The 132,169-nt window shown below is 43.9% G+C and overlaps 5 protein-coding genes across 14 annotated transcripts; 2 read left to right on the top strand and 3 right to left on the bottom strand.

Moving 5' to 3' along the window:
* Nucleotides 1–11,944: 11,944 nt before the first annotated feature.
* Nucleotides 11,945–13,687, bottom strand: LOC139408756 (heat shock protein beta-1-like). The gene is made up of 3 exons (XM_071153048.1): nucleotides 12,955–13,687; nucleotides 12,734–12,797; nucleotides 11,945–12,490 (listed from the first exon to the last, which is right to left on the bottom strand). The coding sequence occupies exons 1-3, from the start codon at nucleotides 13,355–13,357 to the stop codon at nucleotides 12,331–12,333; spliced, it is 627 nt and encodes a 208-aa protein (XP_071009149.1). The 5' UTR covers nucleotides 13,358–13,687; the 3' UTR covers nucleotides 11,945–12,330.
* A 21,462-nt stretch (nucleotides 13,688–35,149) lies between these two features.
* On the bottom strand, nucleotides 35,150–66,970 carry LOC139408748 (polypeptide N-acetylgalactosaminyltransferase 9-like). The gene is made up of 10 exons (XM_071153035.1): nucleotides 66,730–66,970; nucleotides 47,543–47,732; nucleotides 47,267–47,433; nucleotides 46,954–47,128; nucleotides 45,361–45,558; nucleotides 41,192–41,309; nucleotides 37,491–37,676; nucleotides 37,163–37,396; nucleotides 35,948–36,115; nucleotides 35,150–35,837 (listed from the first exon to the last, which is right to left on the bottom strand). The coding sequence occupies exons 1-10, from the start codon at nucleotides 66,968–66,970 to the stop codon at nucleotides 35,691–35,693; spliced, it is 1,824 nt and encodes a 607-aa protein (XP_071009136.1). The 3' UTR covers nucleotides 35,150–35,690.
* An 11,619-nt stretch (nucleotides 66,971–78,589) lies between these two features.
* LOC139408745 (autism susceptibility gene 2 protein homolog) lies at nucleotides 78,590–106,259 on the top strand. 3 transcript variants are annotated; one of them, XM_071153028.1, is made up of 18 exons: nucleotides 78,590–79,776; nucleotides 90,371–90,586; nucleotides 92,361–92,453; nucleotides 92,586–92,612; nucleotides 93,327–93,356; nucleotides 95,159–95,207; nucleotides 99,330–99,666; nucleotides 99,769–99,989; nucleotides 100,150–100,379; nucleotides 102,372–102,422; nucleotides 102,657–102,761; nucleotides 102,886–102,954; nucleotides 103,051–103,125; nucleotides 103,413–103,548; nucleotides 103,939–104,010; nucleotides 104,225–104,308; nucleotides 104,420–104,651; nucleotides 104,737–106,259. In XM_071153028.1, exons 1-18 carry the CDS (start codon nucleotides 79,426–79,428, stop codon nucleotides 105,764–105,766), a joined length of 3,408 nt encoding a protein of 1,135 aa, XP_071009129.1. In that variant the 5' UTR covers nucleotides 78,590–79,425; the 3' UTR covers nucleotides 105,767–106,259. The 3 variants fall into 3 exon arrangements, with proteins under 3 accessions (XP_071009129.1, XP_071009128.1, XP_071009127.1); XM_071153027.1 differs by having other exon boundaries at nucleotides 78,651–79,776; nucleotides 103,054–103,125; XM_071153026.1 differs by having other exon boundaries at nucleotides 78,651–79,776; nucleotides 102,886–102,978.
* Nucleotides 106,260–107,113: 854 nt separating this feature from the next.
* LOC139408754 (BTB/POZ domain-containing adapter for CUL3-mediated RhoA degradation protein 3-like) lies at nucleotides 107,114–115,559 on the top strand. 5 transcript variants are annotated; one of them, XM_071153043.1, is made up of 7 exons: nucleotides 107,114–107,416; nucleotides 108,521–108,734; nucleotides 109,482–109,651; nucleotides 109,970–110,053; nucleotides 110,171–110,223; nucleotides 113,839–114,034; nucleotides 114,185–115,559. In XM_071153043.1, the coding sequence occupies exons 1-7, from the start codon at nucleotides 107,414–107,416 to the stop codon at nucleotides 114,401–114,403; spliced, it is 939 nt and encodes a 312-aa protein (XP_071009144.1). In that variant the 5' UTR covers nucleotides 107,114–107,413; the 3' UTR covers nucleotides 114,404–115,559. The 5 variants fall into 5 exon arrangements, with proteins under 5 accessions (XP_071009144.1, XP_071009145.1, XP_071009146.1 ...); XM_071153044.1 differs by having other exon boundaries at nucleotides 107,407–107,550; XM_071153045.1 differs by having other exon boundaries at nucleotides 107,414–107,731.
* On the bottom strand, nucleotides 115,548–125,054 carry LOC139408747 (myosin IHb). 4 transcript variants are annotated; one of them, XM_071153031.1, is made up of 32 exons: nucleotides 124,961–125,054; nucleotides 123,752–123,913; nucleotides 123,337–123,452; nucleotides 123,010–123,208; nucleotides 122,826–122,906; nucleotides 122,538–122,726; nucleotides 121,754–121,852; nucleotides 121,513–121,626; nucleotides 121,254–121,325; nucleotides 121,020–121,139; nucleotides 120,796–120,863; nucleotides 120,572–120,677; nucleotides 120,393–120,473; nucleotides 120,178–120,269; nucleotides 119,916–120,010; nucleotides 119,634–119,680; nucleotides 119,295–119,375; nucleotides 119,063–119,168; nucleotides 118,742–118,859; nucleotides 118,475–118,588; nucleotides 118,305–118,381; nucleotides 118,078–118,146; nucleotides 117,883–117,967; nucleotides 117,608–117,770; nucleotides 117,408–117,491; nucleotides 117,196–117,289; nucleotides 117,022–117,077; nucleotides 116,800–116,935; nucleotides 116,585–116,655; nucleotides 116,345–116,442; nucleotides 116,148–116,247; nucleotides 115,548–116,030 (listed from the first exon to the last, which is right to left on the bottom strand). In XM_071153031.1, the coding sequence occupies exons 2-32, from the start codon at nucleotides 123,875–123,877 to the stop codon at nucleotides 115,989–115,991; spliced, it is 3,099 nt and encodes a 1,032-aa protein (XP_071009132.1). In that variant the 5' UTR covers nucleotides 123,878–123,913; nucleotides 124,961–125,054; the 3' UTR covers nucleotides 115,548–115,988. The 4 variants fall into 4 exon arrangements, 3 of the variants coding, with proteins under 3 accessions (XP_071009132.1, XP_071009133.1, XP_071009135.1); XM_071153032.1 differs by having other exon boundaries at nucleotides 122,547–122,726; nucleotides 124,961–125,038; XM_071153034.1 differs by lacking the exon at nucleotides 119,295–119,375 and having other exon boundaries at nucleotides 124,961–125,038.
* Nucleotides 125,055–132,169: the final 7,115 nt, after the last annotated feature.

Below are 132,169 nucleotides of genomic sequence, written 5' to 3'. Positions count from 1 at the left end.
CTGGATTAGCAGCTGGAGTAACAAAAGTTTATTACTAGCACAGGGGCAGGCAAAACGACAGGTCAAGGGCAGGCAGAGATCAGTAATCCAGATAGGATGCAAAAGGTCCAGAACGGCAGGCAGCCTCAGAGCAGGCAGGGGTCAATAATCAAGTATGGTGTGGCAAGGTACAGAACGGCAGAAAGGTTCAGGGTCAGGGCAGGCAGAATTGTCAAACCGGGAAAAACTAGAAAACAGTAACGAGAACAGACAGGACTAAAGGGAAAACGCTGGTAGGTTTCTCAAAAAGAAAACGAACTGGCAACAGACAAACAGAGAACAGGTATAAATGCACTGGGGATAATGGGGAAGATTGGTGACACCTGGAGGGAGGTGGAGGCAAGCACAAAGACAGGTGAAACAGATCAGGGTGTGACATATATAATATACACTGTATATAATTCCTTAACAGATGAAGTCGGAAGTTTACATACACTTAGGTTGGAGTCATTAAAACTTGTTTTTCTACCACTCTACAAATTTCTTGTTAACAAACTATAGTTTGGGCAAGTCTACAAACTATAGTTTAGGACATCTACTTTATGCATGACTGTAACGGTTTTCTTGAGTTGAAGGAGAGGCGGACCAAAATGCAGCGTGGTTTCTATTCATGGTTCTTTAATAAAGACTCTACACATGAACAAACTAACAAAACAAGAACCGTGCAAACCCAAAACAGCCATATCTGGTGCAAACACAGAGACAGGAACAATCACCCACGAAACACTCAAAGAATATGGCTGCCTAAATATGGTTCCCAATCAGAGACAGCGATAAACACCTGCCTCTGATTGAGAACCACTCCAGACATCCATAGACTATTCTAGATAACCCTACTAATTCACAATCACAATACCTACAAAAAAAACAAGACAAAACACACCACATAATAAACCCATGTCACACCCTGGCCTGACCAAAATAATAAAGAAAACACAAAATACTAAGACCAGGGCGTGACAATGACACAAGTCATTTTTCCAACAATTGTTTACAGACAGACTATTTCACTTATAATTCACTGCATCAGAATTCCAGTGGGTCAGAAGTTTACATACACTAAGTTGACTGTGCCTTTAAACCGCTTGGAAAATTCCAGAAAATGAAGCTTCTGATAGGCTAATTGACATAATTTGAGTCAATTGGAGGTGTACCTGTGTATGTATTTCAAGGCCTACCTTCAAACTCTGTGACTCTTTGCTTGACATCATGGGGAAATCAATATAAATCAGCCAAGAACTCAGAAGAAAATTGTAGACCTCCACAAGTCTGATTCATCCATCGGAGCAATTTCCAAATTCTTGAAGGTACCATGTTCATCTGTACAAACAATAGTACGCAAGTATAAACACCATGGGACCACGCAGTCGTCATACCGCTCAGGAAGGAGACGCATTCTGTCTCCTTGAGATAAACTTACTTTGGTGTGAAAAGTGCAAATCAATCCCAGAACAACAGCAAATAACCTTCTGAAGATGCTGTAGGAAACAGGTACAAAAGTATCTATATCCATAGTAAAACTAGTCCTATATCGACATAACCTGAAAGGCCGCTCAGCAAGGAAGAAGTCACTGCTCCAAAACCTCCATAAAAAAGCCAGACTACGGTTTGCAACTGCACATGGGGACAAAGATTCTACTTTTTGGAGAAATGTCCTCTGGTCTGATGAAACACAAATATAACTTTTTGGCCATACTGACCATCGTTATGTTTGGAGGAAAAAGAGGGATGCTTGCAAGCCAAAGAACACCATCCCAACCGTGAAGCACGGGGTTGGCAGCATCATGTTGTGTGGGTGCTTACCTGCAGGAGGGACTGGTGCATTTCACAAAGTAGATGGCATCATGAAGATGGAAAAGTATTTGGATATATTGAAGCAACATCTCAAGACATCAGTCAAGTCAAAGCTTGGTCGCAAATGGGTCTTCCAAATGGACAATGATCCCAACGATACTTTCAAAGTTGTGGCAAAATAGCTTTAAGGACAACAAAGTCAAGGTATTGGAGTGGCCATCAAAAAGCCCTGACCTCAATCCTATAGAAGATTTGTGGGCAGAACTGAAAAGGCGTGTGTGAGGAAGGAGGCCTACAAACCTGACTCAGTTACACCAGCTCTGTCAGGAGGAATCGGCCAAAATTCACCCAACTTATTGTGGGAAGCTTGTGGAAGGCTACCCGAAACGTTGGACCCAAGTTAAACAATGTAAAGGCAATGCTACTACTATTTGAGTGTATGTAAACTTCTGACCCACTGGGAATGTGATAAAATAAATCAAAGCTGAAATAAATCATTCTCTCTACTATTATCCTGACATTTTTGTATTCTTAAAATAAAGTGGTGATCCTAACTGACCTAAGACAGGGATTTTTTACTAGGATTAAATGTCAGGAATTGTGGAGAACTGAGTTAAATGTATTTGGCTACGGTGTATGTAAACTTCTGACTTCAACTGTATATACTGTATATTTGTTTTACTTTGTTTTTTTGCTGCCTCTTGGGCCCCCCACGGGCCTGGCCCCAGGGCCTTCAGCCCCGGTAAGCCCCTGCATTAATCCGACCCTGACAATACTGATACAAGAAGCATAACTTCTTCATTTTTTATATGATTGGCCCACCTAACATGTATTTGTAATAACTCTCACTTTATGAATGCATCCACATCGCCAATTCTCTTCATTTGGGGTGCATTTGTTTCGTTAATCTCATGTTATTTTACACCTTTTGCCATGAGGCTGAGAGAATTGTTGCTGTTTTAGAGTGTTGCTGTTTTAGAGTGTTGCTGTTTTAGAGTGAAATATTTGTAATTTTTATTTGTTTACTATTTCTTATTTAATTTGGAAATAGATTAGACCTGAGACATTTCAAATAATTGTAACTAGCATAAGTGTGTATTAGCATCAGTGCATACTTTAGTCTAATCATACAGCTATCAACATAAAATTATAGCCTAAAATCTAATCAAATCAAATCAAAGTTTATTTGTCAAATGCGCCGAATACAACAGGTGTAGGTAGACCTTACAGTGCAATGCTTACTTACAGGCTCTAACCAATAGTGCAAAAAAATGTGTTAGGTTAACAATAGGTAAGTAAAGAAATAAAACAACAGCAAACAGAAAGGCTATATACAGTAGCGAGGCTTTAAAAGTAGCGAGGCTACATACTGACACCGGTTAGTCAGGCTGATTGAGGTAGTATGTACATGTAGATATGGTTAAAGTGACTATGCATATATGATGAACAGAGAGTAGCATTAACGTAAAAGTAGGGTTGGCGGGTGGTGGGTGGCGGGTGGCGGGACACAATGCAGATTGCCCGGTTAGCACTGGTTGGTCGGCCCAATTGAGGTAGAATGTACATGAATGTAAAGTTAAATTGACTATGCATATATGATAAACAGAGAGTAGCAGCAGCGTAAAAAGAGGGTTTGGGGGGGGCACACAATGCAAATAGTCAGGGTAGCCATTTGATTACCTGTTCAGGAGTTTTATGGCTTGGGGGTAAAAACTGTTGAGAAGCCCTTTTGTTAAGGTTGGGGTTATGTTTATGAGTTAGGTTAAATGGTTAAGGTTAGGGGAATGTTTAGCTAAAAGAGTTAGGGTTAGGGGAAGGGTTAGCTAAAAGGGTTAAGGTTAGGGTTAGGAGAAGGGTTAGCTAACATGCTAAGTAGTTGCAAAGTAGATCAAAAGTACTAAGTAGTTGAAATCTTTGGGTTGCTAAACGTTCACTACGCTCATCCACCGTGACCAACCACCCTACTTCAGTTTTTGCCTAAGGTAACCATCTGTCTCATGTAACCATATGTTTACTATGTTACATCTAGTGCATGAGACCAGCCTGTATTTGCAGGTGACAATGTTGGATCTCTGTTGCCGTGTTCTTTTCCTTAAAAAAAGCCATATAATAAGATAAATATAGTTTCAAATATAACTTTACTAAATAATTAATGGTTGTAGTAGTTCTTAGGTCTACGTAAGCTATGTAAATATATTGTAACCTGTAATATTGTCAATTTAACTAGAACTAATTCCGTAAGAAAAACAGTTTATTCTGCCTGGTCAAAGTGTGCTGTTAAATTAGTTGTCAACCCTTCCTTACTTGCTGAGCTTTATCCTTATTATATACCCAACATCACTCATCTGCCACATTAGTCCTTTGTTTTTGGCAGCCCTCATTGTCCATGATGAAAATCCCTGTCAGGAACACTGGCCTGGGTATTTAAATTGTATAACTTCTCATTAAACAGTAATCAGCAAGCTTCTCTCATTTCAAATCCCAAACCAAGGAACACTATAACTCCCAGACCAGGAAAATAGGTCAAGGTCAATCTAATTTAAATCACTTATACACACATGATACTGTATATCAAGCCTTGTGGCATTACATAAGTCATGTTAAAAAAAATCAAGGAGTGACTGGAAATCTTACAGATTGTGGCTCGTACAGATGTATCCATTCAATTGAGGAAAGCATGCCTCACTGTCAACCATATTTGGCCTTTCCCATTTGAATATCATGCCACCACTTTTTGTCACATACTATGGATAGAAAAGTATGATGGGTGGGGTAAATGACTAGCTTATTTAGTTCTATAACTGATAAGATCTTGACATTTCTACTGCAAGGGATCAGTTATATATCTGTGAGACATGAGGGTTAGAATTTAGAGCGGGTATGTCACGGTTTTCTGTATATGAAGGAGAGTCGGACCAAAATGCGGCGTGTAGATTGCGATCCATGTTTATTTAAACTAACGTAAAACACGAATCGATACAAACACTACAAAAAAATAAACGTAACGAAAACCGAAACAGCCTAATACTGGTGCACATACACACAGAACAAGGACATCAAGACACTAAGGACAATCACCCAAAAACACACAGTAAAACCCAGGCTATCTAAATATGGTTCCCAATCAGAGACAATGACTAACACCTGCCTCTGATTGAGAACCATATCAGGCCAGACATAGAAATAGACAAACAAGACATCCAACATAGAATGCCCACCCAGCTCACGTCCTGACCAACACTAAAACAAGGAAAACACACACGAACGATGGTCAGAACGTGACAGTACCCCTCCAAGGTGCGGACTCCGGACGCACAACCTAAACCTATAGGGGAGGGTGTGGGTGGGCATCTCTCCGCGGTGGCAGCTCTGGCGCTGGACGTGGACCCCACTCCATAATAGTCTTAGTCCACCTCCTTAGCGTCCCTAGATAGGTTACCCTCCTTAATGACAGCTCGGGACAGAGGGGCAGCTCGGGACAGACGGGCAGCTCGGGACAGAGGGGCAGCTCGGGACAGGGGTAGCTCGGGACAGGGGTAGCTCAGCACTGAGAGGAAGCTCAGCACTGAGAGGAAGCTCAGCACTGAGAGGAAGCTCAGCACTGAGAGGAAGCCCAGGCAGGTAGTTGGATCCAGCAGATCCTGGCTGGCTGGCGGTTCTGGCAGATCCTGGCTGACTAGCGGATCTGGAAGAGTCTGGTTGACTGGCAGATCTGGAAGAGTCTGGCTGACTGGCAGATCTGGAAGAGTCTGGCTGACTGGCAGATCTGGAAGAGTCTGGCTGACTGGCAGATCTGGAAGAGTCTGGCTGACTGGCAGATCTGGCTGACTGGCAGATCTGGAAGAGTCTGGCTGACTGGCAGATGTGGAAGAGTCTGGCTGACTGGCAGATGTGGAAGAGTCTGACTGACTGGCAGTTCTGGCTGCTCCATGCTGACTGGCTGCTCTGGCTGCTCCATGCTGACTGGCTGCTCCATGCTGACTGGCAGCTCTGGCTGCTCCATGCTGACTGGCTGCTCTGGCTGCTCCATGCTGACTGGCTGCTCTGGCTGCTCCATGCTGACTGGTGACCCTGGCTGCTCCATGCTGACTGGCAGCCCTGGCTGCTCCATGCAGACTGGCAGCCCTGGCGGCTCCATGCAGACTGGCAGCTCTGGCGGCTCCAGGCAGACTGGCAGCTCTGGCGGCTCCATGCAGACTGGCAGCTCTGGCGGCTCCATGCAGACTGGCATCTCTGGCGGCTCCATGCAGACTGGCAGCTCTGGCGGCTCCATGCAGACTGGCAGCTCTGGCGGCTCCATGCAGACTGGCAGCTCTGGCGGCATCCTGCAGACTGGCAGCTCTGGCGGCTCCTTGCAGACTGGCAGCTCTATGCAGACTGGCAGCTCCTTGCAAACTGGCAGTTCCTTGCAAACTGGCAGCTCTACGCAGACTGGCAGCTCCTTGCAGACTGGCAGCTCCTTGCAGACTGGCAGCTCTGAACAGGCAGGAGACTCCGGCAGCGCTGTAGAGGCGGAAGGCTTTGGCAGCGCTAAACAGGCGGGAGACTCCGGCAGCGCTGAAGAGGAGGAAGGCTCTGGCAGCGCTGGACAGGCGAGGCGCACTGTACAGTGCCTTGCGAAAGTATTCGGCCCCCTTGAACTTTGCGACCTTTTGCCACATTTCAGGCTTCAAACATAAAGATATAAAACTGTATTTTTTTGTGAAGAATCAACAACAAGTGGGACACAATCATGAAGTGGAACGACATTTATTGGATATTTCAAACTTTTTTAACAAATCAAAAACTGAAAAATTGGGCGTGCAAAATTATTCAGCCCCCTTAAGTTAATACTTTGTAGCGCCACCTTTTGCTGCGATTACAGCTGTAAGTCGCTTGGGGTATGTCTCTATCAGTTTTGCACATCGAGAGACTGACATTTTTTCCCATTCCTCCTTGCAAAACAGCTCGAGCTCAGTGAGGTTGGATGGAGAGCATTTGTGAACAGCAGTTTTCAGTTCTTTCCACAGATTCTCGATTGGATTCAGGTCTGGACTTTGACTTGGCCATTCTAACACCTGGATATGTTTATTTTTGAACCATTCCATTGTAGATTTTGCTTTATGTTTTGGTTCATTGTCTTGTTGGAAGACAAATCTCCGTCCCAGTCTCAGGTCTTTTGCAGACTCCATCAGGTTTTCTTCCAGAATGGTCCTGTATTTGGCTCCATCCATCTTCCCATCAATTTTAACCATCTTCCCTGTCTCTGCTGAAGAAAAGCAGGCCCAAACCATGATGCTGCCACCACCATGTTTGACAGTGGGGATGTTGTGTTCATGGTGATGAGCTGTGTTGCTTTTACGCCAAACATAACGTTTTGCATTGTTGCCAAAAAGTTAAATTTTGGTCTCATCTGACCAGAGCACCTTCTTCCACATGTTTGGTGTGTCTCCCAGGTGGCTTGTGGCAAACTTTAAACAACACTTTTTATGGATATCTTTAAGAAATGGCTTTCTTCTTGCCACTCTTCCATAAAGGCCAGATTTGTGCAATATACGACTGATTGTTGTCCTATGGACAGAGTCTCCCACCTCAGCTGTAGATCTCTGCAGTTCATCCAGAGTGATCATGGGCCTCTTGGCTGCATCTCTGATCAGTCTTCTCCTTGTATGAGCTGAAAGTTTAGAGGGACGGCCAGGTCTTGGTAGATTTGCAGTGGTCTGATACTCCTTCCATTTCAATATTATCACTTGCACAGTGCTCCTTGGGATGTTTAAAGCTTGGGAAATCTTTTTGTATCCAAATCCGGCTTTAAACTTCTTCACAACAGTATCTCGGACCTGCCTGGTGTGTTCCTTGTTCTTCATGATGCTCTCTGCGCTTTTGACGGACCTCTGAGACTATCACAGTGCAGGTGCATTTATACGGAGACTTGATTACACACAGATGGATTGTATTTATCATCATTAGTCATTTAGGTCAACATTGGATCATTCAGAGATCCTCACTGAACTTCTGTAGAGAGTTTGCTGCACTGAAAGTAAAGGGGCTGAATAATTTTGCACGACCAATTTTTCAGTTTTTGATTTGTTAAAAAAGTTTGAAATATCCAATAAATGTCGTTCCACTTCATGATTGTGTCCCACTTGTTGTTGATTCTTCACAAAAAAAATACAGTTTTATATCTTTATGTTTGAAGCCTGAAATGTGGCAAAAGGTCGCAAAGTTCAAGGGGGCCGAATACTTTCGCAAGGCACTGTAGGCCTGATGCGTGGTGCTGGCACTGGTGGTACTGGGCCAAGGACACGCACAGAAAGCCTGGTGCGGGGATCTGCTACCGGAGGACTGGGGTGTGGAGGTGGTACTGGGTAGACCGGACCGTGCAGGCGCACTGCACTGGAGCTCTTGAGCACCAAGCCTGCCCAACCTTACCCGGTTGAATGGTCCCGGTCGCCCTGCCAGTGCAGCGAGGTGGAATAGCCTGCACTGGGCTATGCAGGCGAACCGGAGACACCATGCGCAAGGCTGGTGCCATGTAAGCCGGCCCAAGGAGACGCACTGGGGACCAGATGCGTAGAGCCTGCTTCATGGCACTTGGCTCGACGCTCACTCTAGCCCGGCTGATACATGGAGCTGGAATATACCGCACCGGGCTATGCACCCGCACTGGAGACACCGTGCGCACCACAGCATAACACGGTGCCTGCCCGGTCTCTCTAGCCCCCCGGTAAGCACAGGGAGTTTGCCCAGGTCTCCTACCTGGCGTAGCCATACTCCCTGTTAGCCCCCCCCCCCCCCCAAGAAATTTTTGGGGCTGACTCTCGGGCTTCCATCCGCTTCGCCGTGCTGCCTCCTCATACCTGCGCCTCTCAGCTTTCGCCGCCTCCAGTTCTTCTTTGGGGCAGCGATATTCTCCAGGCTGAGCCCAGGGTCCTTCACCGTCCAGTTCGTCCTCCCATGTCCATTCCCTCTCTTGCTGCACCTTGGGGCGGCTACACTCCCCTGGTTTAGCCCAGGGTCCTCTCCCATTGAGGATTTCCTCCCAAGTCCAGAAATTCTTGTCACGCTGCTCCTGCTGCTGTTGTTGCCTGTTACCACGCCGCTTGGTCCTGTTGTGGTGGGTGATTCTGTCACGGTTTTCTGTATGTGAAGGAGAGTCGGACCAAAATGCGGCATGTAGATTGCGATCCATGTTTATTTAAACTAACGTAAAACACGAATCGATACAAACACTACAAAAAAATAAACGTAACGAAAACCGAAACAGCCTAATACTGGTGCACATACACACAGAACAAGGACATCAAGACACTAAGGACAATCACCCAAAAACACACAGTAAAACCCAGGCTATCTAAATATGGTTCCCAATCAGAGACAATGACTAACACCTGCCTCTGATTGAGAACCATATCAGGCCAGACATAGAAATAGACAAACAAGACATCCAACATAGAATGCCCACCCAGCTCACGTCCTGACCAACACTAAAACAAGGAAAACACACACGAACGATGGTCAGAACGTGACAGGGTAACACAAGGCAACCCATGCCTCTGATATTTACTGCTTTGCCAGTAATGCCGCACCAAAAGCCAACACCATCAGCCCCACTTAAAACATCTCTCACACCACAACTCCAAAAGGATGCATGGACATTTAAACATTTGATATGAGTTTTATTGACTGGGATCACAGTAAGTAAAGTAATTGAAAGTTGGGTTACCCTGGCTTTAGGCCATTAAAAGAGGCCTGCATTTTTCTACTTACAGTAACTTCACACTGGGGAAATCATCTGGAAAATCAGCTGTCGAACATGTCCAAAAGGATATGTATTTTTCGTTAATAAAACATGTGCTTGCATATATATGTTTATAACAAATGTAGTAAGCCTAGTCTTGTCGAGCAGAGAGAATGTACATATTTATTTTTCATTCATAATATAGGCCTAATGCAAGTTAATATCAAATCAAATCAAGCTTTATTTATACAGCACATTTCACACAGGAACACAATGTCATTCATTGCAAGAAAATAATAAAAACAATGAAAATAAAAACTGAAATATTTACTACACAACAAACATAAGAGGATAAAAAACAAAAGAATAACAATAAGAAACTGAACGACTAAAAAGCATCTTAAGGAAAAGCAAGCTAAAAAGGTGTGTTTTAAGATCTCTTTTAAAAATGTCAACAGTTTTGCTTTGGGATAGTTAAAGGCCAATGCCAGAATACCTGAGGGACCTACTGGGCACATAACTTTAAAAGCATGTCTGGCATCTATTGGGGTGCACAATCATGGATTGATTTACAACCAATAGAATAATCTGAAAATGAATTCTAAAACTCACAGGCAGAGATCTTAAAACTGGTGTAATGTGTGCTCTCCGTCTAGTCTTGGTCAGTACCCGTGCTGCACCATTCTGTATGTTTTGCAGTTGACCAATGGCTTTCTTAGGTAGACCAGACAGGAGAGCATTACAGTAGTCAAGCTTGCTTGTAATAAAAGCATGGATGAGTCTCTCTGTATCAGCCTGAGAGAGAAACGGCCACACCGTGGCAATGTTCCAAAGATCTTATGGATTCTTACACTGACAGAAATAGTCAGTCATATTTGGAAAGGATAACTAATGCGAACATGATATTCAGCTGACACAGAATGCACTCCTGGTGCTTCCAGTGGTTTATGGGTGTTAATCCCTATTTGTTGATTTCACTGCACATTCTATCAGTAGCAGAACACCTATGGAGCTGAAGGCACTATGAAGAGTTTCCTTTGATACAAACATAGGATTGTCTGGGTCAAGCCTCACTCCTCTTCTGCTCTTCTGGACACAAGTCTTGTAGCCATACATCATTTTCTTTCTTCCAGTACCTGAGGTAAATCGTCACATTTACATTAGGCCTAATGTATAGAACCACAATTAACATGTGACTTAACAGTGGGCCAGTGTCTATGATAACTGACATCAAAAGGCAGAAAAAGTATCTGTGTCACCTTGCTTTGGGTGAAGTCGTCACATTCCCTCAGTGTAAGTACTAAACCATTCATCTGCACTTCAGGTTCTTCTGAATTGCAGTGATATCAGACAACAGAACATTACCTGACAGGCCAATGACAGGTTGTGGCACCTAGTACAAGTACAGGACAGATTACATTGAAATATTTTGGCTTGCAGACCACTGTAAAACTGTCATGTCAAAATTCTGAGAGTAGATTACTTGCATTGTCTTTAACATGACTATATTAATACAATAGAAAAAAATAAAATGGTGTCATAATCAACACATTTAACGGCCTCAGCCGAAATCGGAGGTTCTACAGTACCATTAGATGTTTTCAGGCTGGAGGTATCCATCGATGTTGCTCACTGTCTCTACTGACCAAATGCTTTGTATGTGATTTGTCACAGTGTACCAGCTGAGAGAGTTTCAACTCCTGTTCGTGGACGACTGGACATTGTAGCCTCTGACATGGGTCAACACGCCCACACCAATGAATATAAGATTTTGGAGCACACATCAAGTATATGTCTAATGTATTTAAACAGGGTTCTTAGCATAAACCTGTCAAACTTCCAGGCTTAAGGCAAATGCAGGGGAACAGTGCCACCATCAGGATCATTTGCCAAGTCCTTTAGGGTCAATTTGGGTCAAGTAGGCAAGAGTTTGAGGGAAATGAGAGAAGAGAATGGGGGGGGGGGGCGGGGACCCACACCCTAGCATACTTACCTTTCTTGCACTAACACTTGTCTGCTTTATTGAGGAAGTTTGCTTACTTTGACTGATGTGGTTGTTGTACCTAGTGCATTCAGTTAGTGAATGCTATAACAGTAAGTTACTCTGGATAAGAGTGTCTGATAAATAACTAAAATGGAAATTACTTCACTTTATACTGTATTTACACAGTAGTTATTTTGGTTTGGACTCATTTAAAACGTTCTACTACTTCCAGGTCTAATTTAGAGTAAGTAATGTGTGTACACAGGCAGCAGTTCTAATACAAAGACAGACACCGCATACATAAGAGGCCCCCAGCCCTCCTCAATATGTGTCATTTTGCCATGGATTGTTTATTGCTTTGATTCAAAGGAGATTCAATTCATAGAAATAGATCACGTTGAAATGTATGCCTTGCAAAACTGTTTTATTAACAGTTAAGAACATCTTTATTAAGAACAGCTTTATTAAGCATGGTCATGTTGACTCCCAGATGATCTATCATTTGACAAATGAGAAAGTACATTTCAACAGTCTTGATTTTTCACTTTATCTTGGTTTTGCTAGTCTTTGCGGGAAATGATTTAACATAATACATAGAAAAACATGCCACACGTGTAGTTAGAGTGAGAGTAAATAAAGTGATGGAGTTTCAATAGCAATAGAAGCCACTATGTTTGTCATCATAAATGACCAAGGCTTAATTCAAAAGAATGTTGTCAAAAGTTGTCAACGCCGACATCAGCTTTAAAGCTCTACCCTGAGCTTTACATCTAGTTGTAATGGATCACTGGATTCACTCTTTCCCCTCACACTCGTGCTTGATCTGAATGGGGATGACCATGTCACTGGGGAGGATGGTGGTGGTTAAGCCTGGGAGGGGTGCTTCTACCAAGAGAATCCCTTCACCAGACAGAGATGAGCTGACGTGCTGCAAGTCCACACCAGGGGGCAGCCTTCAACAAACCCACAACAACAATCCGCTTACAACACAGACAGGCAATGACTTGTTTACTGTGATTCAATAGACTGCTTGTCATCTGTTTTTACAAATGTAATTAAACCGAGGGAAACCATTTAGAATGCCTTCCTATAGCAATCAACAGCAAAGATGTTCAATTCTTTTGAATTCTTACTTTCATTACCGGTATGTCTTTGTCACAGCATTGTGAGGGACTTTATTTTCTATTAGAACTTACTTGTATTTTCTTGTAAAGCACCTTGAGACTGATCCATGTTCGTCCTCCCTTTCTTCGTGTTGACCTGAAAATATAAGTTGAGACAATAATTGAAGGAGCATGTGGACGTGAGACCTCTATAACAATTTTCATCAGTTAATTGTCCAACATTTTTAGTAACAATGAATGTTCAAACTGCCACCATATTCTGGTTTCTCAGATCAGAGAAATAATGTTAGTACCTGTAATCTCCAGGAAGCCCCCCTTGGTTTTGATTGATATCTCCTCTGGTGAAAAGTGATTGACATCCAGTGTGATCCTCCAGCTGTCCTGTCCTGTCCTGATCTCTGACACTCCTCCAGACAGTTGTCTCTGAAGTCTGGCTGCGGTCTGGGGTGCCACTGCAGCAGGGAGAGCAGTGCTGGGGGTGAAGAGGGGATGGCGTGTGTACCCTGGCCAGGAGGATGATGCCAGTCTCCTCCTAGCCCAGTCTATCCAGCTCACATCGCCTGGATCCAGGAAAGGAGGGAGGCCAAAGTCCTGCTCCATGATCATGCGGCTAGGCTGTGTCCACTCACGGAAAGGATCCCAGTTTACATCTCGGCGGAAAAGAGGACGCGGTAATACCTTGTTGTGGTCAGCCATGACTTCGGAATGGCCTGAGAGTGGTACTAGGAGGAAAAAACTGTTTCCTCTCTTGGTTTTCCCCTGGCTAGCTAATGTAATTTAATCTTTGACTAATTACAATGACTAAGTCAGGTTTAATGACTTACTCAACACACAAAAGGGCAGCAATATTTTCCCCCAAACAGTTCAGGAAGGCTGGCTCATAGTGGGAAGGACTGCCCTGGACAATCAGACTTTGTTCAGCTGTGGAGCATCACTCACACCCTTTATATACCCAGTTGATCCATTCTAGAACGTATCAAAGAGTAAGTCTTATCCATGGCATGACAATGAGTTGATTGGCATGGTTGGGGCAGTGGTGTTGCTCCTCTGTTGCCCTGGGACCTGGAGAGAATAAATCTTAAGTATGTGTATTTATAGCTGCAAGGCGTAAATGGCAAGTAGTTGGTGGATGACTCAGGGTGCAGCAACGATGGGGTTTCTTCAGCACTTGGCCTCTGCAGTCTTGTCACATACTGGTGCTCTTTGTCTTCTCCATAGTAATCACACCGTTCAGCTATGTACAGGGACAGCATGTCCATTCAGCGCAGAAGCTGCTAAGCAACTCGTCAGCTACTGTAGGAAAGAGGGGGAAACTGTTAGTTCCAGCCCCAAACTCCTAAACATGACTTCTCTGGTTAACCCACTGTCGGAGCCATGGTTTACTGACACCTAATAGGTTATTTTGCAGTGACTTCAACATCTATGGGCATGTAACATTCACTTACATGTTGACACTGTTGCTCCTGCATCTGAGGGGAGTGATGGAGTTCTAATGGAAAGACTGACGCAATAGAGAGGTAGTGAGGAATTTTGATATGAAGAGCCTGTAGGCCTTTCCTCTGGTTTGCCCTGCTTTACGCCTGGGTGCGACTCTCTGTCCCCTCACTCACTGTCAGAGGGGAATGGACCTAATAAGCCTGCGCCAGTGTGTTTTAGGAGGGTCATGAAAGGGATTATCTACATAATGTCAACAACTCAGGCTCCTTCCATTCAACAACTCCCTGGGGTGAAGTCCCACTTAGTGTTCTCTCTCTCTCCCATACATAATTGATAACTCTCCTTGGTTAGCTTTAGAGTCCACAAACCAAGTTTTCAAGGCCACAATATGTCTATCAGGCAAGGATGGAAACTAGAATTGGTGTACCCTCTATTGCAACAACTGGGCCAGTTGCTGTTTGTAAGGGGTGCGTAACTGGTGGCAGGGAAGTCAAACGCAGGAGAGCAGAACTTGGTGAATAGCCGGAGCAGTTTAATATATAAAACTAACGGCATATAAAACAACAAACACATGGGGTACAAAACCCGTAGTGCACCAGTAACACATAGCACGAGTACTTACAATAAACATTTCCTGACATGGAGGAAACAGAGGGAAAATATACAACATGTAATTATGGAATTGAAACCAGGTGAGTGTGAAAACAAGACGAGACAAATGGAACATAAAAAATGGATCGGTGATGGCTAGAAGACAGTTGACGTCGACCGCCGAACACCACCCGAACAAGGAGAGGAACCGACTTCGGTAGAAGTCGTGACACTGTTGGATAATTATTTTGTTGCTGCAGTTTCGTAGTGTTTATATATTTGTGTATTGTCTTTCAGATATTAGTAATACAACATAACAACAATTGTATTCTACACGTGGGGGATGAGAGGGGGTGGTGGTGTGACATAAATTCTCAAATAAAGGTGCTTTCAAACTGCAATATGCTATACACACGTTGGCCCTGTCCAAAATCTGTTTTGCCTACTACTTACTAAAACTACACACTGTGTACTAATCTTACTACATGCTATTTTGAATGTACTGTTCCGTAAAAACGAATGCAGTAAGCAACAGATCAACATACTAGACTCACCCATCCTAAAAATGAATAATCTAATGCGCAATTGCATTGATTCCCGCAATTCGTTTATTATCAGCGGTTGTGAAAAACACGTGAGCCTGGAATTCTTCAAAAGTGTGCAGTAAATTCTACTAAATGAAAAGGCGAAATTAGTATGACGTCCTGGCATTTAAAGCGTACATGATTTTCGAAATTTCACATACTGTATAACGTTCTATTTTCGCAAACTTAAAATGCCTACTATTTAGAATGCAGATATGAGTATTTGGACATTGATTGTACATTGGTTTTCAAAAACGAAATAATAGGAAATACAATAAATTAAACACAAATAAATTATGTATATGTGGTCAAATACAAAGACATCCACACATATTCATCTCATACGTCAATATTGATCGCACTGGTCTCTCAAGAGGCCCCCACCACCGCTCCCAACCCAGATGGTGAAGACGTCAATAAATATATTTTTGTTGTCAGTTGCACTAGGTGAAGGCTGGAAAGAGAGCCGCATGATGATACTTATTTTCCACCATAATTTGCAAATAAATTCATTAAAAATCCTACAATGTGATTTTCTGGATTTTTTTTCCTCATTTTGTCCATCATAGTTGAAGTGTACCTATGATGAAAATTACAGGCCTCTCTCATCTTTTTAAGTGGGAGAACTTGCACAATTGGTGGCTGACTAAATACTTTTTTGCCCCACTGTACATCCACAGGTACACCTCCAATTGACTCAAATTACGTCAATTAGCCTATCAGAATCTTCTAAAGCTATGATGACATTTTGTGGAATTTTCCAAGCTGTTTAAAGGCAGTCAACTTAGTGTATGTAAACTTCTGACCCACTGGAATTGTGAGACAGTGAATTATAAGTGAAATAATCTGTCTGTAAACAATTGTTTGAAAAATCACTTGTGTCATGCACAAAGTAGATATCCTAACCGACTTGCCAAAACTATAGTTTGTGAACCGGTAATTTGTGGAGTGGTTGAAAAACGAGTTTTAATGACTCCAACCTAAGTGTACGTATACTACCGACTTCCACTGTAGTATAAAATGTGTATTTTTCAGAGGAAGTGTGTAAAGGAAAAGGAACTGCATGAAGATCACTTTACCATACCTTTTTTTTCCCCTGCTGTTGACTGAGTGCTACTATCATTAAGTTTAATAATATTGCTCCAATAACTGAACACATTACAATTTCCACGAGATTATCTGAAAAACAAAGAGCATGTACTGTAACGTCAGTGTGGTTTAAGAGGGAAAGATAAATCATTTTGTTCAAGGGAGTTGTGAATGCTTTGAAATCCTTCCCTTTTTGATTGAAGGACCCATTTGGCACACACTGGCTGAATTGTTGAATTGATGTCTGTGCCCAGTGGGATGAAACCATGGTGTAGTAACGCATTTGAAAGATTTGGGAAAATTAAGAGAAGACAGGACAGCCAGTACATAGTAAAGCAACTAATTTCAAACATAAGCAGGATAAAGTTGAAGTGACCCCACTGGCAATATGCCCATGATATCAATACTCAGAGTTCATTTTGCAGTAACAACTGTCTGTCTCAAGGCTTAAATATCCTTCTTTAACCTGTCTCCTCTCCTTCATCTACACTGATGAAAGTGGATTTATTAACAATAAGGGATCATAGCTTTCACCTGAATTCACCTGTAAAGTCTATGTCATGAAAAGAGCGGTGTATACTCTGTATATACAGTACCAGTGTCATGTATTGTCATATTATGTCTTGTTCCTGTTCTTTCTCTTCACTCCGTCTCCCTCTGCTGGTCGTATTAGGTTACCTTCTCTTCCTCTCCTTCCCCAGCTGCTCCTCATCTTCTCTAACTACCTCGTTCACCCTTTTCCCACCTGTTCCCTTTTTCCCTCTGATTAGGTCTCTATTTCTCTCTCTGTTCCTGCTTCTGTCTTTGTCAGATTCTCGTTTGAGTTTCTCATGCCAGAACCAAACTATCGTCTCGTTTGCTTCACCCTTGTCCTGTCCTGTCGGAATCTTCCTGTTCATCTGATGCTACGTGTGATCACCTCTGTCCTCTACGACCCGCGCCTACCCAGAGAGACCAGCAGTCTGTCGCCGCTAACCCAGCTATTCTCCTCTGCTGCTAGAAGGGGAACTCTTCTGTGAATATCAGAAGGACTTTATGATTTATTTGTCGCCCTCTCTGCGGGTTGTTTATTTTGCCATTATATACATTTGAAGAGGATCAATGTCTTACCTGTGTTTTGACATTAAAGGACTCTGTTTTTGTTAAACCGCTTTTGGGTCCTCACTCACGTGCATAACAGAAGAATCTGACCAAGAATGGACCCAGCGACTTCGGATCCTCTCCACTCAGCCGTCGAGATCCAGGGAGCGATGCTAGGCAGACACGAGCAGGAATTGTCTGCTGCTCGACATGCCGTTGAGACCCAAGCCGCCCAAGTCTCCAACCTCACAGAACAGATTCACCATCTCCGCCTCGATCCACCGGCCACTTCCAGGGCTTTCGAATCTCCGGAGCCCAGAATCAATAACCCGCCGTGTTACTCTGGGGAGCCCACTGAATGCCGCTCGTTCCTCACCCAGTGTGATATTGTGTTTTCTCTCCAGCCCAACACTTACTCCAGGAGCACAGCTCGTATCGCCTACGTCATATCTCTCCTTACTGGACGGGCTCGTGAGTGGGGCACGGCAATCTGGGAGGCGAGGGCTGAGTGTACTAACCAGTATCAGGACTTTAAGGATGAGATGATACGGGTTTTTGATCGTTCTGTTTTTGGGGAGGAAGCTTCCAGGGTCCTGTCTTCCCTATGTCAAGGTAATCGATCCATAACAGATTACTCTATTGAGTTTCGCACTCTTGCTGCCTCCAGTGACTGGAACGAGCCGGCTTTGCTCGCTCGTTTTCTGGAGGGTCTCCGCGCGGAGGTAAAGGATGAGATTCTCTCCCGGGAGGTTCCTTCCAGCGTGGATTCCTTGATTGAACTCGCTATTCGCATAGAGCGACGGGTTGATCTTCGTCACCGAGCTCGTGGAAAGGAGCTCGCGTTCTCCGTTGCCCCCCTCTCCGCATCACTACCATCTTCCTCCGCCGGCTCGGGTGCTGAGCCTATGCAGCTGGGGGGTATCCGCATCTCGACTAAGGAGAGGGAACGGAGAATCACCAACCGCCTCTGTCTCTATTGCGGTTCCGCTGGTCATTTTGTCACTTCATGTCCAGTAAAAGCCAGAGCTCATCAGTAAGCGGAGGGCTACTGGTGAGCGCTACTACTCTGGTCTCTCCTTCAAGATCCTGCACTACCTTGTCGGTCCATCTACGCTGGACCGGTTCGTCAGCTTCCTGCAGTGCCTTGATAGACTCTGGGGCGGAGGGCTGTTTTATGGACGAGACCTGGGCTCGGGAACATGACATTCCTCTCAGACAGTTAAGGGAGCCCACGACCTTGTTCGCTTTGGATGGTAGTTCTGTCCCCAGGATTCAGCGTGAGACGCTACCTTTAACCCTCACTGTCTCTGGTAATCATAGCGAAACCCTTTCTTTTTTAATTTTTCGTTCACCTTTTACACCTGTTGTTTTGGGCCATCCCTGGCTAGTTTGTCATAATCCTTCTATTAATTGGTCTAGTAATTCTATCCTCTCCTGGAACGTCTCTTGTCATGTGAAATGTTTAATGTCTGCTATCCCTCCTGTTTCCTCTGTCTCTTCTTCACAGGAGGAGCCTGGTGATTTGACAGGGGTGCCGGAGGAATATCACGATCTGCGCACGGTGTTCAGTCGGTCCAGGGCCACCTCTCTTCCCCCAAACCGGTCGTATGATTGTATGATTGTAGTATTGATCTCCTTCCGGGAACCACTCCCCCCCGGGGTAGACTATACTCTCTGTCGGCTCCCGAACGTAAGGCTCTCGAAGATTATTTGTCTGTAGCTCTTGACGCCGGTACCATAGTCCCCTCCTCCTCTCCCGCCGGAGCAGGGTTTTTTTTTGTTAAGAAGAAGGACGGGTCCCTGCGCCCCTGCATAGATTATCGAGGGCTGAATGACATAACAGTGAAGAATCGTTATCCGCTCCCTCTTATGTCTTCAGCCTTCGAGATCCTGCAGGGAGCCAGGTTTTTCACTAAGTTGGACCTTCGTAACGCTTACCATCTCGTGCGCATCAGGGAGGGGGACGAGTGGAAGACGGCGTTTAACACTCCGTTAGGGCACTTTGAATACCGGGTTCTTCCTTTCGGCCTCGCTAACGCTCCAGCTGTCTTTCAGGCATTAGTCAATGACGTCCTGAGAGACATGCTGAACATCTTTGTTTTCGTTTACCTTGACGATATCCTGATTTTTTTCACCGTCACTCCAGATTCATGTTCAGCACGTTCGACGTGTTCTCCAGCGCCTTTTAGAGAATTGTCTTTTTGTGAAGGCTGAGAAGTGTACTTTTCATGCCTCCTCCGTCATATTTCTCGGTTCTGTTATTTCCGCTGAAGGCATTAAGATGGATCCCGCTAAGGTCCAAGCTGTCATTGATTGGCCCGTCCCTAAGTCACGCGTCGAGCTGCAGCGCTTTCTCGGCTTCGCGAATTTCTATCGTCGTTTCATCCGTAATTTCGGTCAGGTGGCAGCTCCTCTCACAGCCCTTACTTCTGTCAAGACGTGCTTTAAGTGGTCCGTTTCCGCCCAGGGAGCTTTTGATCTCCTCAAGAATCGTTTTACATCCGCACCTATCCTTGTTACACCTGACGTCTCTAGACAGTTCGTTGTCGAGGTTGACGCGTCAGAGGTGGGCGTGGGAGCCATTCTTTCTCAGCGCTCCCTCTCTGACGACAAGGTCCACCATTGCGCGTATTTTTCTCATCGCCTGTCGCCGTCGGAACGTAACTATGATGTGGGTAACCGCGAACTGCTCGCCATCCGCTTAGCCCTAGGCGAATGGCGACAGTGGTTGGAGTGGGCGACCGTTCCTTTTGTCGTTTGGACTGACCATAGGAACCTTGAGTACATCCGTTCTGCCAAACGACTTAATGCACGTCAGGCTCGTTGGGCGCTGTTTTTCGCTCGTTTCGAGTTCGTAATTTCTTATCGTCCGGGCTCTAAGAACACCAAGCCTGATGCTTTATCTCGTCTCTTCAGTTCTTCAGTAGCCTCCACTGACCCCGAGGGGATTCTCCCTGAGGGGCGTGTTGTCGGGTTGACTGTCTGGGGAATTGAGAGGCAGGTAAAGCAAGCACTCACTCACACTCCGTCGCCGCGCGCTTGTCCTAGGAACCTTCTTTTCGTTCCCGTTCCTACTCGTCTGGCCGTTCTTCAGTGGGCTCACTCTGCCAAGTTAGCCAGCCACCCCGGCGTTCGGGGTACGCTTGCTTCCATTCGCCAGCGTTTTTGGTGGCCCACTCGGGAGCATGACTGGCTGCTTGTTCGGTCTGCGCGCAGACTAAGTCCGGTAACTCCCCTCCTGCCGGCCGTCTCAGACCGCTTCCCATTCCCTCTCCACCGTGGTCTCACATCGCCTTAGATTTTATCACCGGACTGCCTTCGTCAGCGGGGAAGACTGTTATTCTTACGGTTGTCGATAGGTTCTCTAAGGCGGCTCATTTTATTCCCCTCGCTAAGCTCCCTTCTGCTAAAGAGACGGCACAAATCATCATCGAGAATGTTTTCAGAATTCATGGCCTTCCGTCAGACGTCGTTTCGGACAGGGGTCCGCAATTCACGTCTCAATTTTGGAGGGAGTTTTGCCGTTTGATTGGGGCTTTCGTCAGTCTCTCTTCCGGCTTTCACCCCCAGTCTAACGGTCAAGCAGAACGGGCCAATCAGACTATTGGTCGCATCTTACGCAGTCTTTCTTTTCGTAACCCTGCGTCTTGGTCAGAACAGCTCCCCTGGGCAGAATACGCCCACAACTCGCTTCCTTCGTCTGCGACCGGGCTATCTCCTTTTCAGAGTAGCCTCGGGTACCAGCCTCCGCTGTTCTCGTCTCAGTTCGCCGAGTCCAGCGTCCCCTCCGCTCAGGCTTTTGTCCAACGTTGCGAGCGCACCTGGAAGAGGGTCAGGTCTGCACTTTGCCGTTATAGGGCGCAGACTGTGAGAGCCGCTAATAAGCGTAGAACTAAGAGTCCTAGATATTGTCGCGGTCAGAGAGTTTGGCTCTCCACTCAGAACCTTCCCCTTAAGACAGCTTCTCGCAAGTTGACCCCGCGGTTCATTGGTCCGTTCCGTATTTCTCAGATCATTAATCCTGTCGCAGTGCGACTTCTTCTTCCGCGATATCTTCGTCGCGTCCACCCGGTCTTCCATGTCTCCTGTGTTAAGCCCGTTCTTCGCGCCCCAGCTCGTCTCCCCCCCCCCCCCCATCCTTGTCGAGGGCGCACCTATCTACAGGGTCCGTAAGATTTTGGACATGCGTCCTCGGGGCCGTGGTCATCAGTACCTAGTGGATTGGGAGGGGTACGGTCCTGAGGAAAGGAGTTGGGTTCCCTCTCGGGACGTGCTGGACCGTTTGCTGATCGATGATTTCCTCCGTTGCCGCCAGGTTTCCTCCTCGAGTGCGCCAGGAGGCGCTCGGTGAGTGGGGGGGTACTGTCATGTATTGTCATATTATGTCTTGTTCCTGTTCTTTCTCTTCACTCCGTCTCCCTCTGCTGGTCGTATTAGGTTACCTTCTCTTCCTCTCCTTCCCCAGCTGCTCCTCATCTTCTCTAACTACCTCGTTCACCCTTTTCCCACCTGTTCCCTTTTTCCCTCTGATTAGGTCTCTATTTCTCTCTCTGTTCCTGCTTCTGTCTTTGTCAGATTCTCGTTTGAGTTTCTCATGCCAGAACCAAACTATCGTCTCGTTTGCTTCACCCTTGTCCTGTCCTGTCAGAATCTGCCTGTTCATCTGATGCTACGTGTGATCAGGTACCTCTGTCCTCTACGACCCGCGCCTACCCAGAGAGACCAGCAGTCTGTCGCCGCTAACCCAGCTATTCTCCTCTGCTGCTAGAAGGGGAACTCTTCTGTGAATATCAGAAGGACTTTATGATTTATTTGTCGCCCTCTCTGCGGGTTGTTTATTTTGCCATTATATACATTTGAAGAGGATCTATGTCTTACCTGTGTTTTGACATTAAAGGACTCTGTTTTTGTTAAACCGCTTTTGGGACCTCACTCACGTGCATAACAACCAGTCAAAAGTTTGGACACACCTACTCATTCCATGATTTTTTAAAAATGTGTACTATTTTCTACATTGTAGAATAATATTGAAGGCATCAAAACTACGAAATAACACCTATGGAATCATGTAGTAACCAAAAACGAGTTAAACAAATCAAAATATATTTTTTATGATGACAGCTTTGCACACTCTTGGCATTCTCTCAACCAGATTCATGAGGTAGTCACCTGGAATGCATTTCAATTGACAGGTGTGCCTTGTTAAAAGTTAATTTGTGGAATTTCTTTCCTTCTTAATGCGTTTGAGCCAATCAGTTGTGTTGTGACAAGGTAGGGTATACAGAAGATAGCCCTATTTGGTAAAAGACCAAGCCATATTATGGCAAGAATAGCTCAAATAAGCAAAGAGAAACAACAGTCCATCATTACTTTAAGAGATGAAGGTCAGTCAATACAGAGCATTTCAAGAACTTTGAAAGTTTCTTCAAGTGCAGTCGCAACAACCATCAAGCGTTATAATGAATCACCACAGGAAAGGAAGACCCAGGTACCTCTGCTGCAGAGGATAAGTTCATTTGAGTTACCAGCCTCAGAAATCGCAACCCAAATGCTTCACGGAGTTCAAGTAACAGCCACATCTCAACATCACAACTGTTCAGAGGAGACTTCATGGTTGAATTGCTTCAAAGAAACCACTACTAAAGGACACCAATAATAAGAAGAGACTTGCTTGGGCCAAGAACCATGAGCAATGGACATGAGACCGGTGGAAATCTGTCCTTTGGTCTGATGAGTCCAAATTTGAGATTTTTAGATCCAACTGCCGTGTCTTTATGAGACGCAGAGTAGTTGAACGGATTATCTCCGCATGTGTGGTACCCACCATGAAGCATGGAGGAGGAGTTGTGATGGTGTGGGGGTACTTTGCTGGTGACACTGTCTGTGATTTATTTTGAATTCAAAGCACACTTAACCAGCATGGCTACCACAGCATTTAAGGAAAAGCAGCCAACAAGTGCTCAGCATATGTGGGAACTCCTTCAAGACTGTTGGAAAAGCATTCCAGGTGAAACTGGTTGAGAGAATGCCAAGAGTGTACAAAGCTGTCATCAAGGTAAAGGGTGGCTACTTTGAAGAATCTCAAATATAAAATATATTTTGATTTGTTTAACACTTTTTTGGTTACTACATGATTACATTTGTGTTACTTTATAGTTTTGATGTCTTCACTATTATTCTACAATGTAGAAAATTGTAAAAATTAAGGAAAAACCCTGAAATGAGTAGATGTGTCCTAACTTTTGACAGGTACTATAAATATAAGGGCAAATGTAATGTTTCATCACATATTTTTTTTTGTGCTCAACAGTCCAATGTCCCATAACTTTTCGTTCACTAACATTACAGGCATCTCTGTTGAGTAATGGTAGCAAAAGTCATTGCGTTAACACATTTCTTTAAGCTTGTCCTCTGCTGACTAATTCACTCATCAGTGCCTGTTTATTTATTTGGACCCTATTTTTACCATTGAGGAATAAGACTGTAGTGTGAAAGCTTTGCCTGCAGATGGCTCTAACTGCCATACATATGAAATACCTCACAAAACATTAGACCCTTCATCAACACCCTGAACTGTGAGTGAGCTGATAAGTAATATCATTACATTACGAGCCGTGTGTGATGCATTAACTACACACAACAGTGAGAATATAATACATTATTCTGTTGGCCTGTGCTACAACCCGTAAAATGTAACTCACGTTATTCAAATATTCTCATTTTAAATCTCTATATGGTTGATTCCTAACTGCTGTGCTATTAAGCCATCTGTCTCCTTTGTGATTGAAGGTTCCTCAATGAACCCCACCTCCTCTGGGGTTCTTGGAAGATCCTTTTGGGGGCCATTTTTAGTGCCATGAACCCTAAGGTTCTTCAAAGAACCCCATAGAAGGTGGGGTTCATCGAGGAACCTCCTTAGTTGGTGGGGGTTCTTGCAGGAACATAACTGCCCAACTGAAATATTTGAATTTGAAAGGACAGCAGGTGCAGGCACTTAACTGACAAATGTTAAGATCTCCTTAATTTAAGGTAAGGTTGGTCCCTTGTTATGATCGAATTGATATAATTTTTTCATATGATTACAAATCTTTCTAAAATGGACACAATTCAATGGATATCAATCAATCAATCAAAGAGGTAAGAATATATAGGCTATAAGAATATGTTGAAGACTAGCTGTATTGGGTGCAGATGACTGAACTGCTCACTTTTGTGTCTGTGTCTGCAGGTACAGTGCCTTGCGAAAGTATTCGGCCCCCTTGAACTTTGCGACCTTTTGCCACATTTCAGGCTTCAAACATAAAGATATAAAACTGTATTTTTTTGTGAAGAATCAACAACAAGTGGGACACAATCATGAAGTGGAACGACATTTATTGGATACTTCAAACTTTTTTAACAAATCAAAAACTGAAAAATTGGGTGTGCAAAATTATTCAGCCCCTTTACTTTCAGTGCAGCAAACTCTCTCCAGAAGTTCAGTGAGGATCTCTGAATGATCCAATGTTGACCTAAATGACTAATGATGATAAATACAATCCACCTGTGTGTAATCAAGTCTCCGTATAAATGCACCTGCACTGTGATAGTCTCAGAGGTCCGTTAAAAGCGCAGAGAGCATCATGAAGAACAAGGAACACACCAGGCAGGTCCGAGATACTGTTGTGAAGAAGTTTAAAGCCGGATTTGGATACAAAAACATTTCCCAAGCTTTAAACATCCCAAGGAGCACTGTGCAAGCGATAATATTGAAATGGAAGGAGTATCAGACCACTGCAAATCTACCAAGACCTGGCCGTCCCTCTAAACTTTTAGCTCATACAAGGAGAAGACTGATCAGAGATACAGCCAAGAGGCCCATGATCACTCTGGATGAACTGCAGAGATCTACAGCTGAGGTGGGAGACTCTGTCCATAGGACAACAATCAGTCGTATATTGCACAAATCTGGCCTTTATGGAAGAGTGGCAAGAAGAAAGCCATTTCTTAAAGATATCCATAAAAAGTGTTGTTTAAAGTTTGCCACAAGCCACCTGGGAGACACACCAAACATGTGGAAGAAGGTGTTCTGGTCAGATGAAACCAAAATTGAACTTTTTGGCAACAATGCAAAACGTTATGTTTGGCGTAAAAGCAACACAGCTCATCACACTGAACACACCATCCCCACTGTCAAACATGGTGGTGGCAGCATCATGGTTTGGGCCTGCTTTTCTTCAGCAGAGACAGGGAAGATGGTTAAAATTGATGGGAAGATGGATGGAGCCAAATACAGGACCATTCTGGAAGAAAACCTGATGGAGTCTGCAAAAGACCTGAGACTGGGACGGAGATTTGTCTTCCAACAAGACAATGATCCAAAACATAAAGCAAAATCTACAATGGAATGGTTCAAAAATAAACATATCCAGGTGTTAGAATGGCCAAGTCAAAGTCCAGACCTGAATCCAATCGAGAATCTGTGAAAATAACTGAAAACTGCTGTTCACAAATGCTCTCCATCCAACCTCACTGAGCTCGAGCTGTTTTGCAAGGAGGAATGGGAAAACATTTCAGTCTCTCGATGTGCAAAACTGATAGAGACATACCCCAAGCGACTTACAGCTGTAATCGCAGCAAAAGGTGGCGCTACAAAGTATTAACTTAAGGGGGCTGAATAATTTTGCACGCCCAATTTTTCAGTTTTTGATTTGTTAAAAAAGTTTGAAATATCCAATAAATGTCGTTCCACTTCATGATTGTGTCCCACTTGTTGTTGATTCTTCACAAAAAAATACAGTTTTATATCTTTATGTTTGAAGCCTGAAATGTGGCAAAAGGTCGCAAAGTTCAAGGGGGCCGAATACTTTCGCAAGGCACTGTATACAGACGAGGAGGCATACAAAGGTATGTCAATTGGTATTGGTATGTTATACAGATCACATTTACCATCCTCCTCTCTTACCTCTTCAATGAATATCCCATAGGCCTCTACATTATGGACAAGGTATGTGTATGAAAACCATTATCAAAACAGTTTTTTTCATTCACATTCACCTCAAATACCAAGGTATGAATTCTGTCGTTTGCATTTGTTTAATTACTATTTTTGGGATTCACAGATTTCACCCTCCCTATAGCTCTGATGAATATAACAGGAAACCTGTTAGATCACCATGCACTGCAAAATCATTCTAGCTATGGATTCGGAGAACATCAACATTAACATCAACACAACCCATTATACTTGCGTCTCTGTTTTGAGTTGACATCATATTTGGACTTTTCTTTTCTGCTTTGACACTAAAATCATGATAAGCACTGAGAACTAAAATATTGTGTTACTGTTATGCCTATTATTATTCATAATAATAATAATGGTAGGAAATGAGGGGTAGTTAAAAAACGTACCCCAAAAGGTTCTTCAAAAGGTTCTTTGAGGATGCATTAAAAGGGGTTCTTTGAAGAACCATTTTAAAGGGTTCTTCAAAGAACTTATAGGGGTTCCCCCACACTTTCAATTTGAACAACCCCTAAAGGATACTCCAGGAACCTTTTCTTTTTAGAGTGTAGGTTACACACAAAATTGAATTATGCAGTGGTCTGTCTGATACGCGATCATGCCTCACATAAAACAAATCCTCCAACTCAAATATTTTGTAAACAGAAATAAGGAAAGCCTCATAATATGCACCATCAAACTATAGGGATGCCATTATATAAATACTAAGCTGTGGACCACAAATCCATTATTTTAGATACAACAGAAAATGCGCTTGTGAAACTTCACTGCCAGACTACATATTTCTGGCTTGCGCGGCAATGAAGCTGCATTTAAAATGTTGCGGATCCATTTGGGTCCAATACAGACCCGACCCAACTTGGATCCGGGTCTCTCTCATTTTGGACATGTTCCGGGAGGATCTGGTCCACCTAGGATTCAATTTGGGTCAGGTATTGTTTTCAAAAATGACCAGGTCGTGTCAGTTGTGCATTTCGCAGGTACAGTTCGGTTCGGGTCTCATTTCCGGGACCCGAGAAGACCTCTAGTCCATAGCAAAGATGATCTATTCTGACCAGGGAAGGCCTCATTCTTTTATAGACAGAAGCCTGTGACATGACTGACCAATCAGGACTCATCTCTTGGCACATCCAGTCCCTTCATTATCTCAGCCAATCGTGGCAAACCAGAAAGGATCCTGTCTTTCTCCTTATATAGCGCAGTGCTCTCTCCTTGGCTAAACTAGGCTCATAATTAAATATTTGTATTCATATTTAGGCCTACAGATAACACACCCATTTGTTGTTTAAAACAAAAATTCAAACAGCCCTACTAAGTAGGAACTAGCATCAATTGCCCACCTTCCTGAATCCAGTCACATTTAGTCTCTCAGCCCCTAGATTTATGTACAATATCCATTCTGATCATAACAATGCCAACTGGGAGTCAGTTAGTTGCCTTGGTAACCTCCGGAGGCAGAGAGCCCCCTTGAGACAGACCTGGTGCGAAGAATTGTTCTCAAACTCAAAAAGACTCTGAATTAAGACACAATGATGATATATGTAATTACCAGTGAATAGCTAATGAACTCCCACTTAGAAAATCTGAGAGACTTGAAGATATTTTTGCGTGATAATTATTGCTTGTATTAATCACTTTGAAAGTCTGATTTGAAAGAGGCATGGCTGAAGATGCACAACAGCCAACTCCATAAGTACGACCCTCCACTGCTCTAGTAAAGAGGGATTCAGAGTACAAAACACTTATGCCAAACTGCTCTGCACACTTACACAAATGAAAGAAGATGCAGTTACACCCCACTGGCAAATTACATTGAGTCATTGTGAGCTTTCCAAATGCAGCTGAAAATATGATGATATATTCAATCAGGTTTTGACGATTTAGACAAGATTTGCATGTGAATATGTCATTTATTCAATATCTTATCTAAGGAAATACAGAAAGATCATTGAACACAGCTAATGCAATCAACTCTGCTACATTCCATTTTTTCCTGCAGACTTTATTATCAGATACCTCCACATTCGTAGAAACATGGCAACATTGCAGTGACACTAACAGTGACAGCCCATCCTTCAGATTATGAATTCTATCTATTCAAGGGGAACTGTTGCCTTCAGCAAGGAAATCTCATTAATACTGATCATGTGGAAATAAACATTATTTTGATATTGTAATGGAATAAGCACATTCACCAAGTGCAAGCTGTTTTGACAAGCTTGTCATTCAAATGAGTAAACACTATTCATAGCCTCCAGCAGTAATATAGAGCCGAGGCCATTCAATTTGATGAACAGCCCGAACCATAATACTGTGATTTACCATAGATGTAGGTACTCACTAACAGGGCGGAATAGGAGAAGATTTTCTCTCAAGAGCATAAGATGTGCTGAAACGCTTCAGAAATTGAACAGGTAACACACACCATCATAAAGATGGGAGCATCATTCCATCATAAAGATGGGAGCATCACTTCATCAGGGTAATGTGTGACATAGCTCCAGCCTAGTGTGTAAACACATATATCTGTTGATTCAAGAGGGATGGGATGATGCTATCCTAACATCAATCCAGCCCAGTAAATGGCTGGCTGTCTTCTGTTGACTCATGCAGGAGCTGTGATGCTACTGGGTGACTGGCTGGAGGCTGATAAATGCCATGTTGAATCACACATACTGTAGTAGCCATGAAGTGTAATGCACAGCTCACTGCTCTGGAGAATGGGGATACATTTTTACATTTTAGTAATTTAGCAGATGCTTTTATCCAGAGCAACTGAGTTTGTGCATTCATCTTAAGGTAACAAAGTAAGACAACCACATGACAGGTTTAGGCAGTAGTTGTCATCTCCCGTCTGGACTACTGCAACTCTCTGTTGGCTGTGGAGGGAAAAAATAAATGTAAAAAAAAATCTTATCCAGAACGCTGCAACCCGCTTAGTGTTCAACCTTCCCAAGTTCTCCTATGTCACCGCACACTCCACTGCCTTCCTGGCATCAAAGCATCCACTTCAACACCCTGGTGCTTGCCTATGAAGCAGCAAGGGGAACTGCCCGTCCCGACCTTCAGGCTTAAATCCTACACCCCAACCCACCTCTGGTCGCTTGGCCCTCCCACCTCTATGGTGGGTCAGGTCCCGCTCAGCTCAGTCAAACTCTTCTCTGTCCTACCACCCTAAACTGTGGAACGAGCTTTCCCCTGATGTTAGGACAGCAGGGTCCCTGCCCATCTTCCGAAAACTTCTGAAACCCTACCTCTTCAAAGAGTATCTTAAATAATCCCACCTTTGCCTTTCGTGAACTAACACTCGCACTTGACTTTTTCCCACTAGCACTGACTTTGCTGATAGCTGCTTTGAGGAAAAATGTACTTACTATGAGATATGTGTTGTCTCACCTGGGTATCTTAAGATGAACTCACTACTGTCAGTCGCTCTGGATAATAGCGTCTGCTAAATTACTAAAATGCATGTGTTGTTTTTGGTAGCTCTACAGCTCACATGAACCTCTAAGGATGGCATGGCATTCTCCCTAAAAGACCTGGGAGAGACACCCTCCTTAGCCTTCAGCATTTCTATACTAGAGGCATTGTACATGTAAAAAGTGTTCTATTTACAATGTTATTTGCTGTGTTATGTTACTAGAGTCAGCTTTCCTGCAAGAGGATGATATTAAAGCCGATATCTCCACATATAGGGTACTAAACTTTCACCCTCTGGTATTGCACATACTGTGGCAACCTACTCAACAACGTAATTGCATTTGCATTGATGTAAATGTAAAATCCTTTGACACTGCCCATGTTTTATTGATGATGGGTGAGGTACACATGAAACAGGAATTGCATTGTATCTCAGGGAAGGTGTGCCGTATTCAACTGGAATGGATGGATGAGTGCTTTGATGGTCGCTCCCTCCCTCTGCTCATGCCTTCAACCAAGATAATTATCAGACACTACAAAGAAAAAAGGAACAAACCAAACATCAAAAGAAGCTGAGCATGACATCTGTATTATTGTGAGACATAATTTCAAAGCATTTACAGTTTGATAAAGAGGCATTGATGTTTTAGGTAAGGTACATTCTTCAGCCTTCAGATATGTGGTAGTAGATACTATGTGGTCGTAGAATAGGGGCCTGAGGGCACACACTTAATATGCTGGGAAATCTGTTGTGAATGATTTGTAATGTTTTTAAAATTGTATAGCTGCCTTAATTTTGCTGGATCCCAGGAAGAGTAGCTGCTGTTTTGGCAATAGCTAATGGGGATCCATAATAAATACAAATAGAAATACTGTACTTAATGGGATTATTTTCAAGGAGACACTTATTTTGATTTATTCCCTGCATTGTTGATTGCTTTTTTCATCCGATAGAGAACAAACAAGCATCAATCTTAGAGGATGGGAAATGCAATTTTAGGCAACGAGCATTTCTACCAAATATCTTTAGACAAAAACAATACTGTTGTGCTTTGTGAGTTTTGTTGCGCTCTTGATTTACACTGAACAAAAATATAAACTCAACATGTAAAGTGTTGGTCGCATGTTTCATGAGCTGAAATAAAAGATCCCAGAAATGTTCCATAAGCACGAAAAGATTATTCTCTCAAATTTTGAGCACAAATTTGTTTACATCCCTGTTTGTGAGCATTTCTCCTTTGCCAAGATAATCCATCACGTGTGGCATATCAAGAAGCTGATTAAACAGCATGATCCTTACACAGGTGCACCTTGTGCTGGGGGCAAAATTGCGCAGTTTTGTCACACAACATGCAATTGGCATGTTGACTGCAGGAATGTTGACTGCATGTTGACTGCAGGGATGTCCACCAGAGCTGTTGCCAGATAATTTAATGTTAATTTATCTACCATAAGCTGCCTCCAATGTTGTTTAAGAGAATTTGTACATCCAACCGGCCTCACAACCGCAGACCATGTATATGGCGTCATGTGGGCGAGAGGTTTGCTGATGTCAACGTTGTGAACAGAGTGCCACATGGTGGTGGTGGGGCTATGGTATGGGCAGGCATAAGTTAAGGACAGCAAACGCAATTTCATTTTATCAATGGCAATTTTAATGCACAAAATTACCGTAACAGGATCCTGAGGCTCTTTGTGAGGCCCATTGTCTTTAAGGTATCTGTGACCAACAGATCTGTATTCCCAGTCATGTGAAATCAATAGATTAGGGCCTAATGAATTAATTTCAATTGACTAATTTCATCATATGAACTGTAACTCAGTAAAATCAATGAAATTGTTGCATGTTGCGTTTATATTTTTGTTCAGTATAGATATGCTGTTGTATTAGATTTCCAGTAAATTCATACACTGTCACAAAAAAATACTGTATGTAATTGTTTTAAAAATTATTAAATTATTAAAACGGTATCAGACGTCATTTATGGAGATGCTAATTCTCTCTCACACACACACACACACACACACACACACACACACACACACACACAGGCAGATTGGCCTCAGATGGCTGGAGTTTTTTTTTTGTGGCTCCAGGCTGTGCTGGCAGGCTGTAGCCAAGTGGAAGTGTGTCACAGTACTCTGAGTACTGTAACACTGTCTGCTGGGCTCTGATTAGCCTTCTCCAGCCTCCTAGCTGTTTCACCCAAGCTATGTCCCATGGAGAATGATTCCAGGGTTTGGACATCAATAACTCAGATCATTGTGGGACTTACCTCAGAGGTGAAGAACTTTCCCAGGGTTATCTCCAACTGCTCCAACCAAACCACTTGTATCATTTATCACTTTTAACATTTCAGATAACATTTATCTCTTGTAGACTTTGGAGATCTAGAATTATTTCAAGTTCAGATCATATCTGGCATTTATGATGGGCACCTTAAGAAATTGAATCTTTTTCCAAAGCTTTTAATACACATATGATATGCATGGGTCTACAACTTGACTATGAACATATCAATATTCATCCATTATGTTTCTGAATGAAATATATCGTTTCTGGGAAAAACCTGTCACAGCAGCAAAGCTTTAATAACAGTTATTGTCACGTTTAAAGCCTAGCAGGGAACTGTGCTGGCTTTCATCATAGTGTAAAGATATCCACCACCAATTTAATTAGACATTTTATATTCCAGCGGTCTCTTCCTGGAAGGGATATTGAGGTCCCTTCTGCATTCTGCCACCTACTTATCCTCTCTCCCCCTGAGCCAAACCTACTATTTTATTACGGAGGGGAAGTGGAGTTAGGCCCGTATCTTCTGGTGTAGTATGATGAGGGAACAAGCGATTCAGTCTGAGGTAGTCTCTACGCAAGATTAAAACAAGCACAACTATCACCCTCTGCATCTCATGATACTCATGCATTTTTCATCAACATATCATCTTCGCTCTACTTGTCTTGACCTTGAATTTAAATTGTTTTGCACAGGTTGCACATGCTCTATTTCAGTATCTCAAATATTGCAATGGTAGTGGATACCAAACAGCAAAAACTTGTCATAACTAGGTTCTACATAGGGAGGTACCGATACAGGAGACGCAGGTCCGGGTGCCTTGTTAGAATTCGTAGGCGAGTGAGTAACCCACCTCTACCATCCGTCCTATTGGCCAATGTGCAATCATTGGAGAATAAACTGGATGAGCTCCGTTCAAGACTATCCTTCCAAAGGGACATTAAAAACTGTAATATCTTATGTTTCACTGAGTTGTGGCTGACCGACGACATGGATAATATACAGTTGGCTGGTTTTTCCGTAACATCGGCAAGACAGAACAGCAGCTTCCGACAAGACAAGGGGTGGTGGTCTGTGTCTATTTGTCAATAACAGCTGGTGCGCAAAATCAAAATGAAGTCTCAAGGTTATGCTCTCCTGAGGTGGAGTATCTCATGATAAACTGTAGACCACACTATTTACCGAGAGAGTTTTCATCTATATTTTTCGTAGCTGTCTATTTACCACCAAAAACCGATGCTGGCACTAAGACCATACTCAATGAGCTGTATAAAGCTATAAGCAAACAATAAAATGCTCATCCGTAGATGGCGCTCATAGTGGCCGAGGACTTTAATGCAGGGAAACTTAAATCCGTTTTAACTCATTTCTACCAGCATATTACATGTGCAACCAGAGCCAAAAAAAACTCAAGACCACCTTTACTCCACACACAGAGATGCGTGAAAAGCTCTATTTCGCCCTCCATTTGGTAAATCTGACGATAATTCTATCCCCCTGATTCCTGCTTACAAGCAAAAACTAAAGCAGGAAGTACCAGTGACTCACTCAATACGGAAGTGGTCAGATGACGCAGATGCTAAGCTACAGGACTGTTTTGCTAGCACAATGTTCCGGGACTCATCCGATGGCATTGAGGACTATACCATATCTGTCCACGGCTTCATCAATAAGTGCATCGATGACGTTATCCCCACAGTGACCATACTCACATACTCCAACCAGAAGCCATGGATTACGTCCGCATCCGCGCTGCTTTCAATGAGCAGGACTCTAACCGGGACGCAAGCAACACTGAAGCATGCATGAGAGCACCAGCTGTTCCGGACGACTGTGTGATCACGCTCGCCTTAGCCGATGTGAGTAAGACATTTAAAAAGGTCAACATTCACAGACAAACTGTCAAGTTTCTTCAATTACATTTTCAACCTGTCCCTGGCCGAGTCTGCAATACATACATGTTTCAAGCAGACCACCATAGTCTAATCTGTCACCCTGATCCTCAACACTGATCCTCAACCCTCAAGGGTGCGTGCTTAGTCCTCTCCTGTACTCCGTGTTCACCCATGACTGTGTGGCCAAGCACGACTCCAACATCATCATTAAGTTCGCAGACGACACAACGGTGGTAGGCCTGATCACGAGAACAATGAGACAGCCTATAGGGAGGAGGTCAGAGACCTGGCAGTGTGGTGCAAGGACAACAACCTCTCCCTCAACGTGATCAAGACAAAGGAGATGATCGTGGACTACAGGAAATGGAGGGCTGAAAACACCCCAATTCTAATCGATGGGGCTGTAGTGGAGCAGGTTGAGGGCTTCAAGTTCCTTTGTGTCCACATCACCAACAAACTATCATGGTCCAAACACACCAGGACAGTCGTGATGAGGGCACAACAATGCCTATTCCCCCTCAGGAGACTGAAAAGTTTTGGCATGGGTCCTCAGATCCTCAAAAGGTTATACAGTTGCACCATCGAGAGCATCCTGACAGGTTCCATCACCGCCTGGTATGGCAACAGCTTGGCCTCCGATTGCAAGGTGCTACAGAGGGTAGTGCGTATGGCCCAGTACATCACTGGGGCCAAGCTTCCTGCTATCCAGGACTTCTGTACCAGGCAGTGTCAGAGGAAGGCCTTAAACATTGCCAAAGACTCCAGGCACCCTAGTCACAGACTGTTCTCTCTGCTACCCCACGGCAAGCGGTACCAGAGGGCCAAGTCTAGGTGCAAAAGGCTTATTGACAGCTTCTACCCCCAAGCCATAAGACTGTTGAACAGCTAATCAAATGGCTACCTGGATGCCTCCCCTGTGCTTGATCATAGAGATTACAGTTCACATGTTGTCTGAGTGAAACACTTACCTGGATACTCAAGGTCAGCCCTTTGCATAAATGTATGTGGAACCAGCTGTAGAGGTGAGAAAACAATACTTTTCATGATTAAGAATAGTAAAACATTCTGCTCTCATACAAAATCACTCGTCAAGAAGGAACACATATGTCATAATGTTTAATGTCATATTATCATTCGATTCAAGTTGTTGTGTACAATTTGTGTTGTTCTGTCCTATTGTCCATGAACGTGAGAAAATGTAGCCCTCCAGATGACAGACATATGATTGAAGGAACATAATTGTGTTCAGGGATTATGGCGTGAAATCTGAAATCAGAAACAAAACACACTCAAAATGAACTGGTTCGTCAACATGTGCCAATTCGCTTGTATTACCTCCTTAAGTATCGCAGACTGCAACTATCATTGTCATAGACAACCTCTGTATGGTACATCCTCTGGTTCTTCGTATGGATATGTATCCTCCATACTTTGTGATGACTTGTTGTTAAGATGATTGAGTTGTGGAAGGTTGGTGTTGAGATGCTTTGAAATCATTTGACCTTTCCAGGAGCAGACAAAGGAGTCTATAGCCTCAATCCAAAGGAACACAATATTTGTAAAGAGGAAGTCCAAGTGCTACACGCTAAGAGTCCTATGTCTTTTTTGTAGACATCAGCTGGCCTGTATATTGTGCCCTCAGTGTCGTGGTGGTTTGATCCAGTTCCTGATAGTCCACCTCTGACCAGAGCACCTCTGGACCACCAGCCGTAGGCCGAAGCTGGCCTCTCTAGACATCTCCACCTCCAAACAACGACCAGTGTCTCTGCTGATTATTGGGCCGTTCTACAGAGGGAAGAGGAACAATCTGTGGTTATAATTGCAGTATTAAAAAGCAATACAGTTTTGGCAGGAGTCCTTTTTCCCCCACAAGTCATGACATTTTGAAGTTTTACCTGACTGAAGTCCCAAAGCCTTTGTGATGAGTGTGACGCTCCATCAAATTTTTTGAGACTTGGCGTCCGCCCTCGTCCCTCGTCCACCAGACACTTGGTGTTGGGCAAGAACGTAGTGGAACCCAGAGGACCAAGCTGCAAAATCCCTTCTGAGGTGTAACGGGCCAGCTAAAAAAAACACGTCAATGCCAAGTAAACGTCAAGTTCTGAAAAAATATGAACTGTTATACACAAATACTATCTTTACAGACACCTACATACAGTAGTCTTAGGACAATACAAAACGTTTTAAATACTCTGTACACATAGGAATGGTACATGTTATTGTGTAATCCTTGAGCTGTCTCATGAGAAAGATCTTTCTTGATACCTTGAGTACAAAAGGTCATAGTGCCTCTTGAGCTGAACAAGAGCTGTCAACCCAGTGCCTGCTCTTTCAACAGCTGAACCACAACTACCCAGTGGAAAGGCCATCTTGAAACGAAAGATCAATCAAATCCAATGCAAGGCCTGTCCTTAGTTACTGTTGAGATGTCCAACAAACATTTGCTGTGTAATTGACTGAAATACTAATGACAATGTAGACTTGATAGATACCACAGGGATACGTGCATTTATGTATGTTCCATGCTGATGAAAGCCAAATTGTTTATGAGCGTAATGGACCATACAGATCCCTTAGGTGAGTACATGTTGTTATAAATGAGACCCAGTGATCCTATCTGTTCATTATCATTTGACATTGTGAGCTTGATCTCTATTCCATCTCACACGCCAAACGCAGCTTCAAACCAGTGAATGTCACAAGTAAGGGCACAGACGATTACAAAATCCTGGGTTGAATTATTCCCGGTGAACAACACTCAGGAAACTAGATGCCAGAGAGGATGTTGGAGCCCATCACAGGTGCTGCTGCACTGTTCTGAGTAGAGGTAACCTTGTCAAATTGCCCTGTGCCAAGCCAGTTCATTTGGAATTCACTGAATTACCATGCTAAAGCAAGCTAAATGAAAGCACAAACAACCACTGTAAAGATGAACAATGGAAGGGCTTCAACGCAAATGGGTGGGGATGCATAATATGTTGTGGACGTCTGCAGGGGCCAGAGTGTATGGGATAGTTATACATGTTTTCCTGAACTAACATAAGAGCTTGTGTAAGAGGATTACATTTCTATGCATTCAAGCATATAAGGTTTTAAGAACTTTTCCTGACCTGTGATGTCATGCCATGACACGGGTAGAGAGTCGCGCTGTTGTCCTCATTAGGTCCTTGGTCTAAGCAATAGCCACTGGCCTTGCTGTTTCGCACCTCACCATAGGTGATGGTGTCATTGTACACTCGCATCTCTGGATACACATTCTGCAAATACCACTGGAAACTATGACATTGCAATTTTTTCCTCAAGGCGATTCTCTCAGAAACATCTCCAAAATCAACTCCGGGGTTCTGTTGAGTTAGAAAACAATTCACAGCACCAAAATCAATGACCAGTTAACACGCAATTGAGCTGTAGAATATTGGGGAACTACACTCGACTCACGTTGATGGGGATATTCCAGGCCATGTAGACGTGCGATTTGTAGTCATCCATCCACACCTCGGCTGCCCTCAAGGCATTGCGCTTTGCATAGTAATCAATGTCGTCGTTGTAGGGTTTCTTGGTGCGTTCAATGTGTGCCACCCGAGCACACGGTAACACCTCCATACTCCCCCCGCACTGCCATACCTGAGACATAACATAGACAGTTCAAGAAAGAGAAAGAGAGAAAGAAAGAAGCCTGACCACAATAGTAGTAGTAACATTGTACTCTAAAAATAAATCTTGTTGAGAGAGGTGCCGCCGAGGCAATTGCCCACAGGCACATGGAAAGCTGTTAACACCTTGCAATTGCCCAGTTGCTAGGACATTTTTCAGGCAAAGGGCCACTTCATTGTGTGTATGATTATACTGTACTGGTGGTGTTGCCAGAATTTTTTTTTAGAGTACCTCTTCATACTCCCGTGCATTGAGCACAGCACAGAGAGGTGTGGTAGGGTTAACAAAAATATAAGTTGGCTTAGATCTCTTTTGATACAATCAGCTGTCTCTCATTGGGTTTCTGTTGTTGTGCTGTCTCCCTTTCCCACTGTCTCCATTACCTGGACCAAATGTTTTGTACTTTATTCCCCTCTCAGCGTAATAGGTGCAAACCTGGCCTCTTCTTCTCTTCCTGTCCCCACCCCTCTCTCTCTCTCTCTCCCTCCCCTTCCGTCTCTGTCCTGCTGTCCCCTGTTGCTTCCTGCACACTGCTGCTCACGTCATAACGATCATGTCGGAAGTGTGAAATAAGTCTGTGTGTCAGTGGGACGCTAGTAGGTGACTGCAGAGTTCTGGAACACATTCAGTTCTCATACTGGGACACAACTTCCACACCAACGTCACTACAGACTTTTTTACAGTCAACTACAGTGGGGCAAAAAAGTATTTAGTCAGCCACCAATTGTGCAAGTTCTCCCACTTAAAAAGATGAGAGAGGCCTGTAATTTTCATCATATGTACACTTCAACTATGACAGACAAAATTATGAAAAAAAATCCAGAAAATCACATTGTAGGATTTTTAATGAATTTATTTGCAAATGGTGGAAAATAATTATTTGGTCAATAACAAAAGTTTCTCAATACTTTGTTATATACCCTTTGTTGACAATGACAGAGGTCAAACCTTTTCTGTAAGTCTTCACAAGGTTTTCACACACTGTTGCTGGTATTTTGGCCCATTCCTCCATGCAGATCTCCTCTAGAGCAGTGATGTTTTGGGGCTGTTGCTGGGCAACATGGACTGTCAACTCCCTCCAAAGATTTTCTATGGGGTTGAGATCTAGAGACTGGCTAGGCCACTCCAGGACCTTGAAATGCTTCTTACGAAGCCACTCCTTCGTTGACCGGGCGGTGTGTTTGGGATCATTGTCATGCTGAAAGACCCAGCCACGATTCATCTTCAATGCCCTTGCTGATGGAAGGAGGTTTTCACTCAAAAACTCACGATGCATGGCCCCATTCATTCTTTCCTTTACACGGATCAGTCGTCCTGGTCCCATTGCAGAAAAACAGCCCCAAAGCATGATCTTTCCACCCCCATGCTTCACAGTAGGTATGGTGTTCTTTGGATGGCACTCAGCATTCTTTGTCCTCCAAATACGACGAGTTGAGTTTTTACCAAAAAGTTATGTTTTGGTTTCATCTGACCATATGACATTCTCCCAATCTTCTTCTGGATCATTCAAATGCTCTCTAGCAAACTTCAGATGGGCCTGGACATGTACTGGCTTAAACAGGGGGACACGTCTGGCACTGCAGGATTTGAGTCCCTGGCGGCGTAGTGTGTTACTGATGGTAGGCTTTGTTACTTTGGTCCCAGCTCTCTGCAGATCATTCACTAGGTCCCCCCGTGTGGTTCTGGGATTTTTGCTCACCGTTCTTGTAATCATTTTGACCCCACGGGGTGAGATCTTGCGTGGAGCCCCAGATCGAGGGAGATTATCAGTGGTCTTGTATGTCTTCCATTTCCTAATAATTGCTCCCACAGTTGATTTCTTCAAACCAAGCTGCTTACCTATTGCAGATTCAGTCTTCCCAGCCTGGTGCAGGTCTACAATTTTGTTTCTGGTGTCCTTTGACAGCTCTTTGGTCTTGGCCATAGTGGAGTTTGGAGTGTGACTGTTTGAGGTTGTGGACAGGTGTCTTTTATACTGATAACAAGTTCAAACAGGTGCCATTAATACAGGTAACAAGTGGAGGACAGAGGAGCCTCTTAAAGAAGAAGTTACAGGTCTGTGAGAGCCAGAAATCTTGCTTGTTTGTAGGTGACCAAATACTTATTTTCCACCATAATTTGCAAATAAATTCATAAAAAGTCCTACAATGTGATTTTCTGGATTTTTTTTCTCATTTTGTCTGTCATAGTTGAAGTGTACCTATGATGAAAATTACAGGCCTCTCTCATCTTTTTAAGTGGGAGAACTTGCACAATTGGTGGCTGACTAAATACTTTTTTTGCCCCACTGTATCTCAGTTATAGTGTTAGAAAGAAAGGGAATTCAAATGGGTCCAGGCTTTTGGGAAATAACTTACAATTTTTTGGTGCACTATAAAGGCATGGGTTTGTTATTCAGCAGTATACCAGGTGGTGTGGTGCAGGATAACTTCCATCCATATTCATGCAAACTGGTCTCCCTATATGCTTAGAGCCTAATGATTCCTTAATGATCTCAGCAGAGCCAAACAAAACATGCAGGGAGAGAATTTAGTCAGAACAGAACACATTTTTTTAGGACCTAAGTTAAATGATCGGATTGAATATTCCATTCTGTTTGATAGTAAAACTGACCCTGTATATAGTGTGCTTACTTTGTTGTGTTCTTCTTATTTCTTATTTGTATTACTTGTGTGTTTTTGTTCTGCCTTTTGTTATGTTTAGTACTACATTGATATAGATTACTGAATTGTTGGGTTTAGAGCTGGCAAGAAAATAATTTCACTGTACTTGTGCACGAGACTTAAAACTTAAAACTAAAGTTGTTTTGAATCATACTTCAGATATTGGCAGCCTATCCATTTTTAAAAGATATTGAAATCTATTTGGATCAGGGCCAAAATATATAGAAAAATTTGCTGCCGTTACATTCATATTAAATCCCACCCACATCCTTTTTACTGTGACAGAGCTTAATTGAACTTCATGCATCTCTTACAGCACACAAACACTTGAACTCTCCAGTCACAATTACATAATAATTTTCTTGCTTTATAATCACATTGTCACGCCCTGACCTTAGAGAGCTTTTTATGTCTCTATTTTGGTTTGGTCAGGGTGTGATTTGGGTGGGCATTCTATGTTCATTTTCTATGTTTTGGTATTTCTTTGTTTTGGCCAGGTATGGTTCTCAATAAGGGACAGCTGTCTATCGTTGTCTCTGATTGGGAACCATACTTAGGTAGCATTTTCCCACTTGTGTTTTGTGGGTAGTTGTTTTCTGTTTAGTGTTCTGCACCTGACAGGACTGTTTCGGTTTCCTTTCTCACTTCGTTATTTTGTTCAGTGTTAATAAATATCATGAACACTTACCACGCTGCGCTTTGGTCCGATCCTTCATGCACCGACGACCGTTACACACATTGTAATGGCTAACACATAATGGACCACAGAACATACTGTATTGATTAGTTCTTAGTTTAAGCATGTACCACTTAGAAACTTACCCTCATGCCCAATTCAATGTTCTCTCCTCCATACACCTCCATGCCTGGGTCTAGAAGGCCAATCTCTTCAAAGTATTCTCTGTTCACCACAAAGGAGCAGCCAATCATGGCAGGGGTTCTGAACGGAGAAAGAACAGATTAAGGCCTAGCGGCATACCCTGTAGAAGCGCCTACACACCCATGGATTTCTTCACTGTTTATTCTGTTGCAAAGTGGGATTCAAATGGATTTCATTGTAATTTCTTTGTCAACGATCAACACAAAATACTCTAATGTCAAAGTTGAAGATAAATTCTAACAATTTTTTTGAGTAATGAAAAATAAAACACTAATATACACAATTATATAAAACACTAACATGTTGGAAACACCTTTGGTAGTGATTACAGTTTGAGTCTTCTTGGGTAAGTCTCATAAGAGCTTTGCACACCTGGATTGTGTCTGACCAAGTGGCATGTCGACACCTGCTCGTCGAACATCTCTTTCCAAAATCCCCCCTTTGCTGCTATAACAGCCACCACTCTTCTGGGAAGGATTTCCACTAGATGTTGGAACATTGCTGCAGGGATTTGGTTCCATTCATTTGGTTCCATTTAGCCACAAAAGCCTTATTGGGGTCGGTCACTGATGTTGGGTGATTAGGCCTGGCTCTTGGGTGGCGTTCCAATTCATCCCAAAGGTGTTTGATAGGGTTGAGGTCAGGGCTCTGTGCAGGCCAGTCAAGTTATTCCACACCGATCTCGACAAACCAGTTCTGTATGGACCTCACTTTGTGCATGGGGGCATTGTAATGCTGAAACTATCATGACACAAGGCGAGACCCAGATGCAGACACAGGAGCCAGATGGTTGGAGTCTTACAGTATTTATTAATCCAATAGGTTAAGTCAAGAGAATGGTCGTGGACAGGCAAAAGGGTCAAAACCAGTTCAGAGTCCTAAAGGTACCGAAGGGCAGGCAGAGTCAAGGTCAGGGCAGGCAGGATGATCAGGCAGGCAGGAAAGTAGTCCAGAGACAGGCAGTGGTCAAAACCGGGCAGACTATCAAAAAGAGAATAGCAAAAGGAGTACGGGAAAAATCATGCTGGTTGACTTGAGCTTCAAGTTCCTTGGTGTCCACATCAACAACAAACTAGAATGGTCCAAACACACCAAGACAGTCGTGAAGAGGGCACGACCAAGCCTATTCCCCCTCACGAAACTAAAAAGATTTGGCATGGGTCCTGAGATCCTCAAAAGGTTCTACAGCTGCAACATCGAGAGCATCACTGCCTGGTACAGCAATTGCTCGGTCTCTGAATGCAAGGCACTACAGAGGGTAGTGCGTACGGCCCAGTGCATCACTGGGGCTAAGCTGCCTGCCATCCAAAAACAACACAGAGGTACACATAAACAAATGTACAGTCAATAACACAATAGAAAAATCTATGTACAGTGTGTGCAAATGTAGAAGATTAGGGAGGTAAGGCAATAAATAAAATATATAATATTTAATAAAATAATTACAATTTAGCATTAACAATGTAGTGATAGATGTGCAGATGATGATGTGCAAGTACATATACTGGGGTGCAAAAGAACAAGAAGATAAATAACAATATGGGGATGAGGTAGTTGGATGTGCTATTTACAGATTGGCTGTGTACAGGTAGAGTGATCGGATGTTGTAGTTGGGGATGGAAATTTCAGGATTTTTGGTGTCCTTCCTACGCCAGGATTCAGACATGGCTAGGACATCAGGGTTGGCGGAGTGTGCTAAAGCAGTGAATAAAACAAACTTAGTTAGGAGGCTTCTGATGTTAACATGCATGAAACCAAGGCTTTTACGGTTACATAAGTCAACAAATGAGAGCACCCGGGGAATAGGAGTGGTGCTGGGGGCTGCATGGCCTGGGTTAACCTCTACATCGCCAGAGGAACAGAGGAGGAGTAGGATAAGGGTACGGATAAAGGCTATAAGAACTTGTCGTCTAGAGCGTTCAGAAAGGAGCATATTTCTGGGTGTGGAAGAATAGATTCAAGGCATAATGTACAGACAAGGGTATGGTAGGATGTGAGTACAGTGGAGGTAAACCTAGGCATTGAGGGACTATGAGAGAGGTTTTGTCTCTAGAAGCACCAGTTCAGCCAGATGAGGTCACCGCATGTGTGGGGGGTGGGACAAAAGGGCTATCTAAGGCATATTGGGCAGGGCTGGGGGCTCTACAGTGAAATAAGACAATAATCACTAATCAAAACAGCAATAGACAAAGGCATATTGACATTAGGGAGAGGCATGTGTAGCCAAGTGATCATACCGTCCAATGAGTAACATTAGGTGAATCAGGGAGCCGATTCAGTGGTCGCTACTATACTAGGCGAGCTGGAGACACTGCGATTCAGACAGGTAGCGGGCCGGGGCTAGCAGATGGGCCTTTGGCGATGTCGGAATGGAAGGGCCTGTTGAAACCACCTCGGACGATTACGTCAGCAGACCAGTCATGATGGATTGGCGGGGCTCTGTGTCGGCAGTAAAGGGTCCAGTCCAATTGGCAAAAGAGGTCTTGTAGCCCAAGAATTAGCTGGTGGACATCTTCGGAAAGCCGCGTAATGGGCCTAGCTCGAGGCTAGCTCAAGGCTAACTGGTGCTTGCTTCGGGACAGAGACGTTTGCCAGGGGTAGCCACTCGGATTGAAGCTAGCTAGCTGTGATGATCTGGTGTAAAGGTTCAGAGCTTGCGGCAGGAATCCTGGTAGAGAAAAAGCAGTCCAATATGCTCTGGGTTGATATCGCACTGTGCAGACTGGCAGGTATTGACCGAGCTGAGGCTGGCTGGTGTCCGAGTTAACGGTGAAGAACGCTAGCAGTGGCTAACTGACTACTAGCTAGTAGCTAGTTAGCTGGCTAGCTTCTGATGGGGTTTCCGGTTCAAAAAAAAGTATTAAAAAAAAGTATAAAAATAGCAGATCCGTACCACATTGGGTGAGGCGGGTTGCAGGAGAGTATATTCAGTCCGTAGATGGAAAGTGAGATTAAAATGTATACGAATAAAAACAAGGAAAACGATATATAAAACGATATTTACACGGGACAAGACAAAACACACGTCCGACTGCTACTCCATCTTGTAACTAGTACAATGGCGGCGAGCTTTACACCACTCCAGCCGACATTGTATATCATATCATATAATTTTGACAATATCGCAATATAATTTTGCGCTAGTTGGCTGTACCTGCACCAAAACTCCAGTATTTTTCCTTCATAGCTTGATCATCTTCTTTTTAAATGGGGAGCCAATTTGTTTTCAGCACTTTTATTTCAGCAAACTCATTTTCTCATGGCTCTCTCTTGTGCTGTACCTTTACAGCAGACATATGGTGAGCAGTATGTTTGAAACATCAAATCGCAATAAAATCATAGTATGAAATCGCAATACATATAGAAAGAACCCTTAGAATCTCAACACATCATATCAGCACATAAGTTTCGTAGTATTATTGTGAGGTCCCTGGCTATTCCCAGCCTTAATCCCTAAGTATACCTTCCTGTGATAGAGCTCAATTCAGAAGGACGACTACATCTTTGTGTCTGGGTGCTTTAATACATCATCCAGAGCATAATTATTAACTTGGCCATGCTTAAAGAGATATTCAGTGTCTGATTTGTTATCGTTACCCATCTACTAATCATTGCCCTTCTTTATGAGGCTTTCGAAAAGCTTGTTGGTCTTTGTAGTTGAATCTGTGCTTGAAATTCAATACTTGACTGAGGGACGGACCTTACAGTTGTTGATGTATGGGGGACAGAGAAAGGGGTAGACATTCAAAAATCACACCAGCCCCTATTATTTCACACAGAGTGAGTCCATATAACTTATTATGTGATTTGTTGAGCCAAATTTGACTTCTGAATTCATTTAGGCTTGCCTAAAAAAATGGAGGGCAAATACTTATTTAATTTGTATTAATTTCAAAGAATGTGTCGAATTTTCTTTTCACTTTGACATTATGGAATATTTTGTGTAGATCAATGACAAAAATTACAATTAAATCTATTTCAATGCAACTTTGTAATGCAAGAAAATGTGAATAGAAGGGGTGTAGATTATCGATAGGCAATGTATTGCAGAATATTGCATCAGACAACTGCCCCAATAATGTCCTAGAAACATACTGTACTTTTCCCATACCTGATGGGGGCCGTCTCATCTCCTCTGTCCTGCCAGGCCTGGGGGGGGGTGATGTACATACACCAAAGGCCCCAGTTGTAGCCATGGGCTGCGTTGGCATACCGCTGCACCTCAAACGTGTTGTACTTGATGTTGTCGATCGACGGTAGAATAATACGTGTTCGATCCTCCCTGATTCTGGTTAGGATTGGCTCTGCCCTGTCAAAGGAGGAAGGGAAACACATTTTAGTCAAATATTTTGTCTCTATAAATATTCTAAAGGTGCTTGAGATGTTTACTGGTAACTTCATGCTGTTCATGCAGACATGATAGGAAAAGCATGACAGTAAATCATGTTTCTGTCATCTCATCTGTTCCCAGGGGGAAAATGGGGCCACCACAGTGTTTAATCATCTTCATCAAAGCATCCTGAATCCTCACTGCTAGCAGAGGAAGGTACTGTACAGTTCTCATCTTCCCTTACACTTGGCAGCTTATTTTCCATTTCACATCCGTTCCAGAGAACAAAAGCAAATAAATAGTCATTTATGTACGGTAGCTAGCAGTTCTATGTGTTACATCTGTAGTGAAACACTGATGGCCTCACATGTGAGTCGTTCCACCTCAAAAAGCACAAGAAAGAGGATTTCGAGACCCACCATCTCAAAATGCTCTGAAATTGTTTCTGTTTTTAGAAACAGATAAGATTAGCATTTCTGAAACATTATTTTGTTGAAATATAATTTGATCTCTGAGAAATTAAGCTAATTGATTGCATCCAAATTGTCCATTTTATACTTGTTTTTGGATTGGGGTTGGCATGGGGTGTGCAGGGGTGCGTGGGGGGCTTTTGCTCAAGACTTCATGTCTTACTCATTGTTTGAAAAAAGTTTGGACCAAATTGGATGTTAAGTACTAGACTTAGTTAATATTATATGAATCCTATAAATAAAAATGGACAATGTGTGCAATCAATTAGCTTAATTTCTCAGAGATCAGATTATATTTCAACAAAAGAATGTTGCAGGAATGCTAATCTTATCTGTTTCTAACTACAGAAACAATTTCAGATGGTGGGTGTCATGGCTTACTGAAATGACATGGAACACCCATGGGCTGCGTGGTGTGTTCAATAGTTTTTCCGTGTAAAACTTGACTGATGCAATCAGATATCATTTCCATTGTGGATATAGCTTTTGCAATATGAGTACAGTTAAGGAGTCGACCTTTCACCGCTGCAATATCATTTTTAGAACAAATAGGGTTCACTTCTGAGAGAGTGTCACCTTGACTGAATGAATTCCTCTTAAAGTGGTGTGGTGAAGATGGATTGTGGTGACTACTGTACCTCCTTGTCTTTCCATTACTGAGATAAAGGAATACCTCTGATTTGCAAATAAAAATGCTCTTCTTGTCAGATGCACAAACACTGTCAGCAGATCTCAGTGTAATGCATTCCAGGTTTAAAATAGTACAGTATATAGCTAGATATTGGAGGACAAATGGCACCTCAGTGTTGGGAGGAATCTGCATCTGATTGATGATAATGCATGAGACTATTTTAAACTCCTTTTCAAGTGTCAATCTGAGGGGAAATAAGAAGCTGTTCCTCACCATGCTGTGTTGAACTCAACATGTGCGTCAAAGAAGCCAACAACTGGTGCAGTGGCAGCTTTCCAGCCAAGGATTCTGGCCCGTATAAGTCCCTCCCGTCTGCTATTTCTCACCATCTTCACTAGGCCTGGGTACTGCTTTTTAACATACTGATCCAGATTCAGCTTTAGCTCCACTACAACAACAAGAATAATCAAGTGTTGGAGCTCAAACTAGAAAACCATTATTTCAAGTCTCTCTCTCTCTCTCTCTCTCTCTCTCACACACACACGCACACACACACACACACACACTGTAAAAGCCCTTGTCTTACCACTGTCACTGTTGTCATCCACCAGAATGATCTCCTTGAGGATGTGTGCAGGTGTGTGATTGACCAGGCTGTGGACTGACCGTAGGATCACTGACAAAGCCTCGTTTACAAAGATGAACACCACCGTCATCTGAGGGAGGTCATCTGGGTAAGTCATCAGCTTGCACCTGTCAACACAACTTAGTGAGAAGCTGTCACATCAGTACCCTAAACTCATAATGCTTTATTATGTTACCTTCTGGTTTTCAAGCTGTGAGGGCAGGGTTTAGGACCTACTTTTTCGGCCTGTAGTCAGGAATGGATCTATCCAGTGGGATTTGATTGCTCAGCTGTGCGTTGTAGCCGTACTCTTCGTACTTTCCCCCATCTGGGTCGCGGACAGGGTTTCTCAGAGTTGCAGGGGTCCTGGCCTGCCCCTGTCCCTGGCCCACTCGTCCCTCCAGTACCCCCACCGTCTTTCCCAGACCTGTGAAAAGTCAGAGGAAAATGTCAGACTCATTTTGCAAACTGTCTGAGGTGCCTCTGAATCACAAAAGCAAGCAAGCTGTTACACTTTTCATCTCAATGTGTGTCATTTGAGCTGTCTCTTTTCCCTCAAGAACGTAAACAACAGTGAGCATCTAGATTCATTAGAGAGTTGGCAATTGAAGTTTAGACAAGAGAAATAATTGACACGTCTACTGTCTGCAGCACCTTGTCTGTGAAGTTATAATAGGTCATCTTAATAAACTCCCAGTCTGACTGACAAACAGGATAGCCAGGGAGAAAGGAAACTGAAGGCTATTATTATTCACCTAGACTTTACTGGTGGGAAGTAATAGACAGGGGGACAGGGGACAGGATGATTGACTTGTAATGTGAGAAGAACGTCTTATGCTGTCAGTATTACAGCAGGACCTGGCATCTTGCTAATCCAACTTCTGAACTGATTATGCATTTAAACACTGCATTATGAGTGTCTTAGTCAAAACATTGGGAATGAGTTCAAACAATTATTGGTTTAATAAATTGATTGAATTAGCTTGTCCCTTGGGGGGGGGGGGGGGGGGGGGGGGTTATAAAGCAAATGCATCAGACAACACCACATTGGATAAGGAAGAGGAATTAGTGAATGTGATATAACCATCAAACCTGCTGCAGAAATGTCCCCAACTGGCTTTTATTATATCACTGACCTCCTGATATATAACCTGAGGATCATGGGGTATAGAGATTTCTTCTTGGGACTGCTTGTTTTGTGCAGCAAAAAAATAGGTGATATTTCAGGATAACTAGTTTGTCCTCTACACTTTTTTGCAGCAAGGTTGAGACCCATCAATTAAGGCTGACAGCATCCATCCTCCTAAACTGCTTTGTGGTGGAGTCCAATTAAGCTCCTCAAAGAGAATGTTGTTAACTATTTTAGGTGCTAAAAAGATGGGCCATGGACCCTTCTCTTTAACCCTTCTCATGGAGAGCTACTGGATGTGCAGGCTTTTGTTCCATACAGTCCTCTAAAACAAATCTGATTCAGCACCTTATTAGTGTCTCTCCAGTAAGAGTGTTGGCCACCTCTATGTGAGAATGATGTTCATTGACTACAGCTTAGCGTTCGACACCATAGTGCGCTCCAAGCTCATCACTAAGCTAAGGACCCTGGGACTGAACACCTCCATCTGCAACTAGATCCTGGACTTCCTGATGGGCTGCCCACAGGTGATGAGGGTAGGCAACAACATATCCACAATGCTGACCCTCAACATGGGGGCCCTTCAGGGGTGCGTGCTTAGTCCCCTCCTGTACTCCCTGTTCACCCATGACAGTGTGGCCACACACGACTCCAACACCATCATGATGTGTGCCGATGACACGACGGTGGTAGGCCTGATCATCGACGACGATGAGACAGCCTATAGGGAGGAGGTCAGAGGCCTGGCAGTGTGGAGCCGGGACAACAACCTCTCCCTCAACATGAGCAATACAAAGTGGCTGATCGTGTACTACAGGAAAAGGACGGGGCTATAGTGGAGCAGGTTGAGAGCTTCAAGTTCCTTGGTGTCCACATCACTAAGGACCTATCATGGTCCAAGCACACCAAGACAGTCGTAAAGAGGGCACAACAATGCCTATTCCCCCTGAGGATGCTGAAAAATTTGGCATGGGACCTCAGATCCTCAAGAAGTTCTACAGCTGCACCATCGGTTGGTTGCATCACTGTTTGGTAGGGCAACTGCTCCACATCCGATTGCAAGGCGCTATAGAGGGTAGTGTGTATGGCCCAGTACATCACTGGGGCCCGAGCTTCCTGCCACCTAGGACCTCTATACCAGGCGGTGTCAGAGGAAGGCCTTAAAAATGTTCAAAGACTCCAGCCACCCAAGTCATAGACTGTTCTCTCTGCTACCGCAAGGCAAGTGGTACGGGACTGCCAAGTCTGGGACCAAAAGGTTCCTTAACAGCTTTAACCCCCAAGTCATGAGACTGCTAAAAAGTTAATTAAATGACTAACCTGACTATTTGAATTGACCCCCTTATTTTATTTGTCTTTTTTTTTATTTATTTTTTGCACTGACTCCCTTGCACTGGCTCTATGCACACTCACTGGACTCTAAACACACACTCACAAATACTACACTGACACTCAAGCACACAAAACAGACACACACATGCGTATTGATGTCACTGTTACGGTGCGTGAATGAGGACCCAAAAGCGAATTAACTTAAACAGAGCTTCTTTAATTACCAAACATAGGTAGGCTCAGACGGACCGGCAGATTCCGACAGGACAAGACAAGGTTACAGCAAACATGACGACAGTCTGGTTCAGGCATGAAACACAACAAACAAGAATCCGACAAGGACAGGAACAAAAACAGAGAGAGATATAGGGGACTAATCAGAGGGAAAAAGGGAACAGGTGGGAAAAGGGGTGACGAGGTGGTTAGGAGGAGACAAGGCACAGCTGGGGGAAAGAGGGGGTGGAAAGGTAACCTAACAACGACCAGCAGAGGGAGACAGGGTGAAGGGAAAGGACAGAGACAAGACACAACATGACAGTACATGACAGTACCCCCCCACTCACCGAGCGCCTCCTGGCGCACTCGAGGAGGAAACCTGGCGGCAACGGAGGAAATCCTCGATCAGCGCACGGTCCAGCACGTCCCGAGAGGGAACCCAACTCCTCTCCTCAGGACCGTACCCCTCCCAATCTACGAGGTACTGGTGACCACGGCCCCGAGGACGCATGTCCAAAATTCTACGGACCCTGTAGATGGGTGCGCCCTCGACAAGGATGGGGGGGGGGGGGGGGGGGGGAAGACGAGCGGGGGCGCGAAGGACGGGCTTGATGCAGGAGACATGGAAGACCGGGTGGACGCGACGAAGGTATCGCGGAAGAAGAAGTCGAACTGCGACAGGATTAATGACCCGAGAAATACGGAACGGACCAATGAACCGCGGGGTCAACTTGCGAGAAGCCGTCTTAAGGGGAAGGTTCTGAGTGGAGAGCCAAACTCTCTGACCGCGACAATATCTAGGACTCTTAGTTCTACGCTTATTAGCAGCCCTCACAGTCTGCGTCCTATAACGGCAAAGTGCAGACCTGACCCTCTTCCAGGTGCGCTCGCAACGTTGGACAAAAGCCTGAGCGGAGGGGACGCTGGACTCGGCGAACTGAGATGAGAACAGCGGAGGCTGGTACCCGAGGCTACTCTGAAAAGGAGATAGCCCGGTCGCAGACGAAGGAAGCGAGTTGTGGGCGTATTCTGCCCAGGGGAGCTGTTCTGACCAAGACGCAGGGTTACGAAAAGAAAGACTGCGTAAGATGCGACCAATAGTCTGATTGGCCCGTTCTGCTTGACCGTTAGACTGGGGGTGAAAGCCGGAAGAGAGACTGACGGAAGCCCCAATCAAACGGCAAAACTCCCTCCAAAATTGAGACGTGAATTGCGGACCTCTGTCCGAAACGACGTCTGACGGAAGGCCATGAATTCTGAAAACATTCTCGATGATGATTTGTGCCGTCTCTTTAGCAGAAGGAAGCTTAGCAAGGGGAATGAAATGAGCCGCCTTAGAGAACCTATCGACAACCGTAAGAATAACAGTCTTCCCCGCTGACGAAGGCAGTCCGGTGACAAAATCTAAGGCGATGTGAGACCACGGTCGAGAAGGAATAGGAAGCGGCCTGAGACGGCCGGCAGGAGGAGAGTTACCGGACTTAGTCTGCGCGCAGACCGAACAAGCAGCCACGAAACGACGCGTGTCATGCTCCCGGGTGGGCCACCAAAAACGCTGGCGAATGGAAGCAAGCGTACCCCGAACGCCAGGGTGGCCGGCTAACTTGGCAGAGTGAGCCCACTGAAGAACGGCCAGACGAGTAGGAACGGGAACGAAAAGAAGGATCCTAGGACAAGCGCGCGGCGACGGAGTGTGAGTGAGCGCTTGCTTTACCTGCCTCTCAATTCCCCAGACAGTCAACCCGACAACACGCCCCTCAGGGAGAATCCCCTCGGGGTCAGTGGAGGCTACTGAAGAACTGAAGAGACGAGATAAAGCATCAGGCTTGGTGTTCTTAGAGCCCGGACGATAAGAAATCACGAACTCGAAACGAGCGAAAAACAGCGCCCAACGCGCCTGACGCGCATTAAGTCGTTTGGCAGAACGGATGTACTCAAGGTTCCTATGGTCAGTCCAAACGACAAAAGGAACGGTCGCCCCCTCCAACCACTGTCGCCATTCGCCTAGGGCTAACCGGATGGCGAGCAGTTCGCGGTTACCCACATCATAGTTACGTTCCGACGGCGACAGGCGATGAGAAAAATACGCGCATGGGTGGACCTTGTCGTCAGAGAGGGAGCGCTGAGAAAGAATGGCTCCCACGCCCACCTCTGACGCGTCAACCTCGACAACGAACTGTCTAGAGACGTCAGGTGTAACAAGGATAGGAGCGGATGTAAAACGATTCTTGAGGAGATCAAAAGCTCCCTGGGCGGAAACGGACCACTTAAAGCACGTCTTGACAGAAGTAAGGGCTGTGAGAGGAGCTGCCACCTGACCGAAATTACGGATGAAACGACGATAGAAGTTCGCGAATCCGAGAAAGCGCTGCAGCTCGACGCGTGACTTAGGGACGGGCCAATCAATGACAGCTTGGACCTTAGCGGGATCCATCTTAATGCCTTCAGCGGAAATAACAGAACCGAGAAATGTGACGGAGGAGGCATGAAAAGTGCACTTCTCAGCCTTCACAAAAAGACAATTCTCTAAAAGGCGCTGGAGGACACGTCGAACGTGCTGAACATGAATCTGGAGTGACGGTGAAAAAATCAGGATATCGTCAAGGTAAACGAAAACAAAGATGTTCAGCATGTCTCTCAGGACATCATTGACTAATGCCTGAAAGACAGCTGGAGCGTTAGCGAGGCCGAAAGGAAGAACCCGGTATTCAAAGTGCCCTAACGGAGTGTTAAACGCCGTCTTCCACTCGTCCCCCTCCCTGATGCGCACGAGATGGTAAGCGTTACGAAGGTCCAACTTAGTGAAAAACCTGGCTCCCTGCAGGATCTCGAAGGCTGAAGACATAAGAGGAAGCGGATAACGATTCTTCACTGTTATGTCATTCAGCCCTCGATAATCTATGCAGGGGCGCAGAGACCCGTCCTTCTTCTTGACAAAAAAAAACCCTGCTCCGGCGGGAGAGGAGGAGGGGACTATGGTACCGGCGTCAAGAGCTACAGACAAATAATCTTCGAGAGCCTTACGTTCGGGAGCCGACAGAGAGTATAGTCTACCCCGGGGGGGGGGTGGTTCCCGGAAGGAGATCAATACTACAATCATACGACCGGTGTGGAGGAAGAGAGGTGGCCCTGGACCGACTGAACACCGTGCGCAGATCGTGATATTCCTCCGGCACCCCTGTCAAATCACCAGGCTCCTCCTGTGAAGAAGAGACAGAGGAAACAGGAGGGATAGCAGACATTAAACATTTCACATGACAAGAGACGTTCCAGGAGAGGATAGAATTACTAGACCAATTAATGGAAGGATTATGACAAACTAGCCAGGGATGGCCCAAAACAACAGGTGTAAAAGGTGAACGAAAAATTAAAAAAGAAATGGTTTCACTATGATTACCAGAAACAGTGAGGGTTAAAGGTAGCGTCTCACGCTGAATCCTGGGGAGAGGACTACCATCCAGGGCGAACAAGGCCGTGGGCTCCTTTAACTGTCTGAGAGGAATGTCATGTTCCCGAGCCCAGGTCTCGTCCATAAAACAGCCCTCCGCCCCAGAGTCTATTAAGGCACTGCAGGAAGCTGACGAACCGGTCCAGCGTAGATGGACCGACAAGGTAGTGCAGGATCTTGAAGGAGAGACAGGAGTAGTAGCGCTCACCAGTAGCCCTCCGCTTACTGATGAGCTCTGGCCTTTTACTGGACATGAAGTGACAAAATGACCAGCGGAACCGCAATAGAGACAGAGGCGGTTGGTGATTCTCCGTTCCCTCTCCTTAGTCGAGATGCGGATACCTCCCAGCTGCATGGGCTCAGCACCCGAGCCGGCAGAGGAAGATGGTAGTGATGCGGAGAGGGGGGCGACGGAGAGCGCGAGCTCCTTTCCACGAGCTCGGTGACGAAGATCAACCCGTCGCTCAATGCGAATAGCGAGTTCAATCAAGGAATCCACGCTGGAAGGAACCTCCCGGGAGAGAATCTCATCCTTTACCTCTGCGCGGAGACCCTCCAGAAGACGAGCGAGCAAGGCCGGCTCGTTCCAGCCACTGGAGACAGCAAGAGTGCGAAACTCAATAGAGTAGTCTGTTATGGATCGATTGCCTTGACATAGGGAAGACAGGGCCCTGGAAGCCTCCTCCCCAAAAACAGATCGATCAAAAACCCGTATCATCTCCTCCTTAAAGTCCTGATACTGGTTAGTACACTCAGCCCTTGCCTCCCAGATTGCCGTGCCCCACTCACGAGCCCGTCCAATAAGGAGAGATATGACGTAGGCGACACGAGCAGTGCTCCTGGAGTAAGTGTTGGGCTGGAGAGAAAACACAATATCACACTGGGTGAGGAACGAGCGGCATTCAGTGGGCTCCCCAGAGTAACACGGCGGGTTATTGATTCTGGGCTCCGGAGATTCGAAAGCCCTGGAAGTGGCCGGTGGATCGAGGCGGAGATGGTGAACCTGTTCTGTGAGGTTGGAGACTTGGGTGGCCAGGGTCTCAACGGCATGTCGAGCAGCAGACACTTCCTGCTCGTGTCTGCCTAGCATCGCTCCCTGGATCCCGACGGCTGAGTGGAGAGGATCCGAAGTCGCTGGGTCCATTCTTGGTCGGATTCTTCTGTTACGGTGCGTGAATGAGGACCCAAAAGCGAATTAACTTAAACAGAGCTTCTTTAATTACCAAACATAGGTAGGCTCAGACGGACCGGCAGATTCCGACAGGACAAGACAAGGTTACAGCAAACATGACGACAGTCTGGTTCAGGCATGAAACACAACAAACAAGAATCCGACAAGGACAGGAACAAAAACAGAGAGAGATATAGGGGACTAATCAGAGGGAAAAAGGGAACAGGTGGGAAAAGGGGTGACGAGGTGGTTAGGAGGAGACAAGGCACAGCTGGGGGAAAGAGGGGGTGGAAAGGTAACCTAACAACGACCAGCAGAGGGAGACAGGGTGAAGGGAAAGGACAGAGACAAGACACAACATGACAGTACATGACAGTCACACACACACACATACGTTCACATTCCTTCACACTCTTCACATAGTCTGCTGCTACTCTCTGTTTATTATCTATTCATTGTCACTTTATCCCTACCTACATGCATATATTACCTAAATTACTTTGACTAACCCGTACCCCTGCACATTGACTTGGTACCGGTACCCCTTGCATATAGCTCCATTATTGTTATTTTATTGTATTACTATTTTATCCTTTAGTTTATTTAGCAAATTTGCGTTGTTGGCAAATAAGTATTTCACCGTAAGGTCTACTACACATGTTGTATTCGGATCATGTGACAAATAATATTTTATTTTATTTGATCTAGTAACAAACAAACAAATGTCTGGCCAATCACATATTGTATATACAGTAATAGTGTTAATTATCTGGAATGCAATTTTATATAAAACATAAAGTATAACTCTCCATATGGATTCGACTAGGGATCATCAACTCAATTTTTTTCTTGAGTGAATGGTCTGGGGGCCAGAAAATAATTACAAATCATTTATAGACTGCACATTGACCGCAAGAAGCCCAAACAGATGTCATATTTGACTAAAACAGAATAATTTCAAACCTTGCTTACATTTGTATACGATCACATACAGTATCTCTCTCTGTATTATGCGTGGGAATTAGGGTTGCAATGGGTCGGAAACGTTCCGGTAAATTTACATAATTTTTCTGGACATTTTCCAAGGGAAGTTAAGCCCGGGAAATTGAGGAATTTTGCTTAAATTCATCAAAAAAAGTTAGCTTATAACAGTGAACCTTTTTATGGGATACACATAAGGCAATTCTAGGTCTTGTGGCATATTTTGGTGAAACTATCCCCAACTCAATTGAATAGCGACCCTCTGCATGCACAGTACATTCTTCCGTCACATGTACAGCTGATTCTCAAGATCTTGCACACTAATAAGATGCTATTGAGCCCACACAACTACACTGTCTGAGCCAAGGACTACATGCTTTCTGGTAAGTTTTGATTACAATACTGGGTGGGGTGAATATATTTGATATGACATACATGATTATTTCGTTAACTAGTAAATAGTAGCCTACAGCAAAGTGTGTTTTTAAATCATTTCTAACTTGTTAACAATTTCTACTAATTAGTTTTTGCTACCATGTGGGTTTTAGCTTGCTTGAGCCTGCTAACTTAGCCTGCTAACTGTGTTAAATCACCCTGTTTCCATACATGTTTAATTTTAAAACATTTATCTTACAAATGAGTTGTTTAATCTAACTGCTTAACTCTTAAGCAGTTAGATTAACTCTGGCGCCAACCCAGACAGGATGACCACATCAGTGAATCAACCCACTCAGGTGACGCACCCCCTCCAGGGACGGCATGAGAGAGACCCAGTAAGCCAGTGACTCAGCCCCTGTAATAGGGTTAGAGGCAGAGAATCCCAGTGGAAAGAGGGGAACCGGCCAGGCAGAGACAGCAAGGGTGGTTCGTTGCTCCAGAGCCTTTCCGTTCACCCTCCCACTCCTGGGCCAGACTACACTCAATCATATGACCCACTGAAGAGATGAGTCTTCAGTAGAGACTTAAAGGTTGAGACCGAGTTTGCGTCTCTGACATGGGTAGGCAGACCGTTCCATAAAAATGGAGCTCTATAGGAGAAAGCCCTGCCTCCAGCTGTTTGCTTAGAAATTCTAGGGACAATTAGGAGGCCTGCGTCTTGTGACCGTAGCGTACGTGTAGGTATGTACGGCAGGACCAAATCTGAGAGATAGGTAGGAGCAAGCCCATGTAATGCTTTGTAGGTTAGCAATAAAACCTTGAAATCAGCCCTTGCTTTGACAGGAAGTGTAACGGTTTTCTTTATCCAAAACATAGAAAATACAAAGTAAACTATGGTCAGGGCGTGACAGTACCCCCCCCCCCAAGGTGCGGACTCCGGCCGCAAAACCTGAACCTATAGGGGAGGGTCTGGGTGGGCATCTGTCCGCGGTGGCGGCTCTGGCGCTGGACGTGGACCCCACTCCATGACAGTTTTAATCCCCCTCCTAAACGTCCCTAAATAGGTTACCCACCACAATGATAACATGGGACAGAGGGACAGCTCGGGACAGAGGTAACTCGGGACAGATGGGTAGCTCAGCACTGAGAGGAAGCTCAGCACTGAGAAGAAGCTCAGCACTGAGAGGAAGCCCAGGCAGGTAGTAGAAACTACCAGAACCTGGCTGGCTGGCGGTTTCAGCAGATCCTGGTCGACTAGCAGATCTGGAAGAATCTGGTCGACTGGCGGATCTGGGAGAATCTGGTCGACTGGCGGATCTGGGAGAATCTGGTCGACTGGCAAATCTGAGAGAATCTGGTCGACTGGCAGATCTGGAAGAGTCTGGTCGACTGGCAGATCTGGAAGAGTCTGGTCGACTGGCAGATCTGGATGAGTCTGGTCGACTGGCAGATCTGGAAGAGTCTGGTCGACTGGCAGATCTGGAAGAGTCTGGTCGACTGGCAGATCTGGAAGAGTCTGGACGACTGGCAGATCTGGAAGAGTCTGGACGACTGGCAGATCTGGAAGAGTCTGGACGACTGGCAGATCTGGAAGAGTCTGGACGACTGGCAGATCTGGAAGAGTCTGGACGACTGGCAGCTCTGGAAGAGTCTGGTCGACTGGCAGCTCTGGAAGAGTCTGGTCGACTGGCAGCTCTGGAAGAGTCTGGTCGACTGGCAGCTCTGGCTGCTCCATGCTGACTGGCTGCTCCATGATGACTGGTAGCTCTGGCTGCTCCATGCTGACTGGCTGCTCCATGCTGACTGGCAGCTCTGGCTGCTCCATGCTGACTGGCTGCTCCATGCTGACTGGCAGCTCTGGCTGCTCCATGCTGACTGGCTGCTCTGGCTGCTCCATGCTGACTGGCTGCTCCATGCTGACTGGCTGCTCCATGCTGACTGGCGGCCCTGGCTGCTCCATGCTGACTGGCGGCCCTGGCTGCTCCATGCTGACTGGCGGCCCTGGCTGCTCCATGCTGACTGGCGGCCCTGGCTGCTCCATGCTAACTGGCAGCTCTGGCGGCTCCTTGCAGACTGGCAGCTCTGGCGGCTCCTTGCAGACTGGCAGCTTTGGCGGCATCCTGCAGACAGGCAGCTCTGGCGGCTCCTTGCAGACTGGCAGCTCCATGCAGACTGGCATCTCTATGCAGACTGGCAGCTCCATGCAGACTGGCAGCTCCTTGCAGACTGGCAGCTCCTTGCAGACTGGCAGCTCCTTGCTAACTGGCAGCTCTAAGCTAACTGGCAGCTCTATGCTAACTGGCAGCTCTATGCTAACTGGCAGTTCTGAACAGGCGGGAGACTCCGGCAGCGCTGTAGAGGCGGAAAGCTCTGACAGCGCTAAACAGGCGGGAGACTCCGACAGCGCTGGAGAGGAGGAAGGCTCCGACAGCGCTGGACAGGCGAGGCGCACTGTAGGCCTGATGCGTGGTGCTGGCACTGGTGGTACTGGGCCGAGGACACGCACAGGAAGCCTGGTGCGGGGATCTGCTACCGGAGGGCTGGGGTGTGGAGGTGGTACTGGAAAAACCGGACCGTGCAGGCGCACTGGAGCTCTTGAGCACCGAGCCTGCCCAACCTTACCTGGTTGAATGCTCACGGTCGCCCTGCCAGTGCGGCGAGGTGGAATAGCCCGCACTGGACTATGCAGGCGAACCGGAGACACCGAGCGCAAGGCTGGTGCCATGTAAGCCGGCCCAAGGAGACGCACTGGGGACCAGCTGCGTAGAGCCGGCTTCATGGCATTAGGCTCGACGCTCAATCTAGCCCGGCAGACACGCGGAGCTGGAATATACCGCACCGGGCTATGCACCCGCACTGGAGACACCGTGCGCACCACTGCATAGCACGGTGCCTGTCCGGTCTCTCTAGCCCCCCGGTAAGCACAGGGAGTCTGCCCAGGTCTCCTACCTGGCGTAGCCATACTCCCTGTTAGCCCCCCCCCAAGAAATTTTTGGGGCTGCCTCTCGGGCTTCCTTGCCAGCCGTGTTCCCTCATATCGCCGGCTCTTCTCTCCGGCTGCCTCAGCTCTCCTAAGTGCCTCCACCTGTTCCCATGGGAGGCGATCTCTTCCAGCCAGTATCTCTTCCCAAGTGTAACAGCCCTTGCCATCCAAAACGTCCTCCCATGTCCATTCCTCCTTACGCTGCTGTTGCTGCCTGTTGACACGCTGCTTGGTCCGTTGGTGGTGGGTGATTCTGTAACGGTTTTCTTTATGAGAAGGAGAGTCGGACCAAAATGCGGCGTGTAGATTACGATCCATGTTTATTGTGACTATAGCAACACGAATCTAAATACAAACAGTGCAAAATAATAAACGTAATGAAAACCGAAACAGCCTAAACTGGTGCAAACTAACACTAAGGACAGGAACAATCACCCACAAACACACAGTGAAACCCAGGCTACCTAAATATGGTTCCCAATCAGAGACAATGACGAACACCTGCCTCTGATTGAGAACCATATCAGGCCGAACATAGAACTGGACAACTAGACATGTAACATAGAATGCCCACTCAGATCACACCCTGACCAACCAAAACATAGAAAATACAAAGTAAACTATGGTCAGGGCGTGACAGGAAGCCAGTGTAGAGAGGCTAGCACTGGAGTAATATGATCATTTTTTTTTGGTTCTAGTCAGGATTCTAGCAGCCGTATTTAGCACTAACTGAAGTTTATTTAGTGCTTTATCTGGGTAGCCGGAAAGTAGAGCATTGCAGTAGTCTAACCTAGAAGTGACAAAAGCATGGATTAATTTTTCTGCATCATTTTTGGATAGAAAGTTTCTGATTTTTGCAATGTTACGTAGATGGAAAAAAGCTGTCCTTGAAATGGTCTTGATATGTTCTTCAAAAGAGAGATCAGGGTCCAGAGTAACGCCGAGGTCCTTCACAGTTTTATTTGAGACGACTGTACAACCATTAAGATTAATTGTCAGATTCAACAGAAGATCTCTTTGTTTATTGGGACCTAGAACAAGCATCTCTGTTTTGTCTGAGTTTAAAAGTAGAAAGTTTGCAGCCATCCACTTCCTTATGTCTGAAACACATGCTTCTAGCAAGGGCAATTTTGGGGCTTCACCATGTTTCATTGAAATGTACAGCTGTGTGTCATCCGCATAGCAGTGAAAGACATTATGTTTTCGAATAACATCCCCAAGAGGTAAAATATATAGTGAAAACAATAGTGGTCCCAAAACGGAACCTTGAGGAACACCGAAATTTACAGTTGATTTGTCAGAGGACAAACCATTCACAGAGACAAACTGATATCTTTCCAACAGATAAGATCTAAACCAGGCCAGAACTTGTCCGTGTAGACCAATTTGGGTTTCCAATCTCTCCAAAAGAATGTGGTGATCGATGGTATCAAAGGCAGCACTAAGGTCTAGGAGCACGAGGACAGATGCAGAGCCTCGGTCCGATGCCATTAAAATGTCATTTACCACCTTCACAAGTGCCGTCTCAGTGCTATGATGGGGTCTAAAACCAGACTGAAGCATTTCGTATACATTGTTTGTCTTCACAGCCTTTTCTAAAATTTTTGAGAGGAATGGAAGATTCGATATAGGCCGATAGTTTTTTATATTTTCTGGGTCAAGGTTTGGCTTTTTCAAGAGAGGCTTTATTACTGCCACTTTTAGTGAGTTTGGTACACATCCGGTGGATAGAGAGCCGTTTATTATGTTCAACATAGGAGGGCCAAGCACAGGAAGCAGCTCTTTCAGTAGTTTAGTTGGAATAGGGTCCAGTATGCAGCTTGAAGGTTTAGAGGCCATGATTATTTTCATCATTGTGTCAAGAGATATAGTACTAAAACACTTGAGCGTCTCTCTTGATCCTAGGTCCTGGCAGAGTTGTGCAGACTCAGGACAACTGAGCTTTGAAGGAATACGCAGATTTAAGGAGGAGTCCGTAATTTGCTTTCTAATAATCATAATCTTTTCCTCAAAGAAGTTCATGACTTTATCACTGCTGAAGTGAAAGTCATCCTCTCTTGGGGAATGCTGCTTTTTAGTTAGCTTTGCGACAGTATCAAAAAGGAATTTCGGATTGTTCTTATTTTCCTCAATTAAGTTAGAAAAATAGGATGATCGAGCAGCAGTAAGGGCTCTTCGGTACTGCACAGTACTGTCTTTCCAAGCTAGTCGGAAGACTTCCAGTTTGGTGTGGCGCCATTTCCGTTCCAGTTTTCTGGAAGCTTGCTTCAGAGCTCGGGTATTTTCTGTGTACCAGGGAGCTAGTTTCTTATGAGAAATGTTTTTAGTTTTTAGGGGTGCAACTGCATCTAGGGTATTGCGCAAGGTTAAATTGAGTTCCTCAGTTAGGTGGTTAACTGATTTTTGTCCTCTGGCGTCCTTGGGTAGACAGAGGGAATCTGGAAGGACATCAAGGAATCTTTGTGTTGTCTGTGAATTTATAGCACGACTTTTGATGATCCTTGGTTGGGGTCTGAGCAGATTATTTGTTGCAATTGCAAACATAATAAAATGGTGGTCCAATAGTCCAGGATTATGAGGAAAAACATTAAGATCCACAACATTTATTCCATGGGACAAAACTAGGTCCAGCGTATGACTGTGACAGTGAGTGGGTCCAGAGACATGTTGGACAAAACCCACTGAGTCGATGATGGCTCCGAAAGCCTTTTGGAGTGGGTCTGTGGACTTTTCCATGTGAATATTAAAGTCACCAAAGATTAGAATAATATCTGCTATGACTACAAGGTCCGATAGGAATTCAGGGAACTCTGTGAGGAACGCTGTATATGGCCCAGGAGGCCTGTAAACAGTAGCTATAAAAAGTGACTGAGTAGGCTGCATAGATTTCATGACTAGAAGCTCAAAAGACGAAAACGTCATCATTTTTTTTTTGTAAATTGAAATTTGCTATCGTAAGTGTTAGCAACACCTCCGCCTTTGCGGGATGCATGGGGGATATGGTCACTAGTGTAGCCAGGAGGTGAGGCCTCATTTAACACAGTAAATTCATCAGGCTTAAGCCATGTTTCAGTCAGGCCAATCACATCAAGATTATGATCAGTGATTAGTTAATTGACTATAATTGCCTTTGAAGTAAGGGATCTAACATTAAGTAGCCCTATTTTGAGATGTGAGGTATCATGATCTCTTTCAATAATGACAGGAATGGAGGTGGTCTTTATCCTAGTGAGATTGCTAAGGCGAACACCGCCATGTTTAGTTTTGCACAACCTACGTCGAGGCACAGACACGGTCTCAATGGTGATAGCTGAGCTGACTACACTGACTGTGCTAGTGGCAGACTCCACTATGCTGGCAGGCTGGCTAACAGCCTGCTGCCTGGCCTGCACCCTATTTCATTGTGGAGCTAGAGGAGTTAGAGCCCTGTCTATGTTGGTAGATAAAATGAGAGCACCCCTCCAGCTAGGATGGAGTCCGTCACTCCTCAGCAGGTCAGGCTTGGTCCTGTTTGTGGGTGAGTCCCAGAAAGAGGGCCAATTATCTACAAATTCTATCTTTTGGGAGGGGCAGAAAACAGTTTTCAACCAGCGATTGAGTTGTGAGACTCTGCTGTAGAGCTCATCACTCCCCCTAACTAATGTAGAAGGAAAAGCTCTATACATTTGCAAATACTGTGCCAGATCATATGTGAAGAATGCAACAAAGATGCAGAATCATCTGGCCAAGTGCATAAAGTTCCCTCAGTGCTCACAACAAGCAATCTCTGACAAAAGTCCCGCTACTTCTATTCGCGGTGAAAATTATGAATCAAACACCTTATCGATAGCAATAGCTCATAGTCCTCCTGGAATCAGAAGGTTTTTGACTCAATGGAGTAACATAGACAGAGAAATGCTGATGAATGTCTTGCTCGAGCTGTGTATGCAACTGGTTCACCTCTGATGCTCACAGGCAATGTGTATTGGAAGAGATTTCTGACTGTTCTTCCCCCAGCACACACCCCTCCAACCAGACATGCTTTATCTACTCATTTGCTGGATGCAGAGTGCAACAGAGTTCAAGTGAAGGTCAAGTAAATCATAGAGAAAGCAGACTGTATTGCAATCATCTCTGATGGGTGGTCAAATGTTCGTGGGCAAGGAATAATTAACTACATCATCTCCAACCCTCAACCAGTATTCTACAACAGACACAAGGGACAACAGACACATCGGTCTCTACATTGCAGATGAGCTGAAGGCAGTCATCAATGACCTTGGACCACAGAAGGTATTTGCACTGGTGACAGACAATGCTGCGAACATGAAAGCTGCTTGGTCTAAAGTGGAGGAGTCCTACCCTCACATCACACCCATTGGCTGTGCTGCTCATGCATTGAATCTGCTCCTCAAGGACATAATGGCACTGAAAACAATGGATATATTCTACAAGAGAGCCAAGGAAATGATTAGGTACGTGGAGGGTCATCAAGTTATAGCAGCAATCTACCTCACCAAGCAAAGTGAGAAGAATAAGAGCACCACAGTGAAGCTGCCCAGCAACACGAGTCTCGGGTGGTGTTGTCATCATGTTTGACAGTCTCCTGGAGGTGAAGGAGTCTCTCCAAAAAATGGCCATATCACAGTCTGCTGATATGGACAGCCCCATCAAGAGGATCCTCCTGGATGATGTATTTTGGGAGAGAGTGGTAAGCAGCCTGAAACTCCTGAAACCTATAGCAGTAGCCATTGCACGGATTGAGGGAGACAATGCCATCCTGTCTGATGTTCAGACTCTGCTTGCAGATGTAAGAGAAGAAATCTGTACTGCCCTGCCCACATCACGGTTTCTCCAAGCAGAGGAAACTGCAGTTCTGAAGTACATCAAAAAGCGTGAATCAAATCAAATCAAATCAAATTTATTTATATAGCCCTTCGTACATCAGCTGATATCTCAAAGTGCTGTACAGAAACCCAGCCTAAAACCCCAAACAGCAAGCAATGCAGGTGTAGAAGCACGGTGGCTAGGAAAAACTCCCTAGAAAGGCCAAAACCTAGGAAGAAACCTAGAGAGGAACTAGGCTATGTGGGGTGGCCAGTCCTCTTCTGGCTGTGCCGGGTGGAGATTATAACAAAACATGGTCAAGATGTTCAAATGTTCATAAATGACCAGCATGGTCGAATAATAATAAGGCAGAACAGTTGAAACTGGAGCAGCAGCACAGTCAGGTGGACTGGGGACAGCAAGGAGTCATCATGTCAGGTATTCCTGGGGCATGGTCCTAGGGCGAGTCCTCCGAGAGAGAGAAAGAAAGAGAGAATTAGAGAGAGCATATGTGGGATGGCCAGTCCTCTTCTGGCTGTGCCGGGTGGAGATTATAACAGAACATGGCCAAGATGTTCAAATGTTCATAAATGACCAGCATGGTCAAATAATATTAAGGCAGAACAGTTGAAACTGGAGCAGCAGCACAGCCAGGTGGACTGGGGACAGCAAGGAGTCATCATGTCAGGTAGTCCTGGGGCATGGTCCTAGGGCTCAGGTCCTCCGAGAGAGAGAAAGAGAGAAGGCGAGAATTAGAGAACGCACACCTAGATTCACACAGGACACCGAATAGGACAGGAGAAGTACTCCAGATATAACAAACTGACCCTAGCCCCCCGACACATAAACTACTACTGCAGCATAAATACTGGAGGCTGAGACAGGAGGGGTCAGGAGACACTGTGGCCCATTCCGAGGACACCCCCGGACAGGGCCAAACAGGAAGGATATAACCCCACCCACTTTGCCAAAGCACAGCCCCCACACCACTAGAGGGATATCTTCAACCACCAACTTACCATCCTAAGACAACCCTAAGACAACCCTAGCCCACAAAGACCTCCGCCACGGCACAACCCAAGGGGGGGGGGGGCAACCCATACAGGATGACCACATCAGTGACTCAACCCACTCAGGTGACGCACCCCCTCCAGGGACGGCATGAGAGAGCCCCAGTAAGCCAGTGACTCAGCCCCTGTAATAGGGTTAGAGGCAGAGAATCCCAGTGGAAAGAGGGGAACCGGCCAGGCAGAGACAGCAAGGGCGGTTCGTTGCTCCAGAGCCTTTCCGTTCACCCTCCCACTCCTGGGCCAGACTACACTCAATCATATGACCCACTGAAGAGATGAGTCTTCAGTAGAGACTTAAAGGTTGAGACCGAGTTTGCGTCTCTGACATGGGTAGGCAGACCGTTCCATAAAAATGGAGCTCTATAGGAGAAAGCCCTGCCTCCAGCTGTTTGCTTAGAAATTCTAGGGACAATTAGGAAGACTTAGGAATTAGGAATTAGTGAAGACTTCTGTCTGGAGCCCATACACGTCGCAGCGTACATGTAGGACCAATTATGCTGGCAAGAGCATCCTGTCTGGTGTAGAGATCAACAAGGCCTATGGTGTCATCACTTCCGTGTCTCGAAACCTTGGCCTGGATGAGGCCACGGTTCTTGGCAAACTGGCGAAGTACACTTCCAAGCAAGGGCTTTGGGATGGAGATGCAATATAGCAGTCGTGCCAACATATCTCATCAGCCACCTGGTGGAAGGGACTTTGTGGATCTAAGGCTGTTTCCCCTGTTGCCTCCATCATCCTCCAAATCCCACCAACATCAGCCGTCTCAGAGTGCAACTGGTCCTTGTTTGGGAACACAAACACCAAAGCACACAACAGGCTGACCAATACAAGGGTGGAAAAATTGGTGGCCATCTGGCCAAATTTGAAGCTTTTTGAGCCTGACAACGAGCCATCCTCAACCAGGTTGGAAAGTGACAGTGAAGATGAGGCCTTGGAGTCGGATGTTCAAGAGGTGGACATTGAGAAGGTCCAGGAAGAAGATATTGAGGCCTCAGAGGAAGACATCCAAAGCTTTTGTTTCTAGACTATCGTTTTACAGATGCATGTTAAAAACGTTTTTGGGAGATGTGATGGATCATTGGGGATCATTCAATATTCCCTTTCTTTTGTTGTTCAGTGAAATCATCCCATGTGAAGTCAACTTATTTAATTAAAGTTCAATTCATAACTAAATAGTTTTTAAAAAATTATATTGGAAGGATTGAATTATTTTAACTACTTATGATAAGGCAAAGGGTTTATGTTTCTGTCTCCATATGATATGGTCAATTTATCCAATGCAAAAAACATCTACTGTTAAATGGTATTAATTCCCATATATTCCCGTTAATTCCCATATATTCTTGTTAAATCCCACGGAAAGTTTCCACCTCTGAATATTCCGCAAAATGTGCAACCCTAGTGGGAATACTTGGGAACATATTTCCAAAATGAAAATCACTTGGAGCTGATTTGCTAGTGCTTTTACAGTCGTTTATGTCAAACAATAAAACATTTGACAAATAAAATCACCCAAGGGCCAAGTTCGGCCTGAGGGCCGCCAGTTGGGGAACCCTGAATTAGACTTTTATAATGCTGTTCTTTTGGAGAAAAACAGAGCCCTTTGTCTGGGTTATTTTTTAATTATGTAAAAGCAGATTAGACATTTAGGCTGAAAGCGATGCTAGGAGTGGATCTATAATGGATTAGGTGGATGTGGGCCAGGTTGATCGGTTATTCCAATTTAAGAGAATGACAATACCCATGGGTTGTACAACAGCTGAGATGTGTCAAATCAAAGAAACACTGTAACATGCATGATTTACTCAGTCGGGGCATTATAAAAGTAATTCATAAAGCACTGATGTAAAGTGAAATAAGGTTGCACCAAGCTGACTTGGTGTTCATGATCACATGGATCAATCATTTACCGTTCAATTGATGGTAGACCATGTCCTCAAGATGCTCAAGCCTCTGAAGAATAGCTTGCTTCTCCACAAAGTTATTAACTTTCCCATTTCTGCGGTTAGATCTTTGCATAGTGGTCCTGCCGTTCTTCAGGAGTTCATCTGAGCGATCCTGAATTCTGCAGTAAACCGAGAACAGTATAATACCCACAAACATGCAGATGTTTAAAGTCAACAAAGTTTTTATCTGCCGTGCGCCAGCCATGAAACCGAAGGGAAACCGACAACACCTACCCGTGATAGAAAAACATGCCCAATCCAAGTTTGGTGACCGATCTTTGCTTATGTGTATAAAGCACGTATCGTCATCATAGCCACCTCAGTGCTCCCGCGCAGAAAATTAGATATCCTGTCATCAGCACCAGTTTCGCCGCAAAGATTATAGTAGGCAAGAAGACTGTATATAATCAACCCAAATTGAATCTCATTGCCATTCCATTGCACAGGTTATCCTCTCCAAAGTGGTCCCCCCCTCCAACCAACTGCTTACACTTACACCCCCAACCAACTGCCAAATCGTTAGAACGACAGAATCTCTCCCTCAATTGAGCGAACGTGGGCTTGTTTTCCACTTGCCAGTAGTAGGCTAAAATTGATGACAAAAGAAGCGAGAGTAGGTATTATCCCTTCTGGTTTCACTCAGTCACCCTTCTTGACGATTTAAAAAAAATCACGAAACAAAAAAAATACCAAGGAGTTACTGATGAGACATGAATGTAATCCTTACTCGCAGTTTCTCATGGTCGCTTGATGAAGACTGTTTAGAAGCCATAGATAAAAGGGCCAAGGTATGTCCGATATCGCGCGGATGCTCTCTGCGTCTGTACAGAGAGATAAAAAGCATTCCTGTTACTGGTCTCTCTCTCATATCGAATTGTATTAGTCACATGCGCCGAATACAACAGTTGTAGGTAGACTTTAGCGTGAAATGCTTACTTACAAGCCCCTAACCAACAATGTAGTTTCAAAAATACGAATAAGAATATCCCCCTCTCTCTCTCTCTCTCTTTCTCTCTCTCATGGAGAGCCCTGTTACAGTCAGTGTTGAAAGCTGATCAATAGTTGTTTTAATCGTTTTAATCAGTTGAGGTAACAATTGGTTTAATAGTTTTAACCAGTTGAGGTATAAAAAAATAATAATAATAATCTGGTGCAATTTGTCACCAAATACTTTCAGCAGCTCTGACTTTATATAAAATTCCAATTGTATTTAAATGTTTATTAGTTTGTCATCTATTGTGAACTCTTGTGATCTAAACCTATTTCCCTTATTGATTAAGCAAGGTAACATGACTTGGCCTACTTCCATAATCAAGAAACTAAGCCACCAAGGTCAGTCAAGGATGTTTGGTGTGCTTTCTAGGAAACACCATGAATAATGCCAGGAAGGTACACAATGTCATTCTGTGGAGTTTTGCTGATGTGGTTTTTCGCTGTACAGTTATTTCCCAGGGCACCCCACATAAAGCAGGCGGGTGCTGAATGTGCGTTGCTATAATTACACAATCCACCCCGGAGGCCCAAACTGTTCCTCAGGGCAACGGTCAACAGTCTAGACCAGGTGGGAGGGTTTGTGGGGCCTCAAATCATATAGAATAAATAAAGCTTGTCCCAGAACATCCAACGATAATAAACACCAATGGAGAGAGAATAAATATCCCCACCCACACATAATCATTATCACATGATGTGTACAATTGCATAATTCCTTGAATAATAAAATACATATCATCAAGACCTAAAGTATGTTGCAGTAATAAAGGACTGACGCCAGCTGTTAAATAATGCTACAGTAGCATTATGCATTGAAGAAGCTGCAAAAGAAAATCAAGAATGAAGACATGCATGTTTTCCAGGGCCCAATACTTGCAACACTTCTATTTACTTGGTCAAAGTGATCCATGAACTGTCATGGTCTGAGCACGTTCATTTCATCTTTTCAATCTGATATGTGGATCTGACAAATCCCTTATTTGCATCTAACAACATGAGCAAAACTGTTATTTGCTTGGTGAAATTGATTATGCAGACAAACCAAATCATCCATAGAGAATATTAATGTACAGCTTTACATCCATCAGCATAAACCTGACTTCCTAAGATGTAAAAAGTGCCGAGGGCAGGTTAATGTTTCTAACAAAAGTTGATTTGTGACCAAAACAGTATTTATTTTCAGCAAAGTGACAGGAATGAAAATGTCTGCACAGAACAGAAATGCCAACTGATAATATTTTCTTACTTGATCATGCGTTAAAGGGCACAGGACAATAGGTCAAATCAGGGATCATCAACTAGATTCAGCCATAATTATAAATGATTTGTAGACTGCAAATTAACCACAAGAAGCCCCAACAGATTGTTTTCCTGACAGTTGGAGTACCCTTGGCTAAGGCCACTAATCTTCCATTAAACGTGTTATTGATTGAAAAACCCACTGACCTTTAGCCACATAAAGTGTTTGTTAAGATATATTTGACACTTGCAAAACCCAGCATGTCTGCACATTTTAAAGTTGGTTTTCCATTTCTACCTTAAACCATTCGAGAGCAATTGCCCAGCCCTTCCATCTAGTAGTTATTCTGTGAACCAACACTACACATCATTGCTGAAGAATAACCCCATTGAAATCCACAACACCCAGAATATATTGCTTAAAAAGATACAGCAGAGGTGGCACTGGGGATGACTGCCTGATTCTCTCTCTCGCTCTATCTAATTGGCCTTCCCAGTGAATCAATCCAAACACATTTCCCAGGCAATCCTGCGTCTGTATTAGCAACTGTCTAAAGCCATCTCATCCAACTGAGAGCCTGGGGCTGCCTCTGTGTCAGACACCCTCTCTTAGCCAGATTAACCTCACAACTTCATGAGCGCAAGTGGTCACTGCTTCAGTAAACGGATTATACAGCACATCACAAGCAGAAGAAAGATGGTGAGAATAACAATAATAAAGATTCTTGCCTCATTGCAATATGTAGTCTACCTAACATGTTTCAATGGCATTTGTTTCTTTGAAATCTGAGATGGAGGGGAGAGACAAGACACCATAGAGATCCTACTAAATTACTGTTATAATTTCTAATTCTATGCAAGACACAGACAAGCTGCGGTTCTATCTTGTTTGTCCTTGATCAGAGTTTTGTAATTTTGTATTGTAAATTTGCTTAGCTATTATGTCTACCATACTATGACATTGAAAAGATTCAATATCATCATTAGCTAAAGATGACAAAATTATTTTACTGAGAATGTTTCTGTTAGGTATTTCTGTTAGATGATGTGCAATGTGCACACAGAGATTTTTTTTTACAGGTGAATGTAGAAGCTGTGGATAAACCAAACCATGCATCCGTTAGTAGAAGGTACAATGTAAATGTTGGAGAACTGGATCCAACCGCACAGTGAGTGACCTGGGATCCTAGAGATAGATAGAGGACTCATCTTTATATGTGTGCCATTATAGGATATGTGACAGCATGGGTAGAGCCATTGAGGCTACAACCTATAGGAATACCCACCCAGTTGACAACTTTGACAACTTTAAAATGGGGGAAGCATGGTGGAGGCCCTCAATGGCGCTACCCATGCTAAAATAGCATTTTGTCAACTAGAGGCCTCTATCATTCTCTGTGCTTGAATATACATGTGCTGCCCTCTACTGACAGGCATGTTTCTGATTTCTCAAAGGGTTTTCAAAGAGCCAGGCATTACACCAGCAGAGGGCAGTGTAACACAAAATTAAATGGCTATGGTGACTGCCTGGGCCCATCTAGTATTGAATAACATTGAACAATTGCATTACACAACAATTGCATTACACAATACTGATTAGTCTTGCAAATTTGCCCTGTGATCTCTCAGATCTGTGCGTGACTGAAATAACAGTGTATATTTAGTATTTCTGGTATTTTATTCAGATCCCCATTAGCTGTTGCTGAAGCAGCAGCTACTCTTCCTGGGGTCCACACAAAACATGAAACATGACATCAATACACAAGAAGTGCTCAAGGACTAAACAACACACATTTAAAATAAGAACAATAGAACACATTGCTGACAGTTACCCACGACTGAGTAACCGACATGACTGACAGTTACCCACATTACTGACAGTTACCCACATTACTGACAGTTAAATGAGGGTTTCAGTGAGGATTTCCTACACTGGACAACTTGTTACAGCTGTTGATGTTGTTGATAACAATCTGCAATTTTCTTTCATGTCATTACATTAAGATAAAAGGGGGGGGATCATAGCTATAATTCAATAAAAGTCACGAGTTGATTTAAACCTATGTTTAACCCTTTATTGTGGTGGGTGTCTTGATGGATTTGTCCAAAAAAGTGTGGCATAAAACCTTACTTTTCTGTCCTTGCATTTATGGCAGTGTAAGTTGTCATTATATACAGTGGGGCAAAAAAAGTATTTACTCTCCCACTTAAAAAGATGAGAGAGGCCTGTAATTTTCATCATAGGTAGACTTCAACTATGACAGACAAAATTAGAAAAAAAATCCAGAAAATCACATTGTAGGATTTTTAATGAATTTACATGCAAATTATGGTGGAAAATAAGTATTTGGTCACCTACAAACAAATAAGATTTCTAGCTCTCACAGACCTGTAACTTCTTCTTTAAGAGGCTCCACTTTCATCCACTCGTTACCTGTATTAATGGCACCTGTTTGAACTTGTTATCAGTAAAAAAGACACCTGTCCACAACCTCAAACAGTCACACTCCAAACTCCACTATGGCCAAGACCAAAGAGCTGTCAAAGGACACCAGAAACAAAATTGTAGACCTGCACCAGGCTGGGAAGACTGAATCTGCAATAAGTAAGCAGCTTGGTTTGAAGAAATCAACTGTGGGAGCAATTATTAGGAAATGGAAGACATACAAGACCACTGATAATCTCCCTCGATCTGGGACACCAAGCAAGATCTCACCCCGTGGGGTCAAAATGATCACAAGAACGGTGAGCAAAAATCCCAGAACCACACGGGGGGACCTAGTGAATGGCCTGCAGAGAGCTGGGACCAAAGTAACAAAGCCTACCATCAGTAACACACTACGCCGCCAGGGACTCCAATCCTGCTGTGCCAGACGTGTCCCACTGCTTAAGCCAGTACATGTCCAGACCCGTCTGAAGTTTGCTAGAGAGCATTTGGATGATCCAGAAGAAGATTGGGAGAATGTCATATGGTCAGATGAAACCAAAACATAACTTTTTGGTAAAAACTCAACTCGTCGTGTTTGGAGGACAAAGAATGCTGAGTTGCATCCAAAGAACACCATACCTACTGTGAAGCATGGGGGTGGAGACATCACGCTTTGGGGCTGTTTTTCTGCAAAGGGACCAGGACGACTGATCCGTGTAAAGGAAAGAATGAATGGGGCCATGTATCGTGAGATTTTGAGTGAAAACCTCCTTCCATCAGCAAGGGCATTGAAGATGAAACATGGCTGGGTCTTTCAGCATGACAATGATCCCAAACACACCGCCCGGGCAACGAAGGAGTGGCTTCGTAAGAAGCATTTCAAGGTCCTGGAGTGGCCTAGCCAGTCTCCAGATCTCACCCCCATAGAAAATCTTTATAGGGAGTTGAAAGTCTGTGTTGCCCAGCAACAGCCCCAAAACATCACTGCTCTAGAGGAGATCTGTATGGAGGAATGGGCCAAAATACCAGCAACCGTGTGTGAAAACCTTGTGAAGACCTACAGAAAACGTTTGACCTCTGTCATTGCCAACAATATATATATATAACAAAGTATTGAGATAAACTTTTGTTATTGAACAAATACTTATTTTCCACCATAATTTGCAAATAAATTCATTAAAAATCCTACAATGTGATTTTCTGGATTTTTTTTTCTCATTTTGTCTGTCATAGTTGAAGTGTACCTATGATGTAAATTACAGTCCTCTCTCATCTTTTTAAGTGGGAGTACTTGCACAATTGGTGGCTGACTAAATACTTTTTTGCCCCACTGTATATTAAGCATAAATCAGTTAAATTAGACATTGAACTTGAACCCTGTAAGAATCCTGGATCTAGCTGTCGGATAGTTTTTGGTTTAGAGATCTCAAAAATGCAGTGTATTTATGTAACATTTTGTGTCTTCTTCTGTCACGGGGTGAAAGCACATTTCATGGGCATACAAATCCCAAATTATGTATGCATTCCAAAATGTAATGCTTCTAACCGAAAGAGTCACCTTACCTTGATACTGAAAACCTAAATCGATACTGACATTAACGTGTTTTTTCAACAATTATGCATAATACTTGTTGGATGCGCATTTGGTGTCCAGCTGAGTAGTTACACCTTGATATTTTCATCTGATCCAGGAAGGGATTTTCCAAATGACGGTCAAGTTACGAACAACTGTCATGCCCTGACCTTAGAGAGCCTTTTATTCTCTTTTTATCCCTACAAAGCTGGACGTTTCGTTTGTTACTCTTTCTTGTTTTGTGCCGGTTATCATCAATAAAAATGATTAACCTACCCCACGCTGCATCTTGGTCCAACCATCCTTCCAACAACGATCGTTACAACAACTGTGGCGATAGAGCATGCCATTCAACAACAGCCCAAGTGCTGGAAAAAAGGTGTTCAAGAGGAATGTCCACAATATTTTGGTGTCTCATTCCTTACGCCGGTGAAGACAACTGTGACTGGATCCACGGTGGATATAATATTGATCATCTGTTGTTGTCTGCTTGATTTACAGCAGGTCTCCTTAGATCTAACAGACAAAGCATCAAGTTAATAAGTTCCTTTTTTCATGTTTTTGTGCCTCGAATTGGATACCGAGTCTACTGTGCTCAACTGTTAGGATAGACTATTGTGCAACATCCAACGTCATTCCTATGAATTATTCTGGATATAATGACAACAGATTACATAATCTAGTGGGTTTATTCACAATATGTTCAGGTAATGAAATAACATGACAAATATATATTTCCCCCCCATGTTACTGTTACGCAGAGTGGAACCCAAGAGCAGACTCAGACGAGGAGACTGGGATGAAATAACCAAGGTATTTTTATTAAAACACAGGGGAGAGATGGAGTGCAGGTCAGGGGAAGCTCGGGCGGATTGCTGGAAATCAGATGCGGAGGCTGATGCTGGAGCAAGAGGGGGTAAGCAGGTCCGGAGGGGAATCCAAGGGAGTAGTAGAGTGGGGAATCCAGGACAGAGTACCAGGAATACGATACGTGGGACTGGAGACAGGGACCAGAGTCAGAGTGGGCAGAACTGTAGCGGAGAGGAAAACAGCGTCATGCAAGGAAAACAGTGGCAACAGGATCTGAATAGTAACAAACGGCTAGAAACGTAGACTGACAGAGCAGAGATTACAATCTGGCAGCGTGGAAGTGGCAGGGCTGAGTATTTGTAGAGGTCTTGATTATGCAACATGTTGCAGCTGGTGGGGATCTGCTCTGACTCCAGCACACCTGTCTCCGCCCACACAATCACGCCCACACAGAGAGAGGGAGAGAGTACTGGGGGAGTGGCGGCAGGTCAAGGAGACACAGGATGAGCAGTAGGATGAGCAGTAGAGGGCGTTGCAGGAGCAGATGTGACAGTTACACCTGCAATTAAAAGATATATAAGGGACTTGAAGTAGCCTACTTAAACTTGAATTTGGAGCTCAGAAATGCAAGTACTGGAATAGGCCTACCTTGAAGATCAGACATTTCCTCGATTTGGTGCTTGAAAATGTATTATTATTATTGGAACCAATTTATAAGTTCTACCTGCTCTTATATTTATCAGTGATTTAATTTGTATCCGTTTTGGGGGAGATGTGGCCACTTGTTTGTTTCCCACCGCCTCAATTGAAGGGACTGTGGTGAAAAAAATGCTGAGCATCTCTTTAGCACAGACAGACCTCTGCTCATCTTTACAATAATCAAATCAATATGCCTTGACCATGACAATTTAGAGTCTAAGGTGACACCAGCCAGTTTAGTATCCTCAACTTGCTCAACAGGCACATCATTCATTACCAGATTTAGCTGAGGTCTAGAACTTAGGGAATGATTAGTACCAAATGTACAGTGCCTTGCGAAAGTATTCGGCCCCCTTGAACTTTGCGACCTTTTGACACATTTCAGGCTTCAAACATAAAGATATAAAACTGTATTTTTTTGTGAAGAATTAACAACAAGTGGGACACAATCATGAACATCATGACATTTATTGGATATTTCAAACTTTTTTAACAATTCAAAAACTGAAAAATTGGGTGTGCAAAATTATTCAGCCCCTTTACTTTCAGTGCAGCAAACTCTCTCCAGAAGTTCAGTGAGGATCTCTGAATGATCCAATGTTGACCTAAATGACTAATGATGATAAATACAATCCACCTGTGTGTAATCAAGTCTCTGTATAAATGCACCTGCACTGTGATAGTCTCAGAGGTCCGTTAAAAGCGCAGAGAGCATCATGAAGAACAAGGAACACACCAGGCAGGTCCGAGATACTGTTGTGAAGAAGTTTAAAGCCGGATTTTGATACAAAAAGATTTCCCAAGCTTTAAACATCCCAAGGAGCACTGTGCAAGCGATAATATTGAAATGGAAGGAGTGTCAGACCACTGCAAATCTACCAAGACCTGGCCGTCCCTCTAAACTTTCAGCTCATACAAGGAGAAGACTGATCAGAGATGCAGCCAAGAGGCCCATGATCACTCTGGATGAACTGCAGAGATCTACAGCTGAGGTGAGAGACTCTGTCCATAGGACAACAATCAGTTGTATATTGCACAAATCTGGCCTTTATGGAAGAGTGGCAAGAAGAAAGCCATTTTTTAAAGATATCCATAAAAAGTGTTGTTTAAAGTTTGCCACAAGCCACCTGGGAGACACACCAAACATGTGGAAGAAGGTGCTCTGGTCAGATGAAACCAAAATTGAACTTTTTGACAACAATGCAAAAAGTTATGTTAGGCGTAAAAGCAACACAGCTCATCACCCTGAACACACCATCCCCACTGTCAAACATGGTGGTGGCAGCATCATGGTTTGGGCCTGCTTTTCTTCAGCAGGGACAGGGAAGATGGTTAAAATTGATGGGAAGATGGATGGAGCCAAATACAGGACCATTCTGGAAGAAAACCTGATGGAGTCTGCAAAAGACCTGAGACTGGGACGGAGATTTGCCTTCCAACAAGACAATGATCCAAAACATAAAGCAAAATCTACAATGGAATGGTTCAAAAATAAACATATCCAGGTGTTAGAATGGCCAAGTCAAAGTCCAGACCTGAATCCAATCGAGAATCTGTGGAAAGAACTGAAAACTGCTGTTCACAAATGCTCTCCATCCAACCTCACTGAGCTCGAGCTGTTTTGCAAGGAGGAATGGGAAAAAATGTCAGTCTCTCGATGTGCAAAACTGATAGAGACATACCCCAAGCGACTTACAGTTGTAATCGCAGCAAAAGGTGGCGCTACAAAGTATTAACTTAAGGGGGCTGAATAATTTTGCACGCCCAATTTTTCAGTTTTTGATTTGTTAAAAAAGTTTGAAATATCCAATAAATGTCGTTCCACTTCATGATTGTGTCCCACTTGTTGTTGATTCTTCACAAAAAAATACAGTTTTATATCTTTATGTTTGAAGCCTGAAATGTGGCAAAAGGTCGCAAAGTTCAAGGGGGCCGAATACTTTCGCAAGGCACTGTAATGCTTTAACTTTTAGATATGTTCAAGACTAGTTTATTACAAGCCACCTATTCCAAAACTGTGATAAGTATATGTTCCTGTTTCTCACAAAAGATGCGTTCAGTTCTGTCCCTCTGTTCTGTGTTTCATATAATTTCACTGCAACTCATCAGTCAGAATTAATTACAAAGTAAACCATTGCACTCATAACAAAGGTTCGTCTGAATGCTTTGGCATCTGGGAATGGCAACAAGAATAGAAGACACAGTCATAACCTTACTTTAAGTCAAGATGAATATTTGGTCTGCCAGCAAGCATCACCATTTGATCCAATGTAATAGGAGAGAAGTGGAAGCACAATGAAGCAAATGAACATGAATGAGTATTGAATGTTTCAGAGCATACATGTCCCATTTGTAAATGGTCCCCAGCAGCCTAGTGGAGCAATTCTGTACAAATTCAACCTACAGGACCTTTCTAAATGGAGCACTTAATTAGGGTAAACCCACAGTCTGTCAGTGCACCTCTAGAGACCTGAGGCACATGGGGAATGTGGTAACTACTGCAGCACAGCTCTCACTATGCAAGGATTGTAAATCAAAGAAGTTTAAAATCAACAGAGTGTGGAGACTGTTAAATGATAATAGAGCAAAATGTAGAACTGCAGTGATAAAGCCGTTATCAGATCAACTTTGTTCAGAAACCCAGAGGACAACAGAGAGGATGATATGAGCATCTTCATGCTTCATGCATATTTTAACATTCTGCTAAGGTTCCTCTGGGAGAGACTCAAATCATGGGCAGGCTCAATAAAGGCTGGATGTTACTGGTAATGGCAACCTGTGCATTAAGGAAGCTTTTCTACTATTTCCTGTTCCTGAGGCAATTGTAGCAGGACACTTTGAGCACTAACGTGAATAAATGTAGGTCCTACAGTTATGGAGGTTTATTTGTTTTCTCGGCACAGGAATGCCGATGCCGAGCATGCCTGTGCATCAGGATTAGACCTACAACTTTTGAATAATTTTCTGGCCTAGGCGGCACCGGACCCTCCTTCCCGACAGCCAAAGGTCCCAAAGCTACTGTGCATGTGCCTGATTCCCTACTTTACGCACAGTCTTTGCTCTGCTCGTTCGGCTGCACAGAGAACACGACAGGCCTACACTGGCGAATGCTGCTAGTTTAATAAAGTTAGATCAAAGCTGAATCAATGTCTGCAAGATCACATTATGATCTGCATTATGTACACATTTCTGTGGCCTCCCTTCACATTTATCACTGCCAGTTTTTAATGGACAAAAATGAGCGTTTCTTTCAAAAACACGGGCATTTCTAAATGGTCCCAAACTGTTGAGCGGTAGTGTACCTGTGTTTTGTTTCAATCAAAGCACATATTTTGCCTTGTGCAACGCACTGTTGAGTTTTGGCCACATAAGAGAGAAAGATGTGACCATTCGCACAATCGTCCTAAAATCTCGTAAGAAATGATGTGGTGTTTTTTGTATGACAGTAACGTCATACTATGCTATTTTATTCCGTTCTGTTATTTAGAATACTATCATTATGTGATCTTGCAGACATTGACTCGGCTTTGATCTAACCATATAATGACAGCCATTTGCCAGAGTAGCCTGTTCTCTGAGTAGCCGAACAAGTAGAGCAGAGAATGTTGCGAAGAAGGGTCCGGAAAAGTCGGATCTGTGGGCACTCCGATTAATTTAACACTGCCTTAGTGTAACACATATATATCCAAAACACATCTTAGGCAACATTTTCCCATTAGTAATAGGTTATTATGCAAAAGAGAGAATCCATGTAGAAAAACTGTTTTGCTTGTAATTTATTCATGACTAATGGTGAAATAAATGAATCACATTCCCTCAAAACCCTTTATTTCACCATCACAAACTCTTTTTTGTTGTTGTTTGTTTAAAGGGTCAATAAGATCTGCCTATTCTCAGCCTAGGCTACTAAGTGTTGTAATAAACTTCAAACCTATAATAATGCAGTATAAAGAACAGAACTAAAATCAACCCTTTCAAGCAGTACATAGGGTCATGAAAGGGTACATCTTTCACCTCCTCCCCTCAGCGTTAAATCGCTGATCATTTCAGGCACTTCCGTGCAGAAGTGGCGGAAATACGTCAGTTGTTCGCGGTACTGGGATTTACTGTACAACCAAAAATGCAATGTAGGGCGAAGTGGGGAAGTGGGCTTTAAATCTAACGTGTTTTTTTTTTTTTTTTTTACACAATTTACCCAACGTTTTACTCAAGATCAACCTGCCATTCGAACCAACCATATCAACCAAGGAAAGAAGAATTCGAGGCTGGATTTATTTAGAAACAATACCGACTCAGGAAAGACAAATCGTTTTCTGGCTGGGGTTTGCTTACTTTGTCGTGAAGATTGACAAGCTTTGAACAAATAGCCTGAGAATGGATGATTCTACAAATCACGGAATTTGTTGAGTTGAGTGGATTATTCATGTGTCTCGCTTTTGCATATCTAAGGCCAGAGTAACAATCAATCAATCGGCCAAACACCATCAAAGTGAAGTGTTGTTTAGGCTATTTTACTTAAATAAACGGGTTCCCCCTAGCCAAGCACAATCGTTCATGACTATAGATTTGGCCGGGCGGTGATGGAAGAAGAACAGTCCGACATGATACAGCGTTGTAGCTTCGTCTGACAGCTCGCTCTGTCGCAGCCAGACAACAATTGCAAGCAAAAAAAAAGTTGCAAAGCAAGTTAATATTATTGTAAGAGTTACAATTTAGAGTTCTCCCACTCTCTAGGCGCAACAAAGTAACAATCTGCTGTTGTGGTGGTCCAACTAGAAAGGCAGCCACGGTTCGCATTCAAGTCGAAACCAACCTTCGAAAATGTTCTTGTCTTTTATTGTTGGATCAAGGATTCTCTCAGATTGTTTATTTAATTTGTAAAACAAAGCAAGTGCTGTTCTGCACACTTCTACTTCACATGGACAAAGAACGAATTGCGCTCTGTCGTGTGGCGATCGCTTCGACTCTGAGTTCTAAAATGGACGGGAAAATAAAGCGCAGCCGGAGGTCAAGATCTCAACGAGACCGCGTGCGAAGAAGGGATGCGATTGACAGGAATGACCAAAACCGGAGTCCATCATCTGGCTCCGACCTAGGGCAAAGCCCGGTCAGGAATAAGGCCCTGTGTAATTATGGAAAAATTACCAACTTGCATTATGTCCGGCCCCCGCGTCCCTCTCGGAAAAAGAGACGAGGGTCAGTGTCACAGGAGGAGGACATTATTGATGGATTTGCCATAGCCAGCTTTCTCAGTCTGGAATCTTTAGAGGTAAGAACGTTGGCCTATGTTGTTGTTGTTTTTGACAGATGATTGTATGTTTAGACATGATACACATAAGTCGACTACATCTTCCTGCGTGGCCCACATCGCTCAAGATCTCTGCCAGGGTCATGTGCAGTTGACGCAGTTATCTCTTGTGAGTGAATTAGCACATTTATTGTAAAAGTTATATAACAGCCTATACAGTGTTACATAAAATGGTTATCTACACTGTAATTACACTGTACCTGCCTTGTGACAAGGTTTTCAGGACCCAGGATATTGCTGTAAACACACACATTTGGTTTGCAGGGTCAATATGCCAAGAGGCTGATGGCTGAACATATGCTGTTAGGTTACTATTGATTTATCCCAACAACAACCATTATGATGCTTTGAGGTGTCACTCAGCCCATATGTTTCTATAGATCAGATTTACTTCCATTCCAGAATATGTGTTTCTGGAATACAGATTATTACTGATGCACTACTGCACACTGGCTGGTTTGGCCAATGTCATGATAATTCCTGGGGTTTGGCAGAGAGAACTGGTAGATGTCACACATTTTGAATATGTTCTGATTTGCTGATGGTCCAGAAATGGAAAATCAAAAGTTGTAAACTGTAGGCCTAGGCTTGAACCATTTTATAGAAAGCTCCTCTCTTGCGCTTAAATGCTTCCAGGTGCAGGGTTCATCAGCTGGAGTATTAGTGTATGTGATTTTTCCACCTTGCCGGCTCGGGGATTCAAACCAGCGACCTTTCGGGTTACTGACCCAGGGCTCTTAACCTGCAAGGTCACCACAGGGACATGTGTCAAAAGAGATACAAAATAGACAATAATAAAGGCATTGGAGACTTCTATGTGCCTGAAATGCTTGAAGAGGACATTTTTCTCTTAATGCTTCCCGCCAGATGGTGACTAACAGGAAACTTGATAAATGGTATCTAAGTGACACTATGTGAAAGACAACCCGGCAGTAAAAAGCCAGAGCCTACTCAGTGATTGGTGCAAATGGCCCTGACAGAATACTCATCATCATTCTGATTCATTCTCTGTCTAGGAAGAGAAACTTATTGTTATACCAAATGTCAGGGGTGAAAAACAAGACAGGACTCAACACGATCTTCGGTCATCGATGACGGTCCTTCTCTATTCCTGTCAAACCTTGCTTCTCAGAGGTGTAGCTCATGGAATTGCTTTGCTATATGACTACGCACGATGTACCGGCTAACTGTACAGGAATCACTGTAGAAACAGCTGCTGCATACAGCTGTTGCATATTGTCAACATGATTTCCACTATATTCCGGACGAGGATGACTGTAGACTGATTAAGGCTCCAGCTCAAAATGACCCTGGCCTGGATTCTAATACGAGGCCTGTGTAGTTGTGTAATGATTGTTGTAGTGAGTGCTGTAACCTAGACGGTGTAACTCACCAGGGCGTGACTCTGGGATGTTCTGGCCCACTGTATGTTTGTTTACACAGGGTTAGTTTCATTAGCTCTGTAACCAGCTAGTCTGGCTTTGGCACTAGTCTAGATGTGGATGTTTGGGTGACGCCTGCAGCAGCTCGACCCTTTAAACGGCAAAACGCTTCTCTGTCATACGGCCTGTTCTCTTCTCTAGCTCTGCTCTGGCAGCAGGGAGAATCTCTCCCTGCTCTCCCTCTTTTATGATGACTGAGCTCCTAGGATTTCACCAGATAGAATTTCATAAATACTAAATCTAGGATTAGTCATTTGTAAAGCGAGCTGTCAGACTGTTACAAGTGTTTAATATCCTACTGCAGTAGGGCCCCCAAGCAGACATTTCAACACCCTATTTGCAGAAATAAATTGATATGTTTGATGTATTCTCGGAGTCCGTCCTCCCGGTCAGGTGTGTACTGTACTGTACACCCCAGAGGTGATGCCATGTAAGTAACTGTTTGATAAACACTACCAGTGTGTCAAAAGCTAAATGTTAATTTAATAGGCTGCTCTCGGTTTGTTTTTGTGTTGCTATATTCAAGATCATTTCTGTGGTGGAACTTGTACAGGTAGTGGGTACAGTGGACTTATTTGATCAAGAAGCATATCATTGAATTATTCCAGCTATTGATTGGTAAATCTTTCTAGAGGTTCTTTATTACAGCCAAGGCCCTGCTGCATAGTTAACGTGCACCAGCCCTCCGGACCTCTGGCCCATCTGTCCAGCTGAAAGCTCTCCAGGCAGTCAAGAGGGGGAAAGGCTGCTGCTCCACAGCTCCTTGTCTCTTTGTGGTGTTTGTCTGCCTGTTCGGATGACGCTCTTTACAAACCCCATGTGTGGACAAGATTGAGGAAGTGCTTGGCTTTCAGGGGACCTGCACGGGTTTTTAAACAAGCAGGTGTCACTTGTCTGTGTATGTAACAGTGTTCACTGACAGCTGATTATACGGTGTGCTTACAGGAAAGCCGTGCTTTTGCTTTCAGCCCCTTTTTTCAGTAGAATCAATCTTCTAGTTCTAGGAACACTGAAAATACCTCTCTGTGGCCTGTTCAGTTTGACTGAATGTAGTCCCACAACCAGGTTAGTGTGTTACTCCCTCAGGCACTCATTGATTTACCCTCCTCTATGTTATCTGTCCTTGCCATCCCCCTTAGTCTCCAGCTAGACTGTCATGTCCAAGGATTACATTCCCCTCTCTTCAGCATTGTGGAAGCACAATGACTTCACTCAGCCAAATAATGCTGAACGTTTCATGTTTTACCCTTGTTCGTCGCAGTTCCACATAATGGACAACTTGCAGGGCCGTAGGCCGCAGTTGTAAAAGTGTGTGTGTGTGTCCATCTCTCCCTGGGCCCACTGCCCAGCCAGGCTGTGAGACAGGAAACAGGCTGACTCTCCATGCCATAAACCCCCTCTGTGATTTCCTATCCTTTGTTCTGCTGCTTGTCGGCTCATGCTGTAAATAAACCATCAGTCGTCCTGAACGGCCTGGAACTGACACGGAACACCATTATGTCTGTCTGTTGCAGTGACAGACTGACAGACAGAGAGAGACAGCGAGTTTTATTTAGAAAATTCATATGTAGAATGTGCTGCTACTGCATGACCTCAATCCACTGGCTTAATAATGACTGTTGGCCCCATTTAGCGGATAGGTACTATTTAGCCCTGATAAGTAGGGCTATCTGCCGAATATGGTACAGTTCCAAATTTAGAGTTCCAGGGCGCAGTGCAACCACTCTCTTGTTTAAAACTCGCTCTCTCGCTCTCATTAATGGTCTGCCTGTGTTGGGTTTTCAGTTAGGTCAGTGTTCCACTACAATGTCACTGTGAATAGGTACACTGAGGAAAAGTCCTCGTTAGGAACTGATGGTGTCATCTAATTGTCTCAGTACCTGGCAGAAGAGGGGAGGCATTCATCAAGCCACTATAAACAGCCGTCAAGGAGAGCACAGTCATGTTTTACTCTAGCCTATGTCTGTATTGCCTAAACATACACTGAGTGTACAAAACATTAAGAATACCTTCCTAATATTGAGTTGCAACCCCCCTTTTTTTGCCCTCGGAACAGCCTCAGTTTGTCAGGGCATGGACTCCACACGGTGTTGAAAGTGCTCCACAGGAATGCTGGCCCATGTTGACTCCAATACTTCCCACAGTTGTGTCAAGTTGGCTGGATGTCCTTTGGGTGGTGGACCATTCTTGATACACACGGGAAAATGTTGAGCATGAAAAACAGTTCATGAAACAAACTTGTGCGCCTGGCACCTACTTCCATACCCCGTTCAAAGCACTGAAATCATTTGTCTTGCCCATTCACCCTCTGAATGGCACATATACACAATCCATGTCTCAATTGTCTCAAGGCTTAAAACTCATTCTTTAACCTGTCTCCTCCCCTTCATCTACACTGATTGAAGTGGATTTAACAAGTGACATCAATAAGGGATCATATCTTTCATCTGGATTCACCTTGTCAGTCTACAGTTGAAGTCGGAAGTTTACATACACTTAGGTTGGAGTCATTAAAACTTGTTTTTCAACCACTCCACAAATTTCCTGTTAACAAACTAGTTTTGGCAAGTCGGTTAGGACATCTACTTTGTGCATGACACAAGTGATTTTTCCAACAATTGTTTACAGACAGATTATTTCACTTATAATTCACTGTATCACAATTCCAGTAGGTCAGAAGTTTACATACACTAAGTTGACTGTGCCTTTAAACAGCTTGGAAAATTCCAGGAAATTATGTCATGGCTTAAGAACCTTTAGAACCTGATAGGCTAATTGACATCATTTGAGTCAATTGGAGGTGTACATGTGGATGTATTTCAAGGCCTACCTTCAAACTCAGTGCCTCTTTGCTTGACATCATGGGAAAATCAAAAGAAATCAGCCAAGACCTCAGAAATAAATTGTAGACCTCCACAGGTCTGGTTCATCCTTGGGAGCAATTTCCAAATGCCCGAAAGTACCACGTTCATCTGTACAAACAATAGTACACAAGTATAAACATCATGGAAACACCCAAGCAGCCGTCATACCGCTCAGGAAGGAGATGCGTTCTGTCTCCTAGAGATGAACGTACTTTGGTGCGAAAAGTGCAAATCAATCCCAGAACAACAGCAAAGGACCTTGTGAAGATGCAATGGGGAAAAAGGTACAAAAGTATCTATATTCACAGTAAAACTAGTCGTATATCGACCTATTCAGAAAGGCGGCTCAGCAAGGAAGAAGCCACTACTCAAAATTGCCATAAAAAAGCCAGACTACATTTTGCAACTGCACATGAGGACAAAGATTGTACTTTTTGGAGAAATGTCCTCTGGTCTGATGAAACAAAAATAGAACTGTTTGGCCATAATGACCATCGTTATGTTTGGAGGATAAAGGGGGGAGGATACCTTCCCAACCGTGAGGGCATGGGAGTGGCAGCATCATGTTGTGGGGGTGCTTTGTTGCATGATGGACTGGTGCACTTGAGGGAGGAAAATTATGTGGATATATTGAAGCAACATTTCAAGACATCAGTCAGGAAGTTAAAGCTTGGTCGCAAATGGGTCTTCCAAATGGACAATGACCCCAAGCATACTTCCAAAGTTGTGGCAAAATGGCTTAAGGACAACAAAGTCAAGGTATTGGAGTGGCCATCACAAAGCCCTGATCTCAATCCTATAGAAGATTTGTGGGCAGAACTGAAAAAGCGTGTGCAAGCAAGGAGTCCTCCAAACCTGACTCTGTTACACCAGCTCTGTCAGCAGGAATGAGCCAAAATTCGCCTAACTTATTGTGGGAAGCTTGTGGAAGGCTACCTGAAACGTTTGACCCAAGTTAAACAATTTAAAAGCAATGCTACCAAATACTAATTGGTGTGTATGTAAACTTCTGAGGAATGTGATGAAATAAATAAATGCTGAAATAAATCCTTTTCTCTACTATTATTCTGAGAAAATAAAGTGGTGATCTAACTGACCTAAGACAGGGAATTTTTACTCAGAGTAAATGTCAGGAATTGTGAAAAACTGAGTTTAACCTCTCAGGGGTATGTGGGACGCTGGCCAACATCCAGTGAGATTGCAGAGCGCCAAAATCAAACACAGAAATACTCTTTATAAAATTTCAGAAAAGATACAACTATTTTACATAGGTTTAAAGATTAACTTCTTGTGAATCCAACCACGGTGTAAAAAATACTTTTCTGCGAAAGCATACCTTACAATTATTTGAGAACATAGCCCAGCAGACAAATCATTACAAACAGTAACCAGCCAAGTAGAAGAGTTACACAAGTCAGAAATAGAGATAAAATTAATCACTTACCTTTTGATGATCTTCATATGTTTGCACTCGGAAGACATTCATTTATTCAATAAATGTTCCTTTTGTTCGATAAAGTCTTGCTTTATATCCGAAAACCTCCGTTTTGTTTGCGCCTTTTCTTCAGTAATCCACAGGCTCAAACACAGTCACAACAGGCAGACAAAACAATCCAAATTGTATCCGTAAAGTTTATAGAAACATGTCATGTCATGTCATGTTTATAGAAACAATGTTTATATTCAATCCTCAGGTTGTTTTTAGCCAAAATAATCAATATTATTTCAACCGGACAATAACGTCGTCAATATAAAAGGTAAACAAGAAAGGCACTCTCTCAGTCACGCGCATGAAAAAGCTCTGTGACACGGCAGGGTCCACTCATTCAGACTGCTCTTACTCCCTCATTGTTCAGAATACAAGCCTGAAACAATTTCTAAAGACCTTTGACATCTAGTGGAAGGCATAGGAACTGCAATTTGAGTCCTAAGTCAATGGATACTGTAATGGCATTGAATAGAAAACTACAACAACAACAAATAAATCCTACTTCCAGGATGGATTTTTCTCAGGTTTTCGCCTGCCAAATCAGTTATGTTATAGTCACATACATTATTTTAACAGTTTGGGAAACTTTAGTGTGTTTTCTATCCAAATCTACCAATTATATGCATATCCTATCTTCTGGGTCTGAGTATAAGGCAGTTTAATTTGGGCATGCTTTTCATCCAAAATTCCAAATGCTGCCCCCTACCCTAGAGAAGTTAAATGTATTTGGCTAAGGTGTATGTAAACTTCTGACTTCAACTGTATGTCATGTGTGTTTTGCACACTCAGTGTATATTGTGGGGTCATGATCTAACCTTTGACACAGTAACTTGTGATCACTACTTAAAAAATAAGGCCAGAGGGGGTGTGGTAAATGGCCAGTATGCCACGGCTAAGCGCTGTTCTTATGAACGACGCAACGCGGAGTGCCTCGATACAGCCCTTAGCCGTGGTATATTGGTCATATACCACAAACCCCCAATGGTGCCTTATTGCTATTATAAACTGGTTACCAACGTAATTAGAGCAGTAAAAATAAATGTTTTGTCATACCCGTGGTATATGGTCTGATATTCCACAGCTGTCAGCCAATCAGCATTCAGGGCTTGAACCATCCAGTTTATAATTTGAGATAAATTCCTCTAAATAATCTCGATGTAAAAAGAGTGAGTGTAGTAATGTGGGTCTTGAGGAGTGAACATGTTTGTTGTCTGTATGCTTTTGTCAGCAGTTCAAAGTTCTGATTAGGATCACTTGTCAGTGTCTGTATTTTATCTGATTCACCTGAGCTGACAGTGCAGATAATGTATTGAGTCGATGAACAGTAAATCAGACAGGATTCTGTATGATACTGACATCGCTCTTATGCATGACAAGATCTGTCTATAAAAGCACGGAATGTCCTTGATCGGATCTGTACTGGGCAGAAGAAACAATCACTCATTGTTTCACACAGTTATGATAAAACATTTATTTTATTTAACCTTTATTTAACTAGGCAAGTCAGTTAAGAACAAATTCTTATTTACAATGACGGCCTACCCCGGCCAAACCCTGACGACACTGGGCCAATTGTGTGCTGCCCTATGGGGCTCCAATCACGGCCGGTTGTGGTACAGCCTGGAATCAAACCAGGGTCTGCAGTGACGCCTCTAGCACTGAGATGCAGTGCCTTAGACCACTGAGCCACTCGGGTTTCTCCACCTTCCTGGACTGTTACCAAGCACTTCTGATCAAAACAATCACTGCTAGCTTGGCTCTGAATAGCATCAGGCACACACATCTGTTGAGAGGCAGAGGGAGAGAAACTACTCCAACCCAAAGACCAAACAAGGGCTGAATGAGAGAGAGTGGGTGAAAATAATCTGGGGTAGATTTCCAGCTACACTGAATTACAATAGGCATGTAACCTCTAAGAATGAAGACAACAGGGACTGTAGATAGTCTATATTCTGTGATATATGGACAGAATATACAGTCGTGGTTGCATATGGATCTAGGTGATAATAAACTGGCTCCATTTTCCGCCCTCGTGTTTATCATTACTGTAGGTTTTGACACAAGAAAGTGACATTATGTTCTATTGCAATTTCATAATGTTTCTTTTTTGGCCACCATTACCTCCTTTAAATATGTTTGACAGTTATGTGACAAAGTAGCCTACACATTTAGACTTGTAAGGCAAAGCCATGGCAGTGTCAGAATATTTATGACTCGTCTTCAGTCCATTACTGGTGCATAAATTGCTCGACTGATTGCCCAGTCAGTGCAGGTCCAGTAATTCAGTGGCAGGACCCGTGACCTCAGGCTGCTGGACGTGTCATGGGAAATAGAGAGTGTTATGCTGACCACACAGCTCGCGTTGCAAAATAAATTTACACATGCATGTTATTAAATCTTGTGAATAAACGAGCATCTGCGTTGGCAGGCGTTAAAATAGAACTTGGTTCTATTTGTGATGCTTGACACACTGCAAGTCCCGCCTCTCCCATCTCCTCGTTGGTTTTTAGGAGCAAATACCCACATGGGTGATTGAAAGATGACCTGAGGTCCACGCTCCAGTCCAGTTGGTGGTGGTAATGCACCTTAAAGTTGGTTGCCAACTGGCATATAAAGTCCAAAGAAGAAGAAGCATGAAGGAGGAGAGATTACGAGAAATTAACTCTGTTTACTCATTTATCTGTGGATTAATTGTCGGAGTAGAGGACCTTGTGCATTTCAGATAAAATAACAACCCAATGTTTATTTCCCAGGACAAATTAGCTAGCAACAGCAAGCTAGCTAGCTAAATTGCCATAAATGTTCAATGGTTTTTGACCTGTCCCCAAATTAAAATAGTTGGTTCAGAGTTGGTTTTGATATTTTAACCTGTGTGTCCTGATCGCGTCTGGTGTGGGTGGACAAAATCAACATGTCTGGTCAGCATGTTAAGTGTCTAATTACCACTTAATTATGTGTCTCTGTCGTGGTCAGGAGGATAAAGACAAATCATCTGTAGACCTGTAGCTTTACACACAGTTTAGGAATCAATCATGAATCTAATGCCCAGGAAAATCAAGATCTGCTGGGTCTTCTCTCCTACAGTGCAGTGCTTGAATCAATGAACATAGGAAGGCACAACTGTAGGCATATATTTCACTGTAACAGATCTCTCTGGATCTCTAGAAGGAACTGTGCGCCACTGTCTTGTACAATATCTTGTCATGGGAAAATAGCTCTCTGAAATTAGCCATCTATTACTCTGATAAAAAGGCATGTTAGCGGATGCTATTAGCTTTATACAATTAACTGACCGACTCTCTGTTGTACCCCTGCTTGCGTTGCGTCTTTGAAATCTATGTCACATCAATAGAGTTAATGATTTACAGAGCAGTTAATGGAGGCTGAAGCAGCGCTTCCTGTGCCATTGGATGCAAATTGGATTTGAACAGCCTACTGTAACAAGCCACCTTGTTTCCCTGGCCTCTTGTATCCCATGTCCTTTGTGGAACATTTGCAGGCCAGGTTATGTTCAGCTACCTGGTGAGAGCTGATATGTGAGGTCTGATTGCAGAAGCTGTGGCACATGAGCTGTTAATAGCTTGATGTCCATGTCTTCTGTCCACCGGGGAGAGACCGTGTTAGAACATGCATGTTACTGCCATTCACTTTTGGCTTCATGGGTGGTGAGAGTGACTGGATAGAGGTACGAATGTGATAGTGGAACTTGATGAGAGCCCATCCACTGAATCCTTTGTAAGCCGCTGGGCTTTACCTGGGATTTAGGGCCAATGTTCATTTTCAAAGCCATTCTCACTGCAAACCCTAACCTGGATTTAGCTGGTTTCACCCTATTGTATTCAGTGTAGCTGGCAAAACGGATCTACTACCCAAGGTTATTTTCACCCACTCTCTCTCACTCAGCCCTTGTTTGGTTTTTGGGTTAGTTTAGTTACTCCCCCCTGCGTCTCCACAGCTGTGTGTGCCTGATGCTATTCAGAGCCAAGCTCAGTGATTGTTTTTATCAGACATGCTTGGTAACTGTCCAGGGAGGTGGAGAAACACAGTGACACATCATTTACCACACGCCGCTAGTCTTTTAGCAGTGCCATGAATATTAATATCACTATGGCAATGGTTCTGGAGATTACACTTGTGCCATTAGGTCACTTGTTTTCGTGGATAGCTGAAGCTGTAAGGCAGGGGGGACGCTGAGCTGGGAATGCTCACAGTTCACACTCGTTGGCTAAGTGAGATTAGTTGTGCTTGCATTGAACAATACCCCAAAAGCCATCGGGGGAGGGGAGCATGTATTAAATTGCTCCTTTCCAAGTTCTCACAGACTTCTGTGTTTTAGATGACCTGTAACTGATTCTTGTTCATGCCCATTGCTCCACTGTGCTTGGTAGTATGTATATCAACACCACTGACAACCCACTCACAGGCCACTGGCATGGTTAGTCCAGGCGCATTTAACTCAGACTGCCAAACGCCACAGCCTGACAATGGGTAGCAGCTGGCCGCCAATATTCTAGTCTCACAGGCCTGCCTCATAGGATATGACCTCAATACACAACCATGCCCAGAAGCATCATGAGCTTTGGCTCTTCTTCAATTCCCTATTTCTTTATGATGGGTTTTTATTTATGTACTAGAGGTTTTGGAAGGATTTCCTTGCCGCCTTGTCATATTGACTCAGTGTAAGCATTATCATCATTCATACTGAGGTGGCTCTCCTGTGCTGTACATATTAAGCCTCTTTTGTGTTTGCTCTTTCGTAGGTGGCTCTGAGGAAGAGCACAAAGAGCCTGAGGTCGCAGGGGGGCAAGGAGAAGTGGGAGAGCCAGGTGCTGAAGAAACGGAAGACTGAACAGACTGCTGAGGGGGATGTGATTCCTGTGAATGGATTCACTGACAATCGAGCTGACTTTGATCATGAGCAGGATGGAGAGAAGGAGCAAGGGAAGGTGAAAAACAGATCGAAGAAGACCAAGCAGGTAGTCTATGGATCAATTAACCTTCCTTCTATTTGAATGACTATGCTCTCCTACAAACTAAAAACCTGTCTACCTCGTAATGTGTGTGGGCATTTTGCCCAGTGAGGTAAAAGAGACCGTACAGTTTGTTTTCGTTTTTGGTTGTTTACCTAGCTACGCGGCTATATGTTTATCTGGAGTTCTTCCTTAGCTGTTTTCAAGCCATCCACTTTAAATCCCACAGTTTTCTTTCTCTAATGGTGATACGGCTTTGGTCCTGTAAAAAAAAAATGGCTCCATCGTGAGGTGTTAATTGTCAGCACCAGCCAGTCAATGAACTGTGTTATCAGGTTCATTTCCGAATCTTCCCATCCTGATCTAGTAATTGCTTCACACAAACGTGTCTGCTTTGCAGGAAGTTAGGAGAGTGCCACACAGGAAACAAGGGCCAATAAAGAGACGAGATAAGGTGCTTTGTGAAGAGCTTCCTCCTCAGCGCAGGATGTGTCTGGGTTTGTAGCAGAGAGCACACCAGGCACTCACAAACTTATGCCCACTTCCATATCAGTCCCTGACCTAGCCAATTCCCGCACCCTAATCTGTATGTGTCGACCAGATACTACTTGTTTTAGGTTTCGCCTAGATTACCCCTTGTGGATCTCTCTTGTTCTGAACAGTATGCAAAACAGTATGTTGGGTGGTAGCCTCCTATGCAAAACAGGACAGAGCTATTATCAGGTTTCTTTCGGTGTATTTTGTTCCTTGAATTTACTGTTTATCTTAGCACACTGTAGGTAAATGGGATCTACTCTACGAAATGGATGACACCTACTCACACTTGATCAATCGAGCAGTTTAATTGTGTCACTGAGGCAACATCCGGAGTGCTGTAGGAAGTAGAAGGACCTCAGATAACATCCTTTCTCAGATAACATATACTTTGCTAAAGCGCATTGACACAGGACATTCACCTTGTCAAATCAAGTCATGAGACTAGCTGGAAGATGGCTGGATGACATGTTCACTGCCACTGTTAAATCCCACCTATACCATTTAAGTAAATCATTTTTACACGAACACACACACTCACTCACGCTCACACACAGAAATAGACATACAGTGTTCTGGGCCTGCCTGTCAAAGCAGTGAAGTGTAGCAGCCAAATGAACACTGCAGCATGGGCTGAACATTATGGAATGGTAGCGTTAAACCATGAAACCCCAGATCAACACCACATTATTGTACTGTTCCTGTTGAATCACTACATGCTGAGTTTCCAGTCAATATGATTTCTCTGTTTTGTCCTGAAACAACTTGTGATCTCCTGAATCAATATCTGTATAAAATCTGCATTATGCTGCATGGATCATTCAAGGTCTCCATTCCAACCCAATGTTGGTATGTGTGTGTGCCCATTTATGCATGCACTGCATTCATCTTGCCTTTAAAGAAAAGCCAGCTCTGGCTCGGAGTTGAGCCAGGGCCAGGGCTAATTGCCCATCACGGTCAGTGAATGAGTCTGGACATGAACTCTGCTTATTTTAAATCGGGTTAACTGTGTCATTGAAATGGATGTCCTCACTGATGTGTAATCACTCATTCCTGTAATACACCAGTGCCCTCTGGTGGGCCAGATTCTCATCTGGGCAGAGGGGCTATGGGCTGGAAAATTCACTGTCTACCAACTCAATGTTATGTAGATAACCCTGGACTCAAAGACATGGTGATACTTAGTTACATTGGAAGCCTTTGAGTGTGTGATTGATCTGTCCTCTGGATCTGTCCTGTCCCTCAGGTGAAGCGGCTTCTGGGAAGGCAAAGCGGAGCTGAGGTCACCAGAACGCAGGGCACGCCTCAGAGAAGCAACTCTAAAGAACACCACAGTGGGGTATGAACAGTATTGTCTGGATAAAGGGATTTTTTGTGTGTGCCAACAACAACCTATTGACTGATTACAGAAGGCATTTATCAGAATCTGTTATAAGCCTTTGCTCATGAACATTATAATATCTTTCCACAGAGTTCATTCTCTGGTCGGGGCTATTCGGTGAGTGACTTCAATCCTTTCTGACAGAATGAATGTCGCCTATGTTACCTATGGTACTGCTCAGAGTATGAGGACAAAAGTGGGTCAGTGATTAGCTCATGCATACTGAGAAGAACAGTCCGTAACTAAAATGTCCTCAGAAGCTGGAACAAAATGTCCTCAGAAGCTAACAGGCTGATATTTAGTAACGTAGCTAAACAGGTGTCATGTCAACACGGATTAGTGATTTGTATATCTGAGTGACACTTTGACAGTGAGCAGGACTTGAGGGAGGGACTGACACATGATTTATCAGTGGTTTCAGTAGAAATTGACCGGCTGATATAGTAGCTCACAACTGTGTTGCTCCGTCGCCTGGCATGATGATTCCTTTAGAGCAAACTGTTCAGTACATCCAGCAGTTAAACACACGTCGATGACTTGGAACGAGGTAACAGACCTAATGCATAATAATGTCCCCTTTCTCCCGCTCGGTTTCACTCCCGCTCGCACACTCTCTCTCTCTCTGACTTGATATGTAAACAGACTCTTACTTCTAGGCATAAACACATTTCTTACTAATCTAACAATAATACGTTTCTCAATGGATCTCCATGTTTTTTTTTTTATATGCATTATTTAAAGTTACATTTCTAGAGTTTCAGTTTGAGTGTTGGTGATGGATGAAGCCGTTCTCGTGAATTAATGCAGCGCTTCGCATCCTTTCTCCCGCAGTGTGACAGTGAGAGTGACATCGATGACAAGGTCAGATAAACATTCCCACTTATCAGTCCTCTACATGTTATGTATTGGTGTATTCCCATCGGGGCTGTCAGCTGGCCAGGCTGTATTGTAGAGGGAGGGGGGGGGGGGTCCTCCAAATGGCAGACAGGGTTGTGATGGGGTCAGGTTTTTTGGCTGACCTTTTTATTTAATAGGTCAGGGCAGCGTAAACAGTGTGTGGGGTGTCTTTGGTCTCAGTGGTGGTCCTCCTCCATCCTGAGCAGACTATTTTTGGAACATAGTTGACGTCAAGGAGGGTAAATGGCCGCAAACTCTAACTTGTGTTTTGGTACTGGTTTGTGAGTGTGAGGTTCAGTCTGTGTACCTTACGGACATTCTACTCATTTAACTCTTAAAAAAAAAATGTGTACATGTTAATAATGCCAGCTCTCTTTGATTGCATTATTGGATTTTGATCTAAGGAATGCGCTGAAGCTAACTTGATTACACTGTGAATATCATTAGGGCTACTTACGAAAGTAAGGACTTTCTGATTATCATAACAAGTCTCTGTTATTTCCTCTATATGATCTATTTATTTTTGTCAGCAACCTCCTATTAAATATGGAGGCTCCAAAACTGAAATTAAACTCATGACAGAGGTCATATGAACCAGATTACGGTAATGTAGCATTTTGCAAGGTTGTTAATCAACTGATGGATTCCAGGAATATCTGGAAATAAGGTACTTACATTTGCAACACGAAAGGAACCTCATGATAGTTTACCACAGCTGAATTTCCGCCGAGTTCAACAATTTGATTTAGCAATTGAATCTGGTCAGTTTGATGTCTTTTTGATGTCATTAGTGTATAACCATGCGCTTTCCCAGCATCTGTATGATTGACACTTTACAAAGGACAGAATGCTTAAAGATGAGGAATACACAGGAGCACATCAAATATAATATCACTACACAGCTTATTTAAGTGAAAATGGTTGAGTGCTTTAGGCTGTGTGCGTGCGTGTGTGCGTGTGTGCGTGTGTGCGTGTGTGTCTGTGTGGACTCTGCTGCCTGGTATGACAATCTGGCCAATATTCAGCAATGTAATTAGAAACATACTGTTTTAAATGTAATTTATGGATTAGAATAAGATACTTAGCTACTAAGTTAATTTGTGTCATCCACTTTCTAATTTGTTTTTCACAAGGTAAATGTCATGGGCATTTACGTAGTGCTCTTACATGAAAGAAATGACTGATTACATTAATTGCCTCTTAATGTGTAATCTATGTTGTGATGCTTTTTATTATACTGTCAAAAAGATGCATTCATTGAGCTGTCACATACTACATGAAGTTAGAATGGTTTCGATTTAATCTCATTCAGTTTCATTTAGAAAACGTTCCCTCTCATGTCATTGGACAAGGTTAAGAGTTATGTCTCACCTTTTGTTCCTCTGATCTCATTTTCATTCATTTTACATTTCCATTTTTAGTCATTTAGCAAACGCTCTCATCCAGAGCGATTTACACTGGTAGTGAGTGGATACTTTTTCACACTGGTCCCCCATGGGAATAGAATCCACAAATCTGGCATGCTCTACCAGTGCCATGCTCTACCAACTGAGCCCCACGGGACCATACATTCATTGGGAACTTGAACACACCCCCCTGAGTGTGGCGCTGACGTCGAGTCTGGGAGTGGAGCAAGAGCCAGCATACCGGATGGTCCTGTTGATCGAGTGCTGTTAAAGATTACCATGGAAAAGCAATCACTTTTGGCGACAGTTCCAGCACCAGACTCAAAATCCTAACCTTTTTATTTTCTCATCTTTACTCAGGTTTCAGGGATTGAGTCTGAAAAGCTCTTCACACTAAGGACAACTAATGGTAAGAATATTTTCACTCTCAATTTGTTTTGCACTTGACTCTCTGTCCTTGCTTAGCTGTTGCTAAACAGAATAGATATATTTGTCTCAGTGACATGCTCTTATATGCTTTTTCTGACATTCCATTTCTGTTCACTTGAATAAGAGCAACACCCTTATTCAAACCACACAATTATCAAGAATTACCTAATTGTTGTCAAGGTGTTGTGGCCATTGTAGTTTAAGGATACCCACACACTCTTAATTGCACAACGTGGTTTGACACTGAATGTCACTCTACCCTGTGGAAAGTCTCTGAGCTAGAGGGATTTATGTTGAAGTAAAACAGAATAATGACGCAAGTGTTTTGACAGAGATGTGTGTGCATTTGAATGTGTTGAGTTGCGTGAAATAGTTGATAAATGCCTTCTACACAATATTTTAGCTATGAATTGGATTGAACCTCCACTTTCAGTGGCTTAGCTGCTTCATTGGGGCTAGGAAGAAGTGATGTTTGGAGTCACACGTCATTCTCAATGAGACTACTGGCTCAAGCAAGTTTGTAATCCACTGCAATATTCCCTATTATCATCCTTAGCATCTCTTATCAATTCCATATTGTGATCTAACTATAGCTTAAATTCAACAATTAAGTGCAATTTTCACCCAAGAGAATGCCTCTCAAAGCAACATCACTGAATGGTATTTTTCCCATTCAGTATTCTTTACCCGACTGAGTTGTTGTTGCCTTATATGGGCAGCTTGATTGATTGTGTTCTTTTCACAACCCACGATTTCTCAAACTCAAAGCTCATTAGAACTAATGTGGTCACATTTCGCCTCATTTGGCCTGAAAGAGCCAAGCGGAGCCTCGCACCCAGGGCCAGGCAGCATAAAGCATGCTCTAATCCCACTGGTTGGCTGGCGGTGAGAACCTTTTAGAGCTGAGCCCAGGGGTTTTATATGCCTTGTGAAAGCGATTAGGTGGTCTCTATTTAACTCTCCCTACCTCCAAGCTGCTTGTGGTGGGCTTTGGAGAGGGCATTTGTTGTTAGCTTTGGAGGTCTCTCATTGAGTCTTCCAATGAGCTGTCTGGACTTCAGCCTATTGAATGTTATGATTACAAAGAATGCTAAACACACCACTAGTTTCTCCCCAGGGCCCTCGGTTTTTGTCAGAGCTTAAAGCCTGCAGGGAGTAGAGACTAGTGTTGTTTGGTGCTGGGAAAATAGGCTTTGTTGAATTATTTAATGATCATTACACTGTCTGTCTGGCTGTGAATGGAAAATATAATGGTGCAACTAACAAATTGTGAGCACTTTGTAATATGAACATGCTCATTTGCCCAAGACATGAACCCACTGGCTGTTATGAAGCTGCTCGTTAGTAGCCTCATTGTTGTTTCTAGATGTAGGCCTAGTATTCAGTCATGGAGGCCACAGGACTAAGGCTTTTATCACCAGACAACAGAGATTAGGAGCTATTCACCACAATGAAGGAAGGTTGTTTTAGCTAAGCATGAACACATACACCACATGACCAAAAGTATGTGGACACCTGCTCATCGAACATCTCATTCCAAAATCATGGGCATTATGGAGTTGGTTCCCTCTTTGCTACTATAACAGCCTCCACACTTCTGGGAAGGCGTTTCACTAGATGTTGGAACATTGCTGCAGGGACTTGCCTCCATTCAGCCACAAGAGAATTAGTGAGGACGGGGGCATTGTCATGCTGAAACAGGAAAGGGCCTTCCCCAAACTGTTGCCACAAAGTTGGAAGCACAGAATCGTCTAGAATGCCTTTGTATGCTGTAGTGTTAAGATTTCCCATCACTGGAACTAAGGGATTTAGCCCAAACCATAAAAATCTAATGTTATTTGTCACATGCACCAAATACAACAGGTATTAGAGTGAAATGCTTACTTACAAGCCCTAACCAACAATGCAGTTGAATTTTTTTTTTAATATATATATATATATAAGAAATAAAAATAACAAATAATTAAAGAGCAGCAGTAAAATAACAATATCGAGGCTATATACAGGGGGTACCAGTACAGAGTCAATGTGCAGGGGCACTGGTTAGTCGATGTAATTAAGGTAATATTTACATGTAGGTAGAGTTATTAAGGTGACTATGCATAGATAATAACAGAGTAGCAGCAGTGTAAAAGTGGGGGGCAGGCAATGCAAATAGTCTGGGTAGCCATTTGATTAGATGTTCAGGAGTCTTATGGCTTTGGGGTAGAAGCTGTTTAGAAGCCTCTTAGACATAGACTTGGCGCTCCTGTACCACTTGCCATGCGGTAACAGAGAGAACAGTCTATGACTAGGGTGGCTGGAGTCTTAGACAATTTTTAGGGCCTTCTTCTGACACCGCCTGGTATAGAGGTCCTAGATGGCAGGAAGCTTGGCCCCAGTGATGTACTGGGCCGTACGCACTACCATCTGTAGTGCCCTGCGGTCGAAGGCCGAGCAGTTGCCATACCAGGCAGGGATGCAACCCGGATGTTGAACCTTCTGAGGACCCATGCCAAATCTTTTCAGTCTCCTGAGGGGGAATAGGTTTTGTCGTGCCCTCTTCACGACTGTCTTGGTGTGCTTGGACCATGTTAGTTTGTTGGTAATGTGGACATCAAGGAACTTGACGCTCTCAACCTAGCCCACTACAGCCCCGTCAATGAGAATGGGGGCATGCTCTGTCATCCTTTTCCTGTAGTCCACAATCATCTCCTTTGTCTTGATCACGTTGTCGTGGAACCACATGGCCAGGTCACTGACCTCCTCCCTATCGGCTGTGTCGTCGTTGTCAGTGATCAGGCCTACCACTGTTGTGTCATCGGCAAACTTAATGATGGCCTTATTGATGAAGCCAGTGACTGATGTGGTGTACTCCTCAATGCCATCGGAAGAATCCCAGAACATATTCCAGTCTGTGCTAGCAAAACAGTCCTGTAGCTTAGCATCTGCTACATCTGACCACTTTTATATTGACCGAGTCACTGGGGCTTCCTGCTTGACTTTTTGCTGGATGAGCAATTTCATGTTTGCTTGTACAGCTCATTGAGTGTGGTATTAGTGCCAGCGTCGGGCTGTGGTGGTATGTAGACAGCTATGAAAAATACAGATGAAAACTCTCTAGGTAAATAGTGTAGTGTCGCTATCTACAGCCCCAGATCATTATTCCACCTCCACCAAACTTTACAGTTGGCACTATGCATTGTGGCAGGTAGCGTTCTCCTGGCATCTGCCAAACCCAGATTCGTCCATCGGACTGCCAGATGGTGAAGCGTGATTCATCACTCCTGAGAACGCGTTTCCACTGCTCCAGAGTCCAATGACGGCAAGCTTTACACCACTCCAGCCGACGCTTGGCATTGCACATGGTGATCTCAGGCTTGTGTGCGGCTGCTCGGCCATGAAAACCCATTTCATGAAGCTGCCGACGAACAGTTCTTGTGATGACAATGCTTCAAGAGGCCATTTGGAACTTGGTAGTCAGTGTTGCAACCGAGGACAGAAGATTTTTACGCACTTCAGCATTTGGCGGTCCCGTTCTGTGAGCTTGTGTGACCTACCACTTTGCGGCGGAGCCATTGTTGCTTCTAGACGTTTCCACTTAACAGTTGACTGGGACAGCAACAGGTCAGCAACAGGTGTGGCTGAAATAGCCAAATCCACTAAGCTGAAGGGGTGTCCACATACTTTTGTATATATAGTGTATAATAAGTTTCAGTATTTATCTGATGTGGGAAAGAATATTAAAGATGCACTATGCAGAAATCAGTCTGCCATTTCCTGGTTTCTAACATTTTTATAGTTTGCCTAATTTCAGTTTATGTGACAAAACAAACAAGCAAGTATATAACCAAAAATATTGTATTTTCAGCTGTTTGAAGAAGAAAAAACTACTACCAGAGTACAAAACCGAATGTAAAAGACACAAAAAAATAAACTTAAGAACCGGAAGCATAGAAATAGCGCACATAGACTTTCTTTCAATGAGAATGACAGATCTATAACAACATTTCTATGTGAATTTGGTCGTTTCGCCCCAAAAAGTTACATATTGCAGCTTTAAATGATTCCGTCAGCTCTGTCAAACTGTGGTTGGTAACAAAGGTTCTCTGGTTGCTCATAGACATAGGCGTTGATGAGAGGGACGAGACGAAGGTGTGCAGCTCTGCCACAGTGTCAGGTCTACAACGCAGCCAGGAGCAGAGCAGCGACACACCCCTCGATCTGCCTGCTGCCAGTCCCGCCCCTGGCTCTCAGCCTGCTGGCAGCCCTGCCCCTGCAGCCCCTCTCACCAGCACCCGTACCACCAGCCCACTTCCTGCTGTGTGTGTGAAGAAGGAGAGGACGTCCCCTCGCAACACGACCACCCCAACTCTGCCAGGGTCAGGCCTATCCCAGGTCAAGAGAGAACCATTGTCACATCACCAGGGTCATCCCCTGTACATTGGTCTCCACAACAGGTAGGACATGGCATTGACTGTACTTGTTCAAACCATTTCATAATACTGATATCCTAGATGAGGTGATATTTATTTACAACCTTGCCTTTCTCCTCCCTACAGCAGCAGCATAGAGAGATCCCGCAAGCGAACCCTCCCGCCATCCCCCCACCTCGGGCGCCATTCTTCTCCCTTGCCGGTCCTCCCCCTGTCCGTCTCGGAGTTGCCCGCACCCCACTTCTTCCTGCCAGTTCACGGGCATCGCCGCCCGGCCATGTTCACAAGCCCTCTGGGATTACCAACCAATGGCATTGTAGGACACTCCACTGAAGCAGGCTACTCAGGTAAGAGGCTTGAACAGTAAAGGAGATGGGTATTGAAGGAGCCATATAGGAGATAGATTGGTGTTTAGTGTACAACAGGTGTTGCTGGGGATACGGGTTGTGGGTGAGAAAGAGCCGTTTTTGTCATAGAGTATGACCTTTAACCTCTCACCCACAACAGAGCACGACCTGCTTCGCCAAGAACTGAACAACCGTTTCTTGGCGCAGACTGCAGAGAGGGGGACTGGCTCGGGGCCACCTCTGCTGAGGACAGAGTTTCACCAGCACACACACCAGCACCAACATCAACACCAGCACCAACTCACCTTCTTATCCTACCCCAATGGTTTGCCTCCTCCACAAGGCATCCTCTCTACAACCCCAAATATGGGTCGCACAGCTGACCTAAATGTAAGTCCAGTACATGGCCACCACAAACGGCTTCATGTGAGGTTAAAGGGTAACTCTCAACCCCAATTTCAGCTTTTGCCCAAACCCTTCAAATAAAAAAATATGCATTCAGGTGAGAAGTTGTGGGTGGAGGGAATTGCTCATAATTATTCATTTTGGGGGTGGGTGAACATAGTTGTACCTGAACACTTTTTCACTAAAGCATACTTACCAGAAGTCCGCTGGCACGCTCTGATAATAAAATGATGTGCATCATGAGCAAATACGACTCTGGACAGTTGGCTCACAGTGGTAAGGCGCCAAGCTCCTGACATCTATTGCCACTTTCTGTGTAAATTCTAATCCCCCATGGGGCGCAAAAAAATATAGTTGAAATGTAGACTGACATTTATTGCATTATTCTGTTGGGAAGAATTGTTCAATCATCACCTTGAAATTGAAGATTAGGTGCTCATTTCAAACCAACCTGCATTGCGGTGTTTACGCAGTAGCTCTTTTTCCAATGGTCAAATTAACTCAGATTGGTTTTGGGTACTGTATAAAAACCTACAACTACTACCAGGGGGACCCCTCTCACAGGTATGCTTTCACTTTTCGGAATTAGAAGTGTGTGGGCACGGGATGAAAATAGTAAATAAAAGATTTGATTAATGTGGGATAAGAAATCGCAGTAATTGAGTCTACTGTCTTAGTGGACTGCGCCACCAATCATTCATAGCAGCTGGGGAAAAACACAACGAGTTGACATGACCACCATTGTCATCTATTTCTTGTTATAATGGATGTAGCTACGAATATAAACATATAATCCTCATAGCCTACTTGTGTTTTTTTCCTTCGTAAAAGGAGGAATGGAACTGTGAAGCACAAAACTTTGAATTTGGTCATATGCGGAAAAGTGCCTTACTGCCTTTTGAATTTTAGTAGTCAGTAGTCCTAGTCAAGGAAGCATCTTGCTTTTACAGTAAACCTTGAGGTGGTACCACCCAGCACATCTAGAAGGGAGTGTATTTCATACCGAACCCCTCCCTTGAGATGACGTAGAGGAACCTTCTCGAGGTGCTTCTACATCACCATTTGAATGGTGGAGTTGAACCTCTAGTGGAAAAAAATTGCTAGATTTACTACAACGAACTGTCAAAATGAAGACCAGAATTGACGTGTTTCACTATAACTAAGCCTAAAACATCTGGTATGGTTTTCACCAACAGTTTTACTCTTTAATGTTATCAAAACCCACATTCATTGTGAGGAACATTTTAGGTCACCCAGAAACGAGAGAGAGATAACGCTGTGCTTTGTTTTTGCTGTTTTCTGAACTCAATCTCCTTAATAGTGTAGCCTCAGGCTCAGCAGCCGCCTCCTTTACTCTGGGGAAAACCTTGTGTTAGTTTCACATCTCAAATATCAAACTCTTTATTACAGTATCTCAACATAACAGAAATATCAGATACAGTCCCTGAGAGACACATTTTAGCTTTCAGCCGTTTAAAACTTTTTTCCGCCCACCAGGGAACATTTTGAAATATTTCATCATACTGGAAAAAAATGTATGAGCCCTGAAATGGCTGGCTGTTCCACTGACAGCTCAGTAAAGCCAGTGGAAATGGATCTCATGGCTGTTTTGACACACTCAAAGCCCTGCTGTCAGGATAAATGACTGTGTCGCAGCAGAAGGAATGAGGTCATTAGAGTGCTTTTGATCGTGGGTAATTGCTCATTGACGCTTTTGCCAGCATTGGCAGGGCTTCAGTTGGGTTTAAGCAGCCGAGATATGGAAACTCTGAACATAGCCATCCGAAGTGTGTACATGCATATGTTAAACCAGTCAATGAGCTGGTTTAGCTGCGTAGATGTCAGCACTAGATCAGGACTTGAAGATGAAAAAATGCTCAAAAACAATCATTTGTAGCGTTTTTCCATTGATGTTTCTTCTTTGTCTAATATTGTCTAATATTGTTAATGTTACTTACAACATTTTTTGTCTTTCAGTTGGAAAAGTACCCAGCTAAACTGGAAAACCCCTACATAAGACATAAAAATGTAAGTGAAAGTACTGCTTTCAGAAAGATGGGGATATGTTCCTTTTGATTACTTTTTAAATGAATTATTTTTTATTATAATATGATTCTCAATGATTCTCAGTTATTTGATGATTTACTCCATACTACCTCAGCAGTACAGTCACAGATCTTCTCTGAGCGTACAAAGTTTTTTGTTTACCCTAAAGTCATACTTCATTTATTCTTACCTTAACCTATGTGTGGTCTTGCCCAGTTCTTCCCCCCCTACCCCCCAGCGATGCCTGGCATGCCAGCCCTGCACCCCCACTCAGGACCCCCAGGGCCCTTCAGCTCTCTGCAAGGAGCCTTCCAGCCCAAGGTCCATAACACATCACTGACTCCCTCAGTCTGTCTGTCTCTCTTTCATTACCCAGTGTTAACCCCCCCCCCCCCACACACATGCTGTTCTCAGTCTAAACACGTGACTTCCCATCTCTCCCTAGTCTAATCCTATGGATGTGGCGACACGGCCAGGAGAAGTTCCTCACAATCTCCTACCAAAGGGCCTACGGGTATATGCCATTCGCCAGCCGTATGTAAGCTTGTTGACAGAATTCTAGCCCTCAGGTTTAAGACTAATCAAATTATTTTCCTTCTATTTATTCTAGCAGAAGGCTGGCAAATGGTGTGCAATGCATGCCCAGATCGCCTGGCAGATTCAACACCACCAGCAGAGGATGAAGGTACTTCAGATGTGTTCCTTTATTTCACTCAATGGAGCGAAAGTTTCAAATAGCGGTAAAAATCAAATCCAAATCAGATCAAACTTTATTTGTGACATGCACCGGAGGCAACAAGTGGAGACCTTGCCGTGAAATTCTAACTTACAATAATCAGTGAAGTTATGCTTTCTGTATCCTCCTCGGTCTCCGCAACTCACTTCTCAATCTCTATTGAGCTTTTAATCTTCTCTCTCTCACCTCCTCTATCAATCTCTCTCCTCCCCATTTTATCTGTCTATCTTTAACAGCACATGCGCTTTGATCCACATAAGCTGAATATGAGCGGGGTGAAGCTGGACCTGTTTAGTCGGCCTGCTGCTCCGGGTCTTCCTCCTGGACTGTCCTATGGCCATGACCTGGCCCGACCTCTCCTGTCCTCCTCAGGTTAGCCAGCCCATTCCATTTTCATATTCATTATTGTGGGTGTTAAATGAGGATCTACGTGCAGTTATGATGATTTTGTACGGCCTTGGGAGCAACTGTGTTGGTTGCTTACTGTAGAGATGACATGTTTACTTTATATCCCTTTATGTCAATGTGAGTGTGGTTGATTCGTAGAAAAATAAATTGCCGTGCAACTCAAGTCTATAGACTAACAGAAAGTCTTCGGTGCTGAGTAAAAAAAATGCATAGTGAAAAGAAGGAAAACAGCTATTTTTTTTTGCAGTTTTACTGTATTTTAGCAGCAGCAGAGGTCAACAAAAAGACACGTTTTGGCAACAGCCTTCGTCAGTGTGGTTGATTCACTCACTACTGTACCTTCACCCCCTACAGGTCATTTGTCTGCATCACCATTCAGCGCCGCCACTCATCACGTCCACTATTTACCTGCTAGCCACCTCACTGGTAAGTGCCATAGGCTGCTGGTGCAACGTCTAAATAATGATGTTTAAAGTCCAAGACAATTAAGCAATAAGGCACAAGAAGCAGTGCTGTATTATGAATACAGCCACAGGTAAACGGCATTGTTCGGCACGACGTGATAGCATCAGCATCCAGGATCCAAACAACCAGTTTAAGAATAGAAATTAAGAGGTGCCATTCTTGTGATGTTCCTCAGATCCATTTGGACGAGCCAGTCACTATGGAAACCTTGGACAACTGGCAACTAATGCATTTGGCGGCCTGGGTGCCTCTTCTATTGGTAAGTTTTCGCTCTCAAATAATTGACCTCAACCAAAGACAACCTACTGTTTTAACTAAATTAGTAAATTGATTGATTTGATTGAAAATACATCAACCCTTCCTCTCACAGGCCCAGGCAGCCTGTTTGGTGGAAGGCAGAGCCATGGGTTATCAGGTTTTGTCAGCCCCCCTCAGGAAGCCTGTAACCGCCTGCACCGAACGCCCCCCTCCTTCCCCACACCTCCAGCACTGTCCAGGCCTGCTGATGTGGACCGCAAGCCCACGGTCCATAGCAGCGAGAGAGAAAGGGAAGCTAAGAAAAGGGATCACTCTGCTACCAAGGAGGAGTCGGAGAGAGACGGGTCAGTGACAGCATTACTGTGGAAATGGCATTTCCAATCCATAAAGGCCTTGTTGTGATATAATAATATTCTGTCCTCTCTATAGGAATACTCTGGAAAGAAGCCATCAGTCCACCCACACATCCTCAGGCTTTCAGATTAGTAACCTGATTGGCAGCAGCAGCCCAGGGAGGAAGAGGAGCAGCCCAGATCAGGGACCCCAGGCTGAGAGGGAGGGCAGCTCTCTTGGGAGAGTCAAGGTGAAGCAGAGCTCCTCTCCAGCGCTGGAGGTGCAGGATAGAGGATCTTCAACCCCATACACCTCAGTGAAGAACCACCAATCCAACGAGAACACACAAACTCTGAAGGGACCTTTAAAGATAAAGCAGGAGTGCAGAGATGAGCCAGAGGTTATGGCTGGGCCACCGGAGTGTACCCTCTTACTCCCACCAGGCCACTCTCAGGCTCCATACCCGTCAAGGCACAACCACTTCCCCACCGCAGGCATGCTTCAGAGCAGTCATCTACCTCACTCTCTACCCCTCTCCATGAGCCCCGTGCACCCAGTGAGTAGCCTCAGTGCAATGGAGCGAGCCCGTATCCAGCCCTTCATGGGGGTCAGTACACTAGCCGCAGGTCGAAACCACCATGTGTCCTCTCACCTTTCAGGCCACTGGGACCCACTTCGAGACCCCTACAGAGGGCTGTACCTGCAGAGCCAGCAGGTACATTTGACCTATGACCCTGAGAGAGGCCACAGACAGCGGGAGCAACACCCCCACCCACAGCAGTACTTACAGGACAGGCACCGGCAGGCAGAGGAGAGGGCAAGGCTGCACCAGCTCCAGGGCTCTCCCATGGAGGGCCACCTAGCCCACACACCCACCTTTGTGTCCTCTCTGGGTGGGGTGATGTACCCTAGGCTCAGCCCCTCAGCTCCACACAGTGGCCATCTGAACAGAACTCCACAGACTGTCACTCTTAGTGCCCCACCCCCTCTGGTGCCCACCTCCACCACCACCACAACCCCTGGCAGACCTGCCACTCCTCGAAAGACCACGCCCACTAGTGTCCCACCCTCTGGGGACCCCACCCCATCCTGCAAAGCCAAAGAGGTAGAGGTGGAGGCACAGTAGCATGGAAGTCTCTTAGAAAAAAGCGACAAGACTGGGATCCTTTTAAATACACATTACACACTCAACTTGATGAAATGTCTCGCTTTTTAAAATGAAAAAGCGATAAGTCAAAATTGTGTATTGTAGATTATTTGTTAATAAATCAGAAGTTTAAGTAGTGAGTCTGCATAGAAACTGTTGAATAAGTTGAACAACTGATGTTGGATAATGTTATTTGATAGTAATATATTATGTTTTTTCATGTTTGTAAGATTTCCGTGTACAGACGTAGATTTTATGAATTTGTATATTTTTTATGTTGTGTAATGCATTACATTGTTCTTTATTACACATTTATCAACAGGTAAAACAGAAAATAGATGTTCTCCTTTTGATAGTTCGTCTTAGATGTAACCATGTTTCCTACCTGAAAATGTTATTGACTTTTACCTTCTGTAAATATTCACATAACCTGTCATTTGTTTGAATAAAGAATGTCTATTTAAACAAAAAACGTAATTACTTGATAATTAATTATTATTTTCACTTGCATCAGCAGTGCTCCCTCTTGTGTCAGACTTGGTACAAAATACAGAATGCTGTCCACTTGGAATTGATGGCACAGGGTTCAATAGTTCAACTAAATGCTGAATCTAAACACGGATTTGATTTAATTCCTTTTAGATTATCAAGTGTCGTAGGTCACCAGATTTGTGTAGCTTTCAGTAAACAAATAGCCTACATGACCATAAAGCTACCGTTTGTGAAATCCTCATGTTGTATCAGACAAGCACATACAACCGGTGCACCAAAGAGGAGAGTATATTTATCAAATTCCATTGTCTGAGGAAAAGACAGCAGCATGTTCATGTTTATTTTTTGTGTTGTGGATATTTTTGGGCTCATTTGCTCCAAGCCTTACAGTGTGCTTTTCAACTAATCTATTTGTGTTTAAAAGTAATAAATAGTAATTGAAAGTATGTGTACAGTATATGTTGCCGGATGTAACATGTTTATGTATTTTACATTTTCAAATCAAATCTAAGTAAAACGGGTTAGGGTTAAAAGTAAAATGTTCCTCAATAAAGCAGAAATTATTAGCCTACAAATAAGTATTCACCCTCTTGGATTTAAAAAATAAATAAATAATTCCCCTCGGACCATCAGGGTGGCACGAGTAATAATGGCACGGAACCCGAATTTAGAATAATCTTCAATCACATCCACGTTCATGTTTTATTTTAGAAATTAAAAAAGAGCATTCCATTTCATGAATGAGGTAGCGCGTACCTCATTCTTTTCCATGGACGTCATCTGCTAAACCGGAAGTCTTTGTGCATAACAAAATCTAGCTTGTGGTTTGGTGCCATAGACATAGATAGAGGACTCACAGACGTGCCATTTCCACGTTTGTGACAGCATGGGCAGCGCCATTGAGCTATCTCCATTTTGAAGTAGACCATGTTCTTCTTCACGATTGGCTGATCTCTCCTGATGACCCGATTGGACTCTAACAGGGTCACCAGGAGAGATCCGCCAATTAAGTTGGAAGTCCACCAAATGGTCGAAGCTGGCCATGCTTATTCAGCCTTTTGGCCACTAGAGGCCTCTATCATTCTCTATGTTGGTGCTAACTTTGTTCTTCAAGGCTGACTGAACAAGGATTCTATGGTAAAAAAATAAATATATGTTATCTAGCTAGGAACTAATCCAGTAGACAATGTAGCTAATGTTATAGTACACATACTACTAGATATGTAACGTTATATCGACAGGATGCCAGCTAGCGGAATGCATGCCAACCTGTAACTATGGTTCTTATAGTGCCACAATAACGACGTAGCTAGCTAGCTAGTATCTCTCTTAAACAATGGCTTTGCTAACGGTAGCTGAGGTTCTTTAGCATGTTAGCGTTTGTGGCTACAGTAGCATTCATATGAAGCCCGTTAGCTAGCCAGATCAGAGTTAGAAAGTTCCATAACTACGGTAACGTTAAATTGCTATTAAGTAGCTACTACAGCTAGAAAGTTACCATTATTATAGCTAATAAATGATTTAATTGCAGGATCGACATATTTTAAGGTGGTAGCGTTACGCATACGATTTTTTTGCACTGTTTCAGAAAATGTCAACAATATATCTGGCACTAATAGTGGAATGATAGTGTTTCACAGTATTACCAAAGTTGTGGTATACTAGCTACTGTGATATTCGACTATTGGTTTCTCCCGACGTAGCGGCATCTGATGTCAGAATAGGAAAGCTTTTCTGTCTTTGTGGCGGTGTTGTCTATTGGAAATCTCTCTGTCATTTCCTGGTTGCTAAAATTCTACACTATCATTCATCCTTGTGGAACGATTCGACACCTTGCCCCCGAAAAATTGAGGCTGTTCTGAGGGCAAAAGGGGGTGCGACTCAATATTAGGAAGGTTCTCCTAATGTTTTGTACACTGAGTCTATGTTGAGCCTGTCCCTTAGCTAGCTATATACCTATTGCTTCCTGTGATTAGCTAGCTAATGAAATGTTGATGACTAACGTTAGCTAGTACAGACTTGTCACATTGGCCCCATTCTGAGAACCCAGTATAGCGAACTATTTAGCATAGTTTAAGAACAGGTTCTGTTCTATGTGCTTTTCTGCTAGTTATAAACAATGATATAAACAACAAACTAGCTCGATAGTTATTATGCTATTTATTTGGGGTGCCTGATTGATATCAGCTGTGAACACCATTGCATTGTCACGACTTCCATATGGACTGTTTGGACCCACAGGAAGAGATGTCAGGAATAAGTGCGGTGAGCTCGGCGTTGCCAGCGGCTACAACCCGTACCACCTCCTTCAAGGGCTCCTGCCCCAGCTCGAAGTATGTGAAGCTGAATGTGGGCGGGGTGCTCTACTACACCACCATGCAGACCCTTACCAAGCAGGACACCATGCTCAAGGCCATGTTCAGTGGCAGGATGGAGGTCCTCACAGACAGTGAAGGCAAAGATATTTATAACTAAACCAAGATAGTTTATCTGTGTCCTTTTCAATGGGAGCAAATTAAGCATAGTGGGCAAAACAAGCAAGGAGGTGGGCACAGCCAAGCGTGAGATCATAGTGGCACATTCTAGCATGTATTTGCATATTTCCATTAGGGAACACCTTCTCTAAAGTGCGCATGTGCAGTAATTAAATTTGTCCTTGCACTTCTTGTAAACAACGCAATTTGAAAATGTAAGCTTTGGCAAAGGGTCACTCCTAAAACACTAAGTGCACTCTGTTTGTAACATATTCTAGTTTTGGGAACTGAAAACTGTATTGAGATCAGGCTTTTTTTAGATGAGACAATAAGCAGAATGTCGGCCCAGTTCCATCTCGCTCCATACTCTCCCACTGCTGGCCACTGGGCTTCCTCCTTGCCATATTTGATGGGTAGTGGAAATTCCAATTGGATGCTTCAGATTTATACAGTTCTTTGTTCTATCTGTGGAGAAGGCATTGGTGATGACATGGGTTGACTGCAGCCAGGGTTTCCCAAACCTTATGTCCACTGCAAAGTCTTTAGTCCTGCAAAGTACATGCTCCTTGATGCTGCATAGTATATGATTCTATTTTACAGACTAGCTCCCTTTGCATGCCTTCCATCTGATATGGCTCTAAATGAAGATACACACACACACAGTCAACTATCTCCACTATGTTGTCTCTGCTACTTCTCAATGTAATGAGTCCTGTCCTCTCCTGCAGGCTGGATCCTTATTGACAGGTGTGGGAAGCACTTTGGGACCATTCTGAACTACCTGCGTGATGGTGCTGTACCTCTGCCTGAGATCCGGAGAGAGGTCGAAGAGCTCCTGGCAGAGGCCAAGTACTACCTGGTGCAGGGGCTAGCTGACGAGTGCCACGCTGCCTTGGAGGTATTGTATCAGTGGAGGTTGGTGGGAAGAGCTATAGGAGGACAGGTTCATTGTAATGGCTGGAATGGAATAAATGGACAGCCTCAAACAAATGGAAACCGCATGTTTGACTCCGTTCCATTTATTCAATTCCATCCATTACAATGAGCCTGTCCTATAGCTCCTCCCACCAGTCTCCAGTGTATTGTGTACTACCTTAACATACTGTAAACACTTACTTGTAATCAATCTCTATATTGGTATCTCTCTTTCTCTGCATGCTGGTGTAGCCACAGTCCCCATTGAATTATTTGGGTCCTGTTTCCTCCATGCTTTCAGAACAAAGATATGTATGAGCCCTTCTGTAAAGTGCCTTTGGTCACATCCTCAAAGGAAGAACAGAGACTCATCTCTACCTCCAAGGTAAAAAATATTTAAAAAATCACAATTGACATGTATGATTAGACAGACGGCATGGAATTGTATTCTATTTGTTTCTCAACACTGACTACCTATGTTCCTTTTAATTTTGGATTACAGCCCACAGTCAAGCTGTTATACAACAGGAGCAACAACAAGTACTCTTACACCAGGTAGGCTAAACATTACATATGATTGTGGTAAAATACTTAATGAGCTTATACTGTATTTCTTACATGTACGTGTGAAGTGGATTGTATCAAGGATAAGGCTGTGGCGGTCACGAAATTTTGTCAGCCAGTGATTGTCAAGCAAATAACTGCCGGTCTCGCTGTAATTGACCGTTGATTAACATGAACACATTTAGCATCTCCTGGCTCCCACACATAGCCTAGAAGGCACTGGTGCAGACCTTTGGAACCTCTACATTTTAAAAAGTCTAGTAAATCCATGTAATATAGCCTACACCTTCACAATAAATCCATTATTTATTTTAGACAGGTCTAAGAAGCATGATACAGTGGGGCAAAAAAGTATTTAGTCAGCCACCAATTGTGCAAGTTCTCCCACTTAAAAAGATGAGAGGTAATTGTCATCATAGGTACACTTCAACTATGACAGACAAAATGAGAAAGAAAAATCCAGAAAATCACATTGTAGGATTTTTAATGAATTTATTTGCATATTATGGTGGAAAATAAGTATTTGGTCACCTACAAACAAACAAAGAGGACCGAGCACATCCCTATTCTCATCGATGGGGGTGCAGTGGAGTAGGTTGAGAGCTTCAAGTTCCTTGGTGTCCACATCACCAACAAACTAACATGGTCCAAGCACACCAAGACAGTCGTGAAGAGGGCACGACAAAACCTATTCCCCCTCAGGAGACTGAAAAGATTTGAGGGTCCTCAGACCCTCAAAAGGTTCTACAGCTGCACTATCGAGAGCATCCTGACTAGTTGCATCACTGCCTGGTATGGCAACTGCTCTGCCTCCGACCACAAGGCACTACAGAGGGTAGTGCAAATGGCCCAGTTCATCACTGGAGCCAAGCTCCCTGCCATCCAGGAACTCTATACCAGGCAGTGTGTCAAATGGCTACCCAGACTATTTGCATTTCCTTAACCCCCCACCCCCACCCTTTACACCGCTGCTACTCTCTGTTGTTATTATCTATGCACAGTCACTTTAATAACTCTACCCACATGTACATATTACCTCAACTAACCAGTGCAGCACATTGACTCTGTACCAGTACCCCCGGTATATAATCTCGCTATTGTTATTTTACTGCTGCTCTTTAATTACTTTTTACTTTTATTTCTCTTTTTCCTGTAGTCCACAATCATCACCACACGGTCAGGTCTCTGACCTCCTCCCTATAGGCTGTCTCGCTGTTGTCGTTGATCAGACACTGTTGTGTCATCGGCAAACTTAACGATGGTGTTGGAGTCGTGCCTAGCCGTGCAGTCATGAGTGAACAGGGAGTACAGGAGGGGACTGAGCACGCACCCCTGAGGGGCCCCTGTGTTGAGGATCAGCGTGACGGATGTGTTGTTACCTACCCTTACCACCTGGGGGCAGCCTGTCAGGAAGTCCAGGATCCAGTTGCAGAGGGTGGTGTTTACTCCCAGGGTCCTTAGCTTACTGATGAGCTTTGAGGGCACTATGGTGTTGAAGGCAGGGCTTTAGTCAATGAATAGCATTCTCACGCAGGTGTTCCTTTTGTCCAGGTGGGAAAGCGCAGTGTGAAGTGCAATAGAGATTTCATGATCTGTTGGGGTGGTAAGCAAATTGGAGTCAGTCTAGGGTTTCTGGGATAATGGTGTTAATGTGAACCATGACCATTCTTTCAAAGCGCTTCATGGCTACAGATGTGAGTGCTGCGGGTCGGTAGTCATTTAGGCAGGTTACCTTAGTGTTCTTGGGCACAGGCACTATGTTGGTATTACAGACTCGGACAGGGAGAAGTTGAAAATGTCAGTGAATACACTTGCCAGTTTGTCAGCGCATGCTCGGAGTACACGTCCTGAAACTCCGTCTGGCCCTGCGGCCTTGTGAATGTTGACCTGTTTTAAAGGTTTTACTCACATTGGCAGAGGAGAGCGTGATCGCACAGTCTTCCGGAACAGCTGGTGCTCTCATGCATGTTTCAGTGCCATTTGCCTCGAAGCGAGCATAGAAGTAGTTTAGCTCGTCTGGTAGGCTCGTGTCACTGGGCAGCTCTCGGCTGTGCTTCCCTTTGTAGTCTGTAATGGTTTGCAAACCCTGCCACATTCGACGAGCATCAGAGCCGGTGTAGTACGATTCTATCTTAGTCCTGTATTGACGCTTTGCCTGTTTGATGGTTCGTTGGAGGGCATAGCAGGATTTCTTATGAGCTTCCGGGTTAGAGTCCTGCTTCTAGAAAGCGGCAGCTCTAGCCTTTAGCTCTGTGCGGATGTTGCCTGTGAAGAAGCCATGGCTTCTGGTTGGGGTATGTATGTACAGTCACTGTGGGACGACGTTATCGATGCACTTATTAAAACACTTATTAAACTTATTAAATGGTGCACTTATTAAAACACTACCAGAGTGCTGCGCGCTCCATCACATGATCAGGTCTTTCTCACAGGCTACAAGTGAAGACAGACATATCGGGGATGCAACTGCTCACGTCCTTATCCAATTCTGAGGTGCATATTGAAGAACTGTCCATATTTACTTTTCGTCAGCCAACAAGATGAGTTGGCCTAACAAACAGCAAAAGCACTAGCCTATGTCAATCTACTGTCACCCATAGTACAAAGATCAACCTATTCTATTCTGTGTGAGAAATAAGTATTCCAAACATAGTCTGGGACAGTTGTGAGATGGGATAGATCTCAAAGTAATACAACCACTATCATCAAAAAAACATTTTATGCAATATGGCTGACGCAACAGATCAGAGCGTTTAGCTTAAAATGTTGATAAACTATTAGGCTATTTCTTCACATTGTAAGTGCATCAATGCGCACATGGTAGTACGCTATAAGTGCAAATGTTCCATTTGCAAAAAACATGTAGGTCTATGGGCTAGGCTACATGAGTTGTGCGACTATGATTCTAAAACGTTGCACAAAAAAAGGCATTGTTTCTTATGCTGGGCATCATTCACAAGTGAAAGGCTAATATTGTCACCTATCAGACTATTCTTGATTTAATCTTGTCTTTACATATACTAAATAATATATGTGTGAAATTTGTTTTGATTTAGAATGGACCATTATCATGCACCTGTATTGAAACTGGTTTATTTTCATGCCAGCCAGGTAGGCTGTTGTAAATATAAGCAATGTGCTTAATATTAGGAAAGTTGACTAATAAATATAGTAGGCCAAGCCAATAGAAAGCTGATCCTCCTCTTTGTAGTAGAGGCCATCACTCTGTTTTCTCGCGCAATTGCATAGCCTATAGAAATGTTGTGCAACATGAGCTCATGGGCTCTCATAAAGTGTTTGATTAGATTTTCCAATACATTTGCATTAATGTCAGAGTAATTAGGGGGACAATAGAGTGCTGAGTACCAGGCAGTTATCAAGTTTGCTAGGCTACTAATGACCAGCAGCAGCATCAGAGCTTGGAGAAGCCTAATTACCGTGACTAAACGGTCACATGGAATTTGACTGCCTTCATGACTCGTGACCTTCGGTGTGGCGGTAATACTGTCACCGCAACAGCCCTAATCATGGGTAGACTGATGTACATGTGTATGGCGATTTGAACAGATTGACAACTAGACATTAACATCTGGTGCCTTTTCACAGCAACTCCGATGACAACATGCTGAAGAACATTGAGCTGTTTGACAAGCTCTCTCTGCGGTTCAACGGCCGTGTGCTCTTCATCAAGGACGTGATCGGGGATGAGATCTGCTGCTGGTCGTTCTATGGGCAGGGCCGTAAGATCGCTGAGGTGTGCTGCACCTCCATAGTCTACGCCACAGAGAAGAAACAAACCAAGGTATGCAGTTTCCCACAGCACGACCACAGAAAAGGAAGATATGAATGTTTCTTGCTTTGACCAAATCATAGACTAGCCTGGTTGTCAGTGAGTAGTCTTGTCTTTGTACCTAGGTGCAGTGGTCTAAGTAGCAGTATTCTCTTTCCTCAGGTGGAGTTCCCAGAGGCTCGTATCTATGAGGAGACCCTTAACATCCTGCTTTATGAGTCTCAGGATGGGCGTGGTCCAGACAACGCTCTACTGGAGGCTACAGGAGGCGCTGCAGGCCGATCCCATCATCTGGACGAGGACGAGGAACGGGAACGTATCGAGAGGGTGCGCCGCATCCACATCAAACGTCCCGATGACCGCACCCACCACCACCAGTAACTATACCAGCCAACCAGCATTATCAGGATCCGCAGACCTCACCAGTGACCATTACCTATCACTGAGATCACACTACCGGTATACCCACAGGTAATCTCACATCCTTGACCACAAGCGACTTCTGTGCTTCTGCACCACAGCCACTAATGAACTGTTGCTTGTCTGATATCATTCTAAGTAGAACATGATTTTAATGTTCTGTCCCAAATGGCCATATCAGTATTTTCTAAACCGTCATCTTTTTTTCAGTGGTCAGAATGTATTTTACCGCCTTTATTTCCATATGTTTTGTCTTTGTATGTAGACATATTACTTGTGCCCAGTAGAGATATTGTGCCTTAAGTCTGTGGGTGTACGTGCTGCTTACAATCTTTATCATGATTTACTTTATCACGTCACTACAACATTGCTTTGAAGTTCAGGTATGTGTCACAGTATAGCTAGTTCAGGTCAATTGCATTTAAAGGATTCTATACATTATGTACAATGTGGAACAATACATTTTCCTACCACAGCAGTTTTAGATAAAAAAATATATATATATAGATATATACATATTCATTAGTTTGAATAAGTGATATGTAAACTGTATAACAGCATTTTATCTTGTGTTTAGAAATTGGGTGCTTCTATTTTCTGTATGTACTCGTTTCGTCCAGCAGAGGGTGTTGTGTACAAAAACACTGAAAGGTGTGATATATTAGGTTGACTTTACCTCTAGATGGTGATCTTCGGTCAGTTTTGTAGTTCCCCCACTAATGATTAAGGATTTTTGGAGGGGAAGCTGATCCTAGATGTTTGCCTACGGGAACTTAACCCTGAAGCGAGAAGTTACAACCCACCTCTTAATTGTAAGTGGTATGAATAAAGCCGTTTCTACCGTAGTCAAGGATTAATGATCTTTTGACATCATGTATGAAATCTGGTTTTCTTCTGTGTGATAAAATGGATGTCATTGCTGCCTGTTACAAAAATTATTGGAGGGTTACATGGTTACAAGACGAAACTTGTTTGGAAGATGGATCAAAGCTGAAGAGACAAAGCAACTCCAGACATTGCGTAAAATTGTGACATTCTTTGCGGTCATTTCACATGTACAAGTGTCTTTTGCACTGTATTTAACACATTTTTCTTACAATAAAGATGTTTATGAATACTTAGTTGGTTTTAATGTAAATATGGTACAGCATCTTTGTGAGAAAGTATAAAAAGTATGGCTTCAAAATCACAATGTTTGAATGATTTAACCATGTTGCTTATATCTCTATAAAATGGGACATCTAGGGAAAATATACCTAAAGCAAAACCATATTTTACAAGTGAGCCCTATTATAATGACCGCTTTGCTTGATAAGTCACAACTGAGCCCATGCATGTGATGTATAGCTTAATAACCGGTGAAGTTTTCATCAGAGTAGAGCATCAGTAGTCATTCCTTTGGAGTTTCCTCCACAGTACGAACCGTTTGTAGAGATTTCAATTCATTTCATTATGTCCAACCCTTATGGAGAAGATGCAGGTTCTCATTCATGATTTAAGTCCCAAGATGCCTAAAACCTTGTAGAATCTGATTATTGGATCCAGTTCAATTTTGTATCATTGCCCGGGACTTTGTTCGAGTTGATTCCTGGGTAAATATAAGAGAAGTGTTTATGGCCTAGCCTACTGTTTAATAATAGTTTAGAAAATGTATTTGTTCATTTTGAGAATTGAATGGCCACACAGTCTTTAGTTTCATACTCACCACCATCAGATGGCCATTCTTTGCTCTGTAAATCATGGTCTCCTGGCCACTCTTGAAGTCAACAAACCCTTCTCTGCCAGGCTGGATGTCAAACTTTACACTGCAAATGAGCACAGACATAATATATAACATTACGTTAATACTTTTGGTGACAGTTGTTTTTTTAAGACAAGTTACAAGTTGAACACAGGTCTTACCTGCCCTGGACTACTTTGATAAAATTGTGCTTGTTGGCCACCAGACACAACTTGGTCAAGGCCTCAAACAGGTAGTCACACTGCAGCACCAGGTCCCCCTGAGCAAATAGAAAATGCAATAATGGAAATGCACATTTTATAGTTCTATATACCATTCAGAATATAACTGGTGCAAAGCATAATAAAACATTTAAAAAATACATTTGTGCACATCAATGAAAATACTTTTGGGCAGCCAACCTTTTGCTTGATATCCTCACATTGGACATGGAGGATCAGGAAGTTGTCACTCAGGGTGCTGACTGACACACCTGGAAGAACACACACCACCCAGATACTTTAGAACAGTTGTTGAATTAACACAGTACACACACGCGGACTATTCCATTGAGAGAGAAAAAACTTGACACTTGCACACACATCTAGTCAGCTTTATTCCACTCCGTGGTGCTAACCTTTGAGGTTGTTGAACTCCACCCGCTGTTTGATCTTGGCCTCCTCCACCAGGTAGGCTGCACTTCCAGTGTAGATCAGCTGTCTGAAACGTGGCCTGAAGCCATTCCTGTCGTACTTCACCACAGGAACACTGTACTGTGGGAAGGTATGGGGCTTACTTTCATTTGAACATTAAAGTTGATTTGAACTCTGACGTAGCTTATTTCGCTCCGTGTGTTTACCTTGATGCGTTCTTGCCTAATCATCTGGTAGACTTTAATGTGGATGTCTTCCTCACCTGACCAGATAACAATGCAACTGGTCAAATGACATAAATCATTTTCATTATCACTGTTGCTTTGTAAGAGGTGCACAATTGGGGCACATAATTCACCAGCACAAGGCCTATGCCTTACTTATCCTTGTGTCCACGAATGGTATTCCCACACTGTGAGGGTAGTTCTCTTTTGTTCCTTTGAATATGGAACTGGTCAATCCTTTGATTTGCAACTGTACATGGGGTAAGCAAACACAGTAGAGATATATTAAGTGATCAGTGAGGCTATCCCTATAGTCAAATGCAGTTCAAATATGCATTAAAGCACCCTGGCTTGTAGGGTAGGCCTACCTGTGCTTTCCGCTCTGTCATGATTCCTTGTACATACCTCCGTACCATGTGCCGGGTGTAAAGTTTCCTCAACATCTGTGAGGCCTACAAGTACAAATGTATGTAATAAGTGTACCGCATACTCATACCATGACACACAGGCGTGCAGAACGAGGTTAGCGCAAGTATTCAAGTAAAGTAAATTCCCTACTGCGACTCACCTCCTGCATAATGGGAGGTGGGGTTAGCCAGGTGTTCTTGTCCACAACTGTTTTGGGTAGATTCTCCTTGAGCCGTGTGAGGTAGTTTTGCCTGACAAATGCCAGGTACTCTGTGTTGTCAACACAGGCTGGCTGATTTCTAGTCATGAAGCCCTTGATGAACCTACAAAATATAAGTACAAGAGATTTGATTGGTGAGCGTTATGTCGTTTCATTGTGTCTGGTAGATGTTGGACCTTTGTCTTTGGAGATATCTTCAGATGTTTGTCTCTTACCTCTTAATGACCTTAACAGCCCAGGCTCTCTTCTCCCTCTCTCTCCTGGCCTTCATGCCTCTCCAGCATGTCTCAATCTTTGTAGCTAACAAGACAACACAAGCTGAAAGACTTATCGGCTTATACGTCATATTTGTTATACGAGTTCCAAGGAAGTCAAAATTAGAGGCCTGTTGTGTCTCGTTCAGCAGTTACCTGCTTGTCTCTGTCTCATGTAGTCTCCCTTCACTCTGTAGCCTTTGTACTTTGCTTGGATCCTTGTAGCTGTAACATGAAGAGACACACATAGAACCTAACTTCATAGGCAAATAGGTTCATTTTCTTTGAAATAATCCCAACACCATATAACAATCCAATTCCTGAATTTTTGTAGTGGTCTGTGATCCGTTGTTTGAAAGACTTAAGCTAGAGCCAGGACCCACCCAGCTCATGCTTGCAGACCTCAAAGGCGTCTTCGGTGGCAAACAGAGTCCTGGGATGGCGGATGAAGATCTTGGTCCTTTTTTGTATCATGAAAGACAAGCCAGTGAGAAACAGCCAGACTGTGTGTCGCCAGGTGAACCCAAATGTATAATCCTGGAGAGCACCTCACCTTCCCATCTTGTACTCATCAGGCTTGTAGCCCAGGTGCTTGACCAGGCACTCCACCCCCTCTGCGGCTGTACCTTTCCAGTTAGGCCAGGTGTCTGGACACAGGGGCTTGTACCTGGCAAGGACAACAGGAAACACCCGTGTTAAATATATTGTTTAGAGAGCATCAGATCTACATACTGTAATGCAGCCATGTACCAGAGCAGGGTGTGCTGGACAGAGCAATTGCACACTATCTACAGAACTTTGAAGTGCAGGTTGTATTTACCTCTGCAGGAAGATCTCATATCTCCGGCGGTAAGCGAAGCCGGCCCGTCTGACCCTCAGGTGCTCCATCAGCCCCAGGTACTTCACCTGGTGTCTCACCAACACATCGTCAAAGAGCCCTGCGCAAGGTCACAAGGCTACAGGCATCAGGTCATGCACTGTGAATGAATGCGCCAAGCAATACTTTGTAGGGCATGCATAGGTCAAGTCCATTAGGGAAGGTTCCTTTTGGCGTAATGGCTATACTGAGTATACAGGTGTGTGGTGCTTAGTCAAATAGACTACCATAGATGTACGTTACGGTTTATAGATGAGGCCTCACCTGGCTGCTTGCCTTCATTAGGCTTCATACAGCGGACGTACCAGGGCTCTTTAGACATGAGGATCTCAGTCAGGCCTACCAGACTGCTCTTAAACTGAGTGGCCACCTGAGAAGACAGGGGATTAACATGCAAGCTTATGGCAAGGTCAGAACACCATACACACAACAGTAAAGGATGGGTATGTTTCTAATTCACTTTGGTGGATCACGTGTCAACAGAAAGTCTCTTTACTGTTTCAGGTCTCTTCTTGCTGTCCGGCTCAGTGCTGGGAAAGCAGTGTTTAACAATGGCATTCTTAGACTGGCGCATAACCTGAAGGTGGAAAATCTCTCCGTTAAATCTCTCAGGATGAAAGATAAAGAACCGGCTTATTTTCAAAACCAAGAGGCAGTCAAACAAACACTCCCACAGTTCTCCCTCTTAACAGTCCTGTCAGTCTATCCCAAAGCAATGCTTAACAATCATCTCCTCTATAATTCACAGGTGTGCTTAACAATGAATAATACAGCACTTGGCAGGATGTAAATTCTGGACCACAACAGTGCCAGCGAGAGCCCTGGGCACACTTACCTCTTTAATGTTCCTGTACAGGAGATCATTATTTTTGTCCAGGAATCCTGGAAAACAGAAAGGTATAGTTGAGAGTAAATAACAGATAAAGACTGGTAACACTTTCTGTCAGTGAGACAGAAAGTGAGGAGAACTGGGGGGCGACTCTTGGAACATATTCGGCTTACCGAAACCATATCAAAGAGACACATTAGAGAGACAAATATGGAGAGCGGTGTACAGAAACAGTGAGAGGAAGGGCAGAGTGCTTGGGTATATTACGTTGTGGAACTCATCTCTCACCGACCACACTGTATGTGACTTCCCCTGCGTAGTGTAAGAGGCGGAAGTCTCCTCGTTCCAGAGTCTTCCGGGTCTTCTGGTCAGCCAGCTTGTGTCTGCAGGATGTGGACAGAGAGAGAAGAGGATGTTCTAGTCAGGTGTTACAGAGGCAGACCGTGACCCCTCCATCCTCAGCTGTCAGTTGGGGGAGCTCAGCTTTATCTAATAGTTCTTGTTAGAAATGTATTACTGTGCTGCAGTATCCCAACGCTGCCTCACTCACGTGACGAAATGGGCGTGACCTCCCATCTTCTCCTCCAGCTTCTCCAGGAAGGTCATGTCTGTGGCCTCTCCTGGACGTAGACACTCCTCGTCCTAGTGGAAAGGAGACAGAACATGAGCACAAAACCAATCCAAAGCTATCGTGTCTGTCTGACGACATTTCAGTCTGACTGCGAGTCGGTCAGTCAGCCAGTCAAGTCTACAGTATCTACATACTAGCACTGAAATGATGCCTTTGAATTTCGCCTCCACCAGGTCACAGATGATCTTGTTGTTGAAGTATGGCACTGACTCCCACTGAAAAACAACAATACAAAACATGAAGCTGTGTAGCCCATTACATCAATTTTGTAGCTAAGTCCAAACATAGATTTGAGTAGAGGAGGAGCGTTTACTTCAATCCCCTCCATCTCATACTCCTCCTGCTCTGACTTCAAGGTCAGCTGGATGAAGAGCTGCTGCAGTTTCTCATTACAGTAGTTGATGCAGAACTGCTCAAAGCTTAAACATATAGAGACAAGTCATTAGGCTCATCCTTTCACACTCTAAAATTCACTGTCGGGTCAAATTGCTTTTGCGCCGAATACAACAGGTGCTGACCGACTGTGTCTTCCCTCACCTGTTCACACTGAAAACCTCAAACCCATAGATGTCAAGCAGACCAATCACGGTCTTCCTGGAGGAATCCTACATGGATGCACAATACCAGTCAGCCTCCTATATTACTGTCTTACTACTTACTGTATATCCTATACTTGTTAGCAGTGTCATGATTGGTTAGATGTCGTTTTGGACTGGGACGACATCACTCTTATTGGTGGACCACTGAAAAAGGTCACTCACCTTGTTTGCTAAAGATTCATTGAGCTCGTTGACCAGCCAGGTGAAGGTGCGGCCATAGATGGCTTTGGCTAGAGCGTCCTTGGCATATACTGCCTGGTCAACGGTGAAGGGACTGAGCACCTGACCAGCACAACAGACAAACCACAGAGATTGATTTTCAAGAGACAGGTTGCACATTTACTGTGATGGCATGAAGTTCTATGAATGAGCCCAAAACAGTAGCATCCTCCTCACCTCTTCTGATCGGGCCTCAATCTTCCTGTGTGTCAAACCCACCTGTATCACCTGTGCAGGAATGCCCAGCAACTACACAGCAGAGAAACAACCAATCACACATCACCAAATACTCTAATTGAAAAGGGATTTCAATTCATCTGAAAAGTTGCAATAATGTCTGAAAAGGGAGAGTATTTCGATAGTTTTCTGTGGTATGAGTACTGCTAAATAGAGTGACTGTCCATTAGTTTGTAGTTTGCCGTCAGAGGTGTCTCACCTTGGACAACCAATGTATCTCCGGACTGTTGTTGAGAGTGGCATATCCCTGTGAGTCAGCCACAAACGTAACATTTCCCAGGTGAAGTACGCTAGCAATGATTGCAAACAGGCTCTACATCATGGGCAAGAGAAGACACTGGTCATAAGTGATGTGTTTTTTTTATGACAAATGATATGTTCTGTTCACCTTTCAGTATCTGATGGTAGTGTTTTGGTAGTGTAGAGAGATTAGGACTCACCTCTATATTGCTCTCACTGAACTCTATGACACTGAGGGCTTTCCGTACCGTCTTCCAGTCACTCTTGTCGTTGACTGAGCTGACTTTGGCACATTCCCCCTGGGTGAGACAGGAGATAATATCCAGATGATGATAGACCACTCCATGGAATCACTGATTCTTTGTCTCTTTAATACCTGTAGTGTTGATAGGTTACCTCTCCCACCTGTACCAGGTAACTGTAGTGTTGATAGGTTACCTCTCCCACCTGTACCAGGTAACTGTAGTGTTGATAGGTTACCTCTCCCACCTGTACCAGGTAACTGTAGTGTTGATAGGTTATCTCTCCCACCTGTACCAGGTAACTGTAGTGTTGATAGGTTACCTCTCCCACCTGTACCAGGTAACTGTAGTGTTGATAGGTTACCTCTCCTACCTGTACCAGGTAACTGTAGTGTTGATAGGTTACCTCTCCCACCTGTACCAGGTAACTGTAGTGTTGATAGGTTACCTCTCCCACCTGTACCAGGTAACTGTAGTGTTGATAGGTTACCTCTCCTACCTGTACCAGGTAACTGTAGTGTTGATAGGTTATCTCTCCCACCTGTACCAGGTAACTGTAGTGTTGATAGGTTACCTCTCCCACCTGTACCAGGTAACTGTAGTGTTGATAGGTTACCTCTCCCACCTGTACCAGGTAACTGTAGTGTTGATAGGTTACCTCTCCCACCTGTACCAGGTAACTGTAGTGTTGATAGGTTACCTCTCCCACCTGTACCAGGTAACTGTAGTGTTGATAGGTTACCTCTCCCACCTGTACCAGGTAACTGTAGCGCTGACAGTTCCTCTCCAGACCCAGCCAGCGTAGCAGGTCCTCCTCTCCTCCCTCCACCAGCTGGTAGAAGATGTGGAAGCTTCTCTCTCCATGGTTCTGATGCACCACCCGGGACTTCTCCAGTAGATAACTGAGGATGTGGCCACCAACAGCTCCCCCCTAGATTATTAAAGATATAATAGTGATTGACGTGCTGATGTTTGATGTTCCTCTGATGTTTTAATATGGGAATACTGTGCTCAACGTCTTGACTCTTACCATGTGATCAAACTGAATATCCATGTACTTCCCAAAGCGGCTTGAGTTGTCGTTCTTCAGGGTTTTGGCATTTCCGAAAGCCTTAGAGAGGTATAGACTGTATTATCAGTCATTGTATTTGTAAATGGCAGTGTGCAAACAATGTTAATTTCTCATGTCATATTTGCTTCACTGTGGTATTCACCTCGAGCACAGGGTTGGACAGCAGCAGTCGGTCTCGGACGTTGTCCAGCAGTTTGGTACTGGGGCAGCTCACAGCGTAGAACTGCAGGATCTTCTTGGAGGCCTCCGTCTTTCCTGCTCCACTCTCCCCTGAGATCAAGATGAAGTGGTTGTTGGTCTCTGTTAACATGGTGCGGTAGACATTGTCTGCCAGGGCGTAGCTGAAAGGGAGGGCAATGTAGAGGTTCAGTAATACTGCTGATGGATATAGATGGGCAGCACTCTATTTCATATCGTGTGGTTCACACATGCAAGCACACAGTTACACACGTACACAAATGCAACTTACATGTGGGGTGGAAGCTCAAAAAAGTTGACGCCCATGTAAATATCCATCTGCTTCTTGGTGTAGATTCCCAGCTCTTTGTAGGGGTTCACTGACACTAAGAGCGTACCAATGTAGGTCTGTGGGAAATGTATTAGAATTGAAAGAGAGATGGATGCCTCACTGCATGGTTGCAATGAGAATGTGCTGTGCTTGTTGTCCACAGTATGAGTAATTATCAGACCTGACCTTACAGAAAGTAAGGTAGCTCATCCTGTGGCTGTAGTTACAGCACGGTAGCTGCTGTTTCAGCAGAGCAAAGTGCCAGTTCAATTAGAGGAGGAACACTGTGTTCTCCCTGGCATCTTGAGGTAGGGTGGCTTTCTGGCTGAAAGGAAGGCTATGTGATACCTCTGGACTGTGTAGGTGATAGACTCACGTAAATGAGGTTCTCGTTGAAGCGTTTCCTCAAGTTGTCCAGGACGGCACTCTCACTTGTGTAGGCGTCCAGCAAAACGAAATCCTGGATGCCCACCCGATCCCGGGCCGTAAGGGAGCCCTCCATGTCCCGGAGGATCCGGTTACAGCGCTCCTCCAGGCTCTGACCAATCAGAGAAAGGGTCCAGGATGGTTACATTGATATCTTATAGCTGTGCAAATGCCCCGGAAGCACAACCCAACAACACTGTCACAAATCTCATCAAGACATGACAGCTGTAAATGTTTATTTACGACAAACCAGTTGAGATGTTCCACATCTTACAACATAACGTATCGGCTGTATTATTTTCAGATACACACCACATGTTTAAGGGTTTTCATGTGTCCTGTTCCACTGTGTCCTGTTTTTCTTGTAGTTATCTGCATCCGTCAGGTATGACGCCGTGCCATGCGGTGCTCACTGTCACACACAGACAATCTCGCCCTACACCAGTTATTTTACTGTCAATCTGTCCTCATCTCTGGCCCTCCATCCACTTCCACTCAGTGTGTGGTGGCCTTGACCACATCCTCTCAGCACAGATAGCAGGCCAGTTTAGGGATCCCTATCTAATCTACTTCCATGTTCCTCAAGGAGCAATCAGTCTCTTGTCACTGTTTAAGAGGATACACACGTCCCCCTCCCCACACAACTATAGGGCAGACTCCGCCCTGTAATTTACCCCAACAGCAGGGTCAAAACACACATACCAACTCCAATAATGTTGCACTGTAATAGCAAATAATGCTATCCCAATGCCAGCTTAGAACATGAGTGTGTCATGTACAATGCTATTGTGCTTCCATAATGTATATACTAAACAGAAGGCAAAGGTTTACCGGCATGGAATGCAATTGTTGCTGAAGTTTTGTATCCCAAACAAATGAGCTCTAGGGCCGCAATATGCATCAGGTAACATTATCAGTCAGATCTGTGCTCCTTAATTACAGTGCTATGAAAGTACTGTCCAGAATATTTCAACGCTCCACCGGTTTGGCATACAACAGTGCCAAGTTAACCTGGTCCCATGGTATCGTAAGTGATACCCACAACAATCCACCCTCATGGTGACGGCAATTTTTAAATGTACAACTCAAACACTGCCATACACAAAATGTAGCTTAATATATATTTTTCTTTACAAAGATTTTCAAAGTAAGTCCCTACCTTGAGTGAAAGAAAGTCTTCTGTATCAGACTGCTGTGAGCTTCAATCCCTTTTTATACTGAACATCTGGGTTTATTTAGGGAAAGAACAGTATGGCAGGAAACATTGACATATTGCCCCCTCCATTTCCACCAATAGGAAGCCATCAATAATGGCTAAAAGTGAGCGAGAAAGGAAGCAGAAGTGATAGTGTGTGTGTGTGTGTGTGTGTGTGTGTGTGTGTGTGTGTGTGTGTGTGTGTGTGTGTGTGTGTGTGTGTGTGTGTGAGTGTGTGGAGTCACATGTATACCTTTATTACTTACTAAGTCTTGAATAAAACTGTTAACTTACTTATTTATGACATAAAGGTGGGAAAGATATGTACAGTGATGACTGAACTGTTCTAAAGCTACTCTCTCTCTCCAAATCCCTTTCCACCAAATGACCCCCTTGTCCTGCTCAGCAAAGCAATCTCCCCCCGGACTCTTATTTATAGGGGAAACAGGGCTATTTTCAGCCCGTCTTACAGGAAAGCAACACTACCAATCCCAGTTACAAGGTGGAAGATGGGCCAAGGGCACCAACACATAAGGTGATTCATCACTTTTTTAATTGTTTTCATTGTGGTTTCCTGATGCCATTTCCCTAGGGAAGGCCTTCTCAGTCTACGGAATGGAACCCCATTGAAAACCTGTGGTGTGAATTGAAAAGGGCAGTCCATAAGCACAGACGAAGGATATCAAGGATCTGATATGAAGGAATGGTCTAAGATCCCTCCCAATGTGTTTTCCAATCTCATAAAATATTTTAGAAAAAGGCTCTGTGCCGTTATCCTCACAAGGGGAAGGTGCAGGAGTATTGAAAACACGGGTGCCAATCATTCTGACCCCTATCTTTTTGAGAGAAACAAATATTACTAGTTAAACACAATCTCTTTGAGCAATTGTATTAGTATAAAATAGTATAATTTTCTCTTTTTTTAGCATACAACATAGCTCAGTGTTTGTATGATTTCCTTTATAAATTTTTTTTTTTGCTCCTCTTTATCAAGAGTGCCAATCATTTCGGAGGTGTCTGTACTTCATGCCTATCTTCTAAGCTTCAGTGAGCTACAGTGAATCGTTTACTAGGAGCCGTTTGGTAAATGTCCGGGCATGAGTTAAAAGTTAATTTGAGATCCAGAGGCTCACACCCAGGCCCATACCATGCTACCTGAAGACATATCCCATTGTCTAGTTTTGATTTACATTTGGTTGACAACAACGAACGTGAATTCAACGTGAAATCAACCAAAAATGTCACCATGCCATGGGTGAAGAAAAGACGAAATTCCCTTACACTGGTTACTTTTTGAAAATCCAGTCAGTTTTCCACATTTATTCAACATCATCACATTGATTTATTTTGTTGAAATGACGTGGATACAACGTTGATTCAACCAGTTTATGCCCAGTGGGATATCGCTAAAGCTGCCTAAAACTAGGCACAGGAGTGCTAAAAACATCTTCAATCCACTCCTCTGATAAAAAAAACCACCCTCCTCTTCCAACCCCCATTCTCCCACCCTGTCCAAGCCTGGCAGAGCAATCCGGCACAGCAAGCGGCCACAGCTTACATGGTTGCCAGCCCTGCAACACTGAAAACCTATAGTACTTTTTCCCTGAACTGCAAAAAAAAAAAGGCTTTTTCAATTTTCTGTGAAGTTGAGAAAACATCCATAAAAAGATAAGAATTTGTATAAAATTATCACACAATGCCCCTCCTCTCTCTTGCATGTGAAAAGCATTTTTGGTCGTGTGAATAAAAAGTTGGTGGAAAATGTTTTAAAGAGCAGTCCATTACAATCCATTACACACATTCAGCCAGTATATCTACTCAGTAATTATTCATTAGAACACATTCAACGTCATAGTCAATTTCACACTCGGCAGTCAAAACACAAAAGGGATTTGGCCTATTTAATGCAAGGGGGGCAATGCTGGGGGCAACGATGGAGCTATAGAGAGAGCAACAGGGGATGTGGGTGAGGGTTGGTGGAGAGGGGAGGTGTATTTGTCTAATCTGTGAACCCAAAAAACAAGTATGACACCTATAGTTATCATAAGGGGGAAAAAACATGGAAACTAATTTTAAGTCTGATTTTTTTACTATTGAATTGTTATTCCGATCCTCAAGGAAAGAGGATAACTGGGTAATGGATGTGGACAGGGTGGGGGCTTGATTTCTCCCACCTCCAAGACACTCTTTATTTTGCACTCTCTTCCACTCCACCATCCCTCCCTCCAATCTCCTCCCAGCCCATCATCAAGTTAAACCAATGAGACAAGTGAACAATATCATTGAAGGCGCCCTATTTGAGATGTCAGAATCAATCTGACAATACAGAAGGGGGCGATGAGGATCAACCCTCCCTTTCTCCCCTTCTTAGCACCAACATGGGAACTGGAGCCTTCTTATCCACACTGAAAGGGAAAATGTCTTGACATTCCATTCTGTGCGTGAGCGAGAAAGAGTTTCTCTAGGCATTTGTGTTTGACACACTCTAAATCACTGACAACGGAAAAAACATCAAATTATAAGCATTAAATTCACTATTTCGTATTATTTCCTCTAATGCCAAGGTTCCTTCCAATGTGACATCAAGGTTGCACACTGCCTGCTACACCTGACCACCCTGTACCAGGCCTAAAATACTGAACAGAGACAATGGCTCAGAGTGGTCAGGTTGCATGCCAGGCCTGATTCTGGCACTCTGCCCATTGTTGGTGCTCTGTTGGCATCAGGCTGGGCAGGCCGGTGGTACGCCTCAGAGAGCAAGGCAGAGATTACAGCCATTCAGGGGGAATCTGAGCTGAAAAACGGAGAACACACGGCAGATGAGAAGATAACACCAGGTTGTCATGAGATGGCCAACCAGCATGGCCCAAGGACACAATCCATGTAAATTCATACATAAGAATACACACACACACACACACACACACACACACACACACACACACACACACACACACACACACACACACACACACACACACACAGAGATAGATACACTTGCACAACACAGTTCTACTGTAATCTAGGAAACAGTGGCATCTCGTGGTAATGGTACATAGGACTCTTTTTAAAGGAGAGGTTGATGGGAGTAGAAAGGAGACTGAAACAGGTGATAACACACACAAAGAATGCAAAAGGATGTGGAGAGAAAAGGATGACACTTGCAAAAGCGGAAAATGAGCAACAAGATACCTAAATTTGATGGCAGGCTAAAACGGAACAGGAAAGCCTATCTGACCCAGCGGCCATCACCCGAGAGGCCGGCCCATTGTCCCAGGCTCTCCACTATGGCACAGGATCCTGTTACTCTGTCACAAAGTGGCCGTTAGGCTCCTGAAACAGATAGCACTGCTCGTGCGTGGGCCACTGACTGACACCACACATCACATCACTCAGGGAAACAAACACACGTTTAGGGGGCTCCAGGTGTCTAGAGAAACCCGAGTGTCACGGTTCTGTATCTCTTCATACAATGCTGCCTTTATATAGCTTCAATTATAGATATTGGATAAAACAATATGAATACTGTATCTGTATTGCTATTATATATTTCTTTCAAAGTCTGGCAAAGGTAGAAGCTTTAGGTGGTGGTCTTCATAGCATTGGGGAAAAATCTATTTTGCATATAAGACCTTATCAATATGTTGTTCTAAACAGAGGATAAACAAAAGCCTCGTTTATACCTTGTGCTAACATGGGTCCTTTTTCCTGATCTTGTCTACATTCCGACTGTGCCACATTTCCAGAAATGTGTCTACACTATGTTTGCATTGATACCAGAATTCCTGGTCCCTTTCCTTTATGCAAATTATTTCACAGCTATTCTTTCAAAATAATACTTCTTTATTTATTGTCGATGATTTTCGAAGGTGGAAAAATTATGATTTAAATGGTTTCTCTGTCCAGATCTGTCTACACTTATAAGATATCCAGTGTGTCTGACTACCTCTGGAGGTGGGCAGGATGATCTGATCACAATGTGTCTTTAGATTGTCTACACCTGCCAAACAAATGTGGGCACAATCAGAATGTGGACAAGATCAGGACAAAGGACGCAAGTTAGAACCAGGGCTCCACAGACACACAAAGAAAAACACACCGCAGTATTACCTCACTCATCTCCAAAGCCATGTGAGTCATGGTTGAATCGGTCTTGTAATGGATCAGATAGAATCCAAATCAAGTACGCAGTAGAGGTGGACTCTCGTCCTGGGGCTAGCAACCGAGAAGCACTCACATTCTAGAGTCACTTTTAGCCTCTGACGACTCAGATGCAGGTATGTCCCTTTGACCGTATCACTTCACCGTCACACTGCTCTACCTCCGCTTTCCACTGTCCCTCTGACAGAACTGGCCAGGTTCTGGGGACCAAGGGAGGGGTTCAGTTGGGAGTGCTTCTGTGTGGACCAGTACTTTCTGCTAAAGCGTCATTCCTGTCCGGTCCATAAAGATCTAGTTGGCTCTGAGAGCTCTAAGATAGTTAATCATTCATTAAGCCTAGGGAGGTCTCATTCAGCACTTCACCTGAGTGTCCAAAGACCCAGTGTGTGTGTGTGTGTGTGTGTGTGTGTGTGTGTGTGTGTGTGTGTGTGTGTGTGTGTGTGTGTGTGTGTGTGTGTGTGTGTGCCTGCACGTGTAACACAATGATGCGGAAACTATCTGCTTCAAGCTCCTCATCCTCCTCCTCGCACAAAATTACAGCACAGGTATTGTGTTACTGATCTTTGATTAGGCAGATACAATTCTGACTAATTACAAACCACTCATCACTGCCATGGTGAAGCAACAGTATCGGGCCTGTTGGGATGAGACTATTGTCCTTTCAGTGCATCTTACTGCTGCTGTCAACACCAGCCTGTGCTGCAGTAAGAGGGACATACCATACTATGATGGCTTTCCTGCTTAACCTTCATGTGTCAGAGAGACTCCTATTATGTATTCTAGTGGCTCTTATGTCATCTAAAAATATATATTTAAAGTTATGTTTGAATGAAAAAGAGAACAATCATACATGATTTACCTTACCATAAATGAGTCATTGATCGACATTGCTATCCAGAATGATTATTTAAGAAAAAACAAAGTAGAGATGTATGTCCCACCTTCTCTATTGGCTCAGTACTAAGTGATGTGTTGGATTGTGACAGATTTGTAGGAAGCGTAACATTGCCCTCTCATTCCAACTGTTTAAAATTTAAAGTCGAGCATCCTGTAAACACTAACGAAGGCATCTTGCATTACAGCCACACTGATTAAACAGAGAGGAGACACTCACAGCAAATAAGTTATATTTTAAAGCCACATAGCAGAACAGAAGGGATTATTACCTTTCCAGTCAACGTTACAGACGCTTACATTCCCAGAGACTACTGAACAGTTTATTTTCTCTTTGTTGCAGCCCCCTACCAAACACACCCACCCATATACTTACAATCACACCACATGTCCTATCACCACACATCTTGCCCCTTTAGCCTGCGGTATGGATTGTCTAGCCCAAGCAAGCTTTGTGCTACCTACCCACAGCTCTCTGAATTAGCACGAGTCCCTGTAAAATCCAATTACACCAGAGTCAGCGGGTTGATTTTCCCATTACAGATTTCATGCTGAGTTTGAGGACTACGACTTTTAAACCCACACATCAGCCCCTGTGCCCCTCTCTCACACATAAACACTCCTTTTCTCTTCCCCCTGACACTTCATGTCTCTGTAATGCGAGGAACAAGAGGTATCCCTTAGTCATCAAAGTCCACTCCAGTCATGCGGTAAGGTCATCATCCTCATCCAACCTCTCTGACCTTACTCTCATTCTATCATTCAATGAAATGGGATATCCGATCCCATACACAGCAATTTCCCTGTTCTACCTTAACACCATCAATAGTGGTGGCAGTAGTCTCAAGGTTAGAGAAGCTGGCCTATAACCAAAGGGTTGCCAGTTTAATTACCAGGGCTGTATGGCATTGTTCCCTTGAGCAAGGCACTTAACCACCAACTTTCTCCAAACAATACAAACACACAAAACCAGCTAGACCAGCCTATTAGGTAACATGTGCCTGGGATGAAAACAGTGACCCCTTAACCTCTCAGAACATCATGGGTAAACAATCTGACCAATTACAGCACAACTCTGCCTCCAGAGGGCATCACAGGATAGACAAATAAATACGCACAGGCTCAATTTGTCTTACACAACTCAACATTCAATTAATGCTTTATTTATAGGAGCAAATAGATAACTGAGGACGGAGCTGGACACTGAAGGTCAACACTAGCCAGGTTGCTGTAGTAGCCTTCTGTATCTCTGCCATGTTCTTTGAGCGAGAGACGTTCTGCTAGGACACCATGACCAAATGCATGCGATAGCAATAAAATAAAAGTATTCTAAAACGCAATCCCTTAGGTTAACAGAAATTTGACTGAGCTACCATATGATAATGCTGATAGAGCTGGTAACACTTAAATGTACAGATAGTGGAGGTTATTGTTGTAGATATGGAAAAATAGTTTAGCATGCTCTACTGAAAATCTAATGACCAATCAAATGACAGAAATCTTACCTTTGAGAACATGTACATGGTGTAATGTGCATAAAAAGGAGGATTCTTCTGGTCGGGCCGTTCTGACAAGTCCAGTCCAGGTCAATAGACGCTGAATCTGATCTGGATAGGACAGAGAAGGAGGAACCCAGCTCATCTGTGTGTTGAGGAATGCTTGCTGAGAAGTGGGACATTGATACAAGGGTAAGAGCAGCTCTATAAACATGATCTATAGCACCTGGATTTATGGACAACCCATAATGCAACAGCCCCTGCAAACTTGCTGTCATGGTGTCCTAATTTCCTTCTTCTGTTTTTTTAGGTTGGCCTCATTCCCTGTTCAGTTCAACAGAGACCACTAGACACAATGCCACTAGACCTAGACAAATGCCAATGTGAGAAAATATTATTGCAATATACAGAGAATCATACTCTGTGTCGTAAAATGGCACAGATCACTGTAATGTCAACACTTTTCTGTCTGGAACTCTTGATAGCAACTAGCTGACTAAACTCAACGCAACAATTCTAACTAATTACAAACCACTCATCACTGCCATGGTGAATCTACAGTATTGGGCATGTTGGGATGAAACTATTGTCCTTTCAGTGCATCTTACTGCTGCTGTCAACA

The sequence above is a fragment of the Oncorhynchus clarkii genome, chromosome 5 (genome assembly GCF_045791955.1).
Source record: "Oncorhynchus clarkii lewisi isolate Uvic-CL-2024 chromosome 5, UVic_Ocla_1.0, whole genome shotgun sequence".
Taxonomy (NCBI): Eukaryota; Metazoa; Chordata; class Actinopteri; order Salmoniformes; family Salmonidae; genus Oncorhynchus; species Oncorhynchus clarkii.
Note: the sequence above shows the minus strand (reverse complement) of the source record. Positions and strands in the feature narration are given on the sequence as shown.

Coding starts and splice junctions, on each gene's coding strand:
- LOC139408756 (XM_071153048.1), bottom strand. CDS start 13,357: ATGGCTGACCACAACAAGGTATTACCGCGTCCTCTTTTCCGCCGAGAT. Junction 12,798..12,954: donor GGGCTTCCTGGAGATTACAG/GTACTAACATTA, acceptor TTATATTTTCAG/GTCAACACGAAGAAAGGGAG. Junction 12,491..12,733: donor TGCTTTACAAGAAAATACAA/GTAAGTTCTAAT, acceptor GGTTTGTTGAAG/GCTGCCCCCTGGTGTGGACT.
- LOC139408748 (XM_071153035.1), bottom strand. CDS start 66,970: ATGGCTGGCGCACGGCAGATAAAAACTTTGTTGACTTTAAACATCTGC. Junction 45,559..46,953: donor GTTGAGTTCAACACAGCATG/GTGAGGAACAGC, acceptor CTCCTTTGACAG/GGCAGAGCCAATCCTAACCA. Junction 37,677..41,191: donor ACATTGAATTGGGCATGAGG/GTAAGTTTCTAA, acceptor GTTATGTCTCAG/GTATGGCAGTGCGGGGGGAG.
- LOC139408745 (XM_071153026.1), top strand. CDS start 79,426: ATGGACAAAGAACGAATTGCGCTCTGTCGTGTGGCGATCGCTTCGACT. Junction 93,357..95,158: donor AGAGTGACATCGATGACAAG/GTCAGATAAACA, acceptor ATCTTTACTCAG/GTTTCAGGGATTGAGTCTGA. Junction 102,979..103,050: donor ATGCCATTCGCCAGCCGTAT/GTAAGCTTGTTG, acceptor TATTTATTCTAG/CAGAAGGCTGGCAAATGGTG.
- LOC139408754 (XM_071153042.1), top strand. CDS start 108,500: ATGGACTGTTTGGACCCACAGGAAGAGATGTCAGGAATAAGTGCGGTG. Junction 110,054..110,170: donor GACTCATCTCTACCTCCAAG/GTAAAAAATATT, acceptor TTTGGATTACAG/CCCACAGTCAAGCTGTTATA. Junction 110,224..113,838: donor AACAAGTACTCTTACACCAG/GTAGGCTAAACA, acceptor GCCTTTTCACAG/CAACTCCGATGACAACATGC.
- LOC139408747 (XM_071153031.1), bottom strand. CDS start 123,877: ATGGAGGGCTCCCTTACGGCCCGGGATCGGGTGGGCATCCAGGATTTC. Junction 116,936..117,021: donor TTAGGCAAGAACGCATCAAG/GTAAACACACGG, acceptor ACCTTCCCACAG/TACAGTGTTCCTGTGGTGAA. Junction 116,248..116,344: donor ATCAAAGTAGTCCAGGGCAG/GTAAGACCTGTG, acceptor GCTCATTTGCAG/TGTAAAGTTTGACATCCAGC.